Below are 144,179 nucleotides of genomic sequence, written 5' to 3'. Positions count from 1 at the left end.
CTTGGTTCTCAGCAGTTGCTACCTTTAGGGTTGTAAGTTAACTTACAAGTCATTAGCAGATTCTGTCTGTCAAATAAGCCCACGTAATTTCCACTGAACGACAAGCCATAACCTTTTGGTATACATTTATCTTTCAGATCTCTGGCTCTCAATTTCTGACTTAATGTACATAAGTCTCAGCAGGTGCCCTCCCTACCTTGTCAGGAATATTGCCAGGGTACATTTTTCCATTTCCAAAGCTTACATAGGAATTGCAATTCATGGCTTTAAAATATCTAGCATTAATTATGCAGCTTTCTTATGAGCTAGGACTTCTTGCCAGAGTGAGTGATGAATCCCTCTCTCCCTTTCATCCAGAATTTGACTACTAAGCTATCTTGTTTAGCAGAGTACTAGGGCACTCCATGACTACTTCCATTTGAAAAGAGAGCATCACCACTCCTAACTCCCTATTTAGAACCATTATGCTATTTTAAATACTATTTTACACTATGATTTTGCATTTCAGGCATTTCAGTTTCATTCATTGTAGATGTTACTGTGTCATATGCAATAGGCTGTCCAAGCAAGGTTATCAATTGTTTACTGGCCAGCTATAGGCACCCTTGGGTTTTAGTTTTACTGAGCACAGCTTAGTGGTACTCTGACTCCAGAGGATCCCATAGCAACAGTGATACTAAACTGTGAATTCTACTTTCTGGTGGATATTTTCAACTTGAGCATTGTTTTATTTCTGTTGTATAAATACTGAAACACACTAACATATGAATTACACGGCAGAAAACAACTGCTCTCTTGCCTTTGGACTAGACAGAGAGTTTTCACTCAGTTGCAGAGGGGAAGGAAAAGGTGTAAAACACCTGCTCAGCCTGGCTTCCGCTCCAGCAGGAGGAGGACTTAGAATCATGGAATCATGGAATCATTGAGTTATACAATCATAGAATAGTTTGGGTTGGAAGGAACCTCTAAAGGTCATCTAGTCCAACCCCCCTGCAAATGAGCAGGAACATCTTCAACTAGATCAGGTTGCTCAGAGCCCCGTCCAGCCTGACCTTGAATGTTTCCAGGGATGGGGCATCCACCACCTCTCTGGGCAACCTGTGCCAGTGTTTCACCACCCACAGCGTAAAAAATTTCTTCCTTATATCTAGTCTAAATCTACCCTCTTTTAGTTTAAAGCCATTCCCCCTTGTCCTGTCGCAACAGGCCCTGCTAAAAAGTCTGCCACCATCTTTTTTTAGAAGCCCCCTTTAAGTACTGATAGGCTGCAAGAAGGTCTCCCCGAAGCCTTCTCTTCTCTAGGCTGAACAACCCCAACTCTCTCAGCCTTTCTTCATAGGAGAGGTGTTCCATCCTCCTGATCATTTTCGTGGCCCTCTTCTGGACCTGCTCCAACAGGTCCATGTCTTTCTTATGCTGAGGGCTCCAGAACTGGATGCAGTACTCCAGGTGGGGTCTCACCAGAGCAGAGCAAAGGGGCAGAATCACCTCCCTCGACCTGCTGGCCACGCTCCTTTTGATGCAGCCCAGGAGACGATTGGCCTTTTGGGCTGCGAGTGCACATTGCTGGCTCATGTCCAGCTTTTCATCCACCAGTACCCCAAGTCCTTCTCGGCAGGGCTGCTCTCAATCCCTTCATCTCCCAGCCTCTACTGATACCAGGGGTTGCCCTGACCCAGGTGCAGGACCTTGCACTTGGCCTTGTTGAACCCCATGAGGTTCACACAGGCCCACTTCTCCAGCTTGTCCAGGTCCCTCTGGATGGCATCCTGTCCCTCTGGCGTGTCGACTGCACCACTCAGCTTGGTGTCATCTGCAAACTTGCTGAGGGTGCACTCGATCCCACTGTCTATGTCATTGATGAAGATATTAAACAGTACCGGTCCCAATATGGACCCCTGTGGGACGCCACTCATCACCAATCTCCATCTGGACATTGAGCCGTTGAGCACTACCCTCTAGATGCGACCATCTAACCAATTCTTCACCCTCCAGACAGTCCACCCATCAAATCCATACCTCTCCAGTTTAGAGAGAAGGATGTTGTGGGGGACCGTGTCAAAGGCCTTACAGAGGTCCAGATAGACGACATCTGTAGCCCTTCCCATATCCACTGATGTAGTCACTCCGTCATAGAAGGCCACGAGGTTAGTCAGGCAGGACTTGCCCTTGGCGAAGCCATGCTGGCTGTCTCGAATCACCTCCCTGTCCTCCATGTGCCTTAGCATAGCTTCCAGGAGGATCTGTTCCATGATCTTCCCAGGCACAGAGGTGAGACTGACTGGCCTGTGGTTCTCCGGGTCTTCCTGTTTTCCCTTTTTAAAAATAGGGGTTATGTTTCCCCTTTTCCAGTCAGCGGGAACTTCACCAGACTGCCACAACTTCTCAAATACGATGGATAGTGGCTTAGCAACTTCATCCGCCAGTTCCTTCAGGACCTGTGGGTGCATCTCATCGGGTCCCATGGACTTGTGCACCTTCAGGTGCCTCAGATGGTCTCAAACCTGATGTTCTCCCACAGTGGGCAGCTCTTCATTCTCCCAGTCCCTGCCTTTGCCTTCTGTGGCTTGGGTGGTGAGGCTCAAGCACTTCCCAGTCAAGACTGAGGCAAAAAAGTCATTGAGTACCTCCGTCTTCTCTGTATCCCAAGTAACCAGGTCTCCCGTTTTGTTCTGGAGAGGGCCCACATTTTCCCTCGTCTTCCTTTTATCCCCGACGTACCTATAGAAGCTTTTCTTGTTGCCCTTGATGTCCCTGGCCAGATTTAATTCTATCAGGGCTTTAGCTTTCTTAACCTGATCCCTGGCTGCTCCGACAATTTCTCTGTATTCCTCCCATGCTACCTGTCCTTGCTTCCACCCCCTGTAGGCTTCCTTTTTGTGTTGGAGTTTGTCCAGGAGCTCCTTGTTCATCCATGGAGGCCTCCTGGCGTTTTTGCCTGACTTCCTCTTTGTTGGGACGCATCGCTCCTGAGCTTGAAGGAGGTGATCCTTGAATATTACCCAGCTTTCTTGGGCCCCTCTTCCCTCCAGGGCTTTGTCCCATGGCACTCTACCAAGCAGATCCCTGAAGAGGCCAAAGTCTGCTCTCCTGAAGTCCAGGGTAGTGAGCTTGCTGTGCGCCCTCCTCGGTGCCCTAAGGATCTTGAACTCCACCATTTCGTGGCACTGCAGCCCAGGCTGCCCTTGAGCTTCACATTCCCCACCAGCCCCTCCTTGTTGGTGAGAACAAGGTCCAGCATAGCACCTCTCCTCGTTGGCTCCTCTACCACTTGGAGAAGGAAGTTATCATCGACGCATTCCAGGAACCTCCTGGATTGCTTATGCCCTGCCGTGTTGTCCCTCCAACAGGTGTGGGGGTGGTTGAAGTCCCCCATGAGGACCAGGGCTTGTGAGCATGAGGCTGCTCCTATCTGTCTATAGAGGGCCTCATCCACTTGGTCTTCCTGGTCAGGTGGCCTGTAGCAGACCCCCACCGTAATGTCACCTGTCCCTGCCTTCCCTTTAATTCTGACCCATAAGCTCTCGGTTGGCTCCTCTCTATCTTTTGTCAGCTGGAATAGCTACCTAATTACAAAGTTGGTACAGAGCCTGCCACAAGAAAATGTAAGAGTTTACTTTCTCCTCAGGACAAAGCTGTTGAGATCAGTGAGTAAACAGTATTTTTAATATCATTTATTGGTGCATTGTAAATAAATGACAAACATCTTCTAGCTATCAGCCAGCATCTGGTACTAAAGACAAACATCTCCAGTGTTGGAGCAGTTTATGTGCATAAGCAGTGCTTATGCTCCAGTTGGAGCATAAGCATCGCTACAGCAACATCAGGGCTAGACCCTCAACTGGGCGTTCAGCACTCCTGCACAGGCAGCAGAGTCTCCACAGACGTGCTCTAGTGCTTTGAGGCAGCTCGTATGTCATCTCCAGTCACACTGCTCCGGAAACTTTCTCTACTTCCTTCCATTTCACTACTTTTTGGGTTTTTTTTTAATTAAACCATGCTCTATAGCTTAGTACTATTGTGAAGCATTTTAGTTTTAATGTCAGAGAAAGGTGTTTCCCAGCAGTAGTTTGAATTTCATCATTTTATGCAATATGAACTAAGGTATAATTACATTATATAAGAGACTATTACAACATGTCATTGTGTAGGCAGGATAAAATACCTGTGAGTGACTACGGGCAATCTCCCTCCAAAACGGAGAATGGTATAGACAGGTTGTCTCTTAGTAATGAGCTGTATTGTTCCACACTGGGGAGTTCTGCTCATAGAGGTTGTAGATTTTAATAGACTAAATTATTAACGTTCTGTTTGAGCAGGTTGGCAGAACAGGACTGATACCTGTGCTCAATAATCACAGGAACTGTTTCTGAGAAAGTCTCCCTCCTGTCAGTGAGGAGACAATTCCTTATCAAGAGATTCAGAGCATAATTACTGAATGGAGTCAATCCTTTAGCAGCCCAGAGACCACACTAGACAGCCACTTTTACGCTGCTGAATGGAATGAAGGAAGCAAAGGAGGATGGCAGAGCAAAGTCTCCAGGAACACTTTTTCTCTTCATTTGCAGATGGGGACATAACTGATCTCCTGCACTTCCCTTCTGTAGCCTGTGGCGTGCAAAACAGCTCACAAGTGAATTGAGAGCAGTAGCTGCTCAGGAGGAGGAGGTGAAGCTAGATACCTAAATTCAGATCATGTGCATACCCTACCATGTAAATATTTTTGGATTATCCTAAAGAAAAATATTTCCTGCATTCAGTCTTTATTTTCTTTTGATGATGTTGATTTGAACCAATGTTGAAGTGAAAGAAAGTAGGACTAGACTTGTTTTTTGTTAAGATCCCTAGAAATCAGTTCTTTAAATTTCTAGAGTTTCTACTAAAACACTTGCAGTGGGTCTTGCTGGCAACACGAACAGTAAGATAAACTATAACCATTCAAGTTCATGTATTACACTAATTTCTAAATTAGAATTCAAAATCCTTAAGGTCACAAGTGTTTCATCTGGTATGTTTTGTCACAGTCCTCACTGGGACATCTGAACGCATTAGTACTAAAAGGGCAAATATATTTTTAAGTTTGATTTGTATGTCAGCTAGAATGTAGGAATAAATATTTTTAAAAGGTAGAGAGAAAAAAAGTTCTGCTTACACAGTATTTATTTTCAGTCTAGCTTGTGGACCTTGTTGAAAACAAGCAAGTTGTAAGGGGTTTATATATTTAGGATGGAGCAGTTTAGGTCTCCATGTAGATAACTAGAGCTGTGGATACTGGAGATTTCCTTTACGGTGGGATGCAACAGTACAAGGAGAAAAGGAAAAAGAAAGATTTGTATGGCAAATCCATCCCACAGATCAGAGATCTTCCTTGAATTTCTTTAAAAAGAAGCAGCCGCTAAGAACTCTTCCCACAGGATAGAGCACAGATGGATTGAAAAGTTCCTATATGAGAAGGAGCTTGTCTAATTATTAAGGCTCAACTTGTTCCCTAGGGAATACTTAGGGCGACACAGCATGCATAATATTGTATAAAAAAAAAAAAAAAAAAATCTATTTTTTAGTACATACTAAAATGTGCAGTATAAAACTGCATTTTTTCTGCCTCATAGCATGAACATATTTTATACATTTTTTTATCCCCTCTGCATGTACCTGATGACACCATCACTTGGAACACAGTAACATTCCTTGTAAACTTCGTCCCAGACAGCAGGGATCCGGGAGTTTTTAATCCTGAATGATTTTTATAACTATTATAAAAACATATGTGAGCAGTCCAAACAGTTACTATAGAGAGCTTCAATTATTATTAGGCAATATGTATATTTTGAAAATGAGTCAGTGAAAGATTTACTTATCAGGCGGTAGCGTGCTAGTATATTTTCTTGGCAAACATAGGAAAGATTTTCAACCAAGAGATAAGGAAGGAGAATTTGACAGACTGTTCTTTATACTTCTAATCAGAATGGTTACCAGGATATTTTGGTTTATCAAATGCATAAAAATTCTTCCACTATTTGAAAATTTTCACTCGTTAAAACATGAAGAGTCTATAGCTGCAAATCCATGCGGAAAATATACAGTGCCTTCATAATTTTATTTGTCATATTCAAAACCAGGTACTGCGTAGTTCCATAAGGGTGTATTGAGCATTACTTATTTTTATCTCATTTTATTTAATGATGTGCATGATCTCTTTATTTTTGAGTTCTGCCATTTACAGATGAGTTTATAGGAAACTGAAAATATTTTAGTCACATGTCCAATTGCTATTTCTCCTCACCTCACTCTGCTTAGGCAGAGCTGCCTCCATCCTGGCAGCTGGGCTACAGCTTCATGGTAGGCAATGAAAGTTATCACAGGTGGCTTTTATTTGTTCAAGGCAGACATGTCAACACCTTGGACTGCTGTATTGAATACTTCACAGAAAGCCTTAAATATCCTGTCCTTTCAATTAATTTTCAACTTTGCATATGAAAAGCTGGCATAAATATGGCTGCTGTGAAACATGGGGACACCCTGACATTCCTCAAAAAACTGCATACAGGCAATTGCCTGTAAGGTAGTCAAAGAGAGACCACAGAATTGCAGAAACACTCTGTCCATCACATTCATGAAAAGAAGTTTCCTGCCAGAGGAGCGTGCCTGAGACAACCATCTCTCACCTCTGGATAATCAGTCTGTAAAGGCTAGGGGAGGGAGGCCACGCAAAAGTACTTCTCTCATCACATACCCCCTTCCTGCTGTTTTTAAATATGAATTACTTTCTTTGTAAGCCAACAAGCTGTTTTCCGAGCAGGAGGACTGTGGCCGCCTATTCCCTGCCCATTTTTGTCCTATAGAGTAACACTGCCCCTTTTCCCGGTGCTCCCAGATTCCTGTTTCCCCTCCCAACCACAGCACACAAAGCATCACCCACTGCCCTTCTGTATCCCTTGCAGCTCTCCACCTTGGAGCTAAGCACATGTCAGGGACTAGCTGCCATTAATTGGGGTGGCATTAATCTGGGTTGTTGTTGTGGTTTAATCTGGCAGGCAGCTAAACACCACACAGCCGTTCGCTCGCTCCCCACCCCCCAGTGGGATGGGGGAGAGAATCGGAAAAAAAAAAGTAACATTCATAGGTTGAGATAAAGGCAGTTTAATAGGACAGAAAAGGAAGGGGAAATAATGATAAAAGAAAATACAAAACAAGTGATGCACAATGCAATTGCTCACCACCTGCCAACCGATGCCCAGCCCGTCCCTGAGCAGCGGTCACCCCTCCCCCGGCCAACTCCCCCCATTTTATATACTGAGGATGATGTCACATGGTATGGAATATCCCTCTGGCCAGTTTGGGTCAGCTGTCCTGGCTGTGCCCCCTCCCAGCTTCTCGCTGGCAGGGCGTGAGAAGCTGAAAAGTCCTTGACTCGTGTAAGCACTACTTAGCAACAACTAAAGCATCGGTGTGTTATCAACATTATCTCATCCTAAATCCAAAACACAGCACTGTACCAGCCACTAGGAAGAAAATTAACTCTATCCCAGCCGAAACCAGGACAGTTGTTCTCCTCTGACCAGTTGCTGGTTTTCATGAAGTTTCCAGGAGCTTCATGTTCTCAAAGTCTCTCTAGCTATCAAATATAGCTAGAACTTGTCAGTAAATTCAAACATCATTATGAAAGGGAAGCCAGCAGATGGACAAACTGTGGGACCGTAGGTCTTATTTCCTTCAAAAACCCAGCTGAACTCCAGTTAGACCTAGCCTTCAGAAGTTCTCTTAATACCAACCACTTTGCTATAATGCTGGTTAAAAGCTCAAACTACATTATCAGTAACCTTACAATAAACGTATATTTTTTTAATTGAAATTCAAAATTTTGAGGAAGAGCTTTAAGCAACCAAATTTACAGACATCCTTAGTGAAGGAATCAATGGAAGCAGGTGGACATCTAAACTTAACTAACTTAACATTGAATCTATTTTCACACAGCCAAAACTGTAAATAGGAAGAATCTACAAGATGAATTGGTGAAACTGAAAAACTTTACACCCCCAAATTTTATGTAACAGAAATTTCAAGTTCTCATCTAAATTCCTGCCAAATTCAGGATCCATATGCACTGCTGTGGAGTTAATTTGAATTTTGAATTTAAGGTGTTACTTCTTCACTGGTGTATAGCATGTTGGATAAAGACAGATTCATAGTTGGAGAGATGAAATGAGAAAGAGCAGTAGAGAGTAAGGAAACAAAGATTGGAAAAAGAAGAGCAGTAGAGAGAAAGAGGATGCACGTCAGGTGCCTGTATAATTTAGGTGATAGGCTGCTCTGGCAGGTCCTCTGCCTGTCTGAGAGCTAGCTGCAGGTACAGTGTCAGCGGCAGTCTTTTTCATGCTGTTAGGGGATTTCATTCACAAACACTGCAAGGGGAAGTCAAGAAAATCAATGCCACTTTTTCCATCTGGTTGCCCACAAGATCATGTGAATGAAATCTGCCAATGATGCTAAACGGCTCACCAGGCTGGATGACTGTGTAATTACTGCAATTTCCTTCTTCCTCCCTCTGTGTTTAGTTTATATTTTCTCTGCTACATTCTGTCCAGCCCCACATATCCTTAGTTACTGATAGAAGTCACTGATTTTAAACATACTAATTAAGTGCGTTATAGAGAATCATGTAGACCTACCAGAGGGAAAGAGAAGCCTTCATAATTGCTCAGATACAGACATTGGTGGAAGAGTAAATAAAAACATGGATACACAAACCATCTGGTGAACTGCACAGTGAGAAGCAGGTAGGTTCCGTCTACCTAGGATGATATCCTCATTTACAGTCTTATACCCCTATTGGGATGCTCTAACTGAAGGAGGCATTTTGGAAAGGCAAGGAGAAAGTGCACCACTTAAGTATAAATCCAAGTTTTGAGAAGGCTTTCTTCCTTTAAAACACTGTGCTATGTCTAAGTATTTTCCTAAAATAGAAGGGAAGCTATCAAATACCTTTGAAACCTATTAAAAAAGCCCCCATAGATTAGAATTGAGAAAGGAAATAACTTGTTCCTGACTGATTTTATTTCCTACTTGGAACTAAATAATTTTCGTAATCCTGTTGTTGCCACCACACAAAATAAGCTGGTCAGACGTGGTTTAGTAACTGACATACAGGTAAAGCTTCATCAATTCCATCTATGTATAGCCAGAAATACAATAAAATCAGAATTTTAAAATAAATATCCAAAGACAGAGATTTTGAATGTTGATTTTTTCAGTTTCAAATAATTTCACTAATATTTTAAGATTTGCTTTTACAGATGGAGGTGAGCAAATATAATTTTGCTGTGACTGCAGCACTTTGGACTTCAGGTTTCAAAGCTCAGACTTTCAAAGCTCAGACGTCCCTAACTGGACTCTCATTCAAAATTAAAATCTTCTATGGTACAACCAAATTTTAGTTTCTATTTGAGATTAATTATTTCAATTGTCAAGTACCAGGCTCAAAAATGAGTCACAGTATCTGGTGAAATAAATAATGAAATAGGATGGCTGTCTAAATGAGAGCACACCCTGACCAGTAGTAGTATTTAGTGAAATCTGACTGCTTATCATTTGATGTTTCAACATATCCAAAGCCTCAGAAACCTGAGCAAGGCTGGCCTGAGGCCCCTCTCTCATATTTTTTTCATTTGGAACAGGAGTTCTTAAACCGTTAGATGGAGCCCCTCTTCTCTCTGCCTCGATGAGCCCCTCAGTGATGTACAGACACCTCCAACATGGCCCCTGCTGCACCACGCCAAGGGACTAGGAGAACCTGGAGGACTTTGAATGCAAAATACACCTTCTTTCTTATAAAAAACAAGTACTGATCTTCTATTTATTATCATTTTGACTCAGGAGGTTGTTTGGACTGCAAAGCCACTTAAGAGTGACAACTGAAGCTAGGTATGTCCTTGCGGCAGTATCATAGCTGCCTTACTCGGCGAGGTGAAGAAGGAGGCACGCTGATGTGACAGGATAGACTTACACTGGCATTAGCTATGCTAAGCCTGTCTGGTAGATAGAAGACTTCTGCCTCCAGAACAGATTTTAGGCATATTTCATCAGCCCAAGTTTAATCCCTCCTGACAGCATGCCTACTTTAATGCCATCTTTCTTTTCAGAAAATTTCACCCATCTTTCCTCAACAGCTTTTACCACAGAGTTCCTAGGTAGGTACATCTAGGGGTGTGAAGGGTGCTGGATTGTTAGCAAGAGAGGTCAAATTCCTTTATCCAACAGATTTGATGCAAGCCCCACATGATATTCAGCTAAAGGAGTGGCTTCATGGCTAGTGTGATTAGGTGATGCAGTTCCTACACGCTTTCTGCTTAGCCAGACTCTTGAGGCTGATAGTAACTCCTGGTAGCTGTTACTGATGATTTGTCTTCTGAGAACATCCATCTACTATCAAGCTTTTCCCAGTTGCAAGAGAGAGACCAAATGAGGATTTTTTTTTCCCCTACTAGCAGTGTAGTCCGCATAGCTAACAGCTTAGAATTGTTTTTTTTTGTTGTTGTTTTTGGTTTTTTAAATGGCTTATATAATAGCTCTGGCAACTTCAGTAAGCTCCAGCATCTTGCTTCCTTCTCCCACAATCCCCAAATAAGCATCACTGCAGCACACACTGCTGGTAGCCCACAACTCTCCTTTTCAATCCCTGCAACAGCTCCTGATTTGTTCATCTTTACTCTCTGCAGGGAAGGTACCTTAGCTGCTTGCATTCATTCTTCATTCAGCAAAACGTGGAACAAATGTTCAGTGACAGCCTGTTGCACACCAGTTTAATAGTGCATAAAACAAAAAGGCTACTGATAGCAGCTTTTGGAAATTCAGCATTTTGTATTTAAAGCTGTTCAGCTTTACAGTAATGTGATGGTTCATTCTGCAGTTAGATTTCCAGAGATGTGTGGCTTTATGTAAAGCAGTATTACTGTATTTTTAAGACACTTTTGGATTTCCAGCAGAGTCCTTTGTAAACTCCTAAGAAAGGAGTTTGTTGCAGATATTGCAACAGGAGGGGTTAATAATGCAAATATCCCACTAACCTCAACAGAGTACTTCATGCTCCATGTTCTCCAAGAAGTCACTAGAAGATTTCTGAAGATGCAAAAAACCACAGCAATTTAAATCAATAATAATGATACATTTGTCTGGTGGATATATATTTCTACCTAACGGAAAATCTTAAATGCTCTTTAAGCACTTCATTACCAGACCGTGTAACTTCTGTCCACTAGTGAAGCTGTGTTGCTGCATTAAGGAAAGAGGTGTTTGTACTAGAGGGGGAAAGCACAACCAATTTTTCAAACCTCAGATGCAGACTTGGAGATATGTTGTCCCAAATTTCCTTCTGTCTTCCCAGCCTCTCCCTCTGCTCTTTGTTCACTTTCCCGTTTAGGACTCTAAGCAGCCCCATTTTTTGATTTCTTTCTCCCCAACACAGGTCTTACTTCACTGTCAGTTACTTTCCTCCTGTATTTCTGTTGTCCTGCCATACCTTGGAGGAGTTATATGTTTTCCTTCTGTAGCACCCATAGTGGCTACATGGAGGAAATACCTCCATCTCTTCCCGTGTGACTGGTGAGTGGTTCAGGGTGGTATGAAGAGGAGTAGAAGCACCTTTCCTGTGAGGATCTTTGGCGTTCCCATGCCTGAGTTTCTGCCCTGGCTGCTGTAAGCAGACAGTGGGATACCCCATATAGCCACGTGCTCTGCCTCCTACATCAAAGAGCTCCATTTTTTCCTGGGGCTGAAGATGGCAGTGCAAACCTATTCCTATCCCTTTCTCTTAAAAGGCCCTCATAGCTCTTTTCTATCACAGGATAGCTGCTTTCCCAGCAGACTATGCAGAAGGCTGCAGAATGCAGGCCCCTCTCCCTGCTTAAAGAGCATCCCTGGGATTGCAGGAGAACATACCGGGTCTTTCCAGTTGTTCTCCCTCCTGTTGCACTAATATTCCCATTGGCAGCCAGCTCTTCTGAGCCAGCCAGGAGACATTCTTGTAAACAGAAGGTAAAGAACTACAGAAGCCAAGACCATCCTTTTACACATAATACTTAGTTTTATAAAAGCATTTTGGGGTCAGGCATCATTCCCTGCCTGTATGCAATTCCTGTGAAAGTTTTTAAGCATCTCTGAAGGCAGCTCTTAGCAGAGCCTTCCTTTTCAAGTTGTACATTAAACATAAGAAATGACATTTGAAGAAACCCTTTTGTAGATGGTTAGTCTCTAATCTTCTAAGAATAAGCCAATCAGATGCAAATTTATTTCCCAACAGCATATAATATGTCATCTTAATATAGACATCTTCTCAGGCAGCATGGTTTTCCTAATAGCAAAAAATAGAAAGCTGTCCTCATGGAGGGGGGTGGAAATAATACAGCACTGCTGAAGTAATCCTATTGCAACACAGTCAAGAAGCCTTCAGACTGTAACTTGCCATTGAATCCTGGTTGTCACTTGCAGCTGGTAGCAAAGCTAACAGCGCACCTCTGAAAAGTGGCCTGCTTCAGTGGTTTACCGCCATTTACCTCTGACGCACTGGCAGTATTGTTGGAGGGATGCAAGTTGTGATATCTCCAGTCCTTCGTGAACACGAAGTAACTATACACAGAACAAAAACCAGTCTTGGCTCAACTTTCATCCATGCCCAGAGATTTAAGTGAAGCAAGAGATAGGTGACAGATCTTTAAAGAGTCACCACCTCCTAAAGAAAACCAGAATAACCCAAGCGACTGCTATCTGAATGTTCTTACCTTCCATCAGTACTGTAACTGGGAGGTGAGCAACATGAAAGGGAGATGTTTTCTGTGTGCAAGCTTTCTTACAGCGGTAGGTGAGAAGAGCAGTTTTGTTTCAGATATAAAATATTGTAAGTATAAAACTGAATATGTTCTCAGTTTTCCCTTTTAAGACTTCTCCTCAACAAGGAAGTAATAATAGAAACACTAATTTTGCTTACAGAAAATAGTAGGAAAACTTCACAATTATCAGCTCTAGAACACTGTAAGGCATTAAACACTGGTTTTTAGGAAATATCATCTTTGACTTATGTCATGAAAATACATTTAACATCTCAGGAAAATAAAACCCAGTAGCTCAACATAAAATAACTGGTGGATCACGGTGGTTAATTTTCTTCAGAACTATTGAAGTGCTGACCAACAGAATGAGAATTCAAACAGCAATAACGTGCCAAAAGGATGATTTCATTCACGGTTTCATTTATGCAAAAATGAAGCAACAAAGTACCCCCATCAAGACAAAACCAATGCACAGAGTGCAGCAAGGAGTCCATATTTCCACCTTTGTTCATCCAAGAAAAACAAGGGGAGGTTTGCAAGGTGCATTCTGGTCTGTCAAAAGCACTCACTTAAAAATGTTTGAGTCACCACAATGCCTGTGATCTAGAACGCCCACCGCTTTTTTTGTGTTGATTAAACTTCATTAGAGGGGAAAAAGCTGCATGCTGTTGCAAGGGAGGGGAGAAGGAGGCACTAACAGGCCACTTTCCAGACAGATTTCCCAGAAACAGAGCAATTAATAAAGGGCCCTAGAAATGCTTTTTGTGCGCTTCTACTTGTTATGTCACGAAGTGTCAACTGAAAGCTTAATGAATCATAAAATGCAGCATTTTTATGATTATTTCTTCACGCCTAATCCAGATATTTCTAAATACACAGGGTATTAGTAATGCACAGGCAGCATTTGGATCTAGCTTCCCCTTGACCAAGGTCACATACACAAAACAAATAGTTCTGTGAGCAGAGGAGCTAACGGAGCATGGTTTGCTATGGATTTTATCTGGGAGCCGAGTTCACTGGTAGCAAACTGGGTGTGAATTTTAAGTGAAGATTTTCCTGGATTTGGGATACTCATAACATAGCTCCTCTTGCGTGGAATCTCTTATAAGAGCTGAGTCCTCAGTAGAGGGGCTTTCCCTTGTCAGGGGCACTCTTAAAGCCTTTCTCTCTCCGCTCTGTAATGGGCTTTTGATTTTCATGAATTTGTAAGAATATAAATTGCTTGGAGACTGCTGCTGCTCTCGAATTTAGTTAAAATTTGCTAGTGGGTTAAAAAGCTGCCACAGCAGGACAGACTGATGCATGACCACATCCAAATCACATGATTGCATAAGCCTTGTTTCCTTGGAAAACCAGACCAAGAATTCCCAGACCCACAAAAAAGAATTAGAGAAAGAAAAGAGTAATTTAAACAATGTATTGATAACCGCTAAAAAGCACCTCCTACTCCTATCCACAGCAAATCTACACACATGAAAGAAAGTTCTTGAGGCAAATATTGTTCATAGATTAAAAACATCTTAATGGCTCTCATTTACCGCAATAGTTTCACTTTTTCGTACCATAAACACAACTGAGCTTCACTGAGCTACCAAAGGATGTGCTTCATCATCATAATATCAATAAAGCAATACACTGCATTAAAGAAATGTTATCTAGTGAATGACATTTCTTATTGTAGAAGCAAAAAGACATCAATAGATGTCCATCTTAATTTCTAAGTTTTTTTTCTGAGAACTAAGTCAGGTACAAGTATTTCTGTTCAGATAAATAAGAGAATGAGGATTCAATCTCTTTAAAGATTTTTTTGTATCTTGTAAGCCATACAGTTTTCTTTCACGCAGTATTTTTCACTAGAAACAGGATCAAAGCAAACTTTCAGAAAACACCGCCTTGTTTCTGCAGAAGTTCTGCTTTGGAAAATTGTCTCCTTTGATTCCCTTCCTTTTCCCTCCCCATGAGCTATTTTCAGTATTTCCAACAAGTTGTTAGTCATAACAAGTTACCGAACCTGGAGGGTATTAGCTCTGCAATGAAGCAGAAACATGTCATAGATTAATTTCTCTCCAGATAACTTCATCATATGAATGACACAGGAATCATAGCACCCTGGGTATACCGATGCAACTTACTTTGGACCAACAATTGGATCATATTTTTAAACAACTATGTATTTCTGATGAAAACTCTAAATGGGCGTCTCTTCCACAAGAGAACTTTATGTTGTTCTAGGAACATTTACACAGGTGATAGAGGACAGGGTTGTATGGCACCAGGAAGGTTTGCCCTAAATTAAGGTCTGTAATGCTAATTATGGCATGACAGCAACACTTGCAGTCCTATCCCAGCTTTACACACATCTCCCATCCTTTCTTTTGTCTTTCCTCCTAGTTGTGGTTCTTGCTCGGTTTTTTCCCCCCTTTTCTTCACTTCCTCCTCAGCCACCACCGTGGAGTGGAACAACAACTCAGACGCTGGCAGAGAGCATGCAAACTGCCCGGCAGCTGGTGCAGATGCTCTACCATCCCTGCACTGGAACAGCAGCGCTGTGCGGTGTGGTCTGCGCTACTGTGTATCTGCAGAAAGAGTGACACTTGGCATTTGCATAGGTGCCGGGATTTTGCATAGACTGAAAAAAGCTCACTGTTGTTTCCGCTGAAGTGAGCTTAGGTGGGCAATGCTCAAGGTAAACAAGTCTTCAGCTGTGGCACCTATCCCTGCCAGCTTTTACAGCTTTTTCCGCTGCAGCTGCTGACTTGACTGTCTGTGCTGCACAAGCATCATTCATCTGGGTGCAGCACTGCTTGAGGGGCTCAGTTTAGGGAGGCTGTGCTAAGCACTAGTGCAGCTTAATAAACAGGAGGTAGTGCATTTGTGAATACTTAAGTTGGTAGGTAGATTAGTTTTGATACTGGGAGAAAAGACTATAAAAATAAAGGTTAAGCTATCTGTATTGTCACTCAAAGGAGCAAATTACATTATTCTTTCCTTGCTTCTGAGTTAGCTGCAGTCTCGGTACTAATTTTTAATTCTCTTGAAGTTTGCTCCTTGCAATACATGCTGGTTAAATTCAAGTCAAGACTTTAGTATTTTTTCTGTTTAATGGAATACTCTTGACCTTACAAGCAATACAGACCTCCTCTAATAAACATATTTGGAGTCTTGTTTTTTCCTGGGGCGGTAACAGCACAATTTTTCTCACCAACTGTCCAGGTACGTGTAAATAGTCGGTTGTGAAGTCTGTGTGTTCAGAGAAGAGCTAGTGAAGTGCCAAGTTCCAGGAGTACCGTAAGTGCTCATTATAAAGGTAGCATTTCTCACAGCAATCATGCTTTGTCTTTTTAGCAGACAAGCCGTACTAGTTGCCGTGGGTTTGTTTTTCTCATGGCCTCCTCTCCCAGGGAAACAAAATCCCCGGCAAGCAGCAATGACTGCTATAATTGCTGAGAGCAGAAATAAATGCACATTCAGGACTGATCTGCTAATAACCTTTCCCCTCCTCGCCCCCAGCCCAGCCCATTATCTGTGTTTTGCATCGGTTACATGGAAGCCTAAAAGTAACCAGACAATTCTGAAACCTGAGCAGCTGAAATTATTTCAATCCCTCCCCACCACCAAGGAGCTTGATTCACCTCTGGCAATTAAACTGTGGTTAAAACCCAAACTTTTTCATTCCACTGAACATGTACATTTTTCAAAATACACACACTGGACTTGGAGTAACCCAGAAATAGCAAGGTATTAATGCAGACAAGAATTTTACTGCTCCCATATGCAGGCTATTTGTAACTTTCTTAGCACATTTGAATTATTATTTTCCCATCTCTAAATGGCAGCCTGCCAGATGCCTCTATCTCTTGAACTGCTCCTTTGTATGCTAGATCCAATACAAGCATCAGCATGCATTAATATTTCTATTTTTGCACTGAACACTAGCTCGTAAAATGACAAATATGATAGCACAAAACCAGAATTTAATAGAGGCTGCTGATGATCGGAATCACATTTTTCCTGGTGAGAAGTGAAAAGATTTTGATGAGATCTAAATAGAGTAAAGTTCTTTGTCATGTGCAGGTTTGGGGATTCAGATGAGCACTGCGTGGAATTTGCCCCTTTTTTTCTTAATATGAGATATTAAATATCTCTGGTCAGGACTCATCTTGTTTTCTTGCTAGAGGAGAATATGCTCTAGAGAGACTTGCTACATTCCTCACCTCCCTGCCCTCTTGTGATTTTATCTCAAGTTCACATACTAATAGTTTTCTACCATTATTCTACAATGAAACATTCATATTTGGTCTCCTTTGAGATGGGAGGATACAAATCCATGAAACTTTTAAAAATGAAAAAAAAAAAGGCTCTTTCGTTTATATTTTATAGTTTGAACACTTTGTGGTGCAAATGGCTTACTTCTAGCTCAAGATCCCACTCTAGAAAGTTTTTTCCCCCACAACATTTTTCTGTTTCCATTCAGCCATAAGAAGTCAGGATTCAAATCCTTCTTTCCCCCATTTTTCTCCTTCACTATACAGCAGCAGAGCTCACAGTATAATCTACATGAAGTGTTCCTCTTGATTCTGCCTTCATAACAAGAGGCATTTTAAAAGGCATGTGGAAGAAAGTATAGTTTGTAATGGAGCTAAGAGGATGATAGGCAAGAGAGACAGTAACCATGCAAAGCAAGATTTCTGCAGGAATAGATCTTGTAAGAAGCATTTAAGCATCGAGTCCTCTATTTCATTCTAAGTGATCACTAACAGGGGTATATCATCAAAACTGACCATGCAACAATATTTTGGGACAGCAGAGCCTAATTTCTAATTGTAAGACATTAATGTTTCAATCAATTATTTATTTTATTTTAAACCGGAGTTACAGCAGGTAAGATGACAATATTAATTCCTGCTGCTGTCACCAAAAGCTGAGATTGTCAGGCAGGACTGACGAGCTCTTTAATTAACAGTGGGGTTGGCTCTCTTTGGGAAGATCCACCCAGTGAACAAACTCAAATCTAAAAAAGTTTGTCCAATTTAAAGCTCAAATGTTGCCCCAGAAATTATACATATACAGTTACATACATATATATAAAAATTAAAATAAAAATAGTGTGTGTATGTAAACATACACATATAAAAGGATAGTAACAATAGCCTTGCACTTCCCCCCTGCCCTTATTTAGCTGTCCTTATCAAAATACTCCTAGGAAGCTGTTGGTATTTAGCACTGCAACCAGCACAACTTTGGATAGCCTGTGTTTGTCTTTAGTTTGTCAATTGTTAAAGAAATTGGACACAAAGAGGCACTTGTCTCTGTGACTTCCCCCACTATTCAGGGTAGATAACCCTGAATAATGACATAGCAAGAAGCAGGCTGGATTTTACTGGCCCAAATATCTTGCTCGGATTTGGTTCTCACTCCTCCTCACCTTTCAGGCAGCCCTTGCCCATATCAGAGCTCTTATTTTACTTTTGGAGGGGACTTCAGGAAGGGACTGCTTTGACTGGTGTTAGGCAGGCAGTCATACGATCTGCTGCAAGTCTTAAAGCAGAACTCCAAGAAAATACTTCTTACTGCAGCAAGAGCTGTAACTTCACCATTTTTCAGAAGGCAAACAGCGTAATTTTTAGAGATGTCCCATGTCCAGAACACGTACCACTGCCATCTGCAGAAATATCAAGGTGTGATTCAGCTACAATGCCAGAACTTCTCTGTAAGTACACAGACACACAGTCACACCATTGCTCCTTACTAAGATTTCAAGTCTGGCACTCGTGGCCCTGATTTCGAGATAATGCCAGAAAATATTGTTACCACTCCAGAGACCTGCAGTCACAGTTACACTAGAGAGAAGGGTAACTTTAGTCAGTTGTAAGAGTCAGCGTTCATAAGGCCATTTACTTGCCAGGTATCTCAGATAGTTTCCTGGCGGATAAGGAAATATCCTCTCTATGGAGCAAGGGTAACTGAAACACTGGGGAAGTGATGTGTTGATATCACACTAGAAGTCTGCTACCAAAGCAGCTTTTCTAAGTCCCAAGGAGTCACCTTATTCCCCAGTAGGACCATTCTCCTTTCTTTTCCATCACAACTGGTCACTGGTGAGTTTGGTTTATGGTCACTTCATGACTTGAAGCTCCTGCTGACTTCAATGGGAGTTAGACCAATATCAGATGCTTTTCAAAACTAATGCCTGAAATGCACCTCAAAATTAAAAAAAAAAAAAAGTTTTCAAAATAAGGCAAATGAGAACAGAACCATATCAATGTTTATTCCACACAGTTAGAAGGCTCACACAGAGTGCCCTGAAGCATACTTCAGTTATGATCTAACTTGGTTTTGTAGTCTTTAGCTTAGTGGATGTGTCCCCTCTTCACTCAACAAAGCTGAATCTGAGTTCTGTACAGAATTTTCTGCTAGCTTTGTGATTTTAGTTACCTTCCTAGAATCTGGAAGCAGGGGGAAGGCACCCAAACTCTCACCTTTGAATTTTTTTGGGGAACCAGAAAGTGCCGAACATGCTGATGAATACTGTTTAAGAAGCTTTTCACTGTCATCATGATGAGTAGGAAACAAACTTTCGCTGAGACTTGAAGTAGCGGAAGTAAAGCTCTAATAAATTTCAGAAGAGCATAGACAGTCAAGTCAGACAATTCTTCTTCAGGTTCAAAAGAGAAGAGACTGAAAAGGCTTTGACTCATCTGTCATTTATGCTGCCCTAATATACATGGACTGCAGAACTCCTTATGAGAGCAAACACAGACTAAAGAGGAATTCTCAAAGCTCATTATACGGTACTTGCAAATGAGTCGAAGTGCTAAGTCTTTGATTTCTGGAGTTGCCAAACACTGGCTCAAATCCCGACCCCCTAGCACACAGCCTGCATAACTAGGGCATACACTGAGGAAATCAACAGGAGAGAGTTTTTTCTTCCTTAAGAATTCAGGGCAACAACAGAGCCACTTTGCACTTAACCATTCAGTAATTGCATCTCTAATAACTCTCAGACATGACTTTTCTCCACTGCAATGGTGAGCATGGTTACGTATCTGCAGTATCCTATCCTTTTCTAACCCTAGCCCTGAGAAGACCCTGTTAGTTACCCTCCAGGATGTATAGTGTGGGTCTCCTGCTCCCTGTGCAATAGATCCAGTACCTGCATGGCTCCTCCTGGGTGTTCAGAGAGATGGTCAGATTTGGGAAGCTGTACAGCATATTGCATCTATCTGAAAAGATTAACATTCCATTGTCTTATTTTTGTCTCTGACTTAAAGAGCCCCCAAACCCTCAGCTCCCTGCTGCAACACTGCGTATCAGCCCAATCCCAATGCGCATTTGTTACACCGCTGGCCAGGAGGGCCAGAGCAGGGGCAGGAGCGTTTCAGTAGGAATATATTCTCTAGCCAGGCTAAAGTGTGGGCACGTGCCAGACCTATGCATCACAGGGACAGTTAAAAGGCATTTTTTTATGCACCTTGAATTCTGAGGAGGAAAAAAGCCAGCTAACAATGCCATTTCCTTCTTTTTGCTGTTTAAGGGTGGGTGGGGAGGAGAGGAGAGGTTGAAAAGAAACACTTTCATCTGGAAGTGCTTTTCCAACATGATGTCATCTGAACATGGAAGATTAAACCCTCTGCTAACGTAGACTGACATAAAGCAATTGCCTTAAAGCATCATAGCTGCATTAGATCTGGCCCAAAGCTTCTTCAGTCTTCTATTGGTCATCAGATAATGTATCACTAGTTACTTTTGGCATCGCTAGGATTCCTTCATTTCATTCCCAGGAGGCAAAAACTGATATGGAGTTACATGACTGAATAGGCATCCTCCGTGTGATTTACTTCTTTGTGGTCACTGAGCACTCAATGTATGAGCTCTGTCTTTTTGTTAGCTTTGTCAGATTGAGCTGCCATAAAACTCAATAGCTCAGTCAAATTTTATAATTATGCAATTAAAATCAGGAGGGAAACCTTCCACAGTTTCAACAGGAAATAGTCTAAAGTAATAGCTTTGGTGTTTTTTCTTAAGATGTACCTCAACTACATGGTTCTTCTATTTGGGTTTGATTCCCTGCCCCCCCCTCCCCACCCCGCTAAATAAACCCATACTGTGTGGGCTGTTTAGAGAGTGCTGGTAACATCATCAAGGCTGTGTCTGATCACTATGCTGGGAGCATACTAGATAGAAAGGGGTTTATGTATCTCAAAATGCCCCAGGGGAGCTGGCAACTTACGGCCCAAGGTGGCAGAAATCATCCTTTTAGTAAAGCCCTGCAGCAGGTTCTCTAGACACCACATGGGATATCCATCACCAGGGGTTTCCAAGAGGAGAGGAAGAGAAGGAAAGAGCACCAGCAAGCGTATCATTAGTAGGGTTTAAGAACATAGTCTCTCCTGCTTTGTGGAGGAAGAATGGTCTAGATTCCCTGCGATCCTTTCTGTCTCAGGGGTAATTTTGTTTGGGTTTTTTTGGTTTTTTGTTTTTTTTTTTTAATGTATAAGGCCTAATTTATTCCTTTAATCCACAGCTGAGGAGCTACAGGCTCCTCAAAGGTAAATCACAATTCATTTTGTGGCGGTTTTCTGGATTAGTAATTACATGTGGAAGAAAAACAAGCCTCTCATGAATTATACATAGTTACTGGTTTGATTTCAAAAGCTCTTGACATTGAGGGTATAAGTAATCTAATTAATCTTTTTTACAACAAACCTTTCCTTTCTTCTAACAAGGATAGTGTATTTTAATTATTGTGTTACCGAACCAGGCCACAAATTAAGTAAAACTTGATGCAATTGGTTGGCAATGTTAACATGGTATTTCCATTTAACGTAAGCACATTAACGGTTAGGTTTGGGGAAACATGTTCTGCATGCTCCTTCACAATTTCTGCCTCCTCTTCCACAGCCAGGGCCATGAAACCTGTACCAGTACCTTCCTGTTGAGCAGGGCAGCAAGCGTCCAGGAGACCTCGTGCACTTACAGGATGTTGTTACAAACTTGTCTCCAAAGGACCTTTCTTCTGTAGTTCCCCAGAGGGAAAATAGTGGTGATGTATCAGGCTGATCTTCATGATACTGGAGTCACCTGTCTTTCCTGCTGTGAAGAAGGACATATAGCACCAGACACTATTGTGGTCACAAAGAGAAGTTGATAACATCTGACTGACCTTTGGCTATAGTTCTTGCATCCTTTTCTGAGATAAGTAGTTCACTACAGTAGCTGGTTGCCAGGTTTTTCTTCCCTTAATTATGCAGTGGAACAAAAAAACCACCCTCCCTTTATCCTTACAGTTAATACTTCCATGGCATTTCTTATTTTTCTTTGAGGTCATAACTTATTAATAGTCTAAAAATACACATTTTGTTTCTGCTGCCTACAACAGAGAATGCATCTTGTGTCATCCTCAGCCTTGGAACTCCCTTGTGTCCCACCAGGTGCAAAGCAACTTTAATTTTGTTTCTTACTGCTAAGTAGGAAGGAAAATAGATTGGTTGGCAGTCATTTATAATGCAATTCTCTAATACAAGGAGCCCAGGGACTATTATTTCATAAAATTAGAGAGTTGTGAAGATAAGGGCTGGTCTAACAAGAGATAAGATTTGTACTATGGGTTTACAACTCTAAACTGTGGGCTCAGAGACCTGAATTTTAAAAGACATCATGCAGTTTGGCACAGTCCAGAGTGCTTGGGTAAAATTGCATTTCAGGTGCTTTCAATTTGAATGATCAAAGGAGAGTGGGTCAAAGCTGAAGGAAGGAAGAAGCTGTGTTTTGGGTCTGGTGGGTCAGGAACACTGTGGGGGCAGGACAGATTCCCCGGCGGACCAAAGCAGGCAGAGGAGATCACAGCTTGGCATGCAACTGGATGTGCTGTGAGCAAGTAACCTAAGGACAAAGCTGATGACATAGTCAGAGTTTAAGTTATCAGAACAGTGAAGATAAGAGTTATTTTCTTTGACTTTATCCATGTTGCTTTGCAACAGTTCCATATGGCAGCTCAGCATTCACCCTCCCTTTAACATCAATGGTAAGTCTCTGCTGAGGGGCCTTTCATATAGTACTGAGTGCATTTTAGAACTTTAAACGATAAATCTAAACAAAAAGGAAACCTCATGCAAAGATTTTCCTTTTGGGCTTTACAGAACAGAAAATCTGTTCAAAAGTTTCCTCTTTCTGCTTTACCCATTTTTTCTAAGTGCTAAAATATTCTGATGTGATAATATAATTCATAGTATTCCTGACTGTAAAATTCTGTGTCAGCCCAAGTTGTGATTTTAACCTTCCTTCTGAATGGGCAAGGCTAAAAATTAAGTATTTTAATGAATCTCTTAAGTCAAATATTCCACATCTACAGTTCAACATTGAAAGAAGTCTGTAGTTTTCTCGCATTATCTTGTTTCACAGTAATTATCAGAATACAAGAAGAATAATTATTGAATCACTCAGTTTACAAATTTGGCAGCCACACCAATGAATGCATAAAGCCTTGTTAAATAAGTTAGCTCTGATTAAAGCAAACAACCCTTGTCACCACTAAAAACTACATATGCATGAACTCACACACACACATAGTTCTCTGTTGTCCTAAAAGCACTGCGAGAAGAGTGCTTTAGGAAGCACATAGCAAGTGAGCTGGGACTGCTTTAAGGGTTGCACAGATGTGCAAGCTGGGGACTAAGGCTGTGCACCTTCCACAAGACACCAAACACTACTGTGCCACTGTATAAAAACTGGAAGAAATTATGACTTGGATCCCTGTGCACGAAAACTTCAGGGAACCAACATTTGACCTGAACCCAGTACTTAGGCCACATCTCCAGCCAGAACCAAAGGAAAAAAATCCAGAATAAGGCTCAATATGCTTGATCTTGCTGTCCCCCAGATCCAGAATGGACACACATTCAAACCACAAAGGAATCTGATTTATTTGACTAGCATTTCTTTGGCCAGTCATCCTAACACACTGGCAGAAAGGAGGTGGTTTGAATTTCTGACTTCTCCCATCTTCCAGGGCCCCGCAGACACTGGAAAGCTGGTTCTGGACCACAGTCAGCACCAATGCTGCACACAACTACTTCTGAGTTTATCTTTCCTCATCTAACCTGCAGCTCTTGTTCAGCTTTCCTACGCAACAGGATGGCTCGATCTGCTACAGCGATGGGCATAAAGGGTGTAGAGGGGGCAGGAAGATGTGCTGCCCTGCCCTTTGCAGGGGAGCGCTGCCAGCCTTCGTTGCCCAGTTTCAAACAGGCATTTCTATCCCCGCCATTCTGCCCCACAGGCTTGAGGAGAGATGGTTTTGCCAGCATCTACAGGGAGCTCCTCATCCCCTTTTGAATCCTTCCTTCAAACCCCTCTTTTGCTTTAGCAGCAACACAAAGCTGACAGCTGCTTGGCACCTAGATATCACTGCCATTGCCCCCCATGCAGTGGTGGCTGCCGACCATCCTGGGGACCCTGGCTGCTTGTCTCCCTCACCATCACCTATCTGCACACCTGGAGAGGCAATTCCACTTCCCTGTGGCAGGGACCAGCTTTATCCTCCGCACCTGGGCAGCACCTGGTGCAACAGGACCTCAGGCAGCAACACCAGCTCTGGGAGCGGTAATCCCAGCCCCATCCGAGGGAAATCAGAGCCTCTCATGGACCAGGCTCTTAACATGCAGAAAAAGAGCTATCTAAATCTTCAATCAAGTGGGGTCACTGGAGGTTGTTTGAGTTCATCACCCTTTGGACAAAGATGTCAACGCCCAACATGTTCAAAGGCCACAAGACCTACTTCTGACTGGAGTTCTGCAACTGAAGTTGGAGTTGAAGTTATAAATACGTCAGTAAATATTTTGTGGAGAAATTCCTCCTTTGGGAAGAAGAAATTGGTAGAGCAAGCTTTCGTGAATTCAGTTCAGATTTAGCATGTAATGGTGACCAAAGAGGAAAAAATGGGAAAGTCAAAATACTTTGACATTTAGCTGACATTTGTTTTGAAAATTGCCAAACAAATACTAAAACAAAGTAAACTTTCTGATTTTGAGTCAAGTGAAACAGCCGCAGGTAAGGAGATGTCTTCCTTATTTTACTGAGAAGAAAAATCTAAGAGAATTTCACTTTGAGTCAACCCAACGTTTTTCTTGGATATCCCAGCTTCCACTGATCCAAAAGCCCCTACTTATTTAGGCAGCTCTAATTGCAACCCACTCACCTTGCTTATTTCTAGAAGCAGAGCTCTGAGGAGGAGTTTGTTGATGCTCAAAGGGGGATGTTTCATAGGCTCAATTATAGGAGAAACTGCATCAGTTAAAGGGAAAAACACCTCCACGTGCAATTTAAGAATGTAAATTTAAGTTATCCTTTAAGTTATCCTAGTTGTAGAACCTATTTCAGCTACATGGGCCTTCAGGAGACCAGGTATTCCTCCACTGCCAATGACATTTGTAGAGCTGAATGAAGGTTAAATGTTTGAATAATCATTTCTCAACAATAGAAGAGAAGAACTTTCCAAGTAGGTTTGACACCGTTCTCGCACAAAAAGGTTTTTTTTGTAATTGGTGAAAAAGGGGGTAATGCATTGTTTCCACAACCCAAATTTTATTGATAGGAACAATACTTATCAAGGAACTGTATGAAGTCCCATATCCTTGAAAGTCTGTACTTTCAGAATTAAGATGCTAATTTAATAACTCCAAAATTTATTGGTTTGTCTGAATTTTTGCCCTGCTACTTTAATGAAGTCTATTTGTAAAAACCATGCACTTGTTCGAATGTAAGGCTACAGGAACAATTTTGGAATAGCAAAAGCTGCCTAACATTGAAAAGAAGTTTGGAGACCAAGAAAATCTATCAGCCACCGTGAGAAGAAGTGGTGCTGGTGCTGTTATACATTACTGAGGCTTTTTACTGCAAATTAAATTAGGATGAGTGGTAATTATTCTGACTTTGGAAAACAAAGGAGATGCTTTTAACAGCTGATTCAGAAACTGTTCTCACTCCAACTTGTAGGACTAGCAAAATTTTGACAATAAGTCAATAATCCTACATAGACACCTGTTGAATTGGTAATTTTATTGCAGCTTCTGTGTCTTCTGACCCTAAATCCTGTTTCATGTTTTTGTTGCCAGCAGTAAACAGATACACTAATTAGCACCAATAAAGAAAAGTTTACCTTTGACTGTTCATCCAACAGCAACTAAGTGCAGTGACTATATGACAGTTTTCAGACAAATAAAAACCAACCCTTGAAATGGCTACATCAACTCTTCTCTTTCTATTTCTACCTCTTACAAAATATTTTCACTTGCGCGCCTAGTGCTGGATTGTGTGGAAGAATGAAAGAAATTTGGCTTTGAATGCAAATCTTAGATCTCAAAGAAAACTAGAGTGACCATTACTGAAGTTTCCTGTTTAAGCCTTCCCCCTCCTACCACAGAAATTCACTGCACACACACTTGTGCCCTGTAGCTATTTTCTTGTACTCTCAGCTATGTCAGCTGGTGCTTGGGAGAGCAAACCTGTTGTTCTGAGGTGGCAGCCTTCCTGATTTCTGCTCAAGCTAGCATGGTTTGAATGCATTCCCTTTCCCTCTGCAACCTTGGGCTTTGGTTTTTGGGGGTGGGGAAGAGGAAGGGGATGTCAGCTGGGCTGCTGTAAATTGATTTAAGAAGTTATCTGAATGCTCTTTTCTTCTAAACTTCTAAGAAGTTATTGCTCTTTTCTTCCCCTTTCAGTTTTTCCTTCAGGTTCAAACATGATGTGAAAAAAATAAATAGAAGACACATGACAACACAAGCTATATTTTATATTAGATATTACCAACATACGAACTCCCAGCTGTCACAAACAAGTAACACTTAGCATCATCTTTCCCAATGAAACTGCTCATGATTACAGTTTTTGTATTTGTTTTCTAACCAGATTCTGAAATATTTATTTAAAAGTCACTGTTTTGGTGACTATTCCTGGCCTTAAGTGTCGACCCTAGGATAGCTGCAGAAAAACAGGAACAATGTAGATGTGAATTTACATAGTAGTGCGTTTTAGAAGTTAAATGACTGGTCACAGAAGCCTGCTTTGCATCTTCCCTCTCACTTCAGTTTCAGGGGGTGTCAACACAAGCCTGCAATGCCGTGATGTACTTTAGAATGAGTTTCCAGCCATGTAATTTTTAGGGAATCGCTGCTGGGTATTAAGTGAAGTTCCCCACTCCAGCCAGTACTGGTTGCTTTATTCGAGGGAAGAAGCTGCTGTGAGCTTCAGTTCCAGTTCTCCGCCTGTGCTGTCCCACTTGCACCCAAACTGCTGTTCTGTTTTGTGCAACTTGTTTATAAGTTTGAGATTTACCTAATTATTCTGAACTACTCAATTAAGAAGTTTGCATACCTGTCACAACGGGTGCAGGGGGAAAAGTCTTGGAACGAAAAGACAGAATGAAACATGGAAATGCCATTGGAGGACACTAAGCTTTTTTGGAAGGGCAGCATGGGAAAGCAGCAACTATTTTTTTGCTAGTGTAAGGACTGTCTCCTTCAAATAGCTAGAGATGCCAAGTGTGAAGTTCTGTTTTACATGGAACTGGATGAGAGATGCAGAGAAACTCTGCATCTTTACTGTCGGCCTCAGCCATGATCCTGGAAACATGTAAGTACTTGTGCTCCCAGAGCAGCCAGTGCAGATGAAGCTAGGCAAAGCTACGGTCCTTCTGTGACAAACTAGAACTCCTATGGCTCCACTTTCCTGCTTCATCATGCCATGATGGAGTGCCTGGCATAAATCAGCAGAGCTCTTTCTGGCAGCCTTTATATTACAACCATCACAGGTAGAAGGCACGGTAAACTCTGCCTTCTCAGCAGCCCAGTAACTATAGTTCAGGTGATATAAAGGTAACACCATCCTGTTGCTTGCTTGGAGGCCAATGTTGCCTGCAGGTAGCTGCATTATTATTATTATTATTATTTTAAGACTGTTGCAACAACTGTCCTTTGTGCACTGGAAGACAATTACTTCCCTTGCTGAAGGGTAAGCCCTTTCCTCCCATCCTTTTGCACATTGCCAAACCACCACATAAGAACAGTAAGCAACAGAGATCATCAGCACAAATCCATTAGAACAAGTTTACATCTATAATTTTATGCTTTACTTGTTATTGACTTTACTGGAAGGGCTGACTGCTAAAACAACACGCAGATCACCATGATAAAATGTAGCTATTGGTATTGCTTTAGTACCTGAAAGCCTCAGCCAAGAATTCCTGTTGCAGTGCACAAGGCCTTATTTGAGGGACTTACCCAGCTGTCAGCTAAGTTCTATTCCTTAGTGAAGGCAGGCATGGTTATTATCTGCAGCAGGTTCAAGTGAGAGTAAATTCAACAGTCTGGGACTTTATGTGGCTACAGATGCGTTAATGGATTAGCGCAGCAGAGGATTACGAGGTCGCACAGTGTTTACAGGGAAGCAAAGGGCAGAGTCCAGGGACTCATCACAGCAGTCAAATGAGATTTAATTACTTTGGCAAAGCATGCATTTTAGGTGGTTTCTCAGTTTATGCACCCTCTTTTCCACTAAAACTTATAATAAAGAATGAGGTAGATGCATAGTGCAGTTGTGGCAGGAGAATATGTAGAAAAAGATTTCATTTTCAGGACTATGTCAAACTCTTCATTTTTAGTTGTCTCCATTTTCTTTTCATTTTCCACTGTAATCATCTTCATTCTTGCCTGCACATCTCTGCAAGTTCATACAGTACCCTAAGTGGAACATCTGCTTATCACTCATTATCTTTCTGCTCATTTATTCAGGGTTCTGATGGAAGCAGGGTTCAAAACAGGAAAAAAGTCTTTTCAGTTTTAGTTTACGGAAGGAATACCCCCAGCTGGGAACATCTCAGTTCCTAAGAAGGGATTGCTTTGGAGTACACCACCTCAGCAGATAGCCAAGCATGCATCAGTGGAATAAACTACCTTCCTCATAGTTATCTGTACTTGCTGGAATCTCATATCAACATTTAAACAAAGAATGAATGCCATACATCACATGTAAGTAACATAACATGCTTTACATTTCTTGTCTCATCTCTTTAGAAGTATTTTTACTTGATAGAAGTATTCCCAGTTTTTCATATTTTTGTATTTTATGTTTATTGCAATATTTTTCCGTGGCAGGAAAGCAACTGTTTGCACAAAAAGACAAAGATATTAGAAGCAATTTATCCACATGAACGTTTATCTAGGTATTCGTATGGCCCCTGGCTACATGAATGTGCTCTTATACAATAGGATTTAGTAATCTGCAAACAGATTTAACAAGTGACAACCAAAAGCTTCCTAAGCAAACCTCCACACATGACAAATCAAATATACAATTCAAAAATAGAAACTCAGTATAAGGTTAATAGAGTTTTATGGACAAAGATTCCTCTGTTTTGTTACATAAACCACTGAAGAGTGAAGGAACAGAGGAAACTGCTTGATAAATGGGCATAAAATGTCTATCCTGGAATAATTCAGTGACTCAAGAACTCGAGACACCACATACCCGGGTTCACAACCTTACCATGTCCTATTTTGACAAGAGCTTTGAACCCACTTCTTTGACCATGGAAATGCCCTAATCAGTAGCTATTTGCTGCTCTGCTTTTGTATTCTGGTAGTGGCAAGAATTTAAGGAAGAGCAAGTTTCCATGAAAAGATGAGATGAGTCTGTTTTAGTGAATCAATATTTCTGTATGGAAAGGCGATATATCAAAAAAATCCTTATCAGTTCTACTCCCAATGACACTAAGGAACTTTGGAGCGAGGGTGTGCAGAGGGAGACTCTGCTTCCCAGGCATCCTGCAGCAGCCTGAGGCTGCCAGTGCAGCCCCCTCCTGCAGAAGGAGGTCTCTGCTTTGCAGAAAGCCCGTGTGAGAGGGTGGCCGAGTGGCTTCGGGGTCCGGCTTAGAGACAGTGGCAGGAGCAAGCCCAAAGAAAGCTTCTCAGGAGCATCTAAACAGAAAAACTGCATGAAAACAAGATAGGTGATAAGAATCCATCCTAGTGGATATTTAAGATCTGAAGGACCGCAGGAGAGAAAAAGTACCTAATTCTTTATTTGTAGGTAATAAACCTAGGTCACTTGAGATTCTGTGATTCGGATTTAGGTTTGAGAGAAACAGGGGTGGGGAGAAGATAACATTACGACTATGAATTGTAGCAGAGCAAGGATCGAAAAATGGATTAATAGCTGGGTGGGTGCTATATGAAATTTACTGTAGGCAGAGGGGAAAATGGAAAGCAATCAAAGTGAAATTGCCACGTGCAGCAGCAGAACCTAAAGCATGAGCAACAGAGGCACGAGGAGGAGAATAAACTTATGTTCAGTGAACTTGGAGTTATTGGAAATTGGAAAACTAGAGTCTTCGGGGGAGGCTTAGCCTCAGGGTTTTAAAATGAGAGCAGAATAAAATGAGAAGTCTGGAATAGAAGGTGAGAAATTGCAGCACCTTCTCTTTTATAGTAAAGAAATAAACAAGAAAAGCAAGGAGTAGGAAAAGCCGAGGAGTAACACTTACACATTTGCATTAATGATAAAGTTGTCTTAAAGAAAAAAAGATCATCAAAACAGGATAAGAGCAGCCTGCAGATAATTTTTGTGAAGATCTTATAACCTGACATGACCTGTCACTCTTTGCTTTGGACTAAAGGTGGTTCCCAAGCTCCTGCCTACCTTGAATGGAGCATTTTGATAGCTCCATGTCATTACCATCAAAATTACTTTTCTCTTGAGCTGAAAACAAACAGGACTGGCTTTTACTGTGATAGGAAATACTGGGATTGGTCTTGCAGTGCCTCAAAGGTTGGCAGCAAGAAGTTTTATCCCGTCTTACTCAGGGGCCAACAGCTTGGGACAAGCGTATAAAAGTTTTTATCATTACTCTGATGAGTGTCACAGTTTTAATACTACAGCTTTTTCACATGATAATAGCAAGGGAGCTTTATTACAAGATCACCAACAATTACTGTTAGAGTCAAAGAGGGGGGTCCATAACCCACACAGTACTGCACACTTGAAGCCTGATGTTGGCTGCTATATACTTAGCAACAGTTAAACTTCACTGAATTGAAGGAGTCAGGCTGTCACATCAGTACAGCCTGCTGCAAAAGCATAAGCTGAAGCTAAAGCAATGAGATTTGTCCAGGCGGATATTGACTATTAAGCTGCGAAAACATAACCTGGAATCATGGGACAGATGTAAACTTAAGCTAACCATTACTGTGTTCTCAGTCAGCCACAGAAAGACCATAGGCATCCAGACCAAAGCAATGCCACAAGAAGGATCGCACTGTGATGATGCGAGCTCTCAGAGCACTAAGTAGCTGTGCATCACACTTGTATTTTCCATCGTAACTCTGAACATTTCTTTTCCCATATTCATTATATGGCAAGTGTAAATGCACGAATTTGGTTCAATATGGGATGTCTCTGCTACAAGACAAATAATTTCAAAACATTTTCTCCTAGAATAAGTTGCCAGTATGTTTTCCACATTGCAAATCCCTGTATCATCTAAGATCTGAAGCCTGTCTCTTGATAATGAGAAAAATTCCCAGGAAGGTTTGTCCCAAGACAGATATGAGCGCGGAAAGTTTCAGCCCAAGCAATTGCTTATAGTTTTCTTAAAATTAATTTTAAGAGGTACCTTATAACTGCCATTTCCCCACTAATCCTTTGTAAGCCAGTTTGCACAAGTTCAACCCTTTCTTACCACGTCTCTACCATCCACAGATAATACCTCTATGCCATTCCCATTTCTCCTACCCCTCACATCTGGTCTATGCCAGGTTAGCAAAACCCCTGTAATATCATGAGATTAAAAAATGGAGGGAACAAGACAATGAATTGTTCTGACTAAAGAAATAGGGACAGGCCAAATCTGTGATGAAGACTAAGGTAAATATTTTCATAGCCAGTTGTTCACTGTTTCAAATGACTCATCCTTAGTAAGATGAATCACTAGGTCTTACAAACAGGTTGGGGGAAACCTAAAAAACGATTTTTGCACCACGAGTAGCAAGCTAACTTCTCTGATAGCTACTGTGCCCCCTCTCTTCTTCCACCCCCCCATTTTAGACACCTGTTCACCATAGTCTGCACAGGCAAGTTGTCTCCTCTACACTTTTTCCTCTTTTACCACACTCAAACCTCATTTAAAAAAGCATGTGTGAGTGCTTTCTTTCAGGAAACACCACCACATAGCAAACCACATTGCTCATCCCGAGGTAATGCTTGGAGATGTGGTTTTTAAAAGCGCAGGAGCAGGCTGTCCCCATGTGCCGAAAGATGATCCAGTGGGGAAGACGACCGGACTAGCTGAACAGAGAGCTTTGGCTGGGACTCAGGAAAAAAAGGAGAGTTCATGGCCTTTGGAAGAAGGGGCAGGCAACTCAGGAGGACTGCAAAGATGTTGGAGGTTATGCAAGGAGAAAATTAGAAGGGCCAAAGCCCAACTAGAACTTAATCTGGCTACTGCTGTAAAAGACAATAAAAAATGTTTCTATAAATACATTAACAACAAAAGGAGGGCTAAGGAGAATCTCCATCCTTTGTTGGATGTGGGGGGAAACATAATGACAAAGGATGAGGAAAAGGCTGAGGTACTTAATGCCTTCTTTGCCTCAGTCTTTAATAGTAAGACCAGTTGTTCTCCAGGTACCCAGCCCCCTGAGCTGGAAGACGGGGACAGCGAGCACATTGAAGCCCCCATAACCCCAGGGGAAACAGTTAGTGACCTGCTACACCCACCACTTAGACACACACAAGACTATGGGGCTGGATGGGATCCACCCAGGGGTACTGAGGGAGCTGGCGGAGGTGCTCACCAAGCCACTTTCCATCATTTATCAGCAGTCCTGGTTAACGGGGGAGGTCCCGGATGACTGGAGGCTTGCCAATGTGACACCCATCTACAAGAAGGGCCAGAAGGAGGATCTGGGGAACTACAGGCCTGTCAGTCTGGCCTCGGTGCAGGGGAAGGTTATGGAGCAGATCATCCCGAGTACCATCATGCGGCACGCACAGGACAGCCAGGTCATCAGGCCCAGTCAGCCCAGGTTTATGAAAGGCAGGTCCTGCTTGACTAACCTGATCTCCTTCTATGACCAGGTGACCCACCTAGTGGATGAGGGAAAGGCTGTGGATGTGGTCTACCTGGGCTTCAGCAAGGCCTTTGACACCGTCTCCCACAGCATTCTCCTAGAGAAGCTGGTGGCTCACGGCTTAGACAGGTGGACTCTGCGCTGGGTCAAAAACTGGCTGGACGGCCGGGCCCAGAGAGTTGTGGTGAATGGAGTTATATCCAGTTGGCGGCTGGTCATGAGCGGTGTTCCCCAGGGCTCAGTGTTGGGGCCAGTTCTGTTTAATATCTTCATCAATGATCTGGATGAGGGGATCGAGTGCACCCTCAGTAAGTTTGCAGACGACACCAAGTTGGGCGGGAGTGTTGATCTGCTCGAGGGTAGGAAGGCTCTGCAGAGGGACCTGGACAGGCTGGATCGATGGGCCCAGGCCAACTGTATGAGGTTCAACAAGGCCAAGTGCCGGGTCCTGCACTTTGGCCACAACAACCCCATGCAGCGCTACAGGCTTGGGGAAGAGGGGCTGGAAAGCTGCCCAGCAGAAAAGGACCTGGGGGTGTTGGTCGACAGCCGGCTGAACATGAGCCGGCAGTGTGCCCAGGCGGCCAAGAAGGCCAATGGCATCCTGGCCTGTATCAGAACTAGTGTGGCCAGCAGGACTAGGGAAGTGATCGTGCCCCTGTGCTCGGCCCTGGTGAGGCCGCACCTCGAATACTGTGTTCAGTTTTGGGCCCCTCACTACAAGAAGGACGTTGAGGTGCTGGAGCATGTCCAGAGAAGGGCAACGAGGCTGGTGAGGGGTCTGGAGAACAAGTCTTATGAGGAGCGGCTGAGGGAACTGGGGTTGTTCAGCCTGGAGAAGAGGACGCTCAGGGGAAACCTCATCGCTCTCTACAACTACCTGAAAGGAGGTTGTAGCGAGGTGGGTGTCAGTCTCTTCTCCCAAGTAACAAGCGATAGGACGAGAGGAAATGGCCTCAAGTTGCGCCAGGGGAGGTTTAGGTTGGACGTGAGGAAAAATGTCTTTACTGAAAGAGTGGTTAAACATTGGAAGAGGCTGCCCAGGGAAGTGGTTGAGTCACCATTCCTGGAAGTATTTAAAAGACGTGTAGATGTGGTGCTTAGGGACATGGTTTAGTGGTGGACTTGGCAGTGCTAGGTTAATGGTTGGACTTGATGATCTTAAAGGTTTTTTCCAACCTGAATGATTCTATGATTTGTACAGCTGACACCCTTGACCCAGATCCTCTCCATGTCCATCCAAGAAGATCAAGACACCCCTGAGATCTCATTTAACTTTGAAGAACAATTTCAGAGCTGGATCAACTGTTATGTTCTTTTTTTATTGAATTTCTAAGAGGACTGAAGCAGACTGTTTAATGCCCCGGTAACCAAAGCACAATGATCCATGGAAATCTCTTCAGCTCTGTTCTGTCTAGGTTCCTACATCCAGCTTAGCAGCTGAGCGCCTTCCAGCCTGGCATTAGAAAACACAGCTAAAGTCTGTCACATGCTGTTTGTTCCCATCTCCCCCCAGGCATGTACAGAGTGCCTTGTTTTGGTAGTTTTTTTCCCTGAAAATATGCATACTGCTATATGTTTGTGTTATAGGTTACAGGATGCGTGCCTTGTTCTTGGGATTTGTGTTGTTCAAAGCTGCAATGATCTCTAGCTTGCGGAAGAATGTGCTGCACTGTCTTGGAGACTGTCCCAGGAAAGATTAATCTCCTTTGCAAACTTGCATGTGAAAGTGCACTTACTGACCATGGGAGACCTGGAGGCTTGGCTGACAATTCACTAGGATGCCAGTGCAGAGGAGTGGGCAATAGTTTAATTGAAAGAGTCAGACAAAAATCCCTGTTCAGTGCTACTATTGCTAAGGGCGCTACAGGCACAGCTGCTCTGTGGCAAGACACAGGAGCTACCTCTGTGCCAGCTGTGCTGGAGCCTCCAGCGCTGCAGGACAGAGCATGGATGCACAGAGCCAGGTGAGCTTCACAACAGAAGCAACATCCATGCAGGGCAGCACCCAGATCAGCCGGTTTGCTGCTCACAGCCCTCCTAACAGCTCCACTGCTTTTGGAGTCCAGGGCAACAGCCATGCTGCACAGGGCTGCCCCATGTGAAGTCCAGAGCAGAGTCAGTGACAGCTGAGTGTGTGTGTGTGTGTGTAGGGGTTTAGCTGTGCACTCTGTTGCACGAAGCAGACATACCCTTCGTTTGTTCTCAAAGGGTATCAGCATCTGTTCCCATCACAAAACATGACCCCCATTAAATTTCCGAAACACTCACAGAGGAGGAACTACTAGGAGTGTTGCATGTTAAAAATGAGGGTCTGCAGAAGCTTACAGAAGCATCACCACGTAACGTGGGGGTGCAGCAAAAGGATTGCTCCCACCCTCAGAGAGCTGGTGTTGGAGAGGTCTCACTTGCTATGCAGTGCATTGAGATATTTTGTTCACAACGAAGGGCCCATTTAATAGGGTTGTTGCTGTACCAGGTGACAAGGTTGAATAACTTCTCATTCCCAGAGGTTGCTAACCGAGCTCTGTTACAGTTTAGTGCTGCTCTGGGAAAACCAGAGCCATTTTCTCCAGTGTGCTATTAACAGAAGTTCCTTTCCCTCTTTCACTGCTGGCTAGGATGCAGGGCCCTCCTGCCCATGCTCTTCTCTTCTGAGAAGCTCTGCAGAGTCCAGCAGGGGCAGAACTTCAATTTTTCTGCCCTGGGAAGCTAACACCAGCAGACCTCACCTGCTCCCCAATGCTGAGAAACAGGAGCATTTTCAGCACAACAGCTGAAATCCCCCTTCCTCCTCAACTCCTCAGCTTCAGCATCTTTTCCTTGCATTGAGCTAATAATAAAGTTTTCACTTGCCAAAGTGTTTTCAAGTTAAACTGAACTGGTTTCCCCCCCCCCAAGCCATCTGTGCTGTCTTTCTACTTCACACAGCAGCACCACAGGGCACCAGCTCAACTCTGCTCTAAGATACCCTTTAAGGCATCTTCCTGCCTTGAATCTGAACTCCAGATATCTGCAGGCACAACCTACAGTGGCAGATAATTAAGCTACCAAGCAATACTGAATGGGCTTGAGTATGGACCTGCAGGATTTCCTGGCCTAAAGCCAAAACTGTGTAGGCCCCGTCAAAGATGAAAGCAGAGGTGTATGCACTCAGTGGTCAGAACTGAGGATGGATTCAGAGACTGTTTAAAAAGTAAAAAAATCCGTTTCTGGTGGGGAAGCAAGAAGAGGAATACCACCACCATATAGCTGTGAAGTGAGTATGCCCAGTAGGCATACTCAATAGGTGAGTACCTACACAAGACACAGACTACCAAGAATCAGTCCCATAACCCCTCAGCTGCACCTTTTCAGAAGTGAGATCACCAATACGCTGTCTACAAGCCTCCAAGGTGTACAGCCAGTCATACCAATAGATGCTCCCTCCCCCAGAGCATCTAGGCATGAACTTCTGCCAGCCTGCACAAGAAATGAACCCCCAGAGCAGCCCTTGTTGTCCCCCTCTGCAGGGGAGGCACACCGCTGCAGAGGTTTGTTACCTCTCATTATTCACAAGGACCCCACCTAGACCAGTTACATTATTATTTCTGCAGCTCGTCACATTCCTTTCTCCCCCACCATCCCCCCCTTCGCACTCTCTCACAGGAGGTGCGCCCTCACCATCATGGAAGCACTGGGCTTGCTTGCCTATCTCATAAGTGCTTCCAGTTTGATCTCCTGCTCATTTTGCTCCATCTACTCCAGTCCCTTGTAAATGGCTTTTTGCCTGCTTGTTTTAGGTAAGTACATCACCAGATCATTCTTATGGAGCTCCTACAGATATGCAATGTTTGGAGAAGATGATAGAGAAATAGCTGAATGAAAATGTGATGAGGGGGTCTCTGTTTCCTGATGTCATTTATTGTAACAGAATTCAACATCCCACTCTGCTACAGAGCTTCCCATTGCAAGACCTCAAAGCAGTGATTTGGACTTAGAAACAACTGTGAGAGGTGAGCACTTAGTTAAGGTAACAGAGCGCCTCATCTTCCCCTGTCTGCCACAGCCTTGCCCTGCAGCCTCTGGCAGGACTCTGAACTTTTTTCTTGTTTGCTTGTTCAGCTCCACTTTACACGTGCCTCCCCGGGAAGATGGCAGAGAGAGGTTGTGCTAGCAGCAGAGGATGGTTTCTTTTCGCGGCGCATGTTTAGCATGAGCCTTAGAGCAGTAAAGTCAGATCCTCCTCCTCACACTTATTACAGGAGCCAATACCTGATCAATCCAAGGCTATATTTAATGCGTGTTTTTCCTCTAACAAAGCAACTCTAAAGCCGTATACCACTTGTTACCAGCGCTACCAAGCTGAGTCACTTTTATTACTATCTTAAAGGGTAGGTGGAAGATCATGTGGATCTTCACTGCTTAATAAAAGGAATTTTATTACAAGCTGCTGTTGCCTTGCCTCTTTGTTCTCTGTTCAGCATATGTGGCAATGCCATCTGATGTATTGATGATTAATTTATTCATTTCTGGAAAAGAGGTATTTTATTTTATAGTCTTGACACAGACGCATTGCATTTCCATGAAGAAAATGGATGCGTGGGATAAAACAAAACAGCTTCCAGTACTGATCTTCTAAAGTCCTTGATTTTAATTGGAACTCACTTCCACAGAGCTGCCTTCAGAGGCGCCAGCAAGAGGAGATCTCCATCCTGGAACTGCACACGCTCTTCCTTTGCAATGTTTGCTGGGTAGGCACTGAAACATGGGTCCACAGCTTCCGTATCTCAGACCTGCCAGGAGAGCTGGCATATGAGCAGAGCAGATGTAGCTGGTGGGACATGACAGTAAGTGAAAAGAAGTTGTACTTTCTTTGCAGAGAAGGAAGAGTGAGGAGAAGGCACTCATGTTTCGCTTCATGAGACCTCCTGCTCCCAGTGTGAAACTTGTTGCTTACATCAGTCTAGCCCTGGCTGCCATCCCACCTCGGTTCAGGCCCTCAGCCTCCTTTGCTTTGCAACAGATCAGCCCAGAATAAGCAACCCTATGAATAAGGACACCCTCAGATGGTCATTCTGTGTTAGACGTTACATGTCTCTATATGACCAAGTCATATACAGAAGAGAGAACTGAAGATGACAAAAAAGGGAGGAGGGAAAGATTCCTGCAAAGGGAGATGGCATTGAACTCCTAACGGTTCCTGCCCAATTCTCTTCAGAGAGAAAGGCATCCCTCAGTACAAAGCTTGCATCAGTGCATGCAGTATTCCAGCTCATCTTCTGCCTTTTTTTAATTCAAGTTAGCAGGTAAACACCTGCTTACAGGACAATAACCTGATCCCAGACTAAGGCAGCCTGTGTTAGGGCTGGATTCAGCTACACTGCAGCTGCCAAGGTGCCCTTGGAGCCATGCTTCTCACACACCAGCATCAAGGGGGTGAGGATGCCTGGGGCAGACAGGGAGTCTAGACTCTCCTGCCCTGGGGTATGTACAACCCTGCCAAGGCCATGCTGAGACTGTTTAATCCTATTAAAGCATAAGCTGGGAGTACATGATACTCACTAAAAGAAAATAGCTTGCTTTGTTCCAGAGATCTAAACCCCACAGCAGCAGACGCTGTGGGATAACCTGCCATTATTGTTCTCTGCAGGCAGGGCTTGCCATCCCCAGTTTCACTGCCTGAAGAAATCCCACAGCCCTACTCAGCACAAGTATTTCCAAAGGGGATTTGCAAATGCGAGGGCCCAGCTAGTCCTCCAGCTGCTGCTTTACAGGCAGACCTCTACACACAGAGTCTATACAGAGACAAGAGCCAGTTGTCACTGTCCCCATGCTGGCCTTCTCACTATTAAGGTACCAAACAGACCAAAATGGGCATGTCATCTTATATATAATCCACCTCCCATGCTGGATGTTCCTAAATCTCTCACTGTTGCTGCTGCTAGCTTTGCATGCACATATGAAAATGACAGGATGCAACCTTCAGGCTAGGGGGGGAAAGAAGAAAATTGGATAGTTGTACAAGTCAGCAAATATATCTGGTCAGGAACAGTAATCATTTATCAAAGGTAGAAAAAAGATCTAAGAAGATGGGCTGTGCAAACTCATCCAGTTTGTTTTTTTTTGTGTGGAAGGTGCAGGAATTCCATAGCACATGGAGAGATCTCTTTTGCAGCATCCAGCTCAAGCATGGGGTTCAAGATTTCCGATGGTTTTAGCTGTCCCAAACATTAATAAGTTTAACAGAGTAAATCAAATATCTGAAAAATGAAGAAATTTTCCCCTTCCAAAACTGCTTATTTTTAAGATACTTGTGCTGCAGTGCAGCACACAGGGTTGATTAGATATCACCTTACTAAGGAAGTGATGAAATCAGCATTGTTACTTTTATTCATTCCACCTATAATGAGTTGCAGCAATTCCTCCCACTCTCATGCCATTCAGAAAGACGCAGCCGTGTGTATCCAGGTAACCACTGCTGGCACCGCAGAGCTCGCTGCAGATGTGTGCCCAGGGACGCATCTCCCAGGAGCTCATGAAAGGACCAAGAAGTAAGGGGCCAACCCTCCTGAAGGGGTAACGCACCTGAACCTACAGAAGCCAACGTGCTTGTTTGCCCATCTTCCCCAGAGAAGCCTGGTGAGGGTGTCCACATACTAGACTGCTTTGTGTGTACGTGGAGCTATGTAAAGCAAAAACCACACAACAAAACAGAAGGAGAAGCAGGAGTACAACAGCAACAAGGGGAAGAGAGACATATGCATGTAACCAAGAACTAAATGTTTTTCATTCCTTCACGCATATTTCCTGTCTCGTTTCTCTGCATCCCCAAGTGCTAGAGCATTGCATTCCTGTCTTCTGACTGCAAAAAGCCTGCCCCCCAGTAATAACCATAACACCTGTTGTTTAAAGAGACTACCAGCTGATCTTGCTTCTCTTCCTCCCTGCCCCCAAATCAACTGAGCTGTCATTCTCCCCTCCCCCTTGACGCTTGCCTCAGGTAACTCCCCTTTAGATCTTCACTAAGAGTATTAATTCACAGTGCTGCTGAAGAATCACCAGAGATATTTCCATGCTGTCTGCATTCACTAACAGTTTATGTAAAGCAGAAGTCCCCATCCTCTCTACCCAGGAATTTATTTAAAAAAAAAAAAAGCAGTGTTGTCTAAACCAAAGCATGAATATAATTTTTTTTTGCCACAAAAAAATTACACACTTCCACCACATAGTCAATTGTGAGTGTTTTTTCAGAGCCTGTGTAGTCAGTTATTTCTTAAGAAGGTGCTTTAAATGCTTTCTGAGGCAGTATTCATACTATCCCACATATCCTTGCTGTTGCTATGGAAATCATTCCTCCGTAAGCCGATGTGCAAATGCAGGTCTTATTGCTGAGTACAGAGGCTAAAGGTGTGCATGAGTCAAACTATTTGCTATGCATTATTCCTCTGCAGCCTTGCTGCTGCTGGGGGACAGGGGAAGGAACAATTAGTGTCTGTAACGAGAGCACCTGTACCAAGGAGCTCTGGAGAGGGCTAGCAGGCTGTCAGCAATACTAGATTGTCACAGGAAGGCTCTGGCTGAGAACTGCAGCCAAGCATGATTTAGTCATCCAGCTGACCTGCCCTGGGTGCCACAGAAGGGACAGGATTCAGGCACAGGAGGTACAAAGCACCATTCACAGCACTTTTAAACATTTGAGGGGGAAGAATAAGTCACAATGCACCATCATGGGTACAAGGCAGACAGTATCCTGCCCTGTCTGCAGACCTGTAGCCATTGAGAAAGGTCGATGATAAAATTAGGCTTTTGACAAGGACCTGCTGTTGGCTACAGAGAACCAGAGACTGCAGAGCTGCCTGGAGAGCCATCCAACTCTGGTGAAGCAGCAAGGCCAAAATGAAAATACACCTACAAAATAATCAAGCTCCTTCGCATCTGCCATGTTTGACAACTCTTCTAAACATGGTTTTCACGCTCCTTGAGACCCACGGATAAGTACTAGGGTGGATATTGGAGCATTCCCAGTCAAAACACAGCTTGATGTCAGCAGGCACTTTTCAGTAACAACCTCTGCCCTCTCACAGCATAACAGAAACAGAGAAACCTGCTGCCTCCAGGACTCGGCAACCCTTTACCATCAGTGGAGATGAAGCCCTTAGAGGGGAAACCATATGCGGCCAGCCACAGAGCTCCTCCACGCCCCACGCCAGCCAGACACAAGCGCCTCTCTGTGTATGGGAGTTTGTGTGAACATTTCAGCTTCCAGAGCAGACAAGACGACCCCACACACATTTCTTTCCCTCTGCCCTGGAATGCTTGGTAGTACTTTTCATAGATGTCTTGCAGTAAGTACTATGTCCCAGGGCAGCTCCTACACCTTGCTGGTTTCCGAGTTCAGTGTCCTATATCCCTCCTGCAACCTGGGGGGGAACTGGGATCAGGGAGGGAACAAGAGGTATAAGGCACTCAGATTTACAGTAGGTTTAAAAGGTGTGAGGGTTTTTTGGACAAAAAAGTGGCCATCTGAGGGTTGATTTGATTTTTTTTTTTTTTAGGATTTTTGTTTGTTTGTTTTTCTTTTCACATAAGGAACTAGAAGGCTGTGGCAGAGAAAGGCAGATTCACCAAAAAAGCAAACGTGGGATTTTTTTCTCCTCCACCCCACTGAAAGAACTGCTCCTGCAGAAGATTGGCAAGTGGTCCATCACATAAACTGAAGGTTTCTATTCACATCTTATCCCCTTTCTTACTGCTCTACAAGAAACGCAGGCATCATACCCATCCTCTCTTCTTAATTATCTTCTGTCCTAGACATTAGGGAACTCTTAGAAGCATAGCAAGTAGCTTACAGTTACAGATTCACAGACATTAGTGAAGTTTTTACCTGATTTTTTTTTTTTTTTTTGGTCAGTCACCCCGGGGAAAGGCAGCTAGTTGAAGAACAGAATCCAAACACCCAAACAAAATCTGAACATCTACACAAGATCTCAGATCACACAGGCAATAATCTCAAAGCACAACTCCTTTGAGGCATCATTATACATGACAATTAAACACAAACACAGTAAACAGGCTACAGCACATTACTGTGAACAGAGCAAGCAGATCTCCCTCAACCGTAGCCCCAAATAAAGATAGACACTTACTTCAGCTCAGGGCTAGAAAGGAGACCACTATCACCCAGAGCTGCTCTGCTCTACTCTACTCTACTCCAGCTTGCTTTCCCACGTGGGGCTGACCTGGTCTCCTCTCCTATTAGCTACCTGCCAGGAGGTCAGCTGGTCAGTGCTCCTTAGTAGAAACACCTGCTAGTTCAGCACAGCTTGTTAGCCGAGTGCAGGGACGGCTGGGATTTAAAACAAAAGAATACAGTTAATGGTTCTTTATGAAGTTTGTTGTAATTCTAACTATCCGTGAGCTGTAATGGGCATTTTTATGTTATCTTTCTGTTTAAAATCAGCTGCATTCGGACTTCACCGATACCACCCTAGTACTCTAATAAACTGTTACATCATTTTATGAAAATACAATAATATGCAAATAGCAGTGTTTCCAATTGCTTTAAGAAGATATGGTATGAATGTGAATAAATTACATTAAATCATGCTATCATAGAGAAGTATCTTGTGATTTATAAGTACCTACCTTACGTAAATTAATACCACACAATTCTGCAGCCCTGTGAATAGATGTCTTTTGTGTCGTGGTATGAACACACACACTATGCCTCAAAAGCTTCCAAATATGTGGGTGGGAGTTGGAGAATACAAATGATATAAGAAACTAAAGGGTTTTATTTCAGGAACATCTTAGTATGCTAGAATATGGTATCAGAGATTAGAGGTTATGCAGTAGAGGTTCACTTGCACTGTCTTGTTAGAAAGGGTGTAAAAGAAACAGCGGAGGAATAGCAGAGGAATAGCAGAGAGCAATGTATACGTTTGCATTTGTTATAATTAATCACCATTCCTTTTATTTTTAGTATAATGGTCTTCATGATGAATCATGTTGTGAGTGTAAATTTAAGAAATGTAATTGTGAATGGATTTGGTACGATTGTTTATGACATTCATAAATGCAGACACAATGCCACCGTCAGAGGGACTGGGAAGGATTCTTCTCATGTACATGAAAGCCAAAACCTGAGATCCTCTATAAATTTAAACTCCTAACAAGTTCCTGAGTTTGCTAAGCCATTAGGGTTATTTCTTCCTTCCCAGATGCATCATTTCATGTAAACTGCTTGTTTGTTGGCATCCAGTTCAGAGTGCCAGTTTGAGCTAAAACACTCCATAAAAATATTTAATACTCTTCTATAAAAGGTGTAAGCGAATTTAGAAATCCAGATCAATTAAGTTATAGATTGGCTTCGATAGTTTCCTAAGATCATTTCTTCAACAACAGAAATCCAAACCAAAACCCAAGTCACTCTCGGAGACAAAATTCTTGCAAATATTAAGAAACCTTACCCTTTGCAGGGATTGCTTCTTTATAAAATGAAAGATTGAATTAGTACATGAAGAGAGGATGCACATCTAAGAAGAGCATCAGAGAGAGGGGAAGAGGTGTTACTGACTCAAAGTTGTGCTAAATTTTAGTTTTCCCTTGGGACAGACACTATTTTTCTGCTTTGCATCAGAAAAAGCTCATTCAGGTATGGCAAAATTAGTCAAAAAGGACTTTTACCTCTCATCTCTCAATAACAACTGCGCCTTAATTTATGCGTGTGACAGGGGAATGCAAAATATACTTGCTAGTGCCAAATTCTAGAATTAAACTGCAAGGAAGAAGTCAGCATTTGAGAAGCAGGATCCTGTACATCACCCTCCATTTCACTCCCACAGGAGTCTGGTGGCTCAGCACCGGGCAAGTGATCTCAGCGCATTTCAGGATGAGGCCATTTCCCTACTTGATAACAAACATTGCAGTGCTTCTTTATACTGATTCTATACACATAAATACACTCTAGTAAATCTCATCATCGACACACCAGACCAAAATTGGTGCTCTCTTGGCTGAGCTTATGCAACTTGGCTTCACGAGACCAGCAACACACCCTGAGATACAGATACAGGAAGGATATTTTCATCCGACTAAACTGTTAGTGAAAGCAAATACTGTTCAGCTTTCCCCGCCACTCTCCTTTGTTGCTGGATTTATTTTGTGAGAACATTTGTCCTGTAAACAAGAAAGAAATCATATAGTTGTTCTTGTCATTTTAAAAATAATCCCAGAAGCTTTTAAAGGTTGATAGTGTATAATGCAACATGTCCTGTCCTTTCACAGGAGCAGAACTGGGCTCTAGTATTTCTTTCTGTTACAAAGCAGAGAACGCAAGTGGTGTTTCCTTCTCTTCTGTATGAGCCTTTGGCCCTGAGTTCAAAACTCTGACTGTCAAATCTAGATATAGAGCTGGAGAAAGCCAGACAATCACATACAATTATCAAATGCACTAATTCTACTAATTTTGGATGGCAATATGTAACCTACCACTTCAAGAGGAAACCTCTCAATTATTTGGCTGCTGAACATCAGGAAATCCCAGCCAAGTTGTTGCTGTGCACACAAAGGAGTTGTTTCAAGTATTTTCACTAGGTCCAGCTGTGCTGGTTTTGGCTGGGATAGAGTTAATTTTCTTCACAGTAGCTGGTATGGGGCTGTGTTTTGGATTTGTGCTGGAAACAGTGTTGATAACACGGGGATGTTTTCGTTACTGCTGAGCAGTGCTGACACAGAGTCAAGGCCTTTTCTGCCTCTCACCTCACCCCACCAGCGAGCAGGCTGGGGGTGCACAAGAAGCCGGGAGGGGACACAGCCGGGACAGCTGACCCCAACTGACCCAAGGGATATCCCACACCATATGACATCATGCTCAGCATATAAGGCTGGGGGAAGAAGAAGGAAGGGAGGGACATTCGGAGTGATGGCGTTTGTCTTCCAAAGTAACCGTTAGGGGTGATGGAGCCCTGCTTTCCTGGAGATGGTTGAACACCTGCCTGCCGATGGGAAGTAGCGAATTAATTCCTTGTTTTGCTTTGCTTGCGTGTGCGGCTTTTGCTTTGCCTATTAAACGGTCTTTATCTCAACCCACGAGTTTTCTCACTTTTACCCTTCTGATTCTCTCCCCCATCCCACCAGGGGGGAGTGAGCAAGCGGCTGTGTGGGGCTTAGTTGCTGGCTGGGGTTAAACCACAACACCAGCATATCTAGGATATGTCTGAACGTGATACATGATCAGGTCAACTGTGCCACCCAGTTGTGTTTGGACTGAAGTGACCTGAAGCCGCTGGGGCCCATGTGGCGTAGAAGGATGCATTTGCTGGTGCAGTGTGTGTCCCTAACAGGTCCGATGCATGGGATACATTGCACTTTCTGGTCACTGGTCTGCACTGGCATCCCTACACACTGTAGTAGTTTCTCTGTGTGCTTTACAGCTCGTCAGGCTGTTTGTGGCATCTCATCATATCTCAAGAAAACTATTTCTAACAAAAATCAGATTTTTGTAAGATTTCCAAATTCTGGGATTTGGAAAATTGGTTGATTCATGGAAATACTTTTCAGATCAGTTCTACAGTTTAATCAGTAGAAAGGCATGTTCTTCCCAGAAAACTGATTCAGGATTACTTGAAGAAAGGCATTTCAGTGCAATGCAGCCGAAACTTCACTTTGGTCAGCAGCACCTCAGCTCCCTTCATTCATCAACAGGACAAATCCTCCTCGTGTTTTCTCCGGATGATCCCCAACATCAGCACAAAAGGCATACTGCCTTAGGAAGCACAGTCTTGCAGGGACTCTGGAACAGGACATGCCTGTCCCTTGTCCTGCTGTAACCTGGAATCAAACCTGATTTAAGGTTTGATAGCAAGTCATAGACAAGGCTATTACATTTACGCTTCCTCTCTTGCAGTGAGACACCAGTGGCAGCTACCTAGTTCTGGTATATCTATAATGTTAGAAAACAGTAACTTGATACAAAGCAGGCATCCGCAGGGGTCCGAATTGCTCAGTAACAGCAGTTCCTGGTCTAGGAGTACGGCTCCCGATGATGTTAGGATGACAGCTCAGTACCCCAACCACAGTGGGGAATACACGATTGTCCCCATGTGACATGAAAGATGACACTGTCCACGGCACACAATTTTAGCCATTAGACATTTGTTATGAAAACCTAGCAGCTGCAGCTGGGAATAGTTTCTAGTGTGAAGGACTTGCATTCTCTGTATAAACAGAGTAGAAGGGAGAGTCAGCAGGTGCTGCGGTTATTAGTCCTCAGCCAAAACTCTGCAAGCTTCTGACCCCACATGTTTTCCCTGGGGTTAGTGGCTTCATGAACGTGCAGCTGCAGAGGCTGCACAGATGGTGTTGCACTTGCTCTGACAGGGAAGTGTGTTCGCAGCTCCATGTTCAGCTCCTCGGAGTAGCTGAGTTTGTCCACTTCTGACTGATGCTTCTAACAGTTACTTGACTCCTCTTTCTCACTTGGGACTATTATGACTAATAAAAACCTCATGTCATTTTTTTAAAGATACTATTAGCAGCTATTCCCTTTCATCCCTCATGCTCAAGCCATCTTAATGAGGTAGGAAGTATGCTAAGCTCGAAGAGTTCACTACACTAGTTCAGCCTAGCAATAATCTCGTAGGTAACTGTCCTTGCAAGCTGGGAAGAGATGATTGTGGAAACTCACCCATGCTTAGAACAAGTAGCACTTCACGAATTTTTCAGAGAAGCTGTTTCCATTTCTCTCCTGTGAGCAGAACTGGTATTAATAACTTGTTCCTGTCAGCTGGGAAGTCTTGTGGTTGAGTTTTTGTGTTTAGTTGACTTTGGACAAATATTGTCCTGAAAGAGATGTGAAAAGCCTTGACACAGAGACAAGCTATGCACTTCAACATGGTGATATTTGTGGTCATTTTATTGCATCTAGCAATGCCTTCCATACGGATGCTCTGATTCATGTGACAGTTCTTCATGAGCCATCTCACTGGCTGACAGCACACAGCCAGCAGGACATTAAGTGAGAGAAATTTGCTGTGTGCTGACCAAAAAGAGGGTAAAATGGTTGTTTGTCATTTTAAGTGAACTGGGGCAACCAGGGTCAAGTCCAAACATGTTTGTAAATTCTAGTTTTGAAGTAATGTTTAAATAAGATGTTTTTGACTACTCTGACAAGTTGTCCTGGTTTCGGCAGGGATAGAGTTAATTTCCTTCCTAGTAGCTGGTACAGTGCTGTGTTTTGGATTTAGGATGAGAATAATGTCCATAACACACCGATGTTTTAGTTGTTGCTGAGCAGTGCTTACACTAGTCAAGGACTTTTCAGCTTCCCATGCTCTACCGACTGAGAAGGCTGGAGGTGCACAAGAAGCTGGGAGGGGGCACAGCCAGGACAGCTGACCCCAACTGGCCAAAGGGACGTTCCATACCATGTGACGTCATGCTCAGTACATAAACTGGGGGAAAGCTGGCCGGGGGGGCCGCTGCTCGGGGACTGGCTGGGCATCGGTCAGCAGGTGGTGAGCAATTGCATTGTGCATCACTTGCTTTGTATATTATTATTATTATTATTATTATTATTATTATTATTAATTTATTTCAATTATTAGACTGTTTTTATCTCAACCCAGGAGTTTTCTCACTTCTACTCTTCCAATTCTCTCCCCCATCCCACTGGGGAGGGGGGGAGCGAGTGAGTGGCTGTGTGGTGCTCAGTTGCCGACTGAGGTTAAACCACAACACAAGTACAGAATTATAACTCCTTCTAACAGGTCTAAAACCATTAGACATTCGGTATTCTATAGCATAATAATGCAAAATAAAACACAGATTATACCTGGGATAACACTTCTCTCTGTGGTGAATAGTTCATTAGGTCTTGTTATATTTCAATAACCTATATCCCATTAATTCACTTACATTTTATGGACTTTATACATAGATTGAATTTATGTAATTTGTGCTCGTGGCTATTTCTGTCAAGATGAAATTGGCAGATCCTTATGCTGTGATTAGTGTTCTGTATTTCAAATGTCTGTCAGCAGGTGGTCAAAACCATCAGCTCATAAAGGAACCGGTCTGCCTCTGTTATTGGCTCTTGCACAAGGACACGACTTGTGATTTGCAACACAAAACTCATGATAACCATAGAAACAAAGCAATTCCTATGTGCAGAGAGGGTTTTCCCCTATCTATCTCTCTCAGCTAGTGACAAGCGTGTATATCCTATCCTTACGTGTTCTGGAGGCTTCTCTGGGTACGGTTATACTGCCCACTGGTGCAGCAAGCGTGGGGAAGAGCTGGGGTACAATCTGCTGCGATGTGTTATGGCTGGGGGGCTGTATGACCACATCATGCCTTTACCAGCAATGAGGCTCCCTGTCTTAGGCTCACAGCATGCACGGCTAGCGTGGTGACTGCTGGAGGACCCTGCATCAACACAGGCAGTGAGCCCGTCCAGGGCACCCCGGTGTGTGACTTGAGTCTGATACCACCAAGGGAGGGACTGCAGGACTCCAAGAAGAGATGCAGGGGAAATTTACCAAAAAGAACCCCTCCAGCACAATAACTAACTCATGTAAACAAACCCTAAGAGAGACATGTGGTGGTCTGTCTGAAAGCACGCTTGTAAAGGAAGACTACAAAAGAATTGGGAACCGGCACTTGACAGAACAACAAACTTATAGCAGGAATTGTTAAAAAACCAAGCATCTCTTAAAATAGATTTTATTTATTCCTTAGCAATTTTGGGAAGAACATGAGTCCAGATTTGAGTTCAGCCTGGAAGTAAGCATATGAACATTTAATGATGAATAGTGCGTGTTTTCACATCAAAAGTCAACAGAACATAGCATAACCTTGTATTAGTCCCCAGTCTGGTGTCAAGAAATGCTGCAATCATTGAAGTAACTGCTTTAAAGAAAATGCATGCCTAAGAGAAAGTGCTCATTAAGCTATTAATTGTTGGTTTTTTCTTCAATAAAAGATTATTTCTGCTGAGGTCAGATCTTCCATCCACTACTTCACTCTATTTTCTCAAGCTCTATTTTCTTGCCAGCCACGTCCCATATTGCCTGCTCTCATATGTATGGAAAAGTCAACTGGTCATGCTCACTTCCTCAAACAAGTGCTCGTGCTGAAAGAACAGGGTGAAGTTGATAATCCAGAATACGAGGAGTGGCATTTGGCCTTTAAATCCGAACAGGCAGTCTCTAACACAAAGCAAATGAGAAGTGATTTTTCTGTGAGACTTGAAGTACACTTCTTCCTCTGGCTCTTAAACTGCTAATGTGATCTGAAGCCACATGTAAGTACCTTCCACGGAGAAGCCACCTGAGTGAAAAGCAGGTGAACAAGGTGAGTCACCTGTTGTCACGTGTTCCAGTCTTGACTAAGCCTCCACTCTCTAGCACTGATAAGAAACAGGAACAATCACGTGAGATAAAAGTGCCAAAGATGAAACAGAAGTTCAAATGCTACTTTTTTACAATGTCTGGACGCCACCGCCTGTTTTTTGAAGTTTTTATTGATTCACCTGCAATGATGCGATAACGGTTTTAAAGAACTTCTTGAGGGTGAACACTGACTTGTCACTAGGACACTGAGGAGACTTCACTGGATTTCAAAATCTACTGTGTATGCTTTGTCAGTCACCTGTACGTTGTATCTCTGGAAAGAATCCATGTCACCATGGAAAGGGTGAAATAAGAAAAACTCCTGCATAGCAATGTTTCTTTAAGCTAAGCCAACATGCACATCTTTGTATGGTGCTTCACTGTGGGGACCTGAGAAACAAGGAGAGGTCACAGTCCAAAACAACACATCGGTCTGCCTAACACCGGTGTCCTAGGGATAGCTATGTCCCTCATGACTAGATTAACATGGTGCAGTAATTTAGCTCAGTCATAGAATTGCTTGAATATTCATCCATTCAGTTATATATCTGTAGGTTCATGCTTCAAAAAAAAAAAAAAAAAATCTATAGACACCACATGGACTGATTCCACCCAGCTGTAATTTTGTTATGAACATGGAGGTGCACTCAGGCCAAGAACTGCAAGTTACCTGATTCTGTTTCCAAGTTGACACCCAAGTCCCTCGCAATTTCTGATGGCTAGGCAATTGCTACAATCCACTGCGCTTGGTTTTATTTTCAGTAAGAAACGGGTACATTAGTCTCTGAATGTATTACATACCGTTTTCAGAAGTGTACATTTCACTGGAGTGCTTCTGTGCCAGGTCAATGGCTTTGGGACAGTCCATGAATGCAAAATGCCTTATGTGTGTAAGGAAGACCGGCACTTCACTGCAAGTACGGAACGACTATGGGATTGCTTCAAAATTGCCCAGCCCACTTGCATTGGCATTTACAAGTGGCAGAGGTTACCCCATTTTCCAGCTCTTAGTCTGAGGTTCAAAACTTTCCCTTTTAATCTTTTTTTAAATCTTTTATAAAAATGTCATATAGATGTCAATAAAACACTATCACTCTGTGAAAGCTGCTACCACATGTCCCTGCCATTATTCTTAGACAATAACAAGCAAGAAAATGTTTATCTTTTCTCCACATTCTGAAGGCTCTGTTAATATAGACAGCTGAGATCTTCCTGGGTAGCAAATCATCATATTAATTAATGAATGTGTGAAACAAAATACAAAGAAAGCATACACTTGAAGGGAGTGTTTATGTGTATGTGAGTGACTGTAACTCCAACGGAGACAAATGGGAGATGCACATACAAACAAAAGGGAGAATACATTCACCACGCTGGATGGAAAAAGGCCAGCCTGGAACAGAGTGGAATGCATAGAGGGATTTAAAGCAGGATTATAGATACCTGAGGCAACTGCTCTCAATAAATTATAGTTAGATCAAAGAAAAATAGAGTGCTTTGATAAGAGATTAATACGTGCCATTCTCAAATTACAGCTGTAATTAAAATAAAAAAATTACATTTTAACCCCTTATTCAAGGTATGTTTTTTTCTACTTTTATTTATGAATGACTTCTGGCACCCAGGGATAAAGACAGCTTTTTCAATGTCTTCATTCTGTTACAACCAGCCACCAAATAAACACACAGTCATTATTTTTATGCATGCACCAAGAGTTCTGTTATGGGACATGGGCTTGGCAGGGGGGTGGTGTCAGTTTTAGACTAGGTGACATGCTGCAGCAAAATGGCAAAGAGATAATCAGGCAGCAAGGCTGCTGCTTTCCTTGAGTTGCTAGCTATGCTAGCTAAGTATTTACCAACTTGTAATAAAGAAGAGAAAAGCAAAACTGGATTTGCTTTCACCCATTTTCTAGAACCACTTCTTGCCCTAGAACGTAATGCATACATGCACACTACTGCTTATGCAGCACAGCAAAAAAAGTAGTTCTTTGAAAGGTCAGTGGAAAATTAAGCAGTAAAGTCATGTTACTACAAATGTGAATATCCTTCCATCATCTTATATGAAATGTGAAGGTTGCTTTTTTTTTTTTGTTAACTTACAGCTAGTGTGGGAAGATGCATTTTGACTGTTCCCTTTCAGCATCAGAAAAGCAGGCAACCCAACACGCGTTCTTCAGTGGCTCTGGGACTGCAGAAGTGTTTGCAGGTGCTTGATGCTGCTTCAGAACAGAAAGGATAGGACTTCTCCAAATCTGAGCATTTTAATGCTGCAGTTGTCTAGAAATTATGTCTTTGGAAAAATCACCTTCACATGACTATTCCGCATTTCTGAAAAATTTGTTCAGACAGTAAAAGTAAAATCTGGCATTACAGCCTTATGTTTTCATATCCAGGAACTGCTTCATCTACGCATTTTTCATCTGAAGGTAAAAATCTACCATTTTCTCCCACTAGTTCCTGGTTGTGCAAATCATAAGTAGAAAGTCCTCTGCACTTGCAAGGTGCATTTAGTAGTTGACTTGACTTTCTCAGTCAACTGGCACTGACAGTTCTAATATTTTACTTGGAATTAACTCATGTGGTTCAACAGGCTGGAGGTCTGCTTCATAGCTATGTGTGTTCCTGGGAATGATACTGTAATGCCTTGAGAGCTCATTCTACCAAACATTCATTTCCGATGCGAAGATGCTTTCGTCCTCTCATCAACAATTTATGGTTGATACAGAATGTGGTTCTCTTCCTCCCTCAAAAATCCCTAGTGAAAGCAGCATCATTTCTAACCTCATCAGCACTAAGCTATACAATTTTCCATGAAATCTGAGGCATTAAGCTGAGGGGAGCATGGATGCATACTCTTGGGATTCATTTCTTCAAGTTTTACTAGAGGTGGTATCACAAATTCAGTGTTTGAAGTCCCTATGTTTGTGCTTCTGGGACAGAGGCTGCACATGGCAGTAGCCCTCAAAAATTAAATGACCATTGTAGGATGTAGAATACACCAATAACATTCTTATTGCTGGGTAGATGTTCAAAGCATGTGGCAGTGCTTTATTTTTGGAATATATTTTCTCTCTTGTTGCTGATTTATTGATTGACTGACTTTTGATCAAAGCAACAGGTCTCTAGGTCACTTAGTAGGGATTTCTGATAGGAGGTGACAGACATCATATACCTCTCAACTGAATCTTTTTTTTCCCCCTCAAAAGAGAGGGAAAAATCTTCTCCCGATTTCTATGATCAAACACTAAAAGAGGGAACCCCATAGGAAATTGCAAGGATAACCACAAATTCATCTGTACGTGGCTACAAACTCAGCAGTCTGGCATGCCGAGCAAGCACGTGCAAATTAAGAGTTTGACCTCTGACAAATAAGGCTCAAGAACATTGAAAAGGAAAGGAAAAAGTTTTTCTAGACCTATTTGGGCTGGAAATCAGACAAAGTTGTTGTCAATCTGAGATGTCCTATACTTCCTCGCTTCAGGAATTTAGACGGACATGACATGTTTCAATATTTCTCTTCCGCTTTCTGCCAAAACTAAAAATTGCAGAGGGACTTTATGAAGAAAACAAAATAACTAGCCAAAACTGTGCTATGTTTCACAGTTGCAGTTTCTTTGCAAAGATCCGGGTGATTTCTTATTTCCCTCCAGACCAGTTCTCCCACTCGTGCTGCTAAGCGGGAAAGCAATGCCCTTTCCCCTCCTCATTATGCAACGTGATACAAAAGCATAAGGTTACTCACCAGAATTGAATGGCCACTCACTTGAAATAAAGACAACACAGTGGTCTGACCCAGTGCTGGAGAAGGCAGTGGCCTCTTCTTTCCGTTCAGACAGGAACATCACTGAATGTATTCACTTCTGTGGTCACGTAATGAGAACCCTTGGCCGTCTGAAAAGTTGGGCAAATATAAATGAGAATGCCCTGCAGTGCTCTTGCTTTCTTGATTTTTTTTTCTTGTACGCATCAGAAAAAGGAAAGTATCTGCCTGATTTTACATTTCTTCACACCATGAAATTCAGCGTTTCATCTGGATTAATGCTGTCCTGTATCCTCCCGCTCGATGCCCTGAGGGGAGGAAAGAGGCGGCTCTCCCTGGTGTTTGTATCATGTATAGTGAGGACAGCCTACCCCTACGCTGGCTTCGGCACACAGGTAGTCCAGAAATACATGAAGAAAAAAAGCAAAGCTCATAGAAAATTTCTTACAGGGAATGTGAGTTAGATATGGGCAGAGTATGGGCTTAGTACAGCCTCAGCAAGAACTGGCTAGTCACAGCCTAGTGACCTTTCTAGCTCCTTAATTTGGATAACAACAGATTTTGGGGGGAAAAGGCCTACCCTATGGTCTCCTTATCCAACTGGCTCTGGTGTGAAGATGTCTGTGCTGAGATAAAATAACTATGGGGGAAATTTTTGGTATTTTCTCTTGTGAAATAACAAGTTACTAAAAATAGTACCTGCAGATGAATACGTTGCAGCTTGCAGGCTCAGAGAAGCCATCATTCACTCCTCTTTCCTCCTTTTTCATGCATTCCCTACATTTTCTCCTGAAATAAAACAGAATACAGAAATCCCATGCCAAAGTGTCGTAACAGACTCCTGTAAAACTTCTGTGTATCACAGAAAGGCACAAGGTTTTTTCCAAGTTCATCATCTGACATAAATTTGCTTCTGATTATGATACTTTAGAGGAAAAGGTGGGTTTGGGGTTTTTTTTGTTTGTTTGGTTTTTAATTACTCTTCTCTAAAATTAAACTCAAATTGCAATTTTAGTATATGCACTGTACCTGTAACAAATTGATAAAAAAGAGAAAATTTATTTTTTCTATCTGTGTTTGCAGTCACAGAAATACTTACCCTCTAGCCCCAAGAGGATGACCAACACAATATGCTGTAACGTAATTCCAAAGTTGCATCAGTGCTTTTCCACCCTCACTGGTATTACAGCAATCAAAGGAGATATTTGTTAAAAATAGCTTGGATACAAATCCAATAATATCTCATTGCCAATGAAACCTCATCTCACGAAAGGGGGGGAAAAGCTTTTCAGCAAATTTAATGCAAAGCAGATTTATGCATTTACATTTTAATTGCAATATGTTAAAAGCAAAAAAAAACACCCCAAACCATAAAAGGGTTGTTTTTTCCAGGTAATAGCGATTTTCAAAATCTCCTCAACCTGTTTCTAACATTATAGAGGATACGGTTTCAATAAATGAGAAAGAGAGAGGCTGCTATGCCTGAGTGCACGTATTACACCAGTGTTGTGACATACTATTGTTTTGCTAAGAGATTACAAAATCAATATTCTATGAAAATATTCTCATATTTTTAAGCAAAATCTATCTGATTCTTTCTCACCTTTATTCCCTGAGCTCCCTTTTATTCACAACATGCAGGAACCTCCCTGAGGTAGAGCATCCGCTTGGGTTGCATCCAAAGATCTCACAGGCCAACCTCAGTGCCAGTAAAGCAGAGAAGCTCCTTTTTGTTTTTCCTTAGCTCCCAAGATATTTTGGCTGGCTGAAAATGATGAAAGAGAACAACAGGCAGGCTGACCTGACTTGGTGCCAGGAAAACAGGGGGAAGGGTTAACCAAAGCTTTATCAAGAAAGAATTGGACACGTTACATGCAACGAATGCCAATCCATGTGGCTGGCTGCAAAGCGGATCTTTTTAAACAAGTCTCTTTCCACAGGATGAAAGGTCTGGTTGAGAGAAGCATTCGCGTTAATGCAGTTTACTTGGGTCTTGCCAAAGCATTTCATTTCATGGCATGTGTTGGTATGATTAAAAAGCATGCATTATATGGAATTAAAAGGATGCACTTTGGAAGAACTAAAAGCTGGCTCACTGACAGATACGCAAAGTGGTGAGAGTAACAAGTGGAACTATTTCCAGCAGATTCCCACAAGGATCAGTTCCTGGTACAACATCATTTAGTATTTTCATCACGTGTCCAAACAATGATGTAAAATCAGTCCCAAGATGGTCGGGGGCTGGAGCACTTACCGTGTAAGAAACGGCTGGGTGAACTGGACTTGTCCAGCCTGGAGAAGACAAGGTTTCAGGGAAACTAAAAGCAGCCTACAAGGAGGTTACAAAGAAAGCAGAGCCAGGCTCTTTACAGAGGTTTATGGGAACAGAATGAGAGACCGTGATCATAAATTGAAACAGGGGAAGTTTCAACTGTATACAGGGAAAAAAACCCACTATGAGGATACTCAGGCATTGGATCAGGATGGCCAGGGAGGTTATGAAATCTCTATCCTTAGAGGTTTTCAAGATCTGACTGGATGAAGCCCTGAGCCACCTTACCTGAACTAAATTTTGACCTTGTTTTGAGCAGAAACTTGGACTAGACGACCTCCCAAGGTCCTCCCTGTTATCGCATGTTATGACTGCAATTTGGTCGACTCTGCCTGGAGACCGATTTGGGAATCCTGTTAGATAACTACTTCAACATGTGCTGTAATGTAATGCTACAGGGAAAAGCAACGGTTGGATGTTATTTGGCCGCCGCTGGTAAGCAGCCCCACACAAAACTTGCCACCTTTGCAGAGTGGAATTCCCAAAACTGAAGCAGCCAGTTGCAAGTGACCATCGCTCCCTCATGAACAGCCCATGAAGTCTGGCATTGCTGCCCGACGGAGCCCTCCTGTGTCTCCTGAGCTGCTACTTCTGCTACGTAAGTGGAGAGAAGGACAGCTAGGACCTGAACTTTTTCTGCATAAACAAGGAACAGTCCTGCGCATGCTATGCAGCATTTCAGAGGGATGTTTGTATCACCCAAAACTATAGCATCCCCTTACATTTACACAGCAAAAAGGCATTGCACTACTGGCATGAGAGGGAGCACTTAGGAGCTTTCAGGCAAAGGTATAGCAAGGTTCTATAACTGGAGGCTTTAAGTTAGACAATGTGAAATTCAAAATGAAAATATAGTTTAAAAATGTCACAGCTTCTCTGGAGTGAAGCTGAATTCTCCCTTGCTGCCAGTCAAAAGCACTGGCTATGCTTTACTGCAGAGCAGTTGGCCAGCATAGGTACCTGTTGGATCATGACTCAAGTGACCAGGATTTGCAGGCATGCTCTCCCTGTGAGGATAATAACTTCTTCTGCAGTTCTCTTCTTTAAGCACTTTTCCTTTCCTGACTGACTTGGAGGTGTTCTGGAGTATTCATGGATGGCAGAAACCTTTTAGACAACTCCGCATTGATACAGAAAAGCCTTTTTGCAGCAGCTGAGGGAATATTGTACTTCCTTGACCACACAAAAAGGTAGTCAGAGGTTAGGTGAACAGAGCAGCAGCACAGGTGTGCTGGAGCAGCAGGACCTTGACCTATACTGCTGACAAGGAAGGCCAAGTAGCCAGCAGATAAACCCACTTGACCACAGATAACAAACCTTCTGGTGTGTTTTGCTGCGCGTGCTTGTTAACTGAGACCCATTAGGGTGAATTAGCCAGATTCACGCGTCTGCCATCATGATAAAGCTCAAGGCCTCAGATAAATCCAAATCCCTTGTTTTTTAAACAGAAATCACAGTTGTTTTTTTTTTCTATTATGTGAAATCCTCAACCCTAACGTCATTTGAGGAAAGGTTTTTTTAAGCCCTACAGTAAGTGATGCAACTATTGACTCATTGCTGGTTTGGGATTTGACACCAGAGGACTGTGCTGGCCAGACCAGCAACCTGCCAGGCTATGACTTCTTTGTTTCTTCGATAACAACTGATCTGAAGAAATGAAATTATAGCCTTATCCTTTAATTTAATAATTTCTCATATTCTAGTTTTGTACTTAAAACTAACTTTCTATTCCTAGGTGAAACAGTTTTGGGTTTTTTTTTCTCTAAGGAGACAATGTGTTTCTCTTTAGCAGTTTTATACACAAAAATATACATTGATAAGAAGTCTCCAAGTTGTTTTAAACAGATGATGTAGCAATTCCCTGATCACTTTAGAAAAACCAGACAAACATATATATCGCTATGTTGAAAAAGTTAGAGCATGAGTGGTATAATTTGCATATTATAGTTAACTCATACCCAAACTGCTTTTTGCCAATAAATACCGAAGAGTATCTGTTAGACAAATAAAAGTGCTTCCTGCCTTTTAGGGAAAACAAGCAGCTAAAAAAGAGGAGGAAACAAATACAGTTCTTGCAATATACTATTATTTACTGCTCTGTTGTATGCGGATGTATGTAAGGCATGCTGGATACTCACACATACTGAGAAATAAACAAACCATTACATACCAACAGATCACTAATCCAGGAGGAGTAAGCTATGGGTTACTGCTTCTTATGTGTACCTTGGATATGAGTTTATCCCTGACTGCACACACATGGAACATGGTTTGCTGGATTAATACCCTCTTAGGTGCATAACCGCTCCCCAGCCACTGATTTTTTCATACCTTTACTTATTTAGCAGCAGGAGACGGACAGAGACAGCCAGGCACAATGGCATGCCAAAGGTCAACATCTTCGGATGCAAGGACGGAGCCAAGGGCAGAGTGCTGGAAAATGTAAGACAGCCGAGTACAGCAGCGATGGCATTGAAAACATGATAGTAATACACTTGACAGGAGGCGGCAATACCATCTGTATCACACATAATGCTTTCACTCTACCATAAACCTCTTTAAAAAACTAATTACAAAAATTCTTTACACTATTCAGACAATTTCTCTTTTGATAGCAGGGAACAGGGTATGCCATATAGTTTTCTCTCTGTCATGCTGAGCCTACTGCCCTTTTGTGTTTTTCTCCGTGAAGTTTTTTTGTGACAATATCCCATTGCCTTACACCTTGCAGATCGTTGCTCTGCCCTTATCCTTTAGCGGAGTGGCAAGAGTTTTTCAGATTCCCGTTACACATCTCCCACTGACCATCTGCTACTACCACCTTAACGAGAAATCACTTGTTGAAAGGTGATTAAGTGGTTACAGTCCAGCACAAGGTTGCAAGCTCATTATATTACTTCCCCCTCCAATATTAAGCAACAGCAATAAGCATCCGGCCAAGACTCTTAGCTGATATGAATCAGTGCATTTCTACTATTTCAGTAGGGTTACCTTGGTTTACATGACATTTAGCTTAAAAGCATTTACCATTAGGCTCATTTAGATTGCAGCCTTTGGTTAAAGTGGGTTTCTGTGCGCCACCCTTCTTACACAGAATCTCAGAATAATCAAGGAAGGTTCTTTTCTATTCTTTATTATTCTTTTAGTCATCAGGGACGGGATGTTTTAAAGATAATTACTGAGTTATCTCTAAATAAGCTGGGTTATTTTGGTAGCACTCATGATGTGAGAAGTGGGTTTGTGTTTCCCCTCAGAGCACTGAGGTTTACTGTAAAGCTACTCTGGCTCTGAATTTACATACCATTTGCAGAGGAAGATCTATCCACTTAAACCTTCCAGTTTAGGTTTTGCTGAGTCAGTCTTATATATCAGGGCGTTTAAAAAAAGGGAAAGCAAAACAAAAAGGAAAAGTAAAGGCTGTTTAAAAAAAAAAAAAAAAGGAAAGCAAATAAAAGGAAAAGTAAGCTTCAAATACAGTGGGGCCAGAGGTAGTTGACAGCTGCTTAAACAGTTTTTGTTCTTAAAGCAAACCCCTAAATTTCTCTTCCCTGTGATCTGTTTCCACTAAACTAGAAGCGGTCTTTGCAGCCGTCCTGTTAGGGCTGTGGATTTCTAGACAATCTCCCAAATAAGCATCACAGAACAAACCAGACAGAGATAAGCTGTTACAGCACATTTGTAAACAAGAAAAAACCGAACTGAGCTGCCTCTTATAGAGACATATAGCAGGAGTACAAAACTGCTGTGAAAAAAAGGCTGGCAGTGTAATTCAGGACATACCACTCTGGGGGAATGATATCGTGGCTGTACTTCGGTTTGGAAAAAAAATGTTCTGAAAGGTTCTCTTGCTGCCACATACTCTATTTTAGTTCTGGGGCTCATCCTCTAATGTCATATATATTCTAAGCAGTGAAGGAGCCACCTGATGTCCAGCTTCATTTCAGGGAAAGGGAGGGCATAGGTATGATGGGCACCAGAAGACAAGTTTGGATGTACTCAGATTACTGGGTGATAGTTCAGAGGAGACACCTTGAAAGGTCAGTGTCAGGAACGCAGCATGCTAATGATGCTAATGATATAAACAACACCCAAGATAGTTAGCTCTTGATTTGGTGAAGCACTTATGTACACGTTGTACTTGAAGCACCTGAGCGGTTGTATTCATTTCAGCCAGGTGACCTGGATGCCTACAGCCAGGCTTGTACCTCACCAGACAGGAACTCCAAGCATTGCAGAATGACAGAATTGATTTTTCTTGGCATTTATCCGCACTCTTTAAATGCAAAGATTAGTGCATCTTCCTTTTATAACATTGCCTTCTGCTGGTGTTCATTCTCCTGCTTCCAGGCTACTCTGATTCACGGCACAAGAAAAGCTTTTCCAAAGGACTCAATAACTCCTTTTCCCCAAAACGCACACATCATCTGTATATATTTGTCTGTATCCCGTCTTATGTCAAAAAATTAACAAATCACTTCTGTGCCCCTATTCTCTCATACCCAAAAGGAAAATATTGCCTGAGAAAACAGTATTAGTTTTAATTTTTTTTTTGGCGTAATAGGACATAATTTATTATTCTGCTTATGATCACTGACAAAGTCCCAGAAAAATGCAAAGCTTGTCATTTTGAGATCTTACGCTGATTGTAACTTATCATGTCATAGGCCCTTTTAGCACCAGAGACATCATTCTGGCTTAGTAATCCCTTCAGAGAATTCCTTCCAACAAATATAGAAGACTGCCATCATGATGACAAAAATCCTTTCCCCTAAAACTGTTTATCATCCAAGAATAAATAGCAATGAAAAGAATGACTTTCCGAGACTTAAGGGGTCATAATCCATCTATCAGGAAGATATTACTACAAGTATTGTACATAAACCGCTTACCCTTTCCAGTGTCTTACAGTCATCTGAATGTCAGTTTAAAAAAAAAATTAAAAAAAAAAAAAAAGAAGATGAAGTTATAATGCTATATCAACAGACAGCTGTCCTAGTGGGCACTGGGAACACAGAATGACTCGCATTGCTGAGCCGTGCAGTCATTGCCAAAGGAACGATGAGCTCACATTTCATTCCGATTCACATACTCGGTGTGGTTAGACTGTGAGGCTCACCCTTCCTCGCCCAACTGACGCCCCCCTCCCTGCCTCGACACCAGATCTGGCTCATTAACATGTCTGGAATGAGCGCGAGCCTACCTCTCAGCTGGCAAGCCCAAGGGACATACTTGGATTCCCAGGTTGGAAGATTATCTCATTCAAGCACAGTTCTCCCAAAGATATATAAGCAAAGCTAGCGTGGTGGTCCCTGCAGAGCTGGCTTGAGCTCTTGGGCGTTTCAGCCATACGGGAGTACAGCCTTCAAACGCTGGCAAATATGATGATGATGAAAGTCGAAGAGCTGGTAGGTACAACCTTCTTTCATTTATTCATAATCACTTTTCTTTCTAGACTGTCGTTATACCAGGCAGAGAGAAACAACCTTTGTGGATCGCTGAGGTGATTTGGCAGGTTACCAGCACTGCCGTGCTCTAGGTGCAAAACCTGTACGCACTGTATGATACCCTATTATAGTCTCACTTTAACTTTTCCTTGGGAAGGGGGCTCACCACTGATACAACTACATAGCTGTTGGGATTTTGCATCAGAACATGGTTCACCAGGAAGAAGAGACTGACCGAGATTTAACCGTGTATTTTCCTTTGACCTTGATTTTCATTTTTATTTTTTTAGAAGGTGTTAAGTTTATGATCACACTGAGTAATTCCAATCTAGTAAGGGACTGGGAGGAGGTATCAATGCAGGGAAACCAAAGTATTTTCTAATACTAAACTAACAGTTTAGTAACAATATTTTTTTCTAATACTAAACTAACAGCTCTTACACCCACTGCTGTTCATGGCGTAACAAGCCTTTGAAAAATAATGTCTAAACCAGACATTCCACTGCAGGGTTCAGACTAATAATATCTGATTTGATCAATAAACTGCGAAAACAGCAATGATCCAGTAAAACACTGGAAGATTATACCGAAATTGCTTTTTTTTCCCAGGTGGCTATGTTAAGATGCAACTGCCGTACAGCCTAACTAGTTAATGCTGTCTTAAATTCTTTGGCCAGGCCCTGGCAGTTTCTCTAGTGTTAAACTCTGTAACAAACACAATTTTACAAGGTGATTGAATGGAAAGGCAGTCTAGGACACTAATTTACTGAAGCACTCTCAAAATACACAACAGCCTCTACTAAGTTTAACAAGTTATCTCTTTGTACACACTTAATCGAGCATCAGAAATATTTCCAAAAGCTATTGAAAGCTGTGCTGCTGCACAGCATGACATAGCTTCTGCGCAGGAAATACCTTCTGCTGTTTTGCCAAGTGCTATAAATGGGGACTTTGGTACTGACAGCAATGGGTAAAACCAGCCTTGAAATTACTCAGCAGCCCGATTTAACTGCACTGGATGTATTTCAATAAAACTGTAAGGTCCCAAGGGAGAAGGCCTCTCCTCCCACTCCACCCGCTCAGTTCCCCTGCTCAACACTCGCAGGGTGCTGGTGGCTGCTCGGGGTGGCTCTTTTCACGACAGCCTTTTACAGGCTTCTGAAGACTCTGACACATGCTGGCAAGTGAACGAACAAGAAAACCCCAAACAAAAAAGATGCTCTTCCCAACTCACTGGCTTTTGTCAGTACAGCCGCACCTCAGCCCCAGCCAAGCAGGGAGTCAGGCTGTGAGTTGGCCTCATGGGTCTTGACCCAAGCCCTGAAGATACCAAAGGGGGGTTGCTGTGTGGGTGCGGGAGATCTGCCTGCAAGCGAGATTGCTCTAGCCGTTCACATACACAGTTAATCCAGGCACAGGCTGAATGAGGTCTGCACTCTGTCTGTCACACGCTCCTAGAGCAGGACAGGAATGACATGTAATTAGCCTCTAGGTAATCCATGTTCCCAGGGGGTGGCTACTGCAGTCATGAAACTGCTGCTTATATTATACCATGCTTGCTTTTACAGGTGACTGGGAAGAAAGCTGATGATAAAGAGACTGGCAGCTTCCTCCCTGAGGACTTCAAAAATGGAGAGTATGAAGCTGCTGTAAGATTAGAGAAGCAGGAGGACCTAAAGACGGTCTCTGAACACTCACTGACCCGAGGTGATCTGGCTTATGAGAAGGAGAAAAAACTAGAAGCAGAGGTAGGCTCTTGGGTTTTGTGCTTGGCTTTTTATCATCCTGTGTGCACTTTCTGCTGCAGCCCTTGACGTTTTGCCTCTTTCTAAGTTAGAAATACATGCATGGTGAGCTAGATAAACCCTTGGGAGATCACTACCAAAGGAGGTTGGTCTAAAGTCCATTGAAGGCCATGGAGATCTGCTGACTCCTGTAGCCCTATGGATGCAGGCAGTAACACTGTGAAGCAGAACCCAAAACTCCCCCTACAATGTCTGACTGAAACCCTGGGGGCTCCCTCCTGCCCAGAGTCACCTGCTGCTAGCTGTCAGCAAGGGGGGAACAAACATAACCAGTAAGACACCTTCAGCTTGCACACCTAATGACTGCCACCAAAAATAACTAACTGTCCCGGTTTCAGCAGGGATAGAGTTAATTTTCTTCCTAGTAGCTGGTACAGTGCTGTGTTTTGGATTTAGGATGAGAACAATGTTGATAACACACCGATGTTTTAGTTGTTGCTAAGCAGTGTTTATACTAAGTCAAGGACTTTTCAGCCTCTCATGCCCTGCCAGCGAGAAGCCGGGAGGGGGCACAGCCGGGACAGCTGACCCAAACTAGCCAAAGGGGTATTCCATACCATGTGATGTCATGCTCAGTATATAAACTGGGGGGAGCTGGCCATTAAGACAATGATCTAAAGATCAAACCCTAAGTGCAGAGAACAATAAAAAGAAGAGGTGGAAATAACTTGAATAAGAATTCAGCTGAAAAAAATGTATACCATATGACAGGGTCTCACCAATATATTTACCTTTAATGATACCATGGGACAGAATCTGTCACGTGTATTCACCTTGAGTTACCCCTTGTTTGTGAATCCCCCTTCTGAAGTCAAGGACACCTCATGGTACCCAAGATCTTGGCCCTTCAGGCAACGCATTTGCCCTTGATGTTAGCAGTGCCCCATACTGACTTCATAAAGGGATGCTTTTTACAAGCAGGCTCAAAGAAGTCTTAAACATTTATTGAACTGCTTCTCCGAGGATACTGGGGACATTCTTTGTAGCTTACTGAAATGTAACACTTACTGACTGAAATGCTAAAATCAGTATAAACCTTGCTTTTCACTTAAGGGTTTATTTTTCATCAAAGAGGATTAAGTTACAAGAAATCAGAGGCTGCATCATAAAAGTGGTTGAAGGCAAAACACTTGGTGGAAATCAGTTAAAACTGCAGGGGCTTCCCAGCCCTCCTAAGCTGCACACGATGTTTCTTAAGTTGTTGGGCCAGAAGGAAATACAGTGCTGCTCTGACTCCTGGCCTAGCACAGACCAAAAATTTATGCTATCTATCCCGCAACATACGGCTGAAGCAGCGTTTAGGAAGAGGTCCAATGGTGTATGAAAAATTATAGATGATGTAGAATTTCTCACACACCTAGTAACTTATTCTAATGGTCAATTAGTCCTAGCTGTAAAAAAAAAAAAAAAAAAAAGACAACTTATTTCAAAGTTCATCCAGTCTTAACTGAATTCAGCTGAATAGTAGCACACAATGTCCTCCACTCTGAGAGGGAGAGGTGGTCACACTCAGCTCAACTTACGGGCTTCCCTGATTTGTTTCAGCTGAAGAAGAAGAAATTAGAGGAGAGGTCAAAACTTGAAAACTTGGAGGATCTTGAAAAAATTATTCAGCTGAAGAAGAAGAAAAAATGCAAGAAAGTTAAAGCTCCCGTTTTAAAGGAACCTGAACCAGCAGTTATTGTAAGTTATTTTGAAGTACCTTCTTCTGGGAAAGCACTGATGGGGTTTTGCACCACACGCACTTACGCCCTGTATATTTCTTTCCGTCAGGCAGGCCCAGTGGATATACCCACATTCTTTAGAGCTGCATTGGAGAATAAGTTGCCAGTAATTGAAAAATACCTGTCAGACAAAGGGGATCCAAATGTCTGTGATGAGGTACAATCTTCCTTCTTACTGCAAAGCCTGCTACAGAAGAGAGGTTATTACAGAGCAAAAGTAACTTTTACCACTAGGTTTTGTAGCTTCCACACTTCTGAGGAGAAAAAAGGGTGGAGGGAAGTAAGTAAACGCTGGAAGTTTGGTATATTGAGTTTTCTAGTGATCATGGGGCCATTCAGACCCTTCAAAGTAATATTACCTCAAAAGAATCTTAATATTTAAAAGAAAGTTGTTGGTGCCCAGGAAACCCTGATTTTCTGTAGCAGGTGGTCTTCCAACGCTACAGATGAACAGGCAAGAAATTTGTCTGCAGAACAACAAAGAAAGTGATGCTGCCTGCCCTCCTACTCCATAATGCATAAGCTGCATTTGCAAAATGCAGCGTAGCATGTTGGATGGGGGAACTCAACAGGCATCATTTTAAATTTGAATGCCATGCTGCAGATATTTCTCACACCCTTTAAAATGCTGGGTAGGCAGCTCTCAGCTATCAGGATGCTATTAAAATTTAGCAGATTTCAGGTCTCAAAAGTATTAGCTCTTGAAAATGAATCAGCATGAAGTATGTATTTGCCATCATCCTAGGGAGGTAGGGAGAAAAGATTTAAAGATATCTCTTTGTGCTATATTTAATATCTGACTTTGCACTGTTTTAATTGCCAGTACAAACGCACTGCACTGCACAGGGCATGCTCTGAAGGACATCTAGAAGTGGTGAAAAAGTTGGTGGAAGCTGGAGCCCGGCTTGAACAGAAAGACATGGTATGCACATCGACTTACACGTCTTTCAAAAAACTGCTCATTGTTTTATAAGTGCCAAGAGAAGCACTTACAGAAGTGCTTCTCATAAAAGAGGAGCATTAAAAGGCCTTACATCGTCTTGTAAGTTTATCCTTAAAATAACACTGTTGAGAAGAGGTTTCAGGAGGGGGTGTCTGCCTCCCTTTGCCAAAGTGGTTGCTGGAAAACACAGGAAGCGGAGGAACACGTTGGCCAGTAGACTGCCACAAACAACAGAGCCTAACGTAGGGTAAGAGGGCTGAGGTCAGGCTACCACTTCAGCCTGCTAGCAGGTGGTGGAGATACCACTGTCCCACGCATGTTTCCAGGGCTCAGGGCAATGCGTTCATTCTCCACCGGGATCTCAAGGCTGCGCTCGGGAGAGACCCCAGTATCCTCTGGAACGCTGGCCACGAGGGTAGCTGAGCATCGATAGCTTCTGCAGCTGTTTGGGTTTTTTTGCTTCTCTGCTCCCAGCTCTTCGTCCCTTTGCTAAACAGTTGGAACCAGCCAGCCTTGCTCCCCCTCGCTTAACTCAGCAGTGCTCGTGGAGAGTGTAAGAAACAGGAGGAACGACAGGCAGAGCAAGACCTTCAAGGGACATTCCACCCCTCCTGGCGGAGCTGAGCGCAGAGAAACTGAACCCTTTAGGGGAGAAGGATTCTAATTCACTTTGTGGCTCTGCATAAGTTTGGGTCTTTTTTTAAAAGAGAGAACTATTCTTTCCCTTGAGCTTCATTTTCTGTGCATTTTAGAACCCAAAAGGCATTGAATGAAAAATACTAACTAGCACATACCAGCCAGAAAAATCATACCTGTCTGTCTAAAGATGACTTCTAAGTTCACAGAATGGACAAAACACATCCTCTCTCACAGCAGCGTTGCCAAGATCTCTGTCTTTAAGAGCAATATGCAGCAAGTGTGAAGAGTGAGAAACTTGCGGTACTACAGAAATTAGGGCAAAATAAGAAAAGCTGTTACTAGAAACAACTCAGTGATCACGATGGAGTGCTTTAGGTTAAATTGCATGAAAATGATTTCAGATTAATTTAGAAATTTGATCAAAATGGTTTAAATTTTTAAAATATAATGATGAATTAAATTACTGTCCATTTATTTTTCCTGCTGCAGCTTGAATCTACAGCCCTGCACTGGGCGTGCCGGGGGGGGAACCTGGATGTGCTGAAATTCTTACTGGACAAAGGGATAAACAGAAATGCAAGAGACAAGGTACGTGCTTCTGGGACTCCACAGCTTTTTAAACTGGAGATGAAAAGCTGACCCTTACTCCAAGTAGATCATTTTTGGCGGCCGTTCTTGAAGCGGTCTTTACCTGTTCCATGCCACTGACTGCTTCCTCCTCCCACCTCTCAGCTGCTCAGCACCCCTTTGCACGTGGCTGTGAGAACAGGTCAGTATGACTGCGGGGAGCACCTCATCGCCTGCGAAGCCGATCTCAATGCCAGAGACAGAGTAAGTACCAACAGCTTCTCACCTGCCAGCTATCAGGTAGCATCACGCTGCTGCCTGCCTCGATAGTTCCACTTGCCTGTAAAAATCCCCGGCTACGCAGCTGGGGCTGGACCGCGGCGTTGGACCGGCGGGACTGACGCTGTGGTCCATGTCTCCTGCCTCTAGGAAGGAGACACGCCGATGCATGACGCCGTGAGGCTGAACCGCTACAAAATGATCAGGCTTCTGATTCTGTATGGAGCGGATCTAACTATAAAGAACTGCGTAAGTAATAGCAAAAAAATGCAGTAATTCAAAATGCCTTAGAATAAGTTTCCCTTCAGAGCAGCTTCATAGGTTTCAAGGCCAGGAGAGACTATTGTGAACAGACTTAATTAGATCACTTCAGAGTTAATTAAAGCAAAGCTGACACAGGGAAAGTATAACTTGGGGGAGGTCAGGGAGAAGAGGAAAAACCAGTACCTCTTCTAAAACCAGAACTTAAAACAACATCACATCTTTCTGTGATTTATTTTAATTAGACATATCATATATTGAAAAGATGTAACGTACAGACACTTGCTCTCTGCACAACTCCTGGGCTTCAACCACCACTGAGACAACAAAGATCTTAGCTAGTGAGAGAAATCGCCTTTTTGTTAAGGCCACAGCCGATGGCAAGACCAAGCACTACATCTGGATGACTGGCTGTTAACCTGACCATGGGGCAACAAATCCCTGTGGCTCAGCAAAGCTTCCATTGAAGAAGCCCCACACCTGACTCTGCTCATAGCCACCGCAGCAGATGCGTTGCTGGAGCTCTGTGACCACTTGTTAAAACACAGCACATCACAGCCCCCTTTCCCCCAAACCGAGCAGCGGTGGGATGGACAGTGAGTTTTACCCATGCCAGTCAATGTTTTTGATTGACAATCAATCAAAACTTAAGAGGGCAAGGAAGAATCCAGTCACTGCAGCACTTGGCACTCCCTACTCTCTGCCCACGCTCTCCAAAGCAGGGCTGCTCCTGGCATTATCCCTCATCAGGGTACGAGAACGATGAAAGGTACAGCCCCAAAGACTTGCTCTCTCAGGCTTTGTCTGCACACAAAAGTTGTTCCTGTTTAATTTAGATGTGGTTCATAACCTAATTAAACCGGTACAAACTCCTACCTGAATCCTCCATTGAATAGACAAGTGGCTTATTGAGGTTTCATCTAAATGTATTTCTAATCAGTTTAAACTAGATCAAAAGAAACACCTGCATGCTCTGCTAGTCACGGTATTTGCTACTACAGCTTAGACTCACTGAAACACGGGGAGATTTCACCATGAGTCTGAACAGGGCTGGGACTAGATCTGTGGAGCGAAAGGACTCAGGTCTCAGGGAGGCGAGACTTAGTCTGACCTTGTGTGCGCAGAAGGGTCTCGCATCAGGCAGACACACTGCACAAATATTTAAGGAAGAATGAAGAACTCGGTAATCACTGGCTGAAATTAAATCTTGCTTCCTCTGCTTTTTTTAACCAGCAAGGGAAAACCCCTATGGATCTTGTTCTTCAGTGGCAGAACGGCACCAAAGAGATATTCAACAGCCTGAAAGACAATTCCTATAAGAGCGTCCATCTAGGCAAGTTCTGAAGAGGGAAACCAGACCGCTCTCTTTTTGCTGCTTTTAAATGCTTCATATGAATCTGGAGGAAAATAGCCCTGAACATAGTATGTTCATTGAAAATATTTATGGTACTGGATTATTTGAGGTACCTTCACTGAAAACTGCAAACAAACATGCAAAGAAATTATTTTAAAAGGCAGGTTGAGTGTTAAAATTCCACTGGTTCTAAAACAGCTTTATTTATTACTATTTATTATTTATTTAAAAAGTAATTTTTAATGATTCTCAATATTATTGTAGCTTTTTTTTTAATAGAGCTTTACATCCCAATACAATCTTTGCTAGCAACATAAATCCTTTTGTCTTAGATGGCAGTATTTCCAACTACTTTAGCAACTTCCCTCAAGCCTTCCAATAGCTCTAAATAGCGAATACTTGCAACTGTTCCCTTGTCTCTGCCGAATTCTCACTATTAAAATAGTACGTTAAACGAGTGGCGATATGTGGAAGAGCAATGGAAGGAGGTGTACTGAGGTGCCAAGTGGATTTAAAGAAGCAGTTGAGTAATGGGGTTTACAGAAGGTTTAGCAATCGTGGTCGATAAAAGAGCTCAAGGACAGAGCTCCGACCATCACGTAACCGTTTGGGCTGCGGGACTCAGATGCAATGTCATGAAGGTGAGAGGAGACAGTATCAGGAATGTGAATTTTTTTAAGCTAGACTACTGTGAATTCTGATGATTGAAGAATGCAAAACCAGATTATGTATATTTGTAAATTTGTACTGCTTTTTCTGTACATTTTGTACTGATCTACTTCAGATTAAATAAACAGAGTGGTTCTTTTTATTTGCTGGGGTGGATTATGGAGCGGTGAGCATGCATAAGGTAATTCTGTCTCTCTTTAAAGAAAGTTCACATCTTGGCCTCTGTAAAATCCTTAAAAACCAAAAAAAAAAGTCTCAGCTGCCTAGAGCAGCTAGCCCTTGAGCTACCTCCCTGCCACTGTTAGATAAATGACATCTCTTATTTTGTTAAATGGAAACACATATACAAAAGCAGAAAGACAGTACTTGAGCAGCTAGTAAAACAAAGTTACTGTTTTATTACCGAGTTTGATTTAAAAATCTCAGTTTCTCAGCAAGCCAGTACTTACTATGTGGTGCACAAGACAGCTTCAGTTGTCCAAGCCAAGGAAAACAAGAGTCCTGCTAGGAAAGGCAGGCACCTCTCCCTTTGCTTTAGCAGAAGAAGAACAATCTTACCAGTACCGCCAGCAGGGGCATCAATGTCCGGTTTCGTTGGGACATCACACGTTGCATTCAGTTAAAATACCAACGCCCCACGGCGTGGCCTCCCAGCGAAATACGCCACAGGCTCCCACACACCTTCACCAACCCGCACCAGCTGCCTTCTAGCCAGCAGGCTTTACAGTCTGGCCAAAACTGTGTCCTGGGCAATGAGGTGGGGTCAGGAGTGGGCAGCAATGAATAGTTGTTACTGGAGTGCCAATTTTGGAGACCAAGTGATTTACAGAAACCCCACAGAGGAGCGAGCAGAGGAAACGCCTATTCTGTCCGCAGCCAGCTATCCTAGACTGAGGCCAACAGCTTCAGACAGATGAGACTTTTCTCACACAAGCACCGTAACTCGCAAGTGTCACCTTGCCAGCCGTAGGCTTTATTTGTGAACACACTCTTCTCCATAAAAATTACGGCACACCTCTGCTCACTGCCCTTCTCTGCGAGCCACTACCTCACTACTTGTTTCTGCACAATTACCTGGACACTGGAGCATGCCTTGCAGGAAACAGAAATGACATCAGTGCTAGCTAACTCTGTTTGTTTATCATCCTAACCAAGAAGCAGTTCAATTGTTCAGGCACCAAAGTGGCCAGAACAACGTGCTTCAGAAAACTGGGGGAGAAGGAACTTTTCAATCAGTTCCTGAAGCACTGTATCTACTGAAGGGGCAAAGATGCAGACGGTAAATTTTTTAAATCGAGTCAAACAAGTAGCAAGAAGGATCTCTAGCATTCAAAAGCCTCTTTCCATATGCTAGTTACCAAACAACTTCTCTCGTGCTCAAGGTAGGTTATTCTCTGGCCAAGGCAAGATAACGTGTCATTCAAGAAACTGCACCAGACAAACACATTTCTGCTGCTTCTCTGGTTAAAGCATCATTTTGGAGGCAAGTCCACAAATTATAAACTACTGCATATATATGTATTACATCCCAATACCTATAAAAGACTCAAATCACAAAGTCAACAAGCAAAATAATAACATAAAGGAAAAAAATTTCATTCTTTGTTGAATAAAGCAAAAGCTGTTGTGACTTACACCGGCATTATATGGAACTGTTAGTCTACTGAGAACTTCACCCATTCTGCTCAGTCCAGTTACTAAGAGCTCAGAGATGACTCACTGCAAGATTTCTGCAATATTTTACATGCTATAACTTCCACTTCTCAACTTGTTGTCAGATGCAAATAGAGAATTGGAATATTTACAGTAAAGCTGGCTCAAGAGTATCTTGAGTACAGTAGCTTACATAATTTTTATATTGGTTTAATCAAAAGAAAAACTTCAGTCAACATTTGGAAGAGCTCTGAAAATACTCTGCTGATTTTAAGTCTGTTATGATTGCTTTTTTGGCAGCCAGGTTTACTGAGGCATTAACAGGAAGGAAAACAGAAAGGCAGGAGGCAGCAAAATGAACACTCTCACAGGCAACACTGCCAGACGAGGACATAAAGAAGGAAATGATGCAGTAAAAATGATGTGACGTGGAGACTGCTCAGGCCAAGGCAAGACAGCTGTTACGCTGCGACTGCAACATACCACGCTGAGCACACATTCAGTGTGACCTTGGGCTCTTCCTTCCCATCTGTGGTAACCACCTCATGTTACTGTTTGGTTTTAAGAGCTGCAGGACAGGGATGGCCTTTGGGATGTGCATCTAGCAGGTTAGGTCAGTCAGTCCTACTGTTACACAAATCCAAGATATCTCCTAGCAAGTGACAGATGCTGGGATCTTCTTTATAGCCATTGATCACAAACAGAATGGGAAGGAGATATTTTTTTAATGCACCATTACTCTTCACAGGCCACTGGAGGTAAACTTCATCTACCGGCTTGCGGTTGTAAGGTTTAGTACAGAGATGTGTTTAAAACTTGAGAAACCGTAAGAGCTAGACTTTGCATTCTTAGAAACATTTTTAATAAAAAAAGGAATGCACTTGTACAACTGAAAATTTCTGTACGTTAGAAACGTTGTGTTGAGTTTGCACTAACTCCAGAAGACCTAAGACAGAGCATAGAGACGGTCTCCTGACCCTGGCCAGAAGCCCAGCATGATCTTTCAGATGTGGTGAACTGCCATTCAGCAGACTCATTCCCACAGCTTTCCTTACTTGAACACCAGAAGAATAATTCTTCTCCAGGCTAAATAAAGCAGTAAGGGAGGAACTGGGCTGGCTGGAGCGTGGGGGAAGATTCAACACTTTAGTAAAGATGGGATGGAGGCTCCTGTTGACAATTGGTTCAGTCCTCAAGCTTCAGTCTTAGCTTTTTTGCAGGCTGGCAGTGTTGTTTCTTCCTCCTCAACCTTGCGAGGCTTCTTCACTGTGTACACTACCCCACAGGCACTCTTCCGAGTTTCTGGAACATACAAGCAGAAGTTGTAGTACCCCAAATAAAATGACACTAATGCATTTAATGCATACTCATTGCAGGTGTTCATGCCCCAAAACACAGTTCAGCATGTTTGCCAGCCAGTCAGCACACACAGCAGGTAAGCAACCTGCATGGGCAGGAGCTGGGGATACGCTGCCTTATGGAGTGGAAACTAAAGGGGGAAATCCTATGGTGGGTGTAGAATTACAGCAAACATAAGGGAAAACTGAGTTCTGCAGGGGTTGAGGGGCTGCAGACACACAAAACCATAGGAAACCAGGCTTAATCAGTTCAATAGTCACAGAAGCACACATTCTTGAAGCATTGTCAAAAGCATTTCTGAGCAAAACATACTGTTCTTAAAAAATATATATAAAAAATGTATTCACATACCCCAGGATTCTTAAACAGACTATGCTGGCACAGCTATGTTGGCAGAGACTCCCCTATACATACCAAGTAAGTGGCTTTATGGTATTCAAGAATATTTTATTTACAGAACCCTCAGCATTACCATAAAATACTACCGTGTTGTGTTATCAAACTCCTCACATGTTTGCCAAGCAACCTAGTGAGCCCAATCCAATTTCAGAACTACTGGTCTCTACAAAATTTGAGGTAGAAGAGATTCTCTACAAATACTCTGTTAGCAAAGAGGCTCTGCAAGAACCTTGCCAAAATATATTGACTTATTCTGGGCCAGCATTCTTTGGGGGACAGGGAAATGACATCTGCTATTTAATTTCACAGATAAGATAGATGATGGTCTTGAGAAATCCCACATAAACTTGACAAAAATTCTTCCAACACACTGTCTTCACATAGATGAGTAGCAGGCTAGAGGAGGACCCCGTTCACAGAAATGTCCTCTCCAAGAGATCAAAGCTACCTGCTGTGAATTACAACAGGTTCAAGCCCCATCTCTACTGAAACAAGAGGTACAAACCAAATCCTACTGCGTGTTTGAAACTTGGAACAACTCAAGTTGTTGGGAAGGTGACTAGAAATCATACCTACCCAACAAACTTTGACAGAGGCAGAAATTAAGAGCTAGATGCAACTACTCAGTCACAAAGTTAAACTGCCATCAGAATAAACAACAACAACAAAAATCAAGAAACACTAAGAAGCAATAAACAAGCATGTGAAAGGGAGGGTAGAGATGGAGAAATTGATGCTACAGTGGAAAACAAGGTTCTAAACTGATCGCTGGAACACGAATTGTGGCACCTCTTTGCTGCACTGACACCAGGACACAAAATACAACGGGAAACCTTTTGATTTCCAGTGCAGGGGGCCACAAGCTAAATTTCCACTTTCTTAATATTAAAAATGGGCAAGTAGAAGAGAGCTACTGTGAGCTGCCTGTGCTGAGAGCATAAGGAAGCAAGTTTTGTTTCACCAAAACGCTTCAAGCCATCGTACACTATATGAAACATTTTTTTCTAAGCAGCAAGCACTCAGGGTATTTGATTTTGCATCAAGTTCGAAATAGTCCACAATGAACAGCGCGTCAGAAATAGACCACATAATGAAGCATCAGAAAGGGACACGGCAAAGGTTGCTTCTGCACTCATGCTGCAAGACAGGAAACACAAAAACACGTGCATCCCGATTTTCTTTAAGTCAATGATGTAGTTTCTGCTGGTGTCACCGAGATCAGCATTCAACCCTTTCTGAAACAAGGGATAGTTTCACTACGAAGCACAACAGGCACATCTGTGTTTTGGCTAAACAGTTTACGACTCATTAATGTGGTTAAGCGAGTACTCCAGTACAGACAGCACCATCAGTTCAGTCACTGATTTGCTAACATGGCAACAAGGGAAAATAAAACACCCTTGCCACACAAGCTCCTCTTCATGCATTGGACAATGGAGCTAAAAACCCGAGCTGACTTACTCTATAATGTCTCAGACCTTTTGGAAAATATGCATTAACGTGAACTTAGTTGAACAAATGCAAGTGTTAGTTAGATGAGTTTGCATGTGCTTTTCACTTACCTCCATGAAGCATGGTCGCTCTGCAGTTGGTAGACACGGCTGCCTTGGCTTCACTTTCTGACAGGCCAAACAGCAAACCTCTGTCACCTTTGTTCAGGATCAAAATGCACAGAAAGGAAAAAACAGAATAGGGAAGTCTGTCTGCATGATAGGTTTGTTTACTCTACAAATAACTGGGAATTAGCAGAGCTGTAACTCAAAGTGACATTTTGCATAAGGTTACCCAGAGGCAGGGAACTGAGGCACCCAATTCTCCTGGCTGCAGTTCCCCACCAGCCCTCCTGGAAAGCTCCTGGCAACGCTGCTTTTTTCCAGACAAGAAGCTGTACTTTCGAAAATAAGAGTCTGTCAATGCAGGAACATTTTTACACACATAATCAAGTAAAAAAACGACCCCATTGAAAATTTCAGGTTTTGGGAAAGGGCATTGTCTGATACAAAAGCATTATGCTGAAAAGTTCCCAGCCACCTTGAGCAGGGATGACACCAGATTAGGTATGTTAATTTGGGTTGAGCCTGACTGCTCTTTTTAAGAGGGAAGGAAACGTTGCACATAAACTCGTTCCAGGCCACACACCCTCCCACATGGTTCTCACGACTCAGAGCACGCTCCTCCCCTTCAAGGGATAGGTGCTTGGGGGCGGGGAGGGGGGAGTAGTAAAAATGCATCTGAATTCCTAAAAGAAGGGAAGAAAAGCCACTTTCCTTGGTTTCTAGAACACAAACACTTATTTAACAGCACATATATAACTAAAGACTGGAAAATTCAGAACAGAAGTAACCAGCACTCAGATAGGAACTTTTTCTTTCTTAATATAAATATGATTTTATAGCTGCTTCTATCAAAGATGTGGCACCTTGGAGATCATAAGTAATAATTTCTGGTTTGGTTCACAGTGTTCATAGATTTTTATGGGTTTTATTCATTTCTCCACTTACACCCACACAATATCAGTGCATATCACAACAAAAACATACCTGTAGCTGAACACAGACATTACTATTTACAGTGACTGCTCATGCCACCCCATGACCAAGATCTGTTGCTCCTTCCACACCCACTCAGAGCCCTGATGCATTGAACTGGTCACCAACAAGCATCAATGTGTAAAGTTCAAGGAGTGTAAAGGGTGGAAGCATTTCAAAACCACTTTGAACTTTCACATGTTACTATTAACTGCTGTCTTTGACTTAGAAAAAGGATACAGATTAGCCACGTCGTAAGGACCTCGTAGTTCTAGAGGCTAAAACAAAACAAAGAAGATTGGACATCTCGCAGGCTGACAGAGTGTAAGCAGGCAGGACAGGGCTATCAGGAAGGCAAGATTAAATGCTACATAATAGCAAGCTGCTGAAAATGCACTAGGAAATCAAGCAAATACTATTATTTTGGAAAACAGAGTCCCCATCTGGGAGAAAACTGTCATGGAACATACCACAGCAGCAAAAAAGCCCCCACCCAACCAAACAAAAAAACCTCCAAACCCCACAATACAATTCTTTGGTAAAACAGATTGATTAAAAAACCCCACAAGATGGCAATCATATTTAAAATTACAATTTTTATATGTTTAATACATAATTAAAGCTGTATTTTCAGCCACAGATAAATCCTCAAATTGTTCCAACTTCAACAAAAATCTGGGACTTACCCTTTCAGCTGCACTAGATATAACAATGTTCTGGAAAACAAAAGAGAACAAACGTTCATCTGTCAGACAGCATCAAGAAATGAAAAAAAAAAATATCAGCACGCAGTAAAGACTTTATGAGCATTAGCTAAGTTCAGGCTCAGAGCCCAATTAACCATCCAAGTATCTGATGCCCTCAGATGAAGTGAACTCCAGCAGAGTACGGATATTAATTTGGGACATAAATAAACCCAGGTTATCTCCCTGACCCCTACAGAGACAGGGGCACAGGAACAAGCCCTCCTTTGCAGTTACAAACCTCTCACAGACAGACGCGAGCTGACTAAGTGCCGCACCTTTTAGAGGGATAGGCTAAGCAGTAGAAATGTCAGAGTGATGGCATTAAGCAAGCACCTATCAGCCTGTATCTCTCATAGTGGACTTTAAAGAGACCTTCAGGGTAAAGAAGAAATGCAGAGTTGCACACACTGTGTTAAGAAGTGCCCTCTTTATTCACACTAGCTGAAAGAGGCCCCACAAAAACGACAACTCAGCCTGAGCTGTAACAGAAATGGACTTAGAGTCCAGGATCCCCCAGAAGCAGTTTACAGATAGTGTCTTTAGACAGTCTGGTGCTCCCAAATTTTCAGCCTACTGTTGTGGTACAACTCAATCCTAACCTCAGCATTCACGCTGGCCTTAAGCAAACTCACACTGGTTGGGGAAACCTGTCTGCAGCTAGGCAGTGGCTGCCAATTCATGCTATACACTCACTTCCCTCAACACTGGCACCCCCATGAAAATCACCAGGCAGAGAGATATCCTTCTCCCTTCTCCTCCAAAGGGTTTCTACAGAACAGGTACGTGACTGCTTGGGGGCTGGCAGATACCACAGCTCAGCTGCCAGCGCTCTTCTGATGTTAAGCCTCCAAGGATGCTCACCCAGGGGAAGATTGTTTTGCACAGGTGGAAACTGCAGCAGCAGCAAAAAATTCCTTGCACCTTTTATTATAATGAATAAAAGGCTTTGGGAATTCCTGCTTGAGTGGGTGGGAGTAAGAATTGTACTGAGGCACCGAAAGACTTTCCCTCTCTGACGTCAGTACCACCAACACATCACACCACCTCCAGTTACAAGGTGGGGCTTTTGATCCCTTCCCTGCACTGCTTGCTTTGTCCTGCCACCTCCCCAGCACAAAGAGCAGGGCAGACATTGGAAGAAAATGCTCTGTGCGCAGCTGGAACTCAACCCATGAAGAGCTATTTGCATGGAAATGACCGCATGTTCACACTGTGCCCAAGGTTTCCTCGTGTGCTGAGGAGGAAAGGATGGGACAGACAACTCTGCCTTAGCATAAGGAAAGCCAGAAGTGGAAGCAATACATACATCAAAGTGACTTAACAGCACACATCACGACGGAGCCTAGGACATTTCTTACTGCATAATCACCTTTAAAATGACTGCACTATGGATCGCAAGGGTGCTTTTGAGCTTCAGTGGTGCTGATGGCAAGAGTTTTCTGGGAAAATTCAAGTCTCCTGCTCTGAGCTGTAGCAACCAACAGGTTGGTTGTCTCCCAGGCTCAGAGAAGATTCCAGAGCAGCTGCACAAGCCATCTTGAACCAGCATAGGATTGTGGTTCACTGCTGTGCACTGGAGATGCGCTCTGCCTGGTTCAAAAGCAACTGGCTTCCAGTTAGGGGATGGGTAAGATGGGAGAAGGAGACAAGAGCAGACAAGAAAAGCACTGCTAGCGAGTAAAGGAGAGGCAGGCAAAGGCAAATCCAAGGGAAGGGCTAAAGGGAAGAACTCAAAGGCAAAACGTTATCTCCCCAGGTAAAGGAGACAGCAGTTGTTCAGTACACTGCTCCAGGCACAGTACCCACACTCAGTTACCAAAACACAGGAGGTGAGGGACTGTGGCTATGCACGCCTTCTGTCTGGCAAGGCAGGTGAGTCCCTCCCTCATTCCCTGCACATTTTAACATGTTTTAAGGACTCCGCTCAACACCAGCTCTGAGGATACAAGTAAATTTCTGGAAGTTTCCCTGCCCTACTACAACACAAGAGGAACAAAAGGATCCAAAAGCTGCTACAAGTTCAGCAACTATAGGTTACAGAAGGCCAGAGCTGCATGCCAGGTGCCAAGGCAAGCAGCCTATGGACCAGCCATCCCATGTATTGTTAAAAAAAGGCCTTTACATAACCGTTACGGAGACAGCCCTCACTGCCACTGAGGGCTAATAACTATCTCTGCTGGCCCACCAGGTACTGAGCCTGGAGGCAAAAAATAAAGGCAAAAAAAAAAAAAAGACAAGCTAGCAGTCCTCTCCCAGCTCTTCCAGTGCCTAACAGCAACTTGTCGTGCCCAGCTCCCGCTGATTTAGCTTCCAGGCACAGATGATGCACTAGACTGACAGATGCAGAAAGAAAGGGCACTGTGCACAGACCCAGCGCCTGAACGTCTCACTTGCTCTGTTTGTGACGTCAACTCAACTGATGTTCTCCAAATCAACAACTGCATGAGAAGCACATCTTTAATTGCACAGGGGAAAAAGGAGCACTGGCAAAAAGGAATCCCAAAGGAAAGGGGTTTTGTGCGTACGTACCTCATCTCCAAGTCAGTATTTTGTGCAATTAACTCCCAGAGCTGGGCTTCTCAGGAAAGACCATGCAAATACTCACTTTCTTCTGTAGCACTAAGGGAATTCATCTGTTTGACCCACTCTACTCTCCTATAAAATAGGTTGCCATGCCTGAGGGGAACTGAGGTAACGACAGATCTGCTTTTAATTGGCCTTCCAAGCTGTATATCCCACTTCAGACTAGATCTTCAGGGTAATGCCAATTTTGGTTTCTCTGGACTAACTAATTGCAGCAAAGGCTGTTTCCAATAAAGGTGGTGGGAGCTACAATCTCTTTTAACTTGGATGTGTATTATTATATGCTTCCCTGTTAAAAAAAACATGGCCTGAGAGGACCCAGCATGACAGGCAGCCTAGCCTGGTAGCCTGGGAGGAGGTAAGGTATGAAAGCAATGGATTACAGGCATCTCAGCTGCAAGTGTTACTTCTTCCTTGGGTTTCAGTAGCAGGGAAGAATGCAGTTGATCTGACTGCAGCAAAGTCCTGGCTGATAGCCAGCTAGCTGGTGGGTCTGTTTTGTACACTGGGAATTTACTAACCGTTTAAACAAGATTTCTACTTTTTTCTTATTATTTTCTACCCCCATATTCAAGGTATACTATCAAAAAAGAGCTTTTGGTCAATCAGAAATATAAAATGGGGGATTTTGGAGAGATGCATGGATTTCAGTTCTAGTGCAAACCTTAGATCTCTGGCACTTTTTATTTTCCTTTTGTTTTGGGTATTGCATACAATAATAACAGATAGGTTGTTCTGAAAAAAGAATCTAACTGTTTGACAACCTAGAAGAAAGCATGCAGTGGTGCATGGCTGGAAGTATCTGGAGCTAGAATAATTGTGTCCTTGTATTAGTAGGCAAAGATTCAGTCACAGCTTCAGAAACCCCAGCATCAAACTAATTTAAAATGGCTCAGTCTGTACAACTCCAGAAGAATTTGAACTGAATTAATTAGCTCGCTTTCACTTTGAGAGCTTACCTTTCCTTTGCAGATCTGCATGAGGCTGATCGCATTTGAAATTGTGTATCTTCTCATTGTGGAGTCTTTGATGGCAGGCGTGTAAAGAAGTTCAAAGTAAATGCCTCGATCTATTGCCTTCACATGAAAGAGAGTGATCAAAAATCAAAAGGAGAGAAGCATAACAATCTAACAACCGCTGTCTATTATTGATGCAGGTTATTCTCAGTTTAACTGTGTTATATATGAAAAAATTAAGGCAGAAATGTTCCAGCAAGAGCACAGCATAGCACTGGGGAGGGGGTGGGGGGGGAACGTTTCACTGTACAGCAGGTATGTGTACTTGAATCTTGGGATGACAGATAAATGAGGTTTAACAAAGAAAAACCAGCCACTTATTAGCTGCAATTGGCTTTCCTCTATCACAGAGTTGAGGAGACAGGTAACCACTGGTGGTCACACACAAGTCTTGAAGTTTTGAGGTTCCTCCTCCTCTAGCCCCACAGCCCGCTGTAAGGAAGACCACTGCTTCCCACAGTACCCACGTCTTGCAGATGAGGAATTTGTCCTTCCATAAAAGCAGCAATGAGGTCCCTTCTCTCCCGTCTCACAGCATACTCTGGTATTTGTGACAATGTTAAATAACAGTGAGTCACAGGAGAGGTTCCAAATAGTAATACTCAATATATTTTCAGCTGCTTTAAAATGCCTTGCTATCTCTCAGAGTACCTCACCAAAAGCCTAGTATTCTTGTTTTTGCAAACACACAGAGAAAAGTTAAGCAACTTGCTATAGGACACAGTGAGTGAGCGAGCGAAAAAGACACAATTCAAAGCTAGGAGTTCCTAGTTCCCTGGCCTATATTACATTTGCCTGAAATGTTACTCTGTTTTATACTAATACTATTTTAAAAAATGCTGCAGTATTAATACTGTAAGAGAGTCCAGTAACTGAATACAGCTGGAATTAATCCAGCTCCCATCCATGCATGATCTTTGAACGCGAGCACAACAGAAGCTATGTACACATGAAATGTTTTACACAGAGCTCGTCTGACATCTGCAAACAAGAAAAGCCTGAATTTATCAAAACCAAAATAGGTGATGGCAATATACCAATTTCCAGCCAAGCAGATTTTTAACCTGATCCCCACCACTTCAGCTGCCTGCCAATCTGTCTGCCTGGCATCACAACAACCAAAACTGGCTGCCTGAGGATGCACAAAACCAGTCTGACTGACAGACTGCCTTGAAGCTGGGAATGTGGAAGCTGAGAAATAGCTTGTAAGGAAAATGTCTCCAAACACAGGGCTCCAAGAGCCAGCCAGCTCCTCACCTGGGTCAGCTGCTGGAGTTTTAGGCAGCGAGGGTACTTTCAAACAACGTTTCATACAAAATTGTTACTCCAAATGGAATGTTGAAATTCCCAGTCTGTAGTAAATTCCAAAGTATTACTTTCGTTCTGTTTCAGGATTAATTCTAGTTAATTTTTGATTTTTATTCTAGGTCAAACTTTCTGTAGAAGAGGAATTAGGATTTCTAGCCAATTCCAAATTTAAATTTTTAAGCAGTAAGGACTACACCAGCCAAGAATGCCCATGTGGAATGAACCTTGACATATACTCACGGGAAAAAACTAGTTCATCTAAGAGCATGTTCAGATTAAGCTTTCTGGCAAGCCATCAACAGCAGGCAGAATTGTATTAACAAAATACTTGATCCATGCTGATAGCCATCTCGTGTCCCACAGCAGATATTTAGCAATTCCACATTTGGTTCATTTGCCAAGACATTCCTTTGTCTAAGTATGGATTCAATACAGTTGTCCTCCAAATAACTGGCATGACATCCTTCGCCCAAATTAACACTGTCATTCACATTTTCCTGTCTTTTAAATCACAGGGCTGTTTATCTATTCTGACACAGCTGTACCACTTCTGGCTTGGGAGGCAGCTTAGTCAGCAATCACACCACATCTCACTCCTTCGCATAGCAGTGGCCTTAAGGCTCTGTTTCCATTCCTTGGGAACACCACTTCTGCCTTCTTAAGTGGGGGACAGGAAGGAGAAAGAGAAAGAACATACATCACTACGTATTAAATGCTGCAGTGGAGGCCTTGAAGTGAAGGACATCTGAAACAACACTATACATTATGCAAGAAAATAAAAGAACCACATGGATGGGAATGGTGGGAGGGAAATGGTAGGGAATTCAACTCAGACTGACATTAAATACAGAATTTAACAGCAAGAAAACAATTTACATGTAAATTTACCATATTCACAGGGGGCCTTCGGAAGTAGAATGGCAGCTTTTCTGTCACATTTATGCATACCAGATCCACATCTAGAGTTGTGCAAGCAATCTACAGCAAAGAAATAGGAACAGATTATTAGATAAGCCAAAAAATGCATAACCAACTTTAGGTGCACTGATATTCTCCTTCATTCCTTAATGCAAGAAATGTCTCTCCAGGGTGAGCTCAGTTTTAAAATGAAGAGGTACCAAGTCTTGCAGGTGTGCCAATAAAACAGCAGGGCTACAGGTACACAGCATGAGCATTTCAGGCTTAAAACCCAAGCCTTCCCTCACTTACAGAGCTACTTTTCCAATAAAATAATGACCAACCCAAAGGCAAGACTTACTGCTTTGTTCTTATCTAACATAGGACATGCAGAAGCAATGCTGGCTTTTGGCAAAAGAACTCACAGCTAATGAAGGACAATCCCTGTTTACAAAGGGAACAGCCCAGGAACTGCCCCTTACCCCATCATGCTCTAATTCCAGTGTAGCAACCGTTTGTTTTACGGATTAAGTATTTTTATCAGAAGCAACCAAAAGACTGAAACAGAAGCAGATGTTAGACAGTGACTGGTGGTGCCCCATGCCCAGTACTGGAAGCCGATCTAACAGGGCCTCACTTTCCTGGCTGGGTGGGGAACATGCAGCCCTTCCTGAAAGCCACATCTCTGGAAAAGTCTCAAGATGGCACCGGAGGTCATAGTTTAAAACCTTAGGTTTGAACTCGCACCACAATTTACAGCCTGTATTAAAAGAGGGAAGGAACGAGCAAAGGGTTGAGAATCTCCACACTGACACACAGAGAAAATGAAATGCACATAAAAGGGAGCTCTAGATTTACATATAATCTCATGCACACAAGACATGTAGGAATTATACATGCCTAGCCCGTAAAGATGATTACACAGGGCCAGATTAACGTCTGTAAGCAGTCTTGTAACAAAGAAGATAAAATGGGCTGAAGACGTTGAAAAGGAATTTTCTACGCGTAGGGTAACTCTGCTTTCAGAAACCTGCCAGCAACTGCTCCAAATACACCTGGGCCAGGCGCCAACCATTCATCCCTCCTCGCACCGGCACAAAAGCGGTGGGGGTTGTGGGGAGTCCCAGGGCTCGGCTGCAGGGCAGCCGCACTCTGCTGTAACGCAGGGCAGGCTATTGCTTTGCAAACTAGTCTTCTATCAGTTTGTTCACATGAAATTTGGATGGAGATGAGAGCAGAGGCCCAGCTTTAGGAATGTTTCTTAGCTGTTGACAGCACTCCCTCCTAGACAAGAGAGCCACAGCACACATGCAGGCAATTCAAAGATCTTGGTAGTACAAACTACCATCTAGACAGAGGTGATTTATAGGAACACGCACAGAGCAAATAGCTCGGAATCACATCCTAGAAAAGATGTCAGTGAGGCCACAGGAAATTCAGGAAGAGAGAAAGCCGAAAATGAAGGAAAGCAAGAATACACATCAGAAACATGCAAGTTGCCCTATATGATGAGAAAATAAGCCTTCTTAATCAGCTCCAGAAACACTGGAAAACTCTTTTCCATTTTGCAAATTAAGTACAGTGGGAAAAGGGAGTGACCCAAATGCCAGGATTTCTACAGGATTCCAGTGACAAGAACATTTCAGAAAACACCACCAAGGAAAAACAAATTTAAGAGCCATACTTCCCCACAAGGAGGAATTCCTGCACTGCACGGAAAGTTGGAGAGGAGATTTCTCCAAACACTCCAATGTTCAGCCTAGCTTTGGGTCCTGGACAAGTCACACATGCAGGCAAGTTCAGGTTACCCTACCTACTGAATGGATCTGAAGTGCAAAAACTTCATACAGAAAATGATATGCAGCAGTTGCACAGCCGGGTGCTTGCCCAGCTGCATCACAGGCAAGAGCCCCATCTGCTGGGAAACTCCAGACAGCCATAAATAAATAAATTTGCCACTGCTTGGATGGCCTAAAGAAAGCTTTGGCAAACATTTTAGGAATAAACATTGAAATTTGGCTTTGCACTATATCCTCAGACTTATATAAGCAAGTTTTTTTAGATACTGATGATCTGCTAATTGCTTACAAACAGCAGGCAGAACTAACTAGAATGATTAAACCAGTCAGAATTCTTAAAAAGCAAAATTTTTGAAAAGCAACAGGCACAGACCTTATTACTGGCATGGGGTGGGTATTCCTGTTGCAGCCCAAAACAATCCTCTTGGAAGACTTAAAGAAGGAGCATGTTCTACAATTATCTTGGCAAACACAGCTTCCTCATACCCCTGAGGATATAAATCATTTGGAGAATTTGAGCACATCTTTCAGTACATATCACTGCCACACTCGGTCACTGAGAAGCTTCCCCGGCTCGTGACAAGAGGGCACAGACTGGTTTTGGGCCATGCTAAAATTAGAGGACATCTCCAATGGTCATTATTTCTTTTACAAAAACATAGAAAATCCTGTTCCGTGGAAAATAATCCAAGTGCCAAATCGTTAGTGAGCAAGATGATGCTCTTGAAGTAATGTTGAGTTACGAACAGCCAATTTTAAAACATAATCTGTGGTGCAAGACCCACCCTAGAAGGCTTTATCCTTAACAGTGAAAGATCCAGGAGTCGTTAAGAGCCAGAGATATATGCTGAAACTCCATGCATAACATCACCAGACTCCCTGTTGATACCTCTACAAAATTGACACAGCTCTCCACAGAGAGTTAGAAAACCTAAAAATCTTTAAACAAAAGACAAACATACAAATCTGCCCTGCATGTGAACATGTAAGGATGAAGTCTTTCACCTCATGCAGCTTGCAAGAAACATGCTTGGGTTCCCTCCCCAGCTCAAAGTGCTGCCAGGATGAAGCAATGAAGATGGTCTCATCAACAACCCTGCTTCCTCCCCAACACACTCTCCATCACCTGTGAGTGTCAGCTTGAACAGGCACTATCTGCACTGGCCTGCCCAGAGCACAGCCAACCTCTTTGTGCTGGCACAACTATCTGTGTGGCTGAAACCTGAATCAGAGCGGTAAAACGGATCTGCCTGCAAAATAACTTGGCAAAAACTCCGGTTACTTTTCAGCCAAAAGCGTGTTCCCCAAACCAAAGTGCCATGCAACTAAGCAAGCAGCTTCACCAGCAGAGCAGACAGGGACCTGCAGAAACGAGTGGCTGTTTATAGAATCATAGAATCGTTTAGGTTGGAAAAGACCTTTAAGATCATCAAGTCCAACCGTTAAACCAGCCTTAAACACTGTCACAGCTGGACATCCAACCGCAGCAGAACTCACGATACGGCTGAAAATAAAAAAATAGTCACCCTTAAATGAGAGACCCCTTTCCCCCCAAAACAACACAGCATGCCCCTGCTGATTACCTGGCTTCAGGTGCTTGTTTAAACACATAATAAATTGATTGAGGTCACTTAAGAAGTGAGATTTTACATTGTTGCCAGAGCCAAAAGAAAGAGGTGGAGAGTGGCCCTCAAAAGTATTTTACAACTATTCGCCTCTCTCACATCCCCAAGAGTCCTAAAATCTTGCAAGGGAAATAAAAGCAGTCACAAATAAGTTTCATTAAGCTGTAACTGTTATAACTAATGCTTGAATTCTTCTGCTGAAAGATTCTTTAAAGTTCACTTTCTTCTACAGCCTCTTGCTTTGTACTTTACTTGGACAAGTTTTCAAAAGGAGGGGGAATAATTTAGAAAAACAAAACAGAAGAGTATCATTTTAATGTGTCAAAACAGGTACTCGGGAGTACTAGAAAGTAGCTCTAACTTACTTAAAAAAAAAAAAAAAAAAAACAGACTCAGTTTTATACTGACAAGCTCTCTTTGAAAGTAGATTTTGGCACTCCCCCAAAGAGATTCATGTTTGTTTTTGGTGTCCCTGTGCCTTCTTCACACTGCTTTAAACTGCACGCCTACTTACTGCCTGCCAAGGCTAAGAGAGACGGGACGCTTCCACCTACTCTTCCAGTTCAGAGTTAATGTTATTATTTATGAACTTGCAACAGGTCAGACGTCACAATTTTGAGTTTTGTAAGAAAAACATTCTGACAAAAAGATGACTTGCTTCCAGATGCTCCACTTGATCAGACCACTCACATCAGCCGTTACCAATTATTTGAGAACAATTTAATTAAAAATATGAGAGAGATGGAGATAAGAAACACCTATCACCCAACAAGCCAAGCTTAGATCATTGTGCCTCGAATGGTGTTTTAAAACTAGGAATTTTTCTAGTAGGAAGGGTCTATTCAAGATATGGCAGCTATGGGTAAAAGCTGGAAGACAATATGATGCTTGGTGCTGTTAGTAATGGCTGAAGAATTACTGCACATCACTGTATTTAGGTATCACCTCTAAATAGTAAATGTCTTCTTCAGTCAAACACCAGAAATGGACCGAACCAGTTCATGGTCAAACACACTTGCAATACCTTGTTTTTCTAAAATCACAGAAGTGACAGAGTATTTGGGTTTTCATTCAAAATACTTGCATTTCTGTTAACATAAACCGATGTGAGAAACAACAGTGTTGGGCTAAGGTCACAAATTAGTCCTAACTAAGGTTTTGAAAATGATTCACACTCACTATTTTCTCTCACTAGCACACTTGGAGCGCTACCACTGCTACAAATGCCAGCACCTGTTTGGTAACACTGATACAGCACTCCTTCAAAGACTCACAAATTTTGTGGAGGCAGTTTTCAGTTGCAAGATTGCTCTGAACAGCCAAGATAAAATCTGAGTGAGAAAATGACTGACTGCCCTTCAAGTACTTCCTCCGAGGCTGCTCTACTTTTGCACAGCCTCAATGGTCTTCTCGGCAGGCAAAGTAACAAACATATCATGAAGCCACAGAAGTGAACCTTCTCTCATTCAACTTCAGCATCCAAAATACTCAAAACAAAACCAGAAATCTCAGTCTTGTAATGGAGCAAGGGTCATTATGTTTAGTTTACTTTTGGAAATTTTATTTTATCTGTTCATAAGATGCTATGACAACCAGAACTAGCTCCATCTCATAAGCTCTTGCTCCTCTTTTGATTTAAAATGAAGTAATAAAAGGAAAAATTAAAAGAAAAAGAGATCAGCTATTCATTTAGATGAACTTCCAAGAGAAGACCTAAGACTGAAAGGAAGATGGTAACTCTCAGAACCGTGTTAGTTCCGCTTTAAAATCTTCCCACTTTCCCTGGCATTTCAGAGACTGGGAACAATTAGTGCTAACAGAAAACAGCAAATGTGTTTTGGGGAAGCTGTCAGAGTTTGAGAAGCTAAAGTTCAAGACAGAAGTTTTCTACATGCTGATAGTGTGTGTGTGTGTATATATATATTTTTATATATATGTATCTCTCAGAAAAAAAGAAGGATGTTTTCTATCCTCACTAGAGAGGAGGAGTAGTCAGTAGAGTAGAACAACACACAAAGAAAACCACAGCACAGGGGCGTACAAGTCCATTCATCAGGTAGACGTTTCAGACGTTAACCAGTGACCTCAAGGCCTTGCAGCCTCCTGCAACCCCTCCCAACCTTCTCAGTCTATCAACCGACCAGGCAGCCTGTGTTGCTTAATTAGCCCCATGACACGCAGGCCTGTATAAAATGGGAAATAAAATCAAAACAAAGCATGTACTCAAACTAGCCCAAGACACTAAAAGTTATGAATGCGCATTACCGATCAGATGATTGTACTCACATGGAACAGTTTCTCAGTCTTCGGAAATACTGCTATAATGTCATATAACCTTATATTTGCAGATGTTGATCTCTACAAAAGGAGGAAACAATTATTACCTTGAATTCTGGCAGATGCCAAAGCTATGCACAAAGATTACGACCAAAATAATAAGAAAACCCCTTTTTCAAGTACTAGAACAAAGCCAATAATCATCCAATTACATAGTAGGTCTCTGCTGTAAGCCATACTGTGAAGTCATTCATTCTCATTTTGAGGCTTGTCCCACCCACCTAACAAGGCACCTACACCTTTTGCTTCGATCATGTAGCACTAAAACATCAACAGACACAGGGCTTGCTCATGGCCTTCTAGTTTATGCACAGAACTCCAGAACTCAAAGAAAAGAACTGAGGAACAGAACTGTTGTCCCATATTGACAAATGATCAACAGAAGCCATATCCAGTCTTGTAAGTCTGCATCTCTTCATGATCACGTTATTGGCTAAAGATGCGATCTGAGAAATCACTGCTGAGTGTCCTATAAAATCCACGAAGTTCTCCCCATACAACTTCCAAAGTTTCATTCATTCATTGAGAAAAGGAAATAAAAATTGAAAAATTAATATACTAAATATACTTACCAAGAGATTACAGTGGGAAGGATCAGAAACAACAAGTGTTAGCCGGGTTAAGACTTTAATCCTTTTAGATGTCCCCTACAAAAAAGAAATAATACAAAAGACGTAAAAAGCTCCAAAGCAAAAATTTGTGGTGACTTTCACCCGGTCCGCTATAAAAAGAAAAGGGTGCCTTGCTCATATTCTTGCCTATACTAATTTTCTAAAGTCTGTAGTTACACTTCCTTATTTTATATTGATCTGTTTGATATTATACCTGCCCTTTACAAAGAATGACAAGGAAGGGAAGGAAGGGAAGGAAGGGAAGGAAGGGAAGGAAGGGAAGGAAGGGAAGGAAGGGAAGGAAGGGAAGGAAGGGAAGGAAGGGAAGGAAGGGAAGGAAGGGAAGGAAGGGAAGGAAGGGAAGGAAGGGAAGGAAGGGAAGGAAGGGAAGGAAGGGAAGGAAGGGAAGGAAGGGAAGGAAGGGAAGGAAGGGAAGGAAGGGAAGGAAGGGAAGGAAGGGAAGGAAGGGAAGGAAGGGAAGGAAGGGAAGGAAGGGAAGGAAGGGAAGGAAGGGAAGGAAGGGAGAGAAAAAAAAATTAAAATCATGCAGAAAAAATGAGTATGTTTTAATACTGCTATGGCTCCCCAGGCAGGCCACAACTGCAAGCAAAAGCAGTTCCTGAATTAATGTCTGTCAGTGATTTGAAATACAGACTTGGTTCATTATATCCAAATCTCGCTCCATCAAAACTAGGACGTTATTTCCAAAACTTGAATTTCAAGAATTATACTGTAATTATTCAACTACAAGGAGATTCAAAATTCACACGAAGCAGTTTCTTTAATAATTTCTCAAATAACGAATAGAGCCTACTCTAATGTGAGTATATTGTTCTTCCAATGCTGGGAGTTTTAACAATCAAGCAATGGACAAATTTCTCTTTTTTGATTAACATGTAATACACAAAATCACATATACAAACACACCAAGGTAAAAAATGTAACTCAGAATAATAATACATAGATAGAACGTAACTAGACATACTTGCACAATAGGCAAAGATGGAAACAACTCGGAAGGAGATACTGGCTTGATGATTTCCTTAAAAGAGAACAAAACAAAGTTATTCAAAATGTCATGGGTTAAGTTTACAATGTAAACAAAAGCTATGTTCCAATCCTAAAAAGAAATTTGCCATGCTAACAAAACTATTTCCCAGGGACAATACATGGACGATATTAAAAGTTAACTCCAGGGCAGTTATACTGGATTATAAAATGGGGGTTCTGTCACAAATGCAGACATTTGTACTTGTGTCTAGATGTGCATTCTGCAGATAAAGCTATTTGGGAACACGTAATAAGGCATGTAGGTTTACAAGAGAAAACACACTAAGAACAAATAACCCCAACAAAAATTACCTGTTTCTTTTCTTTAAAATCAATGACATGGTTAAGAGCAACTGCAGAATATCCCACTAAAAAAGTAAACACATAGTAAGTAAACACATACATTTTGTCCAGTAAACTAATGGAAGCAAGTCCAAACAGAAACCTGTTAAACACTCATCACTTAAATGTCTCAAAAATTAATAATCACGTGCACATTTACCTTTCACATTATTTTTTCCTGAAGATTAATTCACCCAAAAAGTGCCTTAAAAGAAAAAAATTCTGTTTGCCTTTTAATACACCCCAGCCCTGACAACACCTACTCGATGTCTGGGCTTTATGAACATGAACGCTTGGGGCTGGGGTCCCCAAAGATTTTGCCCTATTTTGGTCCTGTTGATGACCTTCTTTAGGGAAAACGGTCAAGGACATTCAGGATAGTTGTTAAAACTGCAGACAACACAGAGCTGGGAGAGATACAGCTATAGAAGGCAAGGTGAGCGCTGAAAATAACGCTGACAAAATTGACAAAAAGGTCTCGTTCAGCAGGGATCAGAGGAAGATGGTACACTTGCCAAAGACAAATCACCCCCCAAACACTGGACAGGCAGCACCTGGCTGTACAACAGTTCTGCACAAAAAAAGATTTAGGCCATAAGAAACTGCAGGCGGGAAAATGCGTCCACGTTGGGGAAAAAGCAACTGTTATGCTGGGATAAACAGGCAGAGACAGAGCCTGCAAGACACAACACGAGCTCTCCTTGCTACTCAGCACTGGGAAGACCTCGGTCCTGGTCACTTCACTTGCAGAAAACCCCAGGTTGAACAGGGAGAGGAGAGAGGAGAGGAGCGAGGGGAAACGCGACCCGCCAGGGAAGCAGATGGCGAGGCTTAGCCTACAAGGAGGGAAAACTCAGCCCAGAGACCCACGCTGTGCTCACAGCAGCCTGGCGGAGCTGCGGCTCGCGTCCCCCTGCCCTCCCTCCTGGCCGGGCCCAGCCCTCCCCGGCTCAGGCCCACCGGCTCCGCAGCGCAGCCCAAGCCCCGGCCCCGCCGCCGACCCGAGCCCCGGGCCGGCCCCACCGCCCTCCCCGCTCCCGCCGCGGCCGGGGCACTAACTCACAGTGCGCTGCGGCCTCCAGCAGGCTCTGCAGGGACTTCTTGTCCGGCCCCTGCGGGAGGTTCAGGTCGGCGAAGCCGGCCATGCTGTGCGCAGCGGCGGGGCGGGCCGCAGCCGGGCACGGCACCCGGCACCGCCCCCCGGCGGCCCGCGGCAGCCTGGGGCTTGTAGTCGCCTCCAGTGCCGAGCGGGCAGGGCCCCGCGCCCGGCAGGGGCGGGTGTCAGCCTGGCGGTATTCACCAGCTGCATTTACAAAACCGCAGCAGCAAACGCAGAGGGTGTTTCACATCATCGCGGGTACTCTTCGGTCGGAGGAGTTCCACCACAGGGCTGCGATGACCCAGGGGAAAGCCTGTGTGGTGAATTTCTCAGATCTCCGGCGGGGCTCTGAAGGAGATTAACCCCGGCTCTGGAGGAGATCAAACCTGGCTCTGAAGGAGATTAACGCTGGCTCTTTGCCACTCTACACTGCTGAAGCAGAGCAGGCCGAGGCACACCGCTCTCCTCAGAGCCCTGTCTTGTACCCACCAGGTGGAGCAGTAACCTTGTTCGACTGAAGTATGGTAATAACTATGTTAAACTAGTTGAGCTCCATCTGAATGCTGTCAATCAAAAAAAAAAGGAATCCTTACTAGCTATTGAAAGGTCTTCTGTTTCCTATGTTAGCTAAAAAAAAAGTGAAATAAAGCCCAAGCTGCCAAGTCGAGAGAGATCCCCTGACATGCAAAAGGGCTGAGGACTTGTAATAGGCCAGTAATCAAATACACACTCACTGTGTAGCACTGTTACAAAAAGCACAAATATCGTTCTACCATTGTTAAATAGCACAGGGTATGTAAAATACAGGTGGTAATTACCACTTTTTTTTTTTTTTGTTTGGGGACTTACAGCAGCTGCTAAAGACAGCAGGTCTGCGATGCCCGTCCAACTTCAGGTGGCACTCCAGGGCCTTGGCCTGGCCGGGAGTACTTGGCTTTCTCTTTCTTCGAACTGGGCTAAATGTTCACGAAGGGAAGTCTGGGGGGTATCTGGAGCTCTGAATTCTTAACGAGGCAAAAATGCTTCTAACCAAGGCCAAGGTGTTGATGCTGCCAACTCTTGGTATGTCCCTCCTTACGGGGTCTGTCCTTGGGGCAGCTTGTGCCAGCTGTGCCTGGGGACTTGCGGCTCGTTTCTACCAAAGAGATCACACAGTTTACAATGGATGAGCAAAACCCAATAGTGCCTGCTTGGCACGTTTCTGGCCTTGCTGTCCGATGAGTTACAAAGACCTGGGATGGTGGTAGCAGAGAAGCTACTTGCGGGCTGCAGAGACTGGACTAGGAGCTCAGGGCAGCTTTGGGGGTCGGTGGACAACAGCCTGTCACATCTCTCTGTCAGGGAAAAGACATATCTCTCTGAAAGGGAAAAAAACCCAGCTGGTAAACCGTCTTTGTTCTTGCCACATCTATGGCAGCATTTTGTTCTTAACAACATTGGGTCAAGATATTTCAGTAAAGGAGCTCTGTTTTGGCCTATCTGCATCCATAAGGTGTTTGCCTATAATTGTTGCCAGTCCTGCTTCTCTGCCAGTTGTTTGAACAAGCAGCATGGCCCGAATGGTGTTCTCAGGCCTTTCTTTGCTGTGTGTGAAAATGGAAGAGCTCGAGGTATTATTTCAGGTTTTCTTTGACTGTGTATGATGGAACTTGATTTAATTTGTCTTAATGAACGTAAGAAGCAATCCATTAACATGTATCAATTGTTTTTGAATGGCCCTACTGCAGTAGTGTTCAGAGACATCAAACAGGATTAAGCAGCTTTTGTGTCTGGCAATATACAAGCAAAACAAACCTTTCCTCGAGGTATTTACAATGGAGAACATTTAAACAGATTTTTGTGCAGAAAATCTACAGAACCCTATTTGCTGTAACGGTGTAAGAATCTGAGTATGAAGCACTTTCAGCATCAGGTATCATGAATCATCTGCTCAGACCAGTGTACAACCTTATTTCCTACATTAATTACTCAGATCTTGCTACTTTTGTTTAGGCCAGCCCCAGTGATCTACTTAAAACATCTTTGTGGTCCTCACTGCTAAGTCACAAGCTTCTAACATGCTTTGTTTCATCCTGAAGTCCTCCTAGTGGAGCCAGATCTCCTCCCTCCAGGTGTTTTCTTTCTCAACACACTTAGATCTCAGGGCAGTCCTTTCAGTAAATTTTTATGCAGAAACCCTAACAATTCTTCTAATATGTTTTCAATGGGCAGCCCATGGTAGCAGCTGTTAGATTTTTTTTGCTTTAGTTCCGCGTTTAGCACTTTCAGGGAGTTAAGAAACTATTTGGTACTATCTCAGCAACTCAGTAACATGAATATCACGGTCACTTTTATCATAACCTCAAAAACCTCCTTTGTAAAGGGGCAGACTGAATTTTCAGGGATGGGAGCTCTGTTTTTCTGAGCGATACAGAATTTTTAGCATAAATTTCACTTTAATTGTTTGTTTTCTTTTCAGGTGGCTGCTTGCTGTTGTTAGTATTTGCTGGTTCCAAAAAGGGAAGACATCATTTCACATTTAAGTTGCACAGATGCGAGTATTTATTTTGGCAATGATAAGAAATGCCAAAGATGAGAACGGTTACCTCTCTGTTTTACTGCCACAGAATGGTGATGATTTTTTTTCACAAAGACAAGAAAAGACAGAAAAGAAAACTGCAGCTGCAACATCTTTGCTAGAAGTTGGACAAGATTGTTATTTTTCTAAACAGTACACGCTGGGAATAAAAATCAAGGTTTCAGTAATATTTGTCCATGGATTTCTAACCAGTCTGGTAAAATATTCTAAACCTTTTGACAACATATTTCCCCAAGGCAGAAGAAACGCATACTTTATTTATTGTTCCCAACAGCAGGTCCTCACCAGACATATTGGTTTCCAAGAAAAGAAGATGAAAACAAAAGGAAAGGAAAAAAATTACAACAGACAAATGAAAACAATAGTTTATGAAGATAGACTGGCTCAGGCACAGAAGGACAAAAAAGGGGATGATAAGAAAGGAAAAAGAGCAAGAAAAAATTCTTCTCTGTTTATTTATTACATTGCGTACTTATGTTGTGTTACCTTCCTACCATGCATCCAAAAATGAATTGTTTAAGAAGGGGAATGTAGCAGCGCCTTTAAGTTTCTATGCGAAGATGAGCACGGCTGTTGTTTTCTAGAGGTGGTTGTGGGGGGGAAAGAGTTACCATGCTGGGCTGTCAACGCTTTCTCCTCCGGTGGTGAAGTTCTGCTGCTGCACTCCTTGACCCGTTTCAGCCAGAGTGCTCCGAGTTAGCAAAGCCCTGCTGCGTCAACAGACTCTGCGAGCGTTAAGTCCTCCGGAGAGGGACGAAGGATCCAGGATTTAGTGCAAGTTCTTTCAGCACAAACACTTTGATAGATACAGTTTGGCCTCACTAAATCAACATGTGCTGGGGAAATTGTATTTCCTTAGCTAGCTCTGACAATGTCTATCTTACCTTACCTCACTAACATGGGGACAAAGAATTGGTACCAATACCCACTGTCATATTATACACTTACTATGAATCACAAATGCAGAAGATGTTATGTGATTAACACTATTTCTGGAGGAGGGCAAAAAAATCAAACAAGTTAATTATTTTTGGAGAGAAAAAAATAAAAGAGAAAGGTTCCCTTGCCTTTTTTGTTTTTTAGATCTGGAACATTTCTATATAACAAAAATGAAATATCAAAGATGAGATTTGCAAATAAAGTACATTATCAGGTGTGAACAAAATAATTTAACTTCAATAAGTGCATGAAGAATGAGGGACGAGGGCCTTAGCACAGAGTCGTAGGTATACAGAAATGTGAAGAGGCTTTTATACATAGAGAGCCTAAATTACTCAAAGGACAGGATGTTACTAAGCTCAGCCAAAAAACTGATTTGATGATATTTATTGAAGCCTAATGGCAGGTGAAAAAGTATCTTGGGGAGGCGGGGGGAGAACAAGTGTCAACTTGTTATTCTTGACACCCAATCAGCCATTTGTTTAATTTCTGTATGCTGCCTGGAACAGCACGTTAGAATTTGTAAATAGGGTCACTGAAGACAAAAGCGGGATGTACACTTGGAAGGATCAACTCCTACCTTCATGTATCATTATTTTAAACACATAGAATAGATGTAGTCCCATGGAGTGGTGGATGCTCTCTGCTCTCCCAGACACTGGGGATGTGAAAGCCTCTAAAGCCCTCAAGGAAAGCACCTCACCAGATTCAGCCCAGCCCTGGAATCTGGAATGTTATTTTAGGTGTGTCCCAGTGAAAAGCTTTCATGGAAAACATTTTAGAGAGGTATCAGCTGCTTCATCTTGCCCAGGTTTGAGGTTTTCTCTGCAATAGTAGGTAAACCCCTTCTATAATGGTATGTAGATTGACTTAAATTGGTTTGTCTCTTCAAAGATAAGATTATGAGAGTAAATACAAAGAATGGTAACATAGGACCTTTGAGAAGGAAAGAAATCAGGTGATTAACTTCTAATGAACTGTATGGGAATTTAAGGTACAGAACAAAAGATGAGGCTAAAATCCTCCTTTCAGGTTGGAATGAGTAAGAGTAACACGCAAATGATCCTGTGTATAATCCACTGAGTACACTTAGAGAGTCACGTTCCAGAAATGTATTGAAAAGCTGTCAAGAAGAATGACTGATTTAATGAACTGTGTCAACACATTTGCAGGAAGCGCCAGATTATAATTTGCTCTGCCTTAGTGACATTTTAAGCAACTGAAAAATTACTTTTACAGTGAGTATTAAACTGTACAATGTTATCAGCTTTTATGATATGAATCTATTTTGAACAAAATTTACCCAGTTCCTATCTGCTTAGCTGTACTTCAGACACTATTTTTAAAAAATGCATTCACACGAGGAAATATTCTCTTTTCTCCATGTTTTGCCTTAATGTTCTAACTTATTTTGATGTACCCTTGCCATTTCTAAAGATCGTTTTCAGCCTAATATTTGCTTAGCTGGGGACGAGGGACAAAGGACTTGCTTTATCACCCTGGAGGGGTAAGTCACCTCAAGCTCAAGGCTCATGAACGCATTCTGGGTGGTTAAACAGGGAAAGCTTTTATTGTGAGTGGACGCAGTGAGGCAACTAACGAAGTGTAAGAAAATACGTGACTGAATAGGAAAACACTTTCAGCTTGATAATGGTCAAAGAGCTGCCCAACTAGATCTCGTCCTTACCATGTGAAACTTGCTTATTTTGTTATCTTAGTCAAATCAAGATGTGGGGGTGGAAGGGAAAGCAAGCAACTGAAGTCACAGTCACCCTGCTCGCTGCCAGCTGCATTTCTGACCACAGGAGACTCTGCCTGTGCTCAGATTGTGTTGGGCACATCTGACCCCAACCCCTCAGTCCCGTGCATGCTCACGGGGGAGATGGGCCAGTGCAGAGTCACGTATGATGGAAAGCCTGCTTTCAAGAGCAGGTGATGCTAACAGAATAGAAGGTTTCATTAAAAACAAGAAATTCCGCAAGCCAAGAATGGAAGCCTCAATTGCTATGGATTTGTGTTTCAGTAGTGCCTATGAGTGTCAGATAAGGTTTTTTTCTGATAGCTGGGTACTTGTTAGGTCTTTCTCCAACGCAGATTGTTATGTCTGTATGATGTGAGCTCATACTGCAGTCTCTCTTACTGCTGGGCCACACACAGAGTTCTTCCCGCTGTCTGGTGCGTACTGAAACAAAACTTGCTATAGGGTTGCCACCTGCAAGACCTCCCCTCGTTCAGACATCACTGATGTTGGTCAATGGTTACTGATCCATGTGGGGTCAACGGTCCCGCTTTCATTTCTTCTCTTTCTCTAGTTCATCTGGCTTCTGTCTCTTGTTGGAAATGTAAGGGGACACTCGGGAGCAGGTGTTTCCTGTTTTTAATCCTTGCTGCCTAGCATGTTACCATACCAAGAGGTGTGATCTTCTGCTGGCATCCCATGGGTAACTGACAATCCAAACAGTTAGTGTTCACCCCACTCGGAGGCAAGAATACGGCTTAAAGAACGGAGAAAGCTAGTGAGTCCCAGAAATGGGCTAGTATCCAAGAGTTCAAGGAATCTCTGCAGGAAAAGCAGGTACTTCAAAGCAATGGGGTTTTGTTGTTGTTGGTAGTGGTGTTTTTAACTTTACTGAAAGGGTTACACATGGAACGGTGAATAAATTTAAAATAATGCTATATAAATATTAATAAAAGAGAAAACATAGTTGTGGGATTCACATTCATTTAGTAAGAAGGAAGAAATCTTAATACTGAGAATCTGTGAGCTTGAGGATACAAAGAAACACTGCAGCGATGACCGTGTTGTTGGGGGTAGATCTTACAAGAGCGGCCACTATCAACTCTCCAAGCAGCGGCCGGGGTCCTGCCGGACCCAAATCTTTCAGCACGCACGTTTCGATAGCGGGGACAGAGCCCGATCGTGATGCGGGGCCGCACGGGAGCAAGCGCGCCGGGAGCCTGTCACCCCGGCTCCGACCGGAGCAGCTCAGCCTGCGGTCGCTTCTGCTCGGCGCGCGTCCACCCGCCCGCAGCTTCTCGGGTGCGACCTATATATATGTATGTACACACACACATATATATGGGGTGGGGGGTGGGGGGGTGTCCCGAAGCGGCCCCCGCTTGGGGGGGGCCGCGGAGGAGAAGCCGGAGGAGAAACCGGCGCCCGAGGCCGCAGCGCGGACGGGCTGCGGTGAAGGGGCGCTCCCCCCCACCTGCCGCTCAGAGGGGGAGGAGGGAGCGGGGGGGGGCGGAGCGGCCCCCACCCCGTCCCCCGCCGCCGTCGGAGGAAAGCAGCCGCGGGCGGGAGCGGGCGGTGGGCGCGCGTGGGCGGGGAGCGGCCGCCGCCGCCCCCCTCCCCGCGGGCTGGGGGCGATGGCGCCGTGCCCACCCCTCGGCCGCCCGGGGAGCGCCGTGGGCGAGCCCGGCTGCTCCAGGGGAAGTTGAAGGCTGGGCCCCCGGCGGGCCGCTCCGCCGGCTGCGAGGGGGCGGGCGGCGCCGGGTGCCCGAGGAGGAGCCCGAGCATCCCGGGCGGCGGGGAGAGCCGGCGAGCGGGCGGCGGGGCTTCATGGGCGGCTCACGCCAACATGGTCCTCGCCCTCAACGGCAGTCACCTCTACGGTAACCTCCGGCCCTTGGTCCTGGAGGACCCGCGGGCGCTGAGCGGCGCTAGGATGATCGCCGGCTCCTGGCCCCCGCGCAGCCTGGCGAAGCTCGGCCCGTCGCCCCCCCCGTCGGCGCTGCCCACGGCGAGCCCCCTCCCCGCCAACGACTCCCAGTGCGGGGAGCAGATCCTCAGCTACGGCAACGTGGAGAAAGTTGTCATCGGGGCCGTCCTCTCCCTCATCACCCTGCTGACCGTCGCCGGCAACTGCCTGGTGGTCATCTCCGTCTGCTTCGTGAAGAAGCTGCGGCAGCCCTCCAACTATCTCATCGTCTCGCTGGCCCTGGCCGACCTCTCGGTGGCCCTGGCCGTCATGCCCTTCGTCAGCGTGACCGACCTCATCGGCGGCGAGTGGATCTTCGGGCGCCTCTTCTGCAACGTCTTCATCGCCATGGATGTCATGTGCTGCACGGCCTCCATCATGACTCTCTGCGTGATAAGTATCGACAGGTGAGACACCCGGCGACCCGCGGCCCGCCCTGCCCTCCCGCCGCTCCCCGCACTCCGGGGGGGGGGGGGACGGGACCGGCACCGCGCCGCTGCCGCCGCCCCGGGGACCGAGGATGGCCGCCGGCGCTGGGGACCCGGCGGGAGCGGTTCCACCAGGGGTCTCCTTTGCCTCCTCCGGGTCCCTTGGAAGCGAGCCGCAGACAAGCTAAAAGCACGGAGGGAGGCGAGAGCAAGCCTTGCAGCCTCTCCTGTTCGAAGGAGCCCGCCGGAGCGGTGCGTGCTGCCTCCCGCTATCCCAGCCCAGGTGCCTAGTTATCCCTCTCGGTAACTTCCCTGCTGTCATTACAAAGTGTCAGAACAGAACGGGAGCTAAACTGTGTACGTTTACTGTGGCTCTTTACAAATAATGGGGCATTTACAGCTGCTTTAAAATTTGCAACGTATGCCTTTAAACGGCTTTATGCCACGGCTAGATTTGAGCTGATTATTCCGAAGCTGGTGACAGTGTAACCTCACTGAGTTCAGCCGAGTTTTACCAGATCAGAGAAGGCTCAGGAATTATAGCTGATTAGGGTTGGATCGTTATTCTAGTACAATCCCAGAATAGCTCCATTTCAACGGACAGAACCATTTTTGACAAATAACCTTTTGTTTGAAGGAAAAATTGCTTTCAAATATTTGCCTTTTTCTTTTTAAATTTCATTTGTCCTCTTAAAAACCAAGCTATGCTCATTGACATATAGCTTCTTCCAAAAGATACAGGCACTGGGGCAATAAGGAGGTGTATACAGACTGCAGAAGAGGATCTTAGGCATTCATTTCTGATGTTAAGATATCACATTTGGCCACGTCTAAGCTCTCCTCTGCAGAGGGAGGCTAACAGATTCCTTTAGTCCATGCAGGTCCCATTCTAAAATAAGTTGCAGCCTGTCACTTCCCTCTTCCACAGCCTAAATCTTCTGCTGAGAATTTTAGCATCTAGAGGGAGACTCTTTTCATTACAACTCAACACAATTAGCAGAAATTGAAGAACTTCCTAACTAGACTGTAGAATTAGTTTATCAAGTCTGATATCCAACAGCAGCCTTGACCATCTACTTCAGAAAGTTTTGGGAAAGAACTCTGCATTAGGTTTCTGCAAAGAAACAGTCTTTCGAAAGAGTTTCCCACAATAACTGGAGGCTGTTTCAGGCCAAGGAGCATGACAGTTTATATTAATTTCAAAACTTCAATTTCTGTATAAGCATCCCCTGCTCCAATGCTCTCTATTTTGTGACTTCTGTAATGGCTAGCAGTTACCTGAAGGCTGTAAAGCGTCTTGTAGCAACAAAATCCACATACAGACTTTGACTGAGTATCAAAGGGTGGGGGTTTTTTCTGTCATTGCCCTGAAATTTACTGTCTTTTAACTTAGTTCCAGTATTGTAAGAAAATACGAATAGGCTTATCTACCTTCCCAACTTTATTCTCTGTTTTTCTATCCTACCTATTTTTAAGATAGGTGATTTAATTTTTCCACTCTCTCCACATAAAGTACTTCCATTCTTTGATTGTTCTTGATGTCCATCTCTGAGCTTTCCACCTCCATTTCTAATAACCTTTTAAAGACAGGTTAACATAATTAAGCTTTCTTACCCAAGAGAGGATGTGTGATTCACACTGTAGCACTGGAGTAGTTTAGTTTTACTCTTTCTCGTTTCTTAGCTTAACATTTGAGGTCACTTCTGTATGTTGAACAGGGGCTTTGATTGAACTGGTCACAGTGATGATCAGGTCTCTTGCTGTTTTCTTTCCATCCTCCCTCCACTCCCCCCTCTCCCCAAAATACCGACGAGAGATAGCTATGTATTCAGACCAGAATATATCCTATTATGAATGACTGATTTTCGTTAACAAGTGGTGGTTTAAACCAGAGTTAATCTCCTCTCGTCTTTGCATTCCTACTTCTATCACTGAATGTTTATTGAACATGATCTCTTCATAATTCATTATACTGTTGTCTACTCCCTACTTGAAATCAAAATTTGGTGAATCGTGGTGCTTTAACCTCTGTCACCGAAATCCATTATATGGTTAAGATAGGTGACATCATAAACAAAAGGAGACAAGCCAGCAATTCATTAGCAAAATGTTTCTACCACTTGGGAGTAAAGAATTAAAAAAATTTCCATGATTTGTAATCCTATTTAAAAATAAATAATCTTATACTGTTGTAACACTGCTCAGTCTGGCCAAAGATTAGCTTGGGACGTTAACTAATCTTTGAATAGTGAATATGTACAAAATATGCAAACCAGGGAGAAATGATGAAAATTAAATGTGAATGACGAAATGTTGCCAGTGTAGCATTGATTTTAATGGTTCTATCTTACCTGCAGTTGTTCTTACACTTACGTAGTTAGGAAAGCCTTGAATGATCAGTGAGGGAGATGTGTCCCTGAAAAAATGAGTACCTCCGGGTAAAGTATGTGGTACAGGAGCTTGCAAATCGCAATGTATATGGTGCATTAGAGGGTCAGACCATTTTCCATGGGTTTGATGGAATCACTTGCATGTTTTATATTATCTAGGAAGAGATGATCTTTGTTGATACAGCCCTGATTATCTCAGTGCAAAGAATATAAATACGAGATGAACCAGGAAATCCAGAAGCAGGGGAGGAGTGAATGAAATTCACTATCTTCAAACTTGGCCGCTATCCTCGGTACCGTTTAGATGCACTTAAACCTTGTAGCACAATTAAGCGGTCCTGGGGTCAGGCAGGAGACATTTGTTTAGGGAGAAGGATTAAGACAGGGCAAAAAGGGACATTTTTGAAGAATAATTATGAATTGCACTGCCACCTGGCTCTTCAGGACAGGTTAGGAAGCCTTTGTTGTGATCCAGTAAAATCTCTCCTGAAGGGAAAGATGAGGCTGTCGCAGGCAGTGCAGAGACAGCAATTAAGTTGGATATTTTAAAATTTTCATTGTTAAACCCCTAGGTTCTTCCTGAAGCAGATGTAAGAATCGGTTGAAGGTAAATAGCTGGAAGAATGTTACTATTGAATTAATCTTTTTTTTTTAAAAAAAGAGTTTGTTACAAACTGTTAGGCAAGGATTGTAAGGAGAGGTAATATCTTTTATTAGACAAACAAATATAGCTGGTAAAAAAGAGGCTTTGAGGCCCTTCCAAACAGGATAAAATGAGTAAATCGAAGAGGCTTTTTGATTTGTTTCCCTTGCACAAGTATGTGCTACTCAGCTCATGCCACTGAGAGCCCTGAAATGCCAGCAGCTGGCAGGCCTATTGCACACAGAGATACTTTGCTGCACAGCCCTTAGTGGTGGATGCGTTTTTCAGCTGAATTTATCAGTTGGAAAGCTCTGAAAGATGCAGATTAGCATGGAGTCTACAAATGGGCTGGTTTCATTCTGTTGAAAAAAATCCCATCTTTTTTTCCTAGTCAGACACATCAAGCACTGCTCGTACTTTTTAAGTTGCTTCTACTCCAAGTTGTATAAACGTTAAGACTGCAAAGTACATGTTAGTATGCTGCTACGGGGATCTCTAACTTTGTACAGGGTGCACAAGAAAGAAGCTAGTCTGAAAAGGTCATTTTATTATCCGCAAAGAACTAAATTTGTGGAGATCGTGAGATAATGTCCGTAACAATACCAAGATTTGGACTATTATGCTTTTCTTCAGATCATATCTTTCCTTTTATTTCACAACATGAAAACCTCTTTATCAGGGTGACCTGAGATGAGCATGTTATTTTTGAGGTATCTCTTATCTCATTTAGGCCCCCACTTTGGAATAAGGCTATCTGCTTACAGGCAGGTCTGTCAGAGCTAAAACAGATGTGGCGGAGAGACAAGAGCATTTCTTCCTTTTCAGATTTCATAAGGATTAAACAGGCAAGACAGCTTAATACCCGGACAATCAATATTACCTTCACTATACTTGCCATCCATGATATGAGGGGTAGCTCTGGAGAAAGGTAGGAGTTACACAGACTTTGGCAGGATAATTGTACCTCAGTGAATAGTAGCCTCCTTTAAGCATTTCTTATTAGTGTGTTTGGGTTTTTTTTTCTTAAGGCTCCACTTTTCTGGTTCTGAATTAAATAAATTATACCACATTTAGATTCCGTTACATTTAAGAGTGAGCGAACATTAGGAGTGAATTATGAGGGATGGATGCAAACCACATCTTAGTGGGTGAATGAACATATAAAGGGAGTTAATTGAATTTAAACTGGTGGTGTTTGCATGCTGATTCATCATATTCTTCCGACCCAAGATAGCTACAGAAATCCTGTTTTGGAGAGTATCCACTGGATAACTGCGTAAGTAGCAATTTTGAATTAAATTTAAAAATAGCTCTTTGGCTTAGAAAGCGGTAACTACTCAGATACAGTTGACAAATTATAACGCTTTCCCCACACCCACACAAGTAATGAAACATTTTTTGGGGAACTTCTGCAGTCTGTGTCTTAGCCAACAGTTCATGAGTATTCTAGACTTCCACTGAATTGATGAGGATTTAGAATTTGTATGCAAATGATACCAAAGTGGGCCTTTTTGTTGATCCTGAGATTTTTGTACACAAGGATCAGTTCTCTCTCCCTCCCTGTTTGGTATCTTTTGCCATACTCCAAGTAAGTATGAGTACTTACGCTTCACCTTAGAATATGTCAGGACCTAAAAGCTCACCCAATTCCAGTGCCCTTGGTGCATGCCTGGGAACTGAGGAGGCCTCAAAGTGCCTCACAGGAAGAACTTGGGACTAAATTTAAATAAAGACTTAAGCACTTTCAGTAGAATCTAGGTGTCTAAATTCTGCCTACCTCTGAAACTGATAATGTGACCTGAAAACCTTGTCAGCGATTTCCTAAGCCTAACGTCACCGAAGAGCCCTGCATGGCTTCCCGTTCGGTATGAAACTCTTCTTCTGCCTTGAGGCCATGGGTGGAAAAGGCTGGGGTCTGTTCTGCCAGCCCTGCTCAGTTCCTTCAGAAAATACATGTAGAATATATATGTAGAGATAGATATGAAAAAACCCTATATGCAATATATTTTGGATCTAGAATAAATATAGGCACCCACCAGCAGTGTCCCCCGTGAGTTTTGTTCAGTATATATATATTTACACAGAGATAACTGAGGAATCAGGAAAAACCTAAAAGGAACTATAGGAAAAGCGTGTGATGGAGTTACTGCAATTAAGGTCTACATTGCAGAAGAAAGTTTTGGGATCAATATGGCAGCTAATTCCTAACCACCACCATCGTCATAAGAGCCATTCTTCCCATTGTTCAGCCTGATAAACAACTGTACTCTTTCTGAGTCTGTGAATAACTTGTCTAGCTTACGAAAGATACAGACAGCATTGATACACCATAGTGGAAAAAAACAGATCTGCTTTTATTCCTTTCCATGTAGTTTTTCTAATTTAGTCCACTTAAAGAACATTCCTCAAGTTGTTGTATTTTCTTTTTGCAGAGAATTTCTTGCCGAACTCTTCTGCAATCTCCGTTTTATTATTTACATGGAAAAGAGGTACAACATAAATTTTTGCTCCCAAATCCTGAGATGAAGAAGTTGAATTGGAAGTTGGATGCATTAAGTAGTACAAGGCAGTGCAATGTGTATCTCTCACTGGGAGCCAGCTCCAAAAGAGTAAATGAAGCTGAGGTGTTTTGCTGTACTAACACGATCACACTTCTTTAGGTACCTTTCTGTGGCATCCTCAGCTATCTTTTCCCATGTCGTGTAGGCAGCCTGCAAGAGATGCCGCTGCTTACACTGTAACCTGTTCTTGGCCATAGCAATTGTTCTGTTACTTCTTTGCAGAGACATTATGCTTCATGACTAGACTGCCAGATGCACAATAAGTAAGATGGGAGGCAGCAAATAAAAGCTATTTTATCAAACAGATGGACTATTCTGTGAAGTCTTAACAACTCGGGAGTAAAGGGGGTTCTTTTACCACTAAAATGACTGGAAGTTTTGTCCTTCTGCAGTGGGAACAGGCATAAGATTTGAAGTTTGGTAGGCGTGTCTTGTGGCTGCACAGTAGAGGCTGACAAAGTTTGGGAAGCTAGAAGACATTACAGGAAAAAATCTGTAGATTGATTAGTCTGTTGCTGTTATATACTGGATGTGTTTAAGTAGTGTTACTGAAAGGGAGTCATGAAGTGTGGAGGTGCAAGATAATCTAGAGGTGGCAGTGAAAAGGTGACTGCAATTGGTAATGTTCCAAGGTATGCACGAATGGGGAATTATAGTTCAGTCAGTACCAGGAGATTTGCAATTACACCACATTTACGTGAATGCCTTTTCTTGAAATTGGATGTTGCATTTTCCCCCCACATTTGAAACTATCTTCTGTTTGCTCCTACCAGGGTTTAACACTGGATGAGTTTTCAGAAGTGATTTTGGGGTCTCTAATTCTTGGGGGTTCATCCAGACATTTCAAAGGAGCCTGATAGTCAGAGGTAAGGGAACATTAATTCACATTTTTGCCAAGCAGGGCATTCTGGAGACATTTAAAATGATTTTTTTTCCTGTCAAGGTCACAAAAGTAGTTTCCATAAGTGAGGTTGGATTTGCTTCAAGTTTCACAGGAAAAATACAATTCTAGAAACACTCCTCTTATTTTTTGAAGGGAGCTTTTGGAAATATCTCCTAATATAAATCACAAAAATGCAAATACCTATCATACTGGCATAATGGTGTAGTGTAACCTGTGTACACTGGTATCAAACTATATTTTCCTAGAGTGTTTTTCTTGAACTGAATGAGTATCATAGAATGAAACATCAAAGCATTTGTAGTCATTATACCGTGTTTGAAGCAAGATTGCTATATCACTGGTAGCATGCTCTCACAACCTTCTAGAGGAACAGAAATTAATCAAGGAATGTTCTTTGACTTTTCTGAAACTTTTCAGAGTTTTCTCTGAAACTTATTTATAAAAATCCCTGTAAATTATATAAAAGGAATATCTTATTTCTTTAAAAGAAATCCAGTGTTATTTTTAATAGTTATTGAGTTTGGAACATTTTATTTGGAAACATTTGTGGCAACTTTTGAAACAGAACATCCCACTTCATCTGCAGTTGATATTGTACGTATGGCACTGCCTTTCAGCTACAAACACCTCTTTTTTTTTTCTCTCTCCGTATATCACACAAAGATCTGGTCCTTCCTCTGTGGACTAGGAAATCTGAAGAAAGAGCTGGCCATTGTAGGTCTTGCGTGAATATAAAAGAGCTTGAGAAACAGTTGAGTCTGCCAAGGTGCAGTTGTCATACAAGAAAGACTGGGGAGCAAAATTACAAGTTCTGATATCTGAGTGTACAAAGCACGAGCATCATAAAGCAATGCTCACTGCAGTTTTGTCCTAATGGTCACTACTATTTGTAAGGTGAGGGTAATTTCTTTCAGCTGGAAAGCTTACAAGTTTTGGTTTTTCATGTTGTACTAGATAGGCAACTATTTCGAAAGGATTGATTCATAGTGTATCTATTCCTAGGTATACTGAAGATAGAAAAAACAGGTGAAATTTTTTGAGCAAACTCTTACTACAAAGGTTAAGTTTTCCTTTCCAAAAGACTCCAGTAATTAAATGTTATAGGGAAAATTTGTTCCTATTCTGTTTGAGCTAACATAAAAAAATTAAAGAGTGCAGCAGCTTTGATTTTCTTCTTGTACATTGCTGTTTACTCAGGAGGCTTTATATAGAACATCTAGATTATCTGATACATATGGGTAGTTCCGTACATATTAGCATGTATGCAAATCAGGTAGTGATTCACCTCTAACAGTAAACAAGTTTTTTGGGTAATGTACAGACAAGAATGAAATTTCTAATAGTGCCAGCTGTTCTAGTAACACGCAGAACTGAGATGTGCAGGGAAATCAAGTCAGTACCGAGTATATTCTTTCTGTCTTTATCGTGGCCTCCGCTATCAAATTGTGAGCTAGCACAAGAGACCTCTGAGGGGAGTTAATATCATTGTGGACGGCTATTTCACTGCAATATGGTCATGATTGTTTAAAAAAAAAAACAAACACAAAAACAAAGAGGGACATTACAAAAATACCTTTTTTTAAAATAAGGAGAAACCAGGGTGAAGTCTATTCTTAGATGTACATTGTGTCTTGATGAAAAACCTGGCAGCAAAGTTTCTTCCTGAGATATATCAAGGAAATGGGTGGGGTTTTGGTACTGTCAAAAACTTGAAACCAAGTTAGCTTGTGGAATTGTAAGTTAAAAATATAACCACAAAGAAAGTTGGTCATCCATTTTTGTTCACAGTTTTTTTTGTTCCTTTAAGGAGACTTTGGGAAGTGGAGGTAGAGCCATATGAAAGGTAACACTTTCCTCACACTGGGAGCTACTTGTCCTGCAGGGTGTAGCAGGTTGAGAAGCAAGCAGCAGCTTGCCACCTGTTAACAGTGGTGGAAAAACTGCTCAGGGACAAAGGGAGACTGGGCAGTTTGTTGTATCCCAGACACTCGCCGAGTTAGATAAAACCAGAACTGGAAGCAAAGGCTTGCCTGCAAGGGCTCCGTTTTTGTCAGAGAATTATGTACAAACCTTTTTACTTCTAACTCACCGTGTGATGAATTTTCTGTATTTAAACAGATCAAATTTCTAGGTTTCATTTAAATAAAATTTGACTTTTTTGAGTTGAAAACTGTCCAGTCTTTTGGGGAGAGCTCATTATTGGAGATCTAGGCAGACACATCCTGAGATCTCCTCCCAACAACCTGGCATGCAGCTATGCCACCTTCACTCCCACTGAAGAAGACTGATCAGTAACCTTGCTGGCATTGGAATCATCATTTCTCATCAGCTATACAAGTGCCTGCAATCACAGATATGGCCTATTGCTGCTGCTGCAAGTTAAATTGATACAGAGCTTTCTTTAAGTACATTATTTATAAACTGTTTGCTTTTCATGAGAGATGTGTTAGAGACTAGGGACAATGTATTTCAACATATGGTTTGCAGATCTCCAGAGAGGGACACAAAAGGTAACTGCAAAAAACCCAAATCTGTTGTCAGTAGGGTGTATTTAGTAGTTAGAGGACTGTTCCCATACTAGAAAATATAGGGATTTTTGAATAAAAGTAAAGAATAGTAGCCTAGAAGATTTAGTCTGGTAACAGGTATTTAGAAATTGGCAATAGGCATAAAAATTAGAAGGTGGAAATGGAAGGCATGAGCACAGATAACAGAAGTATATGCTATTATCTAAACTTATTGTAGAATTTGCAACATAACTATCATCATGAATACAAATCATAAAAACATGTTGTGATTGTCATGAAATATTTCAGATACACAGTACCATTTGCCAGAATAATTTTCTGTAAACACTTCTCCATGTGGGTTGTTAAATTTTGTTTATTTGCTGTAGAAGTCAACATTTAACAAATAGCTGAAATACTAAATCCCTGAACAAAGTCAGAGTGTGTTGTCTGGCCACAAATTACTTGGAAATATTTATACCCGTGACCCAAAACAGCTGCTGACAAGATGCAAAGCTTTTCTTTAATAGTCTAATAAGATGTTTTGATGCTAAAAATAATACAGCTTTGGCTCTAAAGACTTAATTTTTGCATTGTTATGTACTACAGCTTCCCTTTTACCTTAAGAGTCTGCATTCAGAGACCCACTTCTTAGCACAAGCAGTTTTAGCAACAATACTGATTGTAGTCTCTCAAGTCTATTGTCCCATATTAAAAAGCTATTTTTGCTAAATGAGTGTGGTCATTAGCAGAACACAAGCTTCATTTTTTCAAAAATAACTGAAATTCAAATAGCATGGTGGACTGTTTGCCTGTGAATTAAACAACACAAGAAAGAGCTTAGCGTTTCCAAAGCCTGTTACTTAATACGAAGCTTCTGCACTGCTGCCTAAGTGTTGAAATGAAGGGAGCATCTTATCAAATATCCCAAACACCTGCAGTTTGCAGTGAGCTCCCTGAGATGTCCATAGGCTAGCTGTGGTGATTCATCCCACACTGATGTCAAAGTTCCACTCCTAAATTCAAATGCATGTTTGAAGTTGTTAGCCTGGCAACGAGAACTGATATTATTGGAAGCTGTAGGCACAGCAATAAACCTTAGGTATTTTAGTCTTTATCCACACAAAGTTGATGCCACCACGTCTCAGAAGAACCTTAGAGTTGCCAGCTTGATGCTGAGAAAAGCAAAGGAAAGACATACTCACTGAGAGATGAGAAGGGCTTCCTTCTGCTGATCCTACTTATTTCACTGCTTTCGTGTGTGGTGTAGCATCTGTAAAATGAAGAGAGAAGAGAGGTCTGGGATCCTTGATAATGTCCAAATCCTGCTGTCTTTAAAGACTTTGGAGGAAGAGATGGTCTATCATCAGCTGTATCTATTTCTGTTTTATCATAAAGGTGTACCTCTAAATTCTGGGGAACATGAAAAGGCATTGTAAAAGAATTGTGACCCCCCCACAGACTCTGAGCTGGACAAATGGTCATTTGTGGATAATCAGTTGAATCTGGCCTCAAGTTTTGTCATTCTGTACAGAAAGCCCAGGGGAAGAGGGCCAGAAACTCCTTTCTTGACAGGAGAAAAGCAAAAGGTTTATTCTGTAGATTGAATGTACTACGATTTCATGCCTGTGAAGTTGATGGTAGAGGTTTGTGTTGTGTTGAAATCTGTTCTGTATTTTGAATATATTTAGTGTTGGCAGATTTTGCATGGTTTTAAGAAGGAGAAAAATCATGAAAGATGTTGCTGAAGGAAAAGGATATACTGTAGTGGACGCCTGTTGTGGGCAGGCCCTTGTTCAACAAGACAAAGAGGACACGTTATCCTGGCTAATCTCCTGTTTTCAGGTTTCCTGTCTAGAGATCTCTAAGCTTACTTGGAGACGCCTTTGCAAAAGTAGACCTGGTGATGTCTGAAATGGGGAGTGTCAACTTCTGGATTTGGATTAATTTTTACTGCAGCAGCAAGCTGGAAAAAGCCAGCAACGTGGAACCGCAGTCTGGCAGGTCTGAGCAAGACCCAGGAGGTTCAAAGTTCATTAGAGTGGAGGACTGGTTAGCTAGAAAGAAGTAGTGTCCATGTGGCCATTACTTTCTTCATTCCCAAACCTGCTGGTAAAAATGAATAAATATTATGATAAATGAACTATTAAATACTGTGGTTGTGAAGAGCTGAACGTACAGTTTTACCCACCACAATTTGGGGTTTGTTGCAGTTAGTTTTCATCACTAGATGTTTCTCCCCTTCAACCTTCTCCTTCAGTTAAAGGGCACCGGGGGCTGTGTATTTAAGGATTCTGAGTGATTGCAAGGGGAAGAAATATTTGTGAAGTAATATTAAATTCCTACAAATGTTCTATTTCCAGTTTATAGAGGAGAGCTTGATCTGACCAATTTATTTATTGAAATAAAATTCCAAAATATCACTGAATAAGACATTTTCTGAGGAAAATTACAACAGGCAGGAGGATTACATGTGAAGGGAGAACTTGGGATCTGGTGTATAAGCATGCTGTAAATAAATATGTTAGTTAAAAGGAGTGCTAAGGAAATAAATGTCATGCTTGAGAGATGTGGTAGCTATAGTAGACCTCACATTCATTGACATGAAAGATGATGAGACATGATAACCTCGTTCTGTACCACATACTGGGCAGACAATATACTGCTAAAATATCAAGAAATGGCAAATAAAGAGCTGTTTAGATAAGTTACAGGGAAGGAACCACCTTATTATTTTCTGATACGTCCCCATTCCAGAAGTTTTTGTTGGAAAGGACTGTGAATAGCAGTTTTCTAAAAGGTTCTGGAATTGCAGATATACAATTTGATCTAACCTCCTGCCTTCCTTCCTTGATACCTTCCCCTCATGCTGTGCTCTTTCCAACCCACTGTCTCCCCTTCCAAAACAGGTTATGATTTCTTCCTATGATAGGACCTATTCATATTAGGAAGTGAGACATGCTTTTACTACTGTAGAGGACAAACAACTCTGCATCTTTAAAAAGATGCAAGAGTCTGCATCTTTAAAAAACTACTGATATTGTAGGGGATCAGAATGGGATGTTCTGTTATCAAAATATTTTATGAAATTGAGATGATTTTGCTGGAATTTATTTTTTTAAAGGAACACAATTAGAGTTATTTTCTGGTCATGTCCTCTTTTGATATTTCAGAACAAGTTGGTTCAGTTCATTTGCTTGTATGTGAAAAGCAGGGTTCAGTGCACCATTGTGTTTCTAACCAGTCAATTCAGGATAAAAAAAACTTCGGATTTTTCCATCATAAAATTCAGAATGAAGGCCAATTTTAAAGCTTTCCTGAAACACAGCATGGCTCTCTTCATTCTTCACACAGCACTGTGCTAGATACCTGTCAGTATATGACTGAGCACAGGTAGCTTATTCTTCTAGTGCTTTGACTAGAGTTGTACTTAGTTGCTCGTACTCCGGAAATTTATCACAAAGTCCCTACCTCATGTTTTGGGTAGTTTGGTTGGTTTTGGTTTTTTTGGAATTGATTCAGCCTTACAGAAATTCTTTGCTTTGTTTGCTGCTCTTCTCAAGTAAAGCATCACTGATCCAAGTCAAGTCAGCCAGAATATATCGGTGTCTGAGGAGATACAGTATCCTTTTTCATCTCGGACTTTTTTATGAAACAGAATTACTTAGATGCTTTGGCTGCTTCAGTACCTCTGTTACAATCCCAAAGTTGCCATTTTTCACTTTTATTCTGCTAGTGGGTTTTCTTCTTGCTTTCAGACCTATTTGCATTGACAGTTCCTTTGTGAGAGGATTACATTAGTGAAAAGTGTATTTTACGCTGAACTACAATGACAATATTTTTAAAATATTTTTCAGGAAAGGAGTGAAATTAAAACCCACGGTGCCCACTTTCTAGGAACAGTAGGTACCTCTGGCTGACATTTCCACAGGTAATATGATAGAGAATCCAGACTCTATACAGACTCATTATATAAGATGCTTTGCACATCCCAAAGTTTTAGAAATAAGACTTCTAATTAAACCTGCTTTAGATGTAGATTTTCCTGTGTATCTAACACAGTTTATTGGTACACTGTGGGTTTTTTCCTGCTGAGCTTGGGCAAAAAAGTTAAACTTGAGGTGAACATTTACAATTTTTACATACCCGACCCAACGGAACGTAGCAAAATCTTTGTGTGATTTTTGACAAATTCAGATCTGCCTTCAGGCCAGTACAGCTATGGACAAAGCCAAAAATGTCCAAGTAGATCAGTTCTGTATTGAGATTCACCTATAATCACTATATAGGTGTTCGTTAGGGCTCTTGCAAAACTGCTGTCATGGAGAAGCAAAGAGGAGAATTTGGACCAGGTCCTCCCAGTATTTTTCCTGTCTCTTCAGAGAGAGGAAGAGAAAGAAGGGGGGGGAGGGAAGAAGTATTCTAGAGGGGGTTGTTCCTTAAGTGCTTTGTCTGGAGATATTATGTTTAAATTGTTTGTATTCAAGGAAGGAAGAGAAGGGACATAAATATCAGCACATATAAATAGCTATTCCTTGAAGACATTTTGTTTTAATATAGTGGTATTATCAGTTCAATGGGCTGTGATTTTTCATTTCATTCATCACTTATACTGTGGAAGTTTCTGAAATGCTTCATTTAATTGTACTAAAGACATCAGCCATGATTTTCTAGTTAAAGGTGTAGGAGGCTTTCATTTTGAAACACCATTATAACTTTCAAAATAACTCTTTTTAAGCTGATGTTTAGTGTCAATCCAAGCATGACTCAGGTAGTGAAGTTGGAGAAAATCACCTTAGCCATTTCTACTTTATGGGAATCTGAAGAGGGTTTTCTTTTTAAAAAAGACAGTTTTTCATAGCTGTGAAATCAAGCCCCCACACATTTTAGTTGAAGGTATCTGTTAGCTTACCTCGAGCAATAAAACCGCTGCCCTGGTTATGCAACTGAAACACCAACCTTGCCTTGTGATGACCTAGTGATCAGGGTCTATAGGCTTATTTTGTGGTTCTGGGCAGGCCGCTTAAGCTGCATCTAAAATGACAGCCGGGTATGCTCAGGGCAAACCCTGATATTCGGGTTCCCTGATCACCCAGAGCAGAGCTCTCTGCAGCTCCCTGTGTGTTTAGGCTTTCTCCTGCAAAAAGCAAGGGGCACAGGAGGCCTGGGTCTTACGCCAGTATGGTGCCAGGGAACAGCCAGAGCGCTCAGCTGGGTGCAGGGACTTGGGAGTTCTGCATTTTTGTCTTGTTGAACTGGACACCCCTGTACTGTTTTGGCAACCTCCTCCTGAGAACCATCTAAAGGCCTGGTGCCCCATTCCCAATCTGAGTCTCCACCACTCGTCCTGAGAAACTCTCCAGGCTGCCTCAGCTGCCTCCACATAGGCACCCTCCTATGTGTGTCTGCAGGCACTTCAGTACCCTCTCTGAAGGTCCTCCTAGAGTTTGCTCTGGTTTCAACTTGTTTGTAGCACATACATCCTGGGACCCACCTTGCTGCCAGATACAAAGGGATCATCTGGTACGTGTGTGTGTTTATGTGCCTGCACACACATGGGAGGAGAAGATGGTAGACCGATACAGTGGCCAAAATATAGACAGAGATCCTGTGGGCTATCAGCTTGCCTCATTGCTCACCTAAGGGATGTTTGTGCTGGTGTCTGGCAGGGTACAGAACTGAGAGAAAACACATTGCAATTTTTATTACAGCCTGCTTGAATGCTTGCACAGAACAGGATGGTCCCAAGACTGAGGCATGTCTGGTGGTTGTCTCCTGGCACGTCTCCTCTGGTCTGGCTGAAGCCAGCAGGCTGGCCTCGAATCACCAGTGCTCATCTTTGCCACAGGACACCACCAGTCGGGATATGGGTGGGCGAGAGATCAGAGCTCTGTTAATAAGTGGTAAGTTTGAAAACTAAAACCCTTTCTGAAGGCAGTAAGGGGGGAAAAAAATAATGTGTTAGAAGTACTGCAGACTCTGGCAAAACCCTGAAATCTTCATTGGCTTTGACAATACCGCTGGGCATGAGGGACAAGAGGGATAAGATGGGGGGAACCCAAAAGAGGAAAATAAGGATTTTCCAGTTCCTAATCTGCAAAACATATTCTTTTCCATTCCTGTTTTCTTTTGCTCAGGAACTGCCTCTGTTTAACAGAGTAGGGATTTCATCTCAGCTGGTGCTTCAAGAAAACATCTTTGCTTAAAGTTACTCTCCCCCACAGGAAAGGCAAAGCAGCAAAAAAACCTTTTCCTATCAGCAAATATCAGCTGTACAGAGTACTTCTGCCTATCAGCTGGGCAACTTGGGTTATCTTGATGACATCCAACTCTCATGTTTTTCTATACTGGTTAGCCCATAGGATCAAATTAAGTTCAGGGACTTGAACCTTATCTTCAGTTGTATAGGTGGCTCAGGCCAATGAGCAAATGAATCATCTAAGGCTTTAGATCCTGCAAACATATAGGCATTCAGCAAAAGATCGTGGTTAATGCCTGTCTTCTGACAATCTGTAATTGCCAGAAAGACAGTGAGGTTTATTGTGCAGGAGATAGAAATTCTTGGGAGTAAGGATCAGAACATGAGATTAACCCCTCAGCAGCTGAGGCCATCGTAAAGATGACTACCAGTTCTAAAGCATTCCTCCCCAATTTCTTTATTATAAAGAAAGAATAGAGTTATGTCATTTCTTCTCCAATGCCTTACCAGCATCCAGTGGTCCAGTCCTTCATCCAATTCATTCACTTGCTGTTTCAGATTCTCTAGACAGATAAAAGGAGGACAAACATAAGTAACTCCCTGTACATCTCTGTCTTTTTTTTATCTTGAGTCCCATGTAACACCATTAAGCAATATTTCAAGTCAAGCCTCATCCTCCTCAGTGGCTTTTGAACTATATGCATTCACGCTCAAGGTCTCCTCTGCTGCTCCTCAAGCTCACTGCCAGTGCCACCTCCCTCCAGTCATGGCAAATCATTTACTTGTCATCCTCAGATTCATTTTCCCTTTTCAAATTTAACCAGTTCTCCTCTACCATACAAAAGGCCATGTGAGATAAAACCTCTTCCCTAGCTTTCTTCCAACCTGAATTTCTTACTGCACACCCAATCCGAAACGAACATTGCAACATAACCAGACAGAAATAAATGAGAATGTGATTTTGCTTTAATTCTTTTCTAGCACAAAGCTTTTCCTATCTTAGTCTTCTCAGATAGTATCAGAAGGCTAAAATATCTTCTTTGCCCCCTCAAAAAGGGGCCAGGCATCTTGTAATAACTTAATAAAGTGAGATACTGCATCATACAAATAAAGAGGAAAAAATAGTCACATAAGACAGACATCAGTCTACATGTAATTAGATACTTAAGATTGGCACAACACTTGACATGATGCAAATGCACTACATTTGTTTCTATGAGTCTAAAATATTTTGGAATAATAAAAAGGCACTCAATGTGGAATAAACTGAAATGTGAGTTTTAAACAAAATAGTGTTTTCTGGTATAAATCACCTTATTGAATATAGCAACAGCCATTTTTGAAGATGTTTTGCTTTTCTTTTTTCTCCTTGATTGATAAAATGATTTAACAACTAGCATAAATTATACCATAGGGTAAGCTACTGTGAGGGTGTATGAAGGCCTGTGAAGCAGTTTGTGTGTATACTATGATGAAGTCAATGAAGAATTGTTTAGTGAAGTGAGACGTTGCTTTAAAAGCCCAAGAAGTACTTCTCTAGGGAATATTCCTGAAATGTTAGTAATATCCATTGTAAATTGTACTTTATCCTGTATTTTGAGTAATGTAATTTTTTACTTTTGAAAAGAAAGAAAAATTTAGGAAGAACCTTTTGACTCTCTTCTCACTTCTTCCACAAAAACCCCAGATCAATGTTAAATAAAGGGAACTTGCAAATCCTGGCGGGGGTGAAATGGCAGAAGTGGGTAGTGTGTCTCCTGACATGGTTATACATTTTCTTTTAGAAAATCATGACATTATTTTTTATTTTCCACAACCTTGCACATTGTTGAACAGTGTAAAGAAAAATGGATCCTTCCGATGTGTGACTTGCCCAGATTTAGAGAGCTTTTGAAGCGTTACAGATTATCTATTAAGACGTGGGGTGAGAAGCACTTCTGAGCTCTGTATATAATTAATCCTATTGCACTCAGTAAGCAAACGACACTTATATACGGGAAACCAGAGATGATGAAACCCACAAAGTTGGAGTTCAGACATTTTGGAAAAGTTTGAAAATAAGAAGTCTTCTATTACAGCGTGCAACTTAATTCTAAATATTTTGTTGCCAAAATCTTTTCAGTTTTCAAATGCATCTAGATTCTAGGAGGCTGGTGAAGGATGGAATGGGCCGAAATCCATTTCCCTTCTTATGTCTCCTACCTTTATGTCATTGGCGTAGGTAGAAGAAAGGAAAAGATACATGTACTGGTTTCTTGAAAGACAGTTAATAAGAGTATTTAGTCTACAATATAAAATATTTATGTGGGTAATTGCAAAATATTGGCTAGGAAATACATATTATCTAACATTCAGGCAGTGTTGCAAGTTAAACATCAGCAACCACATGTTGGGACCTTTTCTTCCAGACAGCATATAATTTGCAGTGGAAAACCAAAGGCTACCAAATTGTTTTGTCAGGAAGCTAAGAACAAGGCGGTGACAAATACTTCGACAGTCATGCAGGGGGAAAATGAAAGGCCAAGGGTGAGGACAGGTAAAAGAAATTTGCCAAGGTCTGAAAGGAAAGAGGAATATGGTTTCAGAAATTATGACTAAGATAATGGAAGTTGAACGGAAAGACACTGCACATCTCTTTCTGGCAATATGGTTGTTAGTTATTTCTTAGAATGAGAGCAGAATACATCCCCCATCTATGGGATGGATGTCTTAGATCAGTAGGCAAAAATGAAGAGGGAAAAATACAGAGCTAAGAGAGAAATAGAAATAAGGCAGAGCAAGAAAGTGAAGTAAAAATAGAATGAGTGAAATAAAAGAATGAAAAATGAGTTAAAATAAGAAAAATATGAAGCTGTAAAGTTATGCAATATGAGAGGAAGAATGTCCGTGAAAATACAGAGAAACTGAAAGAAATGTAAGAGAGGAGAACATAATCTTCTACTATGCAAATTACATTCCTTTAGAATGAACAGATACTTAATTTTGATTGACTTAATCCTCCCCCGCTGCCAGGAAAGCCTACACTTCTTGAGTTCCATCAAAAATAAACCCCTACAATGATTTTTGAGAAAAAGAAAAATCAAGTCAGAACATTTACTATGTACAATAAAAGTATAGTACTGTCTTCAGTATGTACCCACTCTAACAGTGGGAACGAATGTCTTCCTTTTGTAAAAATTCAAGGAAATACATTTAATTGAGAGCAGGAAGGGGAATAATGGAAAGTGTTAACCTTGCTGAAAACAAAAGAAGTATTTCATTCTCATTCTTCCAAGTTTCAAAATTAAAGTATCACTGTGAAATGTGAAGCATAAGAGTCTAAAACAATAGATACCAAACCATACATTTAAGATCTTTCACGTTACTGCATTCAGCATCAACTGAGAAGGACGAAGTAGAGCTTTAACCATTTCGAGCAAATGCAATTAAGATGTGGAAACTGGCCACCGTGCTGAGACTTTTTATAAACTATGTACTAATTCACTACCTAGAAAAGATGCAACATTTAACTAGATGAAGCACAGAACTAGTTGAACAAAGTCTTTTTTTCTCCACTGAGTAATGGTTTGACTTCGTTAGTTCTGCTGTCTAACATTGCACAATATTTAATGTTTAGGTTTTAAAGTGATCTAATTCATATTCTGAAAGCTGCCGTATATGCAATTAAATCAGTAACTTTGTTCACTTCAGGGAAAGAGAAGAGTATTTTACTGCCTCTGAAATACCCTCCTCTTCCCAGCCAATAAACGGGCAGTTATCATGATGTGATTACGAGGCCAGTCTGTATTGCAGAAGGACAGGTATCAATACCGTCATACAGTAATTAACAAGGTTACTTTTCACATTATAACACCATAGTCGTGCACTGTAATGCTCATGTCTCAGCACTTAAGTCTTTTGATGTTTCTATCCCTTTACTTCCATCTCAGTTACTTAAATATGCGAGGGGAATAGTATTTCTCTGATCAGTTTGTATACCTTATTCTATTTAAAAGCAGGCCGGTGGGACAGAGCATCTCTTGCTTAGTGTAAACACAGTATCTTTGAAAAGAACGGAACAATTTCTGTTAGGTGGTTTGACATAGCCGTAACAGAAATAAGAGATTTGCTCATTGTTTCAACTTGTTACATTTACATTTAATTTACTGTCTATTAAAGTATAAGAAAACAAAAATCTAGATCGATCACTATACTAGGGAGAATATTTCTGAATGCTGGATAGCTTTTAGGAATGGCATCGTGCTCGTATTCTCGTGAAGTGTCTCTTAATATTGCACTGAATTAAACAGAAAAATTACGAAAGATCATAAGAGAATCACAGCCACCAGAGGAAGATCAGTAGATCAGCATCATTCTTCAGAATAAGTTATTATTGCAGGTGAATCATTAGACAGGATTCTATAGCTGTGGGTTGGCAAAGAAACTAGTGCGAGGAGATAGGTATTGAAGCCAGAAAGCTGCTGTACTAGAAAAAGAGCACAAAAGCAAAAAAGTAAGCATTTTTGTGTGGTTGAAATAAAACAGTTTTATGACTCTCTTAAAATAAAAAAATGGGAAGAACTGAAAGAACCTCAGGTTAAGCTCAACTCCTAGTCAAATGGTGAGTGATAATAGAACAGTATGTCGAGATTCCTGGTAGAAATAGCTATAACACACATCTGTATAATTTCCAGTACCATGTTTCTAGTTCTATTCCACAGTAATCCAATCTGCTTCATAAAAGCAAAGTCAGACAGTGAAAGATGCTAAGCTGATTCTGGAATAATCATCTGTTAGATCAGGTCAGTGAATTCTAAGAAATGAATGTGGACTAATTAGAATGGAATTCTGTCTGCCTTTAAAGAACACGGAGACCAGAGACAAAGGAATTACATGCATGTGCTTCAAAAGCAGCATAAGTATTCCTGATGTCATGGTGCCTTCAATTTATTATTGGGTTGGGCAGGAGGCTTCCAAACAGTTTTAATGCTTTTAGCTGTTAGGTTTTCTATTACTCTGTGACTTTGCTCGCAGTGAGAAGCAAGTCCTTTTACGTTTTTTCTTTATCTTTTAGCCATGTAACAGAGGTAAAGAAAGATTTTGGACACAGGATCCCAAACTGGACCATCCTATTACTCTTTTCTTTCTATTGTTGAAGTTGACGTAGCTGTTAAGTCTCTGTTTGCTTTCTGGATATTTCAAAAGGTGTGAGGACTAGACCCATCTTAAAGTTTCCAATGTAGCTGTGAACAATTCATCGTTTTTACAGCTTAAATATTACAGCTATATTTAGCTTTCTCAGGAACAAACACAAAGAAAAGGAAATGAACTTTTCTACTGCTGAAAAAAAGTCAGGTTCATGCCACAAAAAAAAAAAAAAAAAGGTCATGCCTGGTTAACCTGAAATGCTACCATGCCTGGCACTGCTGCTTTTTTTCTTCTTGGAGGAAGAACTGGCATCTTTTCCTACATCTATAGAATTACTAATCGATTCAGCCACAAATGGAGAGTTATTCACGTGAAGGTGAGGAGAAGGATCTTCCTGAAAAGTTCTTCTAGAGGATGATAAGTAGATGCCTATGTGTACTCACTTCACGATAGTGCAGATAAAGCAAACTACTTTTCACGATTTCCTAGATTAGAGAATGAAATAAATATCTTTACAAGAAAAGAAATTCTATCGAACCTTTCATATTTTTTAATATAGTAACATCTAGTGGGACACAGTGGCGGTCCAGTTTGATAATCACTGTGCAAGCAGTAACGTATGACAGCCATCACAACAAGCAAATAGCTAAGACAAACGTAAATGGGAAGAGGGAATACAAAGAGTCACAGAAAGATAAGATGATGTGCCAGAAACAGACGCCCGGGTCTGTGGATGCCTGTTCCCTCTGCCATATACCGTTCTGCTTTCCATATACGTTACATCCTAACAGTTGCTGTAACGTTTCGTATATTGAGCACACTGCAATAAGAAATGCCTGTGTGATCTACAGTTCAAATGACAATGAAGACTTTTAGCCCTGTAGGATAAAAACTATTCTGTGTGGTCATTGTAGTGCATCAGTATCAAAAAAGCCAGAATGAAAAAACCCACAGACTGACTGCTCTCAGGAGCAGCCCTATTGAGTTGTAATGGTTTTACATTGAATTGTCTATAACAATTGCCTGTCATTAAATTGCAACAATTTAGAGGTACTGGGAAAGAATACTGGATCACAGGGAGCCAGATTTTTATTAAGCAAAAGGAAAGGACGGACTTGTTCGTTTACCTTTTCCATTGTTGGTGTTTTGTGGGTGAATGTGGCAAAAGGCGATCATTCACAATAGCTGATGAGAGCACCCCACAAAGAAGGAAGCTCTTTACCCGCCACCTACGTTTGAACAGAGCTCCAGAAAGAGGGTGGCAAGGGGTAACTTTTCCTCCCTAGAGCTGGGCACCCTGCATGCGCCTCACGCCTGAATGGGACTGCGGCACAGGAGTTGATTTCTGATCCTCCAACAGGGAAGAGGAGACACTGAAGAAATCATAAGAAACCAACCCAGAATGGAGATGTGCTCATGTGTTTACATGCATTCGTTTAAGACAAAATTCACTCTGTCCCTCACCTTGTGTCTTCTCGTGTGATCTATGTCGTCTGCTCTTATTTTGAGCTCTCTTTTGAGCTGTTTTCCAGATTTCAGTGATGCGGTACAAAAAAAGTTCCCATCATCTGGTTTTTTATTGTATCCTCTAGATACCAGTGCCAGGTTCTCCCTTCTCATTTTTCTCCGCTCACCCAGCAGCCTTTCTTCTTGGAATGGCAGCAGGACCCCGTGACTGCAGTATGTCTCGTGCTTCTCGTAGAGTTGCCCGGCAGTTGTTTGCTGTAGCATCCTGTGCTTTGGTGTTCTGCACGCAGCATCAGGCAACGCTGATGAGAAATGCCGTGACCAGAGGCCATGTGTTTGCAATACTGTACTTTTGGGGAGTAACCTAGATATAGTCCTCATTGGGCTGGGTGTAATATGGAGAGATACCCTGTCTGGCAGAACCTTGTATTCAAGAAACTCAGAGGAGAAAGAACAGGAAATAACATTGCCCTTATTTAACAAGCGAGAACTGAGGCACAGTTTCTTCCCCACCAAGATCACACTGAACATCTGCAGCGTGTAAAAGAAACAAATCTCAGAATAACGTCTGAGACACTTCTTTCTTGGGGGGGGATAGCTGAGATACATGAAATGGGCTTTTTAGGGAATTTGACTTCATTCTTTCCCAGCAGTAAGGCCTCAAGGTGTTACATTTTTTTGGAATGATATGTTAAGTTCAGCTGATTTACCTTTAGTCATTTTTTTGCAAGGTAGTAATTAAAGATTAAGCACAACAAAGCATATTTTTGCAATGAATTTGACACAATACTTTCAAAGTTCATGAATCTATTCAGTCTCGGACACTCTCTAGTGTATTAGACAACAGTAGGGATTTACATTATTTTGAAGTTGCGAGTAAGTTTTCAGGGGTAATGGATTTCATATATAGAGATAAAGTGATAAAGTGCCTTCATTTATGCCTGCTGACTTTTTTCCCCTATCATGCTACACTTAGCACAATGGATAAGGCAGAAAGGATGCTGGTGTATTTTTATGTTAATTAATGTATTTTAATTTCAAATAGTATTTTTGAAGCTCAGATAGCTTCCAAAAAAGCAGTGCCAGGGCAAAACTAATGAATTTTAATTCTTTTCAGTATACTTCTGCTTTCATGAATTCTTTTTGTTTTATTCTGATGCATGAGAATGCATCAGTAGGCATTCAGAGCATGCAGCCCACAGATCTGATTTTTACAGAAATCCAGTTTAACTTTTTTAGCTACATAATAAAGCTCATCTCATTAAGCGTGTTATTTTTAATCACCAATTGGGTAATAGCTAGAAAAAAATACATACTTCAGGAAGGTGGACCAACTTTTTAAAGATTTTTTTAAAACAGCACATTGTAAGTGACAAGTAAGCTTTCTGCAGAAAAGATGTGTTTAACTCTTTTGTAGCTAAATCCTGCTATTCTCAGACAAATTTTAAGGGTGCGCCACTCTTTTCCCAGAAGGGCTGCAGCCAATAACTTACCCTTGCTGCAGTTACATTACTTAGAGCAGAATGATGTATCCCTTAGGTAGTTAAACTCTGGAACTTCACCGCATTATCCTTGCTCTTCTACATCTTGGAGCGCCTCGGAAAACTCTCAGCTCCTTGGGTGCGCAGTTTTGGCCGTGATGCCGTAAAACAGAAATCTCCGTGGACTCTACAGTACGCCCACGGCCTCAGGAGCTGGTGCGGTGACTATATTCTAATGCTGATGCTGAGGTCCACAAGAAACGGCCTTTTTTAATAGCATGGTCCATGTATCGCACGGCTCTAATCCCAGCCAGTTTTAATAACCGTGCTTAGCTCACGGCCCCACCAGGCGCAGCGTCACTGGCACAATACCGGCCTGCTGTAATTTACTTGTGCATGCTGTCAAGAATAGGGCACAATAAATCAGTTCTGTCCTGTGTATAACACTTGCCATATCAAGTAATACAAAATCAATGATGTTGTTGAGCGGGATTGTTGTTACTCATCAGAACAGATCATGAAATTAGGCTTCTTTATCCTTCCAAAACTGTAGCATACCTGAGTGCTCATATAAAGCAGCAGCACTGGCCATAATTTACTGCATTGCAGTAAAATCAACAATGCAGCATTCCACAGAGCCAGGCAAATACTCATATTTGATTTGCTAGGTGAACAGAGAGAGGAAAAATGCTCAGAAAAAAATATTTTTAATAACGTTACTATATTTCTTGTTTGTAACCCTCCAAAACCTTCACTGTGTAACTAAACACTGGTACCTCTTGAAACCAAAACGTTGTTCTGAAACCTGGTTTCAAACCATTTCTTTTACAAAGTGAATCACACTGATTTTTCTCAAAATTCTTTCTTTTGGGGGGAGGAAAAAAAGAACAATTTGAGAAGTTAATGGTAACTCATAGGTAAGTTCCAGTTGAGCAGAAACCAAATTTCAAAGTAAAAATGTCAGGTGTAAAAAAAGGCATCCAATTCCATCCAAGAGGAACTTCCCATAGCTAGAGAAGAAATAAAGAAATTTTCTGTAGTTGAGAGTAAACACAAACTTAGGATATTGCTGTCCAGCTATATAGGGCCATAGTGATATTTTTATTTAATTAGAAAAAAATACATAGTTTAAGCTATCACAGCTTAGGAAACGTAGACGTTGTCAACAGACTTACTTTTTTTTTTCCTATGAAAACTTGACACATTATAAACATTTTTCTTGTCTGTTTACAATTTACCACCCTAAACTTAGCTTCTGGTAAAACTATGTTTTTTCCCCAGGTCTTCTTGAACTGACACTGTGATAAACTATTATTTTGTTCAGTAACAGTTTGAATATTGAATAAATATAATTTCTTTCTCATTAAATGATGATAAAAAGAATTATCGTAGTATTGAAATAATCTACTCTTGACATGTTTGCGGTTTGTTGTTCCCGCCTGAAACATGGAGGTAAGAAAGACAACTCATCATCTCAGTTTAGTGGCAAGCATGAACGCATGCTTGTTTTAACTTAACCACGCACTCAATACAAAAAGTGGTAGGCTTTGCGGAGTGAGCATTCATCTATACTCCAAGATTTCATAAGTTAGCCAAATAAAATTTAGGTTTCAGAATTTCCTTAAAAGCCAAAAAATGAGTTATCTGCATGAAAATTGTACAAGTTCATTAAAATTGCAATCTGTTATGGCCAATGGGAGATTTCCTTCTGGAGTAAAACACCTTTTATACAGAATATCAGCACTATAAATTTTCAAGTGAGAGAGACACGTGAATTTACAAGTTTGAAATACATGTAAAGAGAGGACTGAAAAACGTAAAATAGAAACCTTAACCAAAGATGTTTTGGTTTAGGGCAGACTACATGAAATAGCTTTTATCAGTGAACCACTGCACTATATAATAACTGTATGTTATCGTTCTAGGTACCTGGGAATAACGAGACCTCTTACGTATCCTGTGAGGCAGAACGGGAAGTGTATGGCCAAAATGATCCTGTGTGTATGGCTCTTATCTGCCTCTATCACTATACCCCCACTCTTTGGTTGGGCCCAAAATGTAAATGATGAAAAGGTTTGTTTGATCAGTCAAGACTTTGGCTACACCATTTACTCCACGGCGGTTGCATTTTATATTCCAATGTCAGTGATGCTTTTCATGTACTATCAGATTTACAAAGCTGCCAAGAGGAGTGCTGCTAAACACAAGTTTGCTGGTTTTCCCCGGCCAGAAGAAATGGAAGGGATTTCTATGAATGGAGTCGTAAAACTGCACAAGGAATCTGAAGAATGTACTAATTTTTCGCGACTCCTAAAGCATGACAAGAAAAACATCTCCATCTTTAAAAGAGAACAGAAAGCTGCCACTACGCTTGGGATTATTGTTGGGGCTTTCACTGTCTGCTGGCTGCCCTTCTTCCTCCTCTCAACCGCCAGGCCCTTCATCTGCGGTACAGCATGCAGCTGTATCCCACTGTGGGTTGAGAGAACATTTCTATGGTTGGGTTATGCAAACTCTCTCATTAACCCTTTTATATATGCCTTCTTCAATCGGGACCTGAGGACAACTTACCGCAACCTACTGCAATGCCGATACAGGAATATCAATCGGAAACTATCAGCTGCAGGGATGCATGAGGCTCTGAAGCTTGCAGAAAAGCCAGAATTTGTTCTGTAAGGTCACTCATCCTTTACTATGATAATTTATTGTTTTATCACATTAAGCTTTTTCCCCAGATTTGAAAGAAGAGTTATGAGAAGAACCAGGCTTCTTGAGCACTGTTAATGCAGTCATCAAGAAACTGGAAGGTACCAAGGTTAATTCCTGTACAGCCCACCAGTCCTAGCGAGCCTGGAGAAACAAGACGACCATCTAAAGAATTTGGGTGTAAGAGGAATACCAGAAAGGGGGAGGGTAAAAGGTGGTGCAAGATGTTTGAGTTGCTAGTGAGGAAAGAGCAGAGGTGGCCTAACCCATTTGTTTGGCCCTTGACCCCAAACAACTTTTAGTAGGTCTGAATGTTGGATGCGTCTTGTATCCTAGAGATGTTTGCTGTAATAAAGACCTGAGAATGGTGAAAAATTCAGTATAATCCATTTCTTTCCACTTTTTATTATAAAAATAAACCATTTAAGATGAAGCTGTATCAAAGAACTTACATTGCTTAGAAATACTCTTCATTATAAAAAACCCATATGTCCATTAAATGTTAATTTCCTGGATTGCCTGGAAATGAACTACTTTGTGAAATTTAATGTTGTCTTTGCACAGCAACTATGGCACTGAAAGAATGTTACAATTCCAATGTGAATATAAGAGTTTAGGTAAAGTCACATGGATCAACATCTACTGCTGCATGCAGTTATGCAGCACAATTAGCTGCAGTGCTGCTATGCCAATTACACCAGGTAAAGGTCTTATTCTATATTGCTAACATAACGAGTATGTCTGATTACAGTTTATTTCAGGAGCTCTCTGGTCTTTATCCATCTTTTCTTTCTTTAATTCTCTTGGCTTTATCAGTTGAGCCCTTCTCTAATCTAGATGAAGACTCTTGTCTCTGCTCAAGTCTTAGTTTCTGTTGATGTATGGCTAGTCCTTGTTCCTCTTCAGTAGTTAATTTATTGTCTGTTTGAAAGCTTTTTAGCTTCTTGGAATTTCTTTCCTTTCTGAAGTCAGTAAGGAAAAACTAAACTGAGGACTCCATGACATTCAGAGACATCTGGACTTTATCCTTACAAACCGGTTTTGGTCATCATTTCTGCTTAAAATGATTTAAAGCCTTGCCTTGTTTAAGAATCAAGATAATTTACTGTTTCTAGTTCTAGTTGTTTCCCTCCACCACTGCAGCTCATCCAAGTATGTGATTCTACTTTTCCTGGCTTTTCCCTCAGTGCAGCAGGGTCAAATATTATAACAATATTTTTCTTTATCACTTAATAAATGCATTAATGATATTAATATATTAGTAGTAATGTATTAATATAAAATGCACAAATTATGTAACATATTCCTATAACAACATAAAATAACAATAAACGTATAATAACTCATAAGAACAAGATGCTTTCTCTGGACCGAGTTTGCACTGCACACCACGTTCCAGATGAAGCACAGGGTATATTAGTGAACTAAGACTGTGTCAGAGCTCGATCTACTTTGCAGACATCGGGGCATCGCTGAGGAGACAACGTGTTTATTTTCGAATTGCCTCAGTAGCAAATCACACTTTAGGCTAACTTGCGTCCCCACTTTCTCAACTATGAAGCCAAAATGACTTAAACGAATGCAGTGATGTTAATTTGGACTAAGTAGTGAGAAGCTTGTGCCAGATTCCTTGTTCAAAGCACACGGAGATCATTGTAAACACTTGAGCTTCTAAGTGGCAGATACACAAGATCTGGATCGATGTGCTGAACTATGTGTACTGCAACAAGCTTAAGCCATTTTAGATGGATTTATACACTAGGATACGTGCAGTAGGAAGTACATTTTGGCCTCATTTTTAGAGAAGGATCATAGTCTTGTAATAGTAAGAGACAGGCTATATCCCAGCTTCAAAAAAGTTTCCTAAAGAAGTTTCAAATTGATTTGGAACAGTCCATTTTTTTTTAAATACTCCAAAAGTATTATGTGCAGAAGGACAAGAAGAGATTTTGGCCCAGAATATCCACAAGCTCTGTAGTACGGAGTAGAGCTCATGTTAATTCAAGCATATTTTCGCTATTCGACATGAAATTAATGATGTTTCTGACTTTGTTACCTATCAGAGCAGCATTTTTTCAGTTCCTAGCATAAGTGAGGAGTTTTCACAGGCCTTCTGTAAATTTTTTTCCTTATGTGAAGATATACAGGAGAATATACAAATAAATGTATCTGTGAAGATTCCCAGTGGGATTATAAAACTCTGAAGCTGATTTCAGAATTCTGGGCAGAAGTTTCAGCCATTTTTATTCTGCAGAAATGTCTGAGAAGTTATGTTTCCTCCAAATAAGAATTTATATATTTTTAAAATTAAATATAGAAGTGTCTTATGAGTCAGAAATTGACATTTGCCCAGCTGTCACTAAAGGCAATTGCTTTCCTCAAGGAAAGCATCCTGCAGGACTCCATGTCTCCTCTACCATCTGGTTCAGGTAATGAAAGCCCAGGAAAGAACAAGAGTTGTTATGGGCTGTGTGTCAATCTTTGAAGTTTTTAGAGATAAACAGCCACCTTTCATCTCTGGATATGTTTGGAAAGAAAAGAAAAAGAAAAGAAAAAAACAAGTTTCTTCATACAGCCAAAACAAAACACAGCTATGTGGCAAATGGAAGCTGTTGTTGGATGGAACTGTATTTGAGGGAAAAAGTAAAGAAATTGGGAAGATTAGAAGAATGTCCCATTACCCAAGCACACGGGTAACAACAGCGTTGAGAAGAGGAGAAAGCTTTCAGAGAGAATTCTAACTGAAAGAGGCTTAGATAAGAAGCATAAGGAAATAATTGCTTGAGTTCAAGAACAGGACTTTTTAATTTTTTTGAAGATAAATAAATAGAACTGTATCAAAATACCTAACTGCAGCAGTTATTTTTTTTTAAATCAGATAATTCGCTACTCGTCTGACAAAGAGATAACATATCAATGGGTGAATGAGACATCTACGTCATCACGTGTGCAGCCTTGTGTGGGCTAGTACCAAACCCTACAAGAGATTGCGCCCTTGGTCTGTGCGTCCTTTCCCGTGCTTCTAGAAGAAAGTGAGGGAGGCGAATCAGATAGATGGAGTTGTGAAAAAAATGGTAATATAAAGCTCTCAGAACAACCAAAGCATAGGGAGGCCAGCATAACACTAACTGAATGAAGACAGAGAAAGAGAAAGGCGAGGTATGGGAAGCAAGACACAGAAGCAGTTCCAAGTTTCAGACTTGTGATTAGATAGTTACTTTTGGGAAAACGTGCAAAAATGTGGAGGCAACAAGGGCACATATCCAAGATTTTGAGGATAAAGACACAAACCTTTCTAAAATATGCTTGTACAACCCCAGTGAAAAGACAGTTGCTACCTCATTGCTTAAAGGGGAGCTGGGCTCTGCAGGTCAGCACTGCTCTGGATTTAGCAAAACTCTGTTTTTAAAACAAATACTTTTTAATAGCAGCATGAAGTGAATCTCGACTTTAGGTAAGATCTGTTGAGATGTAAAAGCAATGAAATCTAAGCCAATGTTTCTTTCTAAGAAACAGTGCACATTGTCTAAATCCACAAACTGTAGTCACAGAAGGATGCGGACATTGGTGACAGCTAACTCTGTAACCCCACTCCTGGGAAGTTTCGAAGGTTTGATCTATCTCATCCTTAAGTCACAGTCTGAGATGTGAGAAGTCCCATGTTAACTACAGAGTGTGAAAGACCTGAAATATTGGACAATCTCAGGTTTTCTCTGATGGTGGCTGTCACTTTGTATAACGTTCAACTGTTTGACAGGAAAGGTTGGAGTGGGTCCTTAGGTGCACAGGGCAGCACAGTCTGGAAAGCAAGAAAGCCTGGAAAAAACTATTCTAGAGAGTAGGTTTGCCCATTAACTATAGTGCAGAACTGGCCTTACCCCAGCTGGATTTTTTGTCTGAGGAAACTCAACGCGGCATTTGTTACTAGCTACAGTGCCCACATGCAGCATTTCCGATTAGAAAGCTTAGTCTAATTGCTGTACGTCCTAGACCATCTTTCTACCCGTCGGTAGTTCTGAAATTGGTTTCTAGCCACTATGTGATTTCTGGATGGTGATGATGGCAGGAAAACGGGACCAAATTTTGCTTCCGTTTACTAGACTGACAAGTTTTTTAAACAGTTGTGCTTAGTTCACGCACACGTACTCGTGTTTGCTTTCCAGGATCTCACAAGGCTGTTTAGCCCTTTTCCTTCCTCTATATCTCTCAAGTGGGAATTTACCTCTCCTTATTCAGGGAGGGAAGGAGTCACCACAATGCATTTTTAGGTTAGGGCTTTTTTTGCTTTTCTGGTTGGCGTTTCTGGGGAAATGTTGCCGGCTATACTGCCTCAGGGGGTGATCACTCAGCTACACCATGCCTAAACACTGGGACAAACAAGGTGACACTGGGAAATGCTCAGGCAGCGATTTCAGAGTGATTACCATAGTCTGTGCTAGGAGCTGAGGAAAGCAGGAAGCAGCTGTGCAGCTGCTGACGGCATCTAGACTGCCTCTTCATCCAGCACAAGCAGCCGCTCAGTCAGTCTTCAGCTGCAGCCTGAGATCTTCAATTGCTGCCAGAATTATCTAGACATCAACACGGGGAGATGCCAGTCAGACCTTCTGTACTTTATATGTCTCTTTGTTCACCTCTAAAGTGTATGTAAAGATCCTCGAGAGCAGCCATTGAGTGAGTCAGTTCCCTAAAAGGAGGTTTAGTCACAACTGTGCCAGAGATCCTTCCCTGAGCCCACCTTTCAGAATCACAAACACATTTTACCCAAGACAAACATCAGCTGTGGCCAAAATAAAAGCCAAAGAGCAAAGCTCTGAAAGGGGCATAAAAAAAATAGCCCTTACACAGCTCATTATATGGTATTAGCAATACCCTATCTATAATTTATCCATAAAGGTAACACTAGCTCCCAATGGATCCCAGGTGAGGGGGTCCTGGATAAGCCTCCTTTAACTTGAAACAGTCTTTCCATAGCATGCCTCCTGCTGTTAATATAGTGTACGGGTTGTACTTTACCAGGAAGTCCCTTGCATCCTTCTAGTCTCATTCTGCTCAGATGCACCATATTTATGTCATTTATGTCGTCAATAAACAGGGCACAAAGGAGCTTACGGTAAGGGCTTTAGATGAATAGTCTTAGACTGAAAAATTCTCCTCAGTGTAAGCAATGCCCTCGGAGCAGAATTTGAGATAATGCTTTTGTGAAGAGTTTGGTTTGGCTAGTTTTGCAGCCTTCCCTGCCCACCCTGCACCCGCCCATCTCTGTTTCTTGCTATTGAGTTAATTACCCAGTGTCAAATCAGTAACCGTTGCTCAGAGGTTCTCAAGTGTCACATATGACCATATTTCTTCATTGCCATTCCTGCTGCCAACTGCCTTTGTAAACGTACTTCCAGCCTACTGTAAACCACTCTCCCATTTCGCAGTAGCAGTGAAACTGCAGTAGAACCAGACAGTAACAACATATAGCATTCCCCATGGTATTTTTCCTCCTCGTTCAAATAAAACTCAAGGTTTTGTTGCAGTATCAATACATGGTGAAAACTGTACTCCCCCTGCTCACTTGGTACTGCTTTTTTGAGGGAGACCGTCTGTGGTAGAAGCCTCATTCCTAACATTTTCTCCCAGCTCCTGCAGTCTACCAGCCAGTAGGTTTAATACTGTAGCACAGTATTGGCACTTACCGAACTCTGTTTAGCAAGAGCCTTACTGGGTAATAATAGAAATAGCAGAGTAGTAAAACATGTGAATTTATGATAATATCTCATTATTATACGTCTATTGCTTCACACTTCAGTTTCATAAGAAGAAAAGCAATGTTTTTCATACTCTGTTCAGACGATTTACTAGCTAGCACCACCTGCAGAAAGATATGTCAAACAGTGGGAAATAAATCTACTACAATGAGACATAGAGAAGGGAATTATTTATCAAATTAACACTATAAATAATGCAGACAGAGTCCATTCACTCCCTCCCCCCTGCTTTATGGCAGGAAAATGAATTTCCAGGCAGCCCCTGCTCCAAACACTGGGGTCAGTGCAGCATCATTAGAAGAACATCATTGAGGTAAGTTTTGGGATCACTGACCAAGGTGCTGTAGGTGCAGGACTGGAAGGTGTTTTGAAGCAATGACATTTGTTCTGTTGCTTTCCTCCAGCTATCAACTTAGCTTCCATATTATTTTTCTTATCTTTCCGGAAGAACTATTCAAAGTATAATATTCCCAGAAAATGTGCAAAATCAATGTATCATCAAATCCTGTTCACAGTTTGCTTAAGAATCAGTTCTCGTTTTTTAAAACGTTTCTCAGGAAGACATGGGGAGAGAGAAGGGAGAAAATTCAGGGACATGGGGAATAGTCTTAATGTGCAAAATTATTAATATCCTGGAATAGAAGACACCCCTTATTTCAAGGGTGAGAAGGTAGGAATGGTGAGGACTGGATTTTTTTTTTTTTTTTTAAGAGGGCTCAAGCAAATTAAAAAAAACAGTCTAAGAAACACTGCATTAGAAGAGTGATCTTTGAAATGTGCAAGAAATACAAACTTATATCCATCTTTACTGTTTTAAGCTGTTAAGTAGTTATTGCCACTAAAGAGCGGGTTCAGCATGAATTCAAAGTGAATTAATAGTGTTTTCTACACCCGCTTTCTAAACATATTGCCAAATAGGCCTGTCATTCCCCACACTCTCTATTCTGGCACCCCTTTTAGCTGCCCGGCTGCATTGCCGAACCCCTTGTCATGTAGCAGTAGTTCCAATAGGGCAGAATAGCTTTTACTCGCTGAAACCTGAAAGATGCTTACAAATCCCAGCTTAAGTTTTCTCTGCTGCAAGCAAAAAAACCCCACTGAGATACTGTGTTTTCTTAAAGATATTCATATACAGTTACTGTAGGGGATAATAATTTGATGATTTGTAACTTTACTGATTGAAATTATTATTTCTGTCATTTGTGATCTTTCACATAGAAGTAGTCAAGTCACATCAGCAAAAAAATGCATACAAATGTATCAATGTTTCCAGAAGAGACCAATGCACTTTTATAAACCAACATACCAGACTGAATAAATATTTTGCTTTTAGTTTTCTATCTACTCAGTCAAAACCAACAATATTTCATTAATTCAGTGGTTGTGTGGTCTTTGCTAGTTCCAGAAAATTGTGTTTACAGTATACTTACTTTTACTTTCTGCGAGAGAAGAGAAAGCAAGCCACTGTAGTATACTTGTTCAGCCCTTCTGGAGAATCTATGTTTTAAAGCACGGAAAAATATAGCAGAACGCATCTGGATAAACTCTCTAACGTCTCAGAAAACTTTTAATCTTTGGCTAATCTAGCCAGGATTTTTGCAGGTCTCTGATAAAACAGCAGAGATTCATCAGTCAAATCTACTGTCCTGAAGATAGTTGCAAGGAAAAGATAAAATTAGGCAAATTAAATGAACATTTACTTCACAACAATAGTTGCAAAAGCAAAACAACCCCACCCAATAAATAAAAGCAATGATGATATTTTGGTAATCTCAACACTGTAAACAGCACAATGACAAAATATTACAGCTGCTTCATAGAGACACAGAAATCAGTATCTTCATGGTATGTGCTTCCAAATGAGTAAGAGCTACTTACCCAAAGTTTTAGCGACTGTTTTCCTTGCATATTTAATTAATGGAGGCTTTCACTAAGGAATGCTGGAACAAGTTGCTGTGGTTTTGCAGTCTAGTAAAATAATTTTACCTTAGCATGTGTTTGCTGTAAGGAGGATGTACGCATTCTGTATACTGATATACTATCGAGGACCTATTCAAGGTATCTATTGCCTCTCCAAGCTAAGGCATTAAAGAAGCCCAGATTTTATCCTGATAGAGAAGAAATAACAGAAATAATTAAAAAGTAACATGGGGACCAAACAAGCACAGAGAACTTGAAACCTTTTGGATATTTGATTGCGAACATGCAGAGAGCCTATCTGTTCCTTACAGAATACTTATAATTTTTCTTAGCTTGTATACAGTAAGTATTTTTGACAAATCCATAAATTATATTTCTCTCTTCAAACAAGGCAGTAAATACAGCAAGTACTGCGACAATCATGCTGAGGACCTTTAACTTGCAATTATAAAAAAAAATAATCAAATGTTCAATTAGACAGATAATGCTGTAAATGCTTTTAAAAAAATTAGTCTTCTCTTTCCAAAATAATCCCCTGTCAGCCCAGAAAACAACAAAGGTCATCAGCACCAAAATGGTTTGGAATTACAAAGATTTATAAAAGCAAACTTTTAGCCATAATAATGAAATAACTCATCATCTTTTGTCCATATATTTTCTTTAAGGTCTTGTAATCTCACAGATATTTCTGTTACAACATTTCAGCCTGGTTGCTGTAGAGGATTGGTTCTTCCTGTCACCAAACTTGAGAAGAGAGGCAGGAATTTGCCCTGATTATAATTAGAGTGACGGTGTTATAGGTATGATAAAATACAATGTCATTGCGGCTAAGAGGTATATGCCGTGCAAGGCTTTTGCAGTAATTATTTCTCTATAGACCATTTTATGAAATCGAGGGAGAAGTCTTCGTTACTGCTCTGGCTCCCTTCTCCCTCTCCTGCACGCGTGAGGTCTCCATGAGCAGTGACACACGGGTAGGCTTGTGCTGCCACCAGAGCCTGGAAGGCTGGGCCAGATGTGGGGCTGTCAGTAAAACCAGCTACATTTTCTGAAGTCATTTTGGGCTTCTGCCACTGCGTTGTGTAAAATGGACTGCGAACTTCCTCAGTTCTCACAGCAACCCAAAATGCAATGAGTACAAAGGACTTGAAAACCACCAGAATCCTCCGCTTTCCCCTAGCTTCCTCCTTTGTACAGGACCTCTGAGAATTCTCTCATTAGCCATGATCTAATTGCCTCTTAAGAAACGTTTCCATTTATTTTGGTGGTATCTGGATCAGGACTTAAGTCCTAGTTGCTCCAGGACATTTCTTATCTAATTCATCCACTTTTTTAAAAACAGGAGAAGTTCTGATTTCTCCAGGGAAAAAGAGTCATGACCAAATGTGCATCAAAGCAGCCAGAAAAAGCCAAGCCAGAACCGGAAGATGAAAAATGAAGAGTTGGCTTCTGAAGAACTGCATAGATTTATGAAATGTACTTCATCTTCTTTTGATGGGAGTGTGCTAAAAATACTCAATGAGCTCAATACATTACATTAAATACATTTCTATTGGAAGTAGTCACATCTTGTTTGTTATGGAGAAAAGTGCTGCTATATACAAATGAAAATAGTTTTCTGCCTGAGAAAGCCAAATCATTTCAGCAATAAGAGTTTGGCACACGGGGTGGGGAAAAAAATGCAACTAAAACTCAAAGATAAAGCACTGTACAGATTTCCACCACATTAAACAATGTAGAAGAGCATTCATTTATGTTTACCATGCTTGTGGATCGTAACATTGGTATTAATATTCAGGGACCGTCAGTGATACCGAATGTATTTTGTTGTACTACAAAAAGAGGTTTTCAAGCAAATGGTAGCTCTGTGGATGCTTTCAGGGCTTGTGTCAAAGAGGTGCTATGCACCTGGAGCAGGGTCGAGAAAGGCAACGATAAAAGAGCAATTCTGTTGTACTAAGTAAATGTCTGTTTACTTGTTAACATACACATGGTTTGTTTCCCTAACCTTTTAAAAAAGCTGCCTTTAGTTATGCTCTGACAAAAGTTAAGGGACAGAATTAGAACACACATGTATTACACCACAGTTAATTTACAAATATGATTGCTTTGCTTTAATGTAATTTCAGTGTTCTGCCAATTTATAAAAAACAATTTTCTCTCATTTTAACTCAAATAACTATAGAAGGCTGGAGGATTTCCATAGCACTTTGCTTTTCGTCCTACTGGCTAGCCAGACTAGACTGAGAATTACAACATTTGTTACTTTTTAAAATGTATTTAAGAAGTGTTATTTCTGCCAGTTTGGTTATAATTAAAATAAACCCCTTTGACTTGACAAAAATTAAATAGGCAAGTGTTATTGACCATGTGTCCCAGGGAAAATTGATTCAAGGGATCATTCCTTAAATATGCCTTTGAATATTTTTTTTTTTTTTTTGGAGCTTCTCATATTCATTTCCCCTCAGAGTTTCTAAACTATGCGTGGTTATACAATCCACTATGCAGCAGGATATATCATTCCTAAAGGCTATCTTCTTTAAAGGTACATCTTGATAAGCACTTGCCTTATTTCCACAGCCGTATGATTTGTGATCACTTAGTCTCCTACTTGTAAGTTTAACCAAAACGCTGCTGGTAAATCATCCACTGACTACATATGCCATTACAGCTTTGATTTCCTTTGTTTAAATTAATATACAAGTTCACAATAGTTATCTAAATAAGGAGCCAGGCATACCAGCACAGGCCAACTCATTACTTATCAGCAAGAGATGAATACGGCGTGCAAATCAATCCATGTTAAGCCTATGTAAAACCTGGGACAGAGGGCCTAACCCATCTTCTGCCCACTATCCTGACACCCTAAGCTAACTCCTGTAGTTACACAAGAGAGCACCCGAGTAGCATATTTTCATTGTACTAGGTCAGCAAGACTCTTTTCAGTACTTCACTGATAAAACTAATCACTGTGAACTCTGCGTTTGAGACAAAATATGTCTTATAATTCGCTTTATTCCCCAAAGAGAATGACACAGCAATGCTTTTTACTTGGTTAGCCTTAAGTATTTAACAGGAAATGGGACAGTTATTGTCAATGGCCAATGGACCAGTTCTGGTTAAATTACATGAGAATACGTTCAGAGAAACTCAGCTGGAGTCAAAATTACACTGGCAAATAATGTTATAACTGGACCTAATGAGAAAGGGAGATGATAGATCCACAAATATAACAATAAAAAAAAGTCTGTTTCTTCTTTTAAAAAACCCAAACCTTAAAATAAAGGGCAGTGGTAATACTCTGAAATTCTTTTTTTAAGCTTTATGGACTCACTTGCATGTCCATTTCACAGAGGCAATGAAAAAAATTTTACTTATATGAATTAGACTGTCACTTTGCTTGTTCATGATGGTGTATCAAAACATTAACTTCAAGTGAAATGGAAAAATTATGTCATATCAATAATTTAAATGTTGAAAAATATATCCAAATAAACAAACCCTACCAATGACACCTTTCTGTGAAAATTCATGGGTTTTTTTAATGCTGTTATTTTACACTTAAGTGAAAATTTATGTTTTAGGAGAAATATAATGGAGGACAAAAGAGTCAGAAAGAGCTTTTAGCTGTTAGGGATCTACAATTCTAGATAGATACATGTATACATATATAACACACACATCCATCCCCTATATTTTAGAATGGTGCCTCATGAAAAGAAGGCAACAAATATATTATTACCTATTAAACATGTTTCTTTTAATATCTATTAAATTCCCAGAATCTTGCAGAAATTATGAGAATATTTTAGAATAATTTATGGCATCGTGGACCTATAAAGTTGCAGTTCTGCCTGATTTTTTCATCCAGGAGTTTTCAGACACGTAAACAACACAAAGAACATTGGGAATTACATGATACTGATACTTTGTCATGCAAGATGAAGCTCATTTTTTTTCCTGCTGTCAGGTCTATCACCTCTCTCAAACCAACGCACAAACCCACGCAGTAACTGGAAGAGTCACTCAAGGCTAAGTACGCATTCAAGACTAACAAATAATGCATACAATATTTTAGAGGATTAGAGAAAAAGTAGGGCTGATCAAAAGAAGCCAAGAGATTAGATGGCCTACTGGGATGATGAGTTGAGCTTTCAATAGTTTCTGTAGCCAGTAGTACAAAAGCAGCATACGGACCTGCCTTACACTGAGATAATCGAAGTCCCTGGGCTGTAGATGTAAGTCTAGCAGAGTGAGTAATGCCAGAAACAAGGCTCAGACTCACAGTTCTGGACCTACAGAAGATGCCTTTCTAGCTCTGTCACCAAACCTGTTCTGGGATGTGACAGTGAGCAGTTTGCATTTTCACAGGGCTCCTTATGATAGTTATCCCTGTATTTGTCAGTTTTAATAAATAAAATTAATTTCCCCAAAGCGTTGCAAAACCCTTGACCTTTCACTGTGTGCCCCAGCCTGTCTTGTCCTCCGTATGTATCCTTGGGGTCAACAGACAGCTGAGATATTTGGTGGACCAGCCTACTACACCCTTATTATACCTCTCCTGTCCTTCCCTCGTCATCTGTTTTTTGTCCAGGTTGATCTGTTCTTTACAAACATAAAACCTTTTCCTAGCTGCCCCCTTGATTCTAGTGTAAAGTTCTTGCTAAATTAGCTAGTTTTATTCATATGACAAAGTGATTAATTTGCTTCAGACCTGAGCAAAAAAATAAATACAATTATAAAAGAAGAAAGTTTTTCTTATTATCACAAGATGCACTGTTGAAAAAGTTACATGAAAGCACGAAAAAAACATATCTATGTATAATATGAAAAAAGCCAGATGTTCTTGATAACTTTAATAGATAAAAGTGAATTTTATGTATTATTTCAGTTGGCTGGGACTTTTCAGATGCAAAACTCACCAGAGGATTGACCTAGAACTCTATATATTGTAAGTCGTATATTTTTCCTTGATGAGATCTAGTAAAACATAAAGACGGTTAACATAAGAGACCATTTCCCACAAATAGCTTACCAAGAAATACAAATACAAGGAAATTAAGCTCTTCAAGTGTAAGTGGCCTGCGCTGAAAGTGTTGCGTGTCTTTGGTTGTAATATGAGTCTTATTTGTAAAAAAAAAGAATTGCTTCCACTTGCATTGCAAATGATTCAAATTTATACAGCAGACTAATTTAGTAGAAAAGGAAATAGGGTTCTTCTGTGTTTGGTACTGAGTTATATTATGCTTTTAAAATGTATAAGCCCAGAGGGATATTAAAATGTTAATTTGGATAATATTTAAAAGGTATTTACTTTTATACAATAAAATAAGAAGTCTACTGAATACTAGTCCCTGTATCATGTGCTTTCTTTGAACTAATGCTACAGAAAATAGAGAATCCATTTGTTTAAGGGATTTTAATTTAGATTCATGGAAGACAGTCTCATCCACAAAAAAGTCTGATTTTTTTCAGCTTGACTCATTTAAAATCCTTACCGTATCAAAATTAATGTTAAAGAAAGGTACCTACACTTGTTGGATAGCACTGAACTGAAAGAATGAGGAATGGGAAATTCTAACGACTCTCCTGATGGAAGCGTGGTTTGGTTTGTTCAGCACAAGCACTGCTACAAAGAACACTGGCTCAGGCCCAACTGAGCAGGTCGAGATTGATCGCTCCTAAGCAAAAGCTGATTTCATCTACTCAAGCCTTTTAAGGGAAGGGCAAACGCTCAAAAATTTTAGTTGCATTTCAGTCCAGAGGAGATTGCTCAGACCAGAAAGGATATTTCGTCCAATTTCTTGAATAACATAACCTAAATATGGATTTGCTTCTAGTTCTATTTAAAGAAGTCATGTAGCATATTGTCTAAGAAATCCTCTGACATTAGTCTTGTTTATTAAAAATGGATGACCTAACATTTCTTTTAAAAAATCCAAAGACCCTGGCTAGTGTAGTCAAAATTATTTTCATTTATAAACAAATAATTTTAAATCTTTGTATCTTACTTTCATTCACACCATTTTATTTGTTTTCTTGCAGGGGTGCATATATGAATACTATACAGTTTTGTTCTTTTCCTTCAAACATTTTTTCCCATAATTTGCAGACCACTTTCAGAGTTTTTACTGATAGTGATAGTTCAAAGGCCACAGGCTAGGAAACACTGATCTACAACCACTCAACCCAAACATGCTTTAGATAAACCAGACCTTTAGAGTACATACTTGACATCTATATTATGCCTCTGATGATCTATTCAATGCCCAGAGAGCATCCATCTTGGGACATCCACAGAAAACAATATTCAGACATTTTATAATATGTTTTGTTTATGCAAGTGTTTTCTTCCTTTTTCCTCTGTCGTATCAATGCTTATTTCTTTAGCCAACATCATCTTCTATAGTTGACTACCTATCTGAATTCTTTTGTTAAAAATACCGTGTATCTAAGTTGTGTATTTACTCAAATAAGCAGAGATGATTTCCAGCTGAATCAAAATAAACCAATACACAGCCACGTATGATCATTTGATTACTTTTTTCAGCATATCATAAAAGAGATTTTTAGAAGACAAAGTATTTTAAAACTGCTCCCAAATAATCAGTTTTATGTGTAACCATTTGAGTTGTTCCGAGCAAACCGCATCCCTTACGGTTTCAATTACCAGATTCAGAAAAGATGAAAGACGCAAACAGCAACACAAACCATGATGGGAAATCACATCAGAGAAAAGCCAGTGACAGAAGTATTTGAGACAGTAAACATATATACGCAGTTCTCCAGAACAAACGGAAACCAAACAAGCAGGTTATACCCGCGTTCTCAGTCTAGGGTTACTTCCCAGTGCCTGAATCCAGATGCACGTCCAGGGTGCGTACCACAAGACTTGAGTGCATGTTTCCTCCCCAACACTGTTCTCCCTGCTGTGCCCATGGGGAGGGGAGCAGGGTGCATGGGCACTGAGAGAGATGGGACATATGCCAACATAGCTCCTGCTCTGGTCAGCTCTGGAGCACGCCACAGGGCACGCCTGCCCCCCAAAGCACAAATTGCCAAGGAACAAGAGCTCAGTGAGGCCCACAGACCCACACCCAAAGCCAGGTCACCAAAATTTTTCCCAGGGCGCCAGGTCACAACCAACCCTGTCTTCTCAGAGAAGTGTCCCCTGTGAAAGGTCTCATCCAGCTCCCGCTGAGGAGGTAGTTGGTGGGAATGGAGCAGAGCCAAAAAGCCTCACCTTTCCAGTTCCCATCTTTCTGAGTCTAGCTGTCATTTCACTGAATGGCAAGGAATCTTTGTGCTATCCCAGTTCTTAATTTATTCTTGCCAAGCTGGACATCTATTAACCATTACTTAATTTTTAGCAAGAATATGAAGCCCTTCTTAAACAATTTCTGATGAAGTTGCAGCCAGGGCAGATGAGCTGTGTAAGCTTCTTTCACATGGTGAAATGTAGGTTGATTTATGCTTAAAATGAGAAATGCCAAGAAGCTCTCTGTTCTCCTAGGCCATTTACATATGCCCACTCTATATTCATTAGTTTGACATTTACTGCTTTTATTCTGTCAGCAAAATGTTGATTTTCACTCTTGCTATTACAATATCACCGGTATAATAGCACTATGAATGGTGCAGTAGATTTGCAGATTGAATAAAATATGACTTCTGAGGAGTAATTACTGGCAGGAAAGTAAATTTTAATAACAACTTACAACTGGAGAGCAATTAGATAAATAAAGTTATTTTATTCATTATCATGATTTATAGATGAATCATTAGAGAAAAATGCCCAACTACAAGCTTATCTCTCATCTAAAATGTTATGAAGATTAAGACATGGAGAGTGATCAGTTTCTTGAAAAGGGCAGCAAGGGCAAGAAGAAAGCAGAGAAAAACAGTAGAAAAGCTGCTGCCTGTTTCAAACCACTAAGACCTCCCACACTGGAAAAGCTTGCTTTCAAATTTGAGTGTGATAACAAAGTGAAACCAAGCTCTAATTTTACCACACATATGACCAACAAATAATAATTTTTGAACAGGAATACGGTATATCTAATAAAAACTTACCCTAAAGGAAAAGTTTTGTGGGATTGAATGAAATATTTCTAGAATTGTGATCCAAAAAACCCCCACCTAGCTGGCACTGCAGCATGGACATCTCTAAAGAGCCACTTCTCTGGTTGACTGTAAGCTTCTGCAAGGCACAGAGGTCTGCTCCTGAGCCAGAGGACTGCAGAGCCAGAGCCAGCCCATACGAACAGGAGATCCTCTGCCCAAGTTGCCAATCCAACGAGCACAGACTGAGAACGTGGACTGTGCACCCACCAGAACCAGAGCTCTACACATCACGGATCGGGTCACCTCCTTTTAGAGATAGTTGTGACAGTGGTAGTGTCTATGTTTCTTGTAAAATGGTCGGAGCACTTACTCAGCACATGGAAAATCTGGCATCAAGGACCACATCAAATCCACAACCTCCTTACTCCCAAGTGCTCCAGCCAGCAGGCTATTCAGAGTGGCAGAAGCATTGTCTGTCCCTTCTGGTGAAGACCCTTTGCAGAAAGCAATTCAATGTTAATGGGACCAAAATGGAACTGAAGGGGTACATGACTCCATAGCCTAGTATTTAAGATGTTAATTTACATTTCAGGAGTTTTTATCCAGTGGATGTATTGTAAAAGTACAGTCAAGGTTGTGGATAAAATTCTGGGAGCAGAAACCAGGACTCAAGTTTACTGTTTCCCAGATGAGCTTCATCACCCCATCCTACAGAATCAAGCCTCTAAAGGTTCTGTTTGGCCCAGAGGTCTCAAATGTTTTTCCCCATAAAAAAAGCATTACTTCAATAGCAGAAAGGGAAACCATTCCACCACCAAGTCAGAAGTCCTTGGTAATTTGGTGCTTTATGGAGAGACAGCTGAGCATCAGCTCTCTTAGGGTAAGGATCACTGTCCGTAGTGAGTGTTATAAACACTAACTTTTTTCTATAAAATGTCCACAATATAATTGCCCTTTCAACGAAAATAGAGAGCTCCACTGAGATCTTTGAAAGAAAAGAGCATAGATGCCCGTCTCTAGGAATGAACCCAAAAAATAGTAGGCACATCCCAGTTCCAGCAAGTAGTTTCAGGTGTAACACAGAGTATTATACTGGCTAGTTGAAGGAAGCTTTATTGCTCTCAGATCCCACCCTGAGGCTCCCAGCCCCTCTGCAGACACTGCAGAAGAAACCTGTATAGCTAACATAGGCATTGGCATTTCATTTTGGGCATCAGGAACTTAAGAGGTTAAGCCCTACACTGGATTTGATACAATTATTTTCAAAACATACTGGGCACAAACATGTGGATGAAGTCATAGATATTATATTACCAGCTTTAATTAACTAAAAGAAAACATATACTGTTCTCTCTGAGGATCGACTAAGATGTAATGAAAATTATTAAGTCTGTAGAGCCACTGTGCAGCTAGCACAGGGATAAAAATGTTATTTTACAGTGAATGATTATACTCATTAATATAGCTTACCAGAGAGCGACTTAAACCTTCATTTGCAACTTTTCATTTTTGTGTATTTGAAGACATGTTTCTATTAGCAACAGTAGTAATTCCTTTGTTATGATGCATTTGGAGTTATGGTAAATAAGAAAAATCGCCAGTGTTACTGGTAATTTGCATATAGATAGTGAACTTCTGTAAGATGAAAACCAAAATCAACCAATACGTATATTTAAGTCATTTATCTAAAGCCTTTAATTCCATGCTCATCTTGCTGCTTGAATTACTAGTTTGTATTTACTTTTCAAAGGCTTTAATGCTGTATGTCCACTAGCTCTTCATATAGAGTACCCACTGAACACAAAAGTTTTGATCCATTATGGATATTTTGATTCATTATTGATTATTCAGTTAAAAACTGAGAAAATTAATTTATTCAAAATCGTGCTGAGATAATCAGCAGCCATTTGTTGCTACACACATTACTCTGCATCTCAGAGCATGCCAACAGATGATAATAAATATCTTTCCTCATATAATTTCATCCTATGTGGATTCATATATTCCACTCAGAAAACTATCTTAAGAGGTCATTTCTTCACAATGTTTCTCAATGTGGTTTTGGCAAGGTTATTTTCCAACCTTGTAAAATATTGATGTTTCTTATCAAAGTCTCCTATCTTTTAGGACTCTCCTGGAAACCCTTTATCTAAATTTATTGTTACACTTTACTTCTAAGTTCTCCTTGCACCCCCCAGGCCCTCTTTTCCAGACCAACCCAAAACCTCAGTCTGACCTCGCCACTATAAAGCCAGAGCCTATAAGCTGGGACATCTTCCCTTACACCGCAGCTTAATCACTGTGTCTTTGACCTTGATCAGCAGTTGACATTCGCCATGCAAAAGTAACCAGGCATTTATTTTAAAGATGGTCTTTCTTAAGATTATTTATTAATTCAATTTCACCTCAGCAAGACTAGGATCTCTTCGTCCTATACGCTTTATGAAAATGCAGGACAGCTAATTTCCTGCTAAAAAAAAGGCAGAGTGGGAAGAGAATTTGCTGTAGCAAGGTCTGCAAGGAGGAAGGCAGGCCAGATAAACCCAAAGAGGGAGCCCAGAGAGGAAGCCCAGTTTAGAGAGGGCTGAGACACGATGAGTGTGCTCTGACTGTTCGGTACAGTACGAGTCTGTGCTCCGACTTACAAATATACTCTCAAAATGCAAAAGTGAATTTCCCTCATGTCTAAGAGCTGGCTGAAACTTCACACGACTTTAATAAGAAAGCACTGATATTTTGCTCATTAATGAAAAATTTCCCTCACGTCTAAGAGCTGGCTGAAACTTCACACGACTTTAATAAGAAAGCACTGATATTATGCTCATTAATGAAAAACTGAGCAGGTGCTATGAATACGCATTAAGTACATCCTGAAAAATATAACTTAAAGGGAGGGCTTCGGATCAGAAGCACTTATTCAGCCGTTACATTAATACTGATGTGATATTACTTGCTTCAGTGAGGCCTTAAAGAAGAATGTTCTGCATCCTAACACTCAGCATTTGGAACTCATAACAGAAATTGGGCAAGCTCTGTTACTTGGATTTGTCCTAGTGAATTTATCCCCGATTCCTAGCTATCCACAAAAGTTTAGCTGGCAAAAATACTTTCACGGAGCATAACTGAAGCTAACAAAGTAACTGCTGCATGTCATATATTAGTATTTTACATAGTATAAGCTTGGATTTGGCAGGGTAAGTCTAGGTAACAGCTCCAAAAATACCAAAATACAATATTGAAAACTTGAAAATTGACAGCAACTTTTACAATGTGTGGCCTCTTATTGTTCTGCTCCAATATGACTTTTCTGGGTGAAAGATCTTCAGACTGTTAAGCATAAAAGCTTTTATAGTCAAAGCAAGTTCTAAAATGTTACTCAGAATTATTCTGTTGCCACAAAGGAACACTATAGCCTTTAAAATGGTCCCTTTAGCACTGTCCCAGATAATTGACAGGATGAAAGAACATTGTTTAGTTTGTTAAATTATCACATAGAGGAGGCTGTAAATAGATCGAATTTTCTCTATTTCCATGAATTGGCCTACCTAATTAGCTGGCTAAACAACGCAGCAGGTTGCAAAATGCATACCTAGAAGAAAAAGAACCCGAACGAGCTCCAAAAATGTATTTCTCTTTATCTGTTATAGTTCCATAAACTGCAACTCACACAGATATACCTTTTTCCATTTAGACTTCAAACTCTTATCTGCAAGTTACAGTCTGTAGAGCCTAAACTGTGGTTTACTGAACAAAGTAGGAGAAAAGACTGACTAGTTCCGATAAAATACAGAGAAAGATTAAACCTTTATTTGAGAAAAAGGTCCTGAGATTACTTAGGATATAAACTCATATGGGTATCTCCGTCCTCCAACTGACATTTGATAAATATTTCAATCTTTTTAATTCGTAGTACAGAGTTTTACTTCTTGGTTAGCAAAGGCTTTGAAAGAAACTGGAGCACATCAACCCTTTGTGGACTGTAGTGGAAACAAACAGCTGTGTCTTTTGCTGGTGCCATACCAGGACGTCTGCTGGCTGGCTAATTTGAACGCAAGAGGCCCCATGAAGCAGTCTTGTTCCAGTTGTTGTTTGCTAGAAGATGTAGGATTCATTTTCTCCCTTTCATAGGAAGATATAACCAGAGCATGCATTTTTTTTCATTATGGATTTTTTTTTCAGCACATAAGTAGCTCCAGATGATGGGCCAATGATTGATAGAATATGCTATGGGTTACATACTTGAGCCTGGGTGCAAACTCTCTGCATCCCTATATTCTGTGCACCACGTTAGCAGCCATTAGGTACATTCTAGTTCATGCTGGCTATGAAAGGTCACAAAGGACCAAACTGCAAAAAAGTTTCT

The 144,179-nt window shown here is 41.7% G+C and overlaps 3 protein-coding genes across 4 annotated transcripts; 2 read left to right on the top strand and 1 right to left on the bottom strand.

Annotated features, from left to right (window-relative positions):
• The first annotated feature begins 60,704 nt into the window (after nucleotides 1–60,704).
• Nucleotides 60,705–69,235, top strand: ANKRD1 (ankyrin repeat domain 1). The gene is made up of 9 exons (XM_076338740.1): nucleotides 60,705–60,813; nucleotides 62,421–62,600; nucleotides 64,203–64,340; nucleotides 64,431–64,538; nucleotides 65,205–65,303; nucleotides 66,453–66,551; nucleotides 66,696–66,794; nucleotides 66,960–67,058; nucleotides 68,304–69,235. The coding sequence occupies exons 1-9, from the start codon at nucleotides 60,787–60,789 to the stop codon at nucleotides 68,412–68,414; spliced, it is 960 nt and encodes a 319-aa protein (XP_076194855.1). The 5' UTR covers nucleotides 60,705–60,786; the 3' UTR covers nucleotides 68,415–69,235.
• Nucleotides 69,236–69,471: 236 nt separating this feature from the next.
• RPP30 (ribonuclease P/MRP subunit p30) lies at nucleotides 69,472–90,516 on the bottom strand. Its single transcript, XM_076338741.1, has 11 exons — nucleotides 90,410–90,516; nucleotides 89,317–89,372; nucleotides 88,940–88,996; nucleotides 87,916–87,990; nucleotides 87,293–87,364; nucleotides 81,574–81,663; nucleotides 79,321–79,437; nucleotides 75,719–75,748; nucleotides 75,273–75,310; nucleotides 74,067–74,146; nucleotides 69,472–72,048 (listed from the first exon to the last, which is right to left on the bottom strand). Exons 1-11 carry the CDS (start codon nucleotides 90,489–90,491, stop codon nucleotides 71,939–71,941), a joined length of 807 nt encoding a protein of 268 aa, XP_076194856.1. The 5' UTR covers nucleotides 90,492–90,516; the 3' UTR covers nucleotides 69,472–71,938.
• A 7,011-nt stretch (nucleotides 90,517–97,527) lies between these two features.
• Nucleotides 97,528–133,877, top strand: HTR7 (5-hydroxytryptamine receptor 7). Of its 2 annotated transcripts, XM_076338738.1 has the most exons (3): nucleotides 97,528–98,073; nucleotides 123,299–124,045; nucleotides 133,095–133,877. In XM_076338738.1, exons 1-3 carry the CDS (start codon nucleotides 97,547–97,549, stop codon nucleotides 133,129–133,131), a joined length of 1,311 nt encoding a protein of 436 aa, XP_076194853.1. In that variant the 5' UTR covers nucleotides 97,528–97,546; the 3' UTR covers nucleotides 133,132–133,877. The 2 variants fall into 2 exon arrangements, with proteins under 2 accessions (XP_076194853.1, XP_076194854.1); XM_076338739.1 differs by lacking the exon at nucleotides 133,095–133,877 and having other exon boundaries at nucleotides 123,299–124,706.
• The last annotated feature ends 10,302 nt before the right edge of the window (nucleotides 133,878–144,179 follow it).

Source organism: Aptenodytes patagonicus, chromosome 5 (genome assembly GCF_965638725.1).
Source record: "Aptenodytes patagonicus chromosome 5, bAptPat1.pri.cur, whole genome shotgun sequence".
Classification (NCBI taxonomy): domain Eukaryota; kingdom Metazoa; phylum Chordata; class Aves; order Sphenisciformes; family Spheniscidae; genus Aptenodytes; species Aptenodytes patagonicus.
This window is presented reverse-complemented; position numbering and strand designations above follow the sequence as displayed.

Excerpts from the sequence above, each read along its gene's own strand:
- ANKRD1 (XM_076338740.1), top strand. The coding sequence starts at position 60,787 with ATGATGATGATGAAAGTCGAAGAGCTG. Across the intron at positions 65,304-66,452 it reads GGCTTGAACAGAAAGACATG|CTTGAATCTACAGCCCTGCA; the intron begins GTATGCACATCG and ends TTCCTGCTGCAG. Across the intron at positions 66,795-66,959 it reads ATCTCAATGCCAGAGACAGA|GAAGGAGACACGCCGATGCA; the intron begins GTAAGTACCAAC and ends TCCTGCCTCTAG.
- RPP30 (XM_076338741.1), bottom strand. The coding sequence starts at position 90,491 with ATGGCCGGCTTCGCCGACCTGAACCTCCCGCAGGGGCCGGACAAGAAG. Across the intron at positions 87,991-88,939 it reads CATCTTTGCCTATTGTGCAA|GGGACATCTAAAAGGATTAA; the intron begins GTATGTCTAGTT and ends TCTTTTTTGTAG. Across the intron at positions 74,147-75,272 it reads CCTTACGACGTGGCTAATCT|AGGTTTGCTGTTTGGCCTGT; the intron begins GTATCCTTTTTC and ends CAAAGGTGACAG.
- HTR7 (XM_076338738.1), top strand. The coding sequence starts at position 97,547 with ATGGTCCTCGCCCTCAACGGCAGTCACCTCTACGGTAACCTCCGGCCC. Across the intron at positions 98,074-123,298 it reads TGCGTGATAAGTATCGACAG|GTACCTGGGAATAACGAGAC; the intron begins GTGAGACACCCG and ends TTATCGTTCTAG. Across the intron at positions 124,046-133,094 it reads GAAAAGCCAGAATTTGTTCT|GAGAAGTTCTGATTTCTCCA; the intron begins GTAAGGTCACTC and ends TTTTAAAAACAG.